The sequence below is a fragment of the Osmerus mordax genome, chromosome 11, assembly GCF_038355195.1.
Source record: "Osmerus mordax isolate fOsmMor3 chromosome 11, fOsmMor3.pri, whole genome shotgun sequence".
Classification (NCBI taxonomy): Eukaryota; Metazoa; Chordata; class Actinopteri; order Osmeriformes; family Osmeridae; genus Osmerus; species Osmerus mordax.
Window position 1 is genome coordinate 13,154,989 of NC_090060.1, and position 141,700 is coordinate 13,296,688.

The 141,700-nt window shown below is 43.5% G+C and overlaps 17 protein-coding genes across 20 annotated transcripts; 8 read left to right on the top strand and 9 right to left on the bottom strand.

The window, feature by feature from the left end:
* The first annotated feature begins 5,918 nt into the window (after positions 1-5,918).
* Positions 5,919-6,542, top strand: LOC136952021 (olfactory receptor 51I1-like). Its single transcript, XM_067246690.1, has 2 exons — positions 5,919-5,987; positions 6,387-6,542. Exons 1-2 carry the CDS (start codon positions 5,919-5,921, stop codon positions 6,540-6,542), a joined length of 225 nt encoding a protein of 74 aa, XP_067102791.1.
* A 2,753-nt stretch (positions 6,543-9,295) lies between these two features.
* Positions 9,296-13,711, top strand: LOC136952023 (olfactory receptor 4D2-like). The gene is made up of 2 exons (XM_067246691.1): positions 9,296-9,878; positions 13,686-13,711. Exons 1-2 carry the CDS (start codon positions 9,296-9,298, stop codon positions 13,709-13,711), a joined length of 609 nt encoding a protein of 202 aa, XP_067102792.1.
* Positions 13,712-14,667: 956 nt separating this feature from the next.
* LOC136952024 (olfactory receptor 4D2-like) lies at positions 14,668-17,968 on the top strand. The gene is made up of 2 exons (XM_067246692.1): positions 14,668-15,250; positions 17,901-17,968. The coding sequence occupies exons 1-2, from the start codon at positions 14,668-14,670 to the stop codon at positions 17,966-17,968; spliced, it is 651 nt and encodes a 216-aa protein (XP_067102793.1).
* A 1,282-nt stretch (positions 17,969-19,250) lies between these two features.
* On the bottom strand, positions 19,251-20,186 carry LOC136952026 (olfactory receptor 4D1-like). The gene has a single exon (XM_067246695.1). It carries the CDS (start codon positions 20,184-20,186, stop codon positions 19,251-19,253), a length of 936 nt encoding a protein of 311 aa, XP_067102796.1.
* Positions 20,187-22,586: 2,400 nt separating this feature from the next.
* Positions 22,587-23,522, top strand: LOC136951930 (olfactory receptor 52B2-like). The gene has a single exon (XM_067246591.1). It carries the CDS (start codon positions 22,587-22,589, stop codon positions 23,520-23,522), a length of 936 nt encoding a protein of 311 aa, XP_067102692.1.
* A 4,640-nt stretch (positions 23,523-28,162) lies between these two features.
* Positions 28,163-29,134, bottom strand: LOC136952028 (olfactory receptor 11A1-like). Its single transcript, XM_067246697.1, has one exon. It carries the CDS (start codon positions 29,132-29,134, stop codon positions 28,163-28,165), a length of 972 nt encoding a protein of 323 aa, XP_067102798.1.
* Positions 29,135-30,815: 1,681 nt separating this feature from the next.
* Positions 30,816-31,787, bottom strand: LOC136952029 (olfactory receptor 11A1-like). The gene has a single exon (XM_067246698.1). It carries the CDS (start codon positions 31,785-31,787, stop codon positions 30,816-30,818), a length of 972 nt encoding a protein of 323 aa, XP_067102799.1.
* Positions 31,788-33,466: 1,679 nt separating this feature from the next.
* Positions 33,467-34,438, bottom strand: LOC136952030 (olfactory receptor 8G17-like). The gene has a single exon (XM_067246699.1). The coding sequence runs from the start codon at positions 34,436-34,438 to the stop codon at positions 33,467-33,469; it is 972 nt and encodes a 323-aa protein (XP_067102800.1).
* A 1,679-nt stretch (positions 34,439-36,117) lies between these two features.
* On the bottom strand, positions 36,118-37,083 carry LOC136952031 (olfactory receptor 8G17-like). Its single transcript, XM_067246700.1, has one exon. It carries the CDS (start codon positions 37,081-37,083, stop codon positions 36,118-36,120), a length of 966 nt encoding a protein of 321 aa, XP_067102801.1.
* Positions 37,084-38,205: 1,122 nt separating this feature from the next.
* On the bottom strand, positions 38,206-39,156 carry LOC136952032 (olfactory receptor 52A5-like). Its single transcript, XM_067246703.1, has one exon. It carries the CDS (start codon positions 39,154-39,156, stop codon positions 38,206-38,208), a length of 951 nt encoding a protein of 316 aa, XP_067102804.1.
* A 1,190-nt stretch (positions 39,157-40,346) lies between these two features.
* LOC136952034 (olfactory receptor 52B2-like) lies at positions 40,347-41,291 on the bottom strand. Its single transcript, XM_067246706.1, has one exon. The coding sequence runs from the start codon at positions 41,289-41,291 to the stop codon at positions 40,347-40,349; it is 945 nt and encodes a 314-aa protein (XP_067102807.1).
* Positions 41,292-44,271: 2,980 nt separating this feature from the next.
* LOC136952308 (olfactory receptor 52N5-like) lies at positions 44,272-45,207 on the top strand. Its single transcript, XM_067247033.1, has one exon. The coding sequence runs from the start codon at positions 44,272-44,274 to the stop codon at positions 45,205-45,207; it is 936 nt and encodes a 311-aa protein (XP_067103134.1).
* Positions 45,208-46,673: 1,466 nt separating this feature from the next.
* Positions 46,674-47,721, top strand: LOC136952035 (olfactory receptor 2K2-like). The gene is made up of 2 exons (XM_067246707.1): positions 46,674-46,680; positions 46,772-47,721. Exons 1-2 carry the CDS (start codon positions 46,674-46,676, stop codon positions 47,719-47,721), a joined length of 957 nt encoding a protein of 318 aa, XP_067102808.1.
* Positions 47,722-48,079: 358 nt separating this feature from the next.
* chrna10a (cholinergic receptor, nicotinic, alpha 10a) lies at positions 48,080-53,374 on the bottom strand. 2 transcript variants are annotated; one of them, XM_067247032.1, is made up of 5 exons: positions 53,302-53,374; positions 50,718-50,863; positions 50,349-50,503; positions 49,404-49,936; positions 48,080-49,219 (listed from the first exon to the last, which is right to left on the bottom strand). In XM_067247032.1, exons 1-5 carry the CDS (start codon positions 53,357-53,359, stop codon positions 48,528-48,530), a joined length of 1,584 nt encoding a protein of 527 aa, XP_067103133.1. In that variant the 5' UTR covers positions 53,360-53,374; the 3' UTR covers positions 48,080-48,527. The 2 variants fall into 2 exon arrangements, with proteins under 2 accessions (XP_067103133.1, XP_067103132.1); XM_067247031.1 differs by lacking the exon at positions 53,302-53,374 and having other exon boundaries at positions 49,404-49,931; positions 50,459-50,503; positions 50,718-50,763.
* A 2,399-nt stretch (positions 53,375-55,773) lies between these two features.
* LOC136952309 (rho-related GTP-binding protein RhoG-like) lies at positions 55,774-56,998 on the bottom strand. 2 transcript variants are annotated; one of them, XM_067247035.1, is made up of 2 exons: positions 56,879-56,998; positions 55,774-56,661 (listed from the first exon to the last, which is right to left on the bottom strand). In XM_067247035.1, exon 2 carries the CDS (start codon positions 56,634-56,636, stop codon positions 56,061-56,063), a length of 576 nt encoding a protein of 191 aa, XP_067103136.1. In that variant the 5' UTR covers positions 56,637-56,661; positions 56,879-56,998; the 3' UTR covers positions 55,774-56,060. The 2 variants fall into 2 exon arrangements, with proteins under 2 accessions (XP_067103136.1, XP_067103135.1); XM_067247034.1 differs by having other exon boundaries at positions 56,870-56,987.
* Positions 56,999-60,773: 3,775 nt separating this feature from the next.
* Positions 60,774-83,121, top strand: stim1a (stromal interaction molecule 1a). Of its 2 annotated transcripts, XM_067246064.1 has the most exons (14): positions 60,774-60,887; positions 61,633-61,765; positions 64,568-64,698; positions 66,747-66,861; positions 68,103-68,214; positions 68,296-68,411; positions 71,962-72,139; positions 76,177-76,354; positions 77,493-77,660; positions 77,747-77,847; positions 77,978-78,210; positions 79,085-79,165; positions 79,865-79,928; positions 80,756-83,121. In XM_067246064.1, exons 2-14 carry the CDS (start codon positions 61,645-61,647, stop codon positions 81,279-81,281), a joined length of 2,124 nt encoding a protein of 707 aa, XP_067102165.1. In that variant the 5' UTR covers positions 60,774-60,887; positions 61,633-61,644; the 3' UTR covers positions 81,282-83,121. The 2 variants fall into 2 exon arrangements, with proteins under 2 accessions (XP_067102165.1, XP_067102164.1); XM_067246063.1 differs by lacking the exon at positions 79,085-79,165.
* A 333-nt stretch (positions 83,122-83,454) lies between these two features.
* Positions 83,455-89,685, top strand: si:dkey-24p1.6 (protein sel-1 homolog 3). Its single transcript, XM_067245627.1, has 23 exons — positions 83,455-83,690; positions 83,784-84,255; positions 84,353-84,479; positions 84,583-84,704; positions 84,812-84,927; positions 85,124-85,185; positions 85,268-85,400; positions 85,490-85,625; positions 85,726-85,863; positions 85,942-86,147; positions 86,245-86,424; positions 86,512-86,631; positions 86,806-86,946; positions 87,035-87,097; positions 87,478-87,651; positions 87,775-87,902; positions 88,111-88,194; positions 88,302-88,392; positions 88,496-88,583; positions 88,666-88,772; positions 88,889-89,016; positions 89,146-89,251; positions 89,336-89,685. Exons 1-23 carry the CDS (start codon positions 83,622-83,624, stop codon positions 89,426-89,428), a joined length of 3,084 nt encoding a protein of 1,027 aa, XP_067101728.1. The 5' UTR covers positions 83,455-83,621; the 3' UTR covers positions 89,429-89,685.
* The last annotated feature ends 52,015 nt before the right edge of the window (positions 89,686-141,700 follow it).

Sequence of the window (141,700 nt, forward strand, 5' to 3'; positions counted from 1 at the left end):
ACAGAATGAAAAGAATAACAAACAGAATTGCTGCTCCAACTAACTTGGGGAATAGCACACCATCCAGTCCTGTAATTATGATTTCTTGAACCCCAAATGTTGATTTATTGTTAGATTCCATGGTCCTATAAAACATGACAGAATACAAATATAGGTCAAATTAATTGAAACAATTTACTTTGTAGATTGCATAGCCCTGTGAAGCAAGGCAAAAAAAAAAAGTAATATCGCATTTTTTTTGTAAATTGTATATTCTTGAATAAAGAGAACATTATCCCTATTGATCATAACTATTATTCTGAGTGTATATGAATTCAGTATTGTTTGTTCTTAATCTTCTTCCATTACTTTTCAATAGACTAACTGTGGAGTCCTCATGTGAGGTATCTTTCATCCACCTGTCCCATGTTCTCACCTCTTGACTATTGAGGGGTAAAACCCTTGATTTATATTTGTAATTAAAAATAAAAGGTATATCCAAGATATAGCCATTGAGATAACAGGTACTTACCAGAGTTCCTCTGTTTGACAGGTCACTAGATTTTCTGTTGATATGAAAAGAAGTACAATTGAGCATGACTCTTGCCAGATAGGCTGTGGTAGTTAACCTGTTACCTTACTTATAGTCAGCACACCCACTTAACTGTGCTGATTCCCCCACATTCCCTCACGCACATGCACTCTCTCTCTCCTCTTCTGACACACATACACACACGTCTACCTCAATTACCCTGCTCAGTCTCTATAGCCTATAACAACTGTCATGGTACAAACAATATCAGGATGTCGTCAGGAAGCTCAGCAGGAAAATCAAAATGACCCTACACTGTCCGATACGTTACCATGAATTCATGTTGCAGATTGACAAAGAACAAAGGGCCCAAGATTAGGCCTTTGCCCTCGTCACACTGTAGCATCCACATATTGACATGGAATAACTGATTGATCACAAATCTTAACTGATTTATCACATATCATGTCTTGCTGTATTATTTTTACAGTCATTGATATATACATATACAGTTATATATACGTGAATGTTATTTTTATGCCATCTAGTGGTATTAATGAACATGTCAGAAAAGGCAGAGCCTTCTAATCAAGCCCTGTAATGTTTCTTTAGAATCATGCAAACAAGAACAATGCTTTATATATGGTAGTGCTTTTTATAACTTAGATAATGGCTTTATGACAAACATTTTGTTAGGACACGATCAAAGATGACCGTTGTCAATAACACAGCTTCAGTTGGTGCAGGTTAATTTTTGATTAACTCTACTGTTTATCTCCTGTTGTCCAATAGTACCTGCTTGTTTAATGGTATCTATGTGATGGCCTCCCTCCTCTTTCTTTCCATTGTAAGTATGTTTGTGCAAGGCTGTCCATTTCTGTGGGCCTTCAGTCCATGCATTAAAAATGAAATATCTTACTTATTACTTATTTCATCCTGTAAATCTTGAACATCATAGAACCACAACCGTTGCAAATTGAAAAAGAGCAAAGGGGTGATTGTCTTTTGCCCTCGTCTCACTGCATCAGCCACATCCTATATGGACGAGGAACAAATGATTGAAAGCAAGTCAGGCCTTGCAGTACTGACTTCTGCATTCTCCTAATATTTTGTAAAATAATGGCTTCACATGAGTCCCTTTTGTCCCTCATCACTTGTGATGAAATGAAATAGTGTGGACCCTACTTCAGAGATACTGGCTTCCATGTGGGAAAATACAATTAATTATTATTTATGCCCCAGACAGGTTTTCAGCTCGTCTAATGGTTTAATAGATATGTTATGTCTCTCTGGATCCCCAGTCATTTAGATCAGCCTTGGGGTTGTTAATTAATAAGGTTCAGTAATATTGACATTTCAAAACAGGACAGTAGGAGAACATCAATGGAATAACTTGGTTGGTTTCGAATTTAGAACAAATGGATTCAATTTCACTAACAACATTGTTTTTTTACATTTTAATGTATCTCATAAGAAATGATTTTTTTTACAGGCACGTTTGTTTGATTATACCATATTTCATGAGGTATTTCCATGCATCCTTGACAATTGAGAATCGGCCTGCTTTGTAGTGGAGTAGTAGTAGTAGTAGTATGTTAATTTAGTTGTATCAACTTTTTAATTACTTACAGTAACAACAATGTTTATTCTTAGTTTGATCTCAGTGAATCATTACAGGAACACAAATACAGTGTGCACACCTTGTTAATAACACACATGGGAGCAACATCAATTAAGATGTTCTCCACCAAGACTTCATTTACTGTGTTGTTGAAAGACATGGGCATGCCTTTGAGACTTTGCATGATGACATACTTGTCTGACTCTTGCCAACACTAGTTTCATGAACTATTGGCACAAAGCCTTTTCTGTAGGGAAATATAGTCACATTACATCATAGTGTGAGGTTTATCTTCATTATTAAACTCAGTGATCCTTTGACCTCCAAGGAAAGACTCATAGATCACAATCACAACACCAAAGTGACTGATAGAGAGCTGGGAGTTGATCCTGAGTCTACTATACGCTAAGTGAACATCCTTTTGGCCTGGTTGTGATATTCCTGATAACAAATTTACAGACATATCTCTTAAGAGCAGCCTGACTACTGGTCTTAGATCTCTGCTTTGTTTATCCAACCTGATCTGCATTATGTCACATCCTTTTGATCCGTTCATGACACACCCTTCAACTGGATTGTCAAAATAACTTTCCTTCTAGCTGGCCTTCAGCATGCAAACTAACCTACTAGGTGGTCATTGTACAATTCTGTTGATGCTTTACACGAAACATAATTCACCACATTAAAATGTGTTTATTGTTTAAAATTCATTGGATCAGAGCAATGTCCTTAACACACAGACTATACTACATATGATCTTAATTACCTTAATACAGGCATACAGCACTGCAGTGTGCGTCATCAAATGTTGTGTATGAATATTATTTTACTGCCATCTAGTGGTATTGTCAGAAAGTCCAGAGCCTTCTAATCAAGCCCTGTAATGTCTCTTTAGAATCATGCAAACAAGAACAATGCTTTACATGGTAGTGCTTTTTTTGTAACTTAGATAATGGCGTTATGACAAACATTTTAACACGTGCATATAAATCACAGATTACCATTGTCATTAACACAGCCTCGAGAAGTGCAGGTTCGTTTTTGATCAAGTCTATTGTTTATCTACTGTTGCCCAACCGTGTCTACTTGTTTAATGGTATAATAATGAAGTAAATATAACGCTAGTCTGTGATGAAATATGCTAGCTGCTAATGTACGTTGCATAGCAAGCGCCTCTCTCAACGTGCAGACAGCCAGGAGGGCCTATTTCGTGTTGAACGTGAGCTTAAATTGATACTGTCATCAGTCATCCTCAACAATTTTTACAGATGCACTATAGAGAGCATTCTGACTGGTTGCATCACTGTAGCATTCGGTCTCGCCGATGCTACAGTGATTGGAGTGTTGCTACCAAAACTCACACCAAGGTTTTTGGAAAAGGTGGCAGCCCTGCTATTGCACTAACTTACCCCACTTGACTTAGGTTAGTATCGGTCTTGTCTCAGGTTAGTTAGGTCTATAAGGTTTGTATAGGTCATTATGTGTATTAGAGGTCTAGTATATTGTATTGTATAATGCATACTATTTTGTATATTAAGGAGGTTTATTATAATTTTATTTATATTATATTTTAGCTTATCATAGATGTAATCTATATGTTATGTTATGCCAGGTTGCTTGCGTTGTCTTGTCCCAAGAATTTCAGTCCCCAGTCTGAACTTGTGTTGTTCTGTGCACCTGAGAATAAAAAACTTGAAACTTGAAACTACTGAACACTATGTACTTAGCATTCTGCATCTCTACATTGGATGAACCTACAGTTTGTACTGCCAATCTATTTGACTGCCATCTAGTGGCAAAATGGCATGTGTGGTTGAGGCAGCGAACTGCCTCTAACAGTGGGTAATGGGGCCTACTCTATGTCTTCAGGCCTTTAGAAAAAAAAGACAACTACAGTTTCAACAGAAGATGATGACATGAATCAGACATAATAAATAATATTGTGTGATCTTTCATATGAGGAGATTGAAGTCTGTCCTTACAAACACTTATTGTTTTCTAACATATTCTATCATTTTCTAAATTATGCATGTTGAATAGTTAGGTAGGCTCAACTAAGTGATGAGACAAATGTGAACATTCAATAACATATTTACAAATGAATTATGCATGTTCTCAGTATTTGATTACCATATGGTTATTGTGTTGATGTAGTTGCACCTTGGCATAAACATCTAATATTAGCCATAACCGACACCCTTTTATTACTTTTAGTGTAAATGCATAAGATAAGTGGACATAATTATGGTGCTATCATAATCAACAACAAAAATAGAAATAATCAAAGGAAGCAAGTTGACGCCACCTAGGTGTTGGTCCTCTAGACAGTGTTTGTGACTGTTTACTCTGTGTCAAGCGTTCCCGTGACGCTCGGTCCCAAAGTTAGCACTCTGGAGAGCAGCCAGAGAGACGTGTCTTTCCATCACTGCTGTAAACAAAACAGTCATTAAGTTAATGAGCAAAGTTTGAAAGAAAGTAAACACAGTGGTTGCTACAATACATAGGGTTGTCAAGAACTGTCTTCAATAACAAGGCCTAGGGTGAACAAAGACTCTAGTGAAGGCCTTCCAGACATTTGGACATCTTCTATTGAAAATGTATATTGACCCGGTTTTCATTCACTCAAGTCACATTTTCATAAGCTTCCACATTAAAATCCTATTCAAAGTCCAAGGCTGGAATTTCCAAGCTGAATTTTCCTCTTTCCTATCTACAAGCGTTTTAAGTGCACAGCACCAAAAATGAATAGAAACATATCTTACCGTGGCAACTGATGATTTGTTTGTTTGTTTTTCTACAAGTTCATAGACAATTGAAATTCTAATTTTCATAGATGGTTTACTGGTACTGGAACAGCCACCCAATAACATTGAAAACATATTGACAACATCCTTCTGTCCATGTGCCGCTTTCAGAAACACTGGAATTCAGCTTGAGGTGGTCAGTGAATTACATGAGACGTTTCTCGCTGCATCTGCTCAGCAACACACCATCCAAACCCAACTATTGGTCAGTGCACTGCTGATTGCACATTGTGACTCCGCTACTATTGGTTCACAGATCAGCTCCAGTCTGGCAGGCTGACTGTTGTCATGGTGGGGCCAGTGTGGTGGTTATTAGTTATTGCTAGTGCATTAAACATGATGACCCCCCCCCCAGGATAATCTAATTATTATCATCCAATCCCTTCCTCCAAAACTAATGAATCTTCACGTCTCATGTAACCACATAGAAGTGTTATATTATAACCATTCTTGGGACATTTTCACAGATATCCACAGGTATCCTCAGATATTTGATGAAGTAAGGCAATGTGCATGTCTTGGCTGGTTGACTTTAACAGTCTCTCACTAAAGTCTGGTATTATAACTTATCAGGAAGACATTTCAACCTCCTCAAAGCAGGTGTGTAACAGTGAGTTGCAACTTTACAATGGGAAACAATACAATAGATGTACTTAACTCAGTTTTCACCATGGGTGCAATGGAGTTGAGCAATAATGGCAAGTTAGTGATTATATTCATAGGTTCTGTTTTGTATACGTTTTCAGTGTTGTGTAATCTAGCTTTACTTTTGGTCATAGCTGTTAACAAAAGTCTACATGAACCTATGTACATGTTGCTTTTCCATTTAATAATCAACGACTTGATAGGCATCAGTGCCATGATTCCCAAGGTGTTGTCCGAAATAATGTCTGAATACAGATATACCAGTTTCTTAGCTTGCCTTGGTCAAGCATTCTGCATGCACATATACGGAGGGGCCACACTCTTTATATTGTCTGTAATGGCTTTAGATCGATATGTAGCTATCTGCTATCCTTTAAGATACCACGCTATTTTAACAAAGGGCCTTGTTGGAAACCTAATTGCTTGTGTTTGGTTGGCTGACTTTACACTAATAACTGCCTTGTTAGGACTTATGTTGCGTTTTCCGTTCTGTAAAACTGTTTTAGTGAATGTCTACTGTGACAATGGTAGCCTCTTACGAGCAACGTGTGCAACCGACACAAGCGTGAACAATATCTACGGCTTATTCATCTCTGGAGTGTACCATGGTACTGGTTTGTTTTCTGTTCTATATTCCTACTCATGGATCATCTACACATGCTTTAAAAACAAAGACCCAGGAGCTAAGTTAAAGGCTATAAACACATGTGGCACTCATTTGCTTGTTTTTCTCATTTATGAAATCACAGGGATGTTTACTATCTTAGTGTATAGGTTTCAAGGTAGTCCGCTTCTGCTTCAGCAGGTGATGGGGATGCTGTTTGCAGTGGTTTCTCCGAGCCTCAATCCACTGATATATGGGATTAAAAGTAAAGAGATTAAAGTAAAACTGAAACAACTCTTCTTTAAGTTACCTGATACAGGTGTCCTGAAAGTTCAAGTAAACACTGTGTCAATGTAACCTTGACTTCTATTTGACATAACATGTTAGTAAATGATATAAAAAAAACTTTATATAGAGATGTTCCCATACAATGTACAACTGTAAACATTAATTTGTCCTACATTTTTGGCAGTCCAAAGATACTTAATGATTTAGATGAAGTATATGCTCCTAAAGCATACAGCAGTTACAAATGTGACATTAAAGTTAGGAGGTGCTTAATTATTATCTTAAATATAATCTTTAGTGTTGCTTGTAATGTATAACATAGGCTACTCATATGTGCTTCATTGTTACTATGTTATAACTACAATGGATACTATTAAAATTGTTTTTGTTAATTACTCGAACAGATTCAGACTTTTCTTCGCCATTATAGTTGTGTTTACACACAGGAATTGTATAGCCTAGGTATGTGTGTCCCATTCAAAGTCCAAGGCTGGAATTTCCAAGCAGAACTTTCTTCTTTCCTACCTACAAGGGTTTTAGGTGCATAGCACCAAACATGAATTAGAACATAGTGTGGCAAACTGATCCTTTTTTGTTTGTAATTGGGTGTGCTTGCTTTCGACAGGTGCAACCTTTGTTCTCTCACATATATTATTATTGGGTGTGCTCAAGCCTTCAGGGAGCACAACCATTCTCTCTCATATATATTTATTATTTTTATTTATTATTTTCCCACCCCTAAAAACGTAAATATTTGCACTACATAGACAACGTCGGTGTCAAAATGTTCGTCTTGGTCCCAATTGAGTTGCTTGTATTCGCGCAAACGTTCTGTTTGACGGTTTAGGCTTGAATTAAGTTTTTGTAGCAAAAAGTGCCTTGTGTGGCACAAGGGAACTCAGTGCTAGCCTAACGTCAAAACGTCATCCCACGTTAGCAACGACGCATAGATACAACATTCTAGTGAGACAGACAGTGATATCAGCGAGTCCTCAGCATTAGTACCGTACTAAAAGTCTAGGAAAGTTGAAGCTACTTGGTTCACCTTCGTTCTTTTTGTGAGCAGTCTCACGAGCCCTACTTACCTGGCGTCATGGAGCCGACCAACTAAATACTTATTTAGCACTAGTGTTGCTACCTGCATATACCTACAGCTGGCAGCGGTGCTCCGTTTTGCTCCTAGATTCAGACCTAGCCCCGGTAAATTGTAGAGCTAGGTAGTCTAACTACTACCCTTCTGCTGTGTAGAAATTGCAGGAGATAACCAGTCGAAGGGTGTACAAAAATACAGGAGCACACCCCACAATTTCCCCAGATTTTGTACCCTCTCTAGTTATTATTATTCTTATTTAGCCTATTTTCCCACCCCTAATGATCCCTCAATATTTGGACTACATAGACAATGCCGGTGTCAAAATGTTCATCTTATTAGCGATTGCGTTGCTTCTATTGGGATTTAGGTTCCGTTGCACAGTTTAGGTTTGAATAAATGTTTTGGTGGCAAAATTGTCTTGTGTGCACCAAGGCACCTCAGTGCTAGCCTAACGTCAGCACATGTTAGCAACGACGCATAGATACTCTGTTCTAGTAAAACAGACATGCATAGATACGCCGTTCTAGTAACACAGACAGCGAGATCAGCGAGCCCTCAGCATTAGTACCGTAGCTAAAAGTCTAGGAAAGTTGAGGCTACTTGGTTCCCCTTCGTTCTTTTGGTGAGCAGTCTCACGAGCCCTACTTACCTGGCGTTATGGAGCCGACCAACTAAATACTTATTTAGCACTAGCGTTGCTACCTGGATATACCTACAGCTGGCAGCTGTGCTTCGTTTTGTTCCTAGATTCAGATCTAGCCCAGGTAAATTGAAGAGCTAACTAACTACTAGACTTCTGCTGTGTGGGAATCGCAGGAGCTAACCAGTCGAAGGGCGTACAAAAATACAGGGTGTTGATATTCACAGCCTGGAAACATACCCATCTACAACCGACGCAATGCTTCTCCATGGAGTCGGGGCAGACGGATATGCCCAGAGATTACAAGTAGGAACTTCGACTTTGAGGGGCATTCCATTGTGCTGTTTCTACTAGGAAGTCAGAAAAACTTGACTTCTAAGTTGTTAGGAAAGCAGTAGGCCTACAGCAAACACAACCACTGTACTGAGCCTCCCGTTGAGGCCTCACACCTCGTTTGTAATAGGGGCTCTGAGCAGTGACTTCAAACTAACTCACAGGAGGATTGTCAACACATTGAGACTCACTTTCAGAAACACTGGAATCTAGCTTGAGGTGGTCAGTGAATTACATGAGACGTTTCTTGCTACTTCTGCTCAGCAACACACCATCCAAACCCAACTATTGGTCAGTGCACTGCTGATTGCACATTGTGACTCCTCTACTATTGGTTCACAGCTCAACTCCAGTCTGGCGGGCTGACTGTTGTCATGGTGGGGCCAGTGTGGTGGTTATTAGTTATTGCTAGTGCATTAAACATGATGACCTCCCCCAGGATATTCTAATTATTATCATCCAATCCCTTCCTCCAAAACTAATGAATCTTTACATGTCTCATGTAACCACATAGAAGTGTTATATTATAACCATTCTTGGGACATTTTCACAGATATCCACAGGTATCCTCAGATATTTGATGAAGTAAGGCAATGTGCATGTCTTGGCTGGTTGACTTTAACAGTCTCTCACTAAAGTCTGGTATTATAACTTATCAGGAAGACATTTCAACCTCCTCAAAGCAGGTGTGTAACAGTGAGTTGCAACTTTACAATGGGAAACAATACAATAGATGTACTTAACTCAGTTTTCACCATGGGTGCAATGGAGTTGAGCAATAATGGTAAGTTAGTGATTATATTCATAGGTTCTGTTTTGTATACGTTTTCAGTGTTGTGTAATCTAGCTTTACTTTTGGTCATAGCTGTTAACAAAAGTCTACATGAACCTATGTACATGTTGCTTTTCCATTTAATAATCAACGACTTGATAGGCATCAGTGCCATGATTCCCAAGGTGTTGTCCGAAATAATGTCTGAATACAGATATACCAGTTTCTTAGCTTGCCTTGGTCAAGCATTCTGCATTCACATATACGGAGGGGCCACACTCTTTATATTGTCTGTAATGGCTTTAGATCGATATGTAGCTATCTGCTATCCTTTAAGATACCACGCTATTTTAACAAAGGGCCTTGTTGGAAACCTAATTGCTTGTGTTTGGTTGGCTGACTTTACACTAATAACTGCCTTGTTAGGACTTATGTTGCGTTTTCCGTTCTGTAAAACTGTTTTAGTGAATGTCTACTGTGACAATGTTAGCCTCTTACGAGCAACGTGTGCAACCGACACAAGCGTGAACAATATCTACGGCTTATTCATCTCTGGAGTGTACCATGGTACTGGTTTGTTTTCTGTTCTATATTCCTACTCATGGATCATCTACACATGCTTTAAAAACAAAGACCCAGGAGCTAAGTTAAAGGCTATAAACACATGTGGCACTCATTTGCTTGTTTTTCTCATTTATGAAATCACAGGGATGTTTACTATCTTAGTGTATAGGTTTCAAGGTAGTCCGCTTCTGCTTCAGCAGGTGATGGGGATGCTGTTTGCAGTGGTTTCTCCGAGCCTCAATCCACTGATATATGGGATTAAAAGTAAAGAGATTAAAGTAAAACTGAAACAACTCTTCTTTAAGTTATCTGATACAGGTGTCCTGAAAGTTCAAGTAAACACTGTGTCAATGTAACCTTGACTTCTATTTGACATAACATGTTAGTAAATGATATAAAAAAAACTTTATATAGAGATGTTCCCATACAATGTACAACTGTAAACATTAATTTGTCCTACATTTTTGGCAGTCCAAAGATACTTAATGATTTAGATGAAGTATATGCTGATTTAAATTTTTGGTTCTCGCTGTGATATATTGTTTTATTACTGTTGCTTGCTTTTTCCCACAGGTACACTTGCACTTATAGCTGTTCATGTTGTTTGGTTGTGACTTGTTTAACTACATGCTCTTATGGTTCTTCCCTTTGGCACTTACTTTGGTTGTTCACAATGTGTGCTTCATGTTTTGGCTACTCGCGATGTTTTTTGGCTATCTTGTTGTTATGATCAGTGACCTATGCACTTTGTAAAGCTCTCTCTTGGAAGTCGCTTTGGATAAAAGCGTCTGCTAAATGAATAAATGTAAATGTAAATATGCTCCTAAAGCATACAGCAGTTACAAATGTGACATTAAAGTTAGGAGGTGCTTAATTATTATCTTAAATATAATCTTTAGTGTTGCTTGTAATGTATAACATAGGCTACTCATATGAGCTTCATTGTTACTATGTTATAACTACAATGGATACTATTAAAATTGTTTTTGTTAATTACTCGAACAGATTCAGACTTTTCTTCGCCATTATAGTTGTGTTTACACACAGGAATTGTATAGCCTAGGTATGTGTGTCCCATTCAAAGTCCAAGGCTGGAATTTCCAAGCAGAACTTTCTTCTTTCCTACCTACAAGGGTTTTAGGTGCATAGCACCAAACATGAATTAGAACATAGTGTGGCAAACTGATCCTTTTTTGTTTGTAATTGGGTGTGCTTGCTTTCGACAGGTGCAACCTATGTTCTCTCACATATATTATTATTGGGTGTGCTCAAGCCTTCGGTGAGCACAACCATTCTCTCTCATATATATTTATTATTTTTATTTATTATTTTCCCACCCCTAAAAACGTAAATATTTGCACTACATAGACAACTTCGGTGTCAAAATGTTCGTCTTGGTCCCAATTGAGTTGCTTGTATTCGCGCAAACGTTCTGTTTGACGGTTTAGGCTTGAATTAAGTTTTTGTAGCAAAAAGTGCCTTGTGTGGCACAAGGGAACTCAGTGCTAGCCTAACGTCAAAACGTCATCCCACGTTAGCAACGACGCATAGATACAACATTCTAGTGAGACAGACAGTGATATCAGCGAGTCCTCAGCATTAGTACTGTACCAAAAGTCTAGGAAAGTTGAAGCTACTTGGTTCACCTTCGTTCTTTTGGTGAGCAGTCTCACGAGCCCTACTTACCTGGCGTCATGGAGCCGACCAACTAAATACTTATTTAGCACTAGCGTTGCTACCTGCATATACCTACAGCTGGCAGCGGTGCTCCGTTTTGCTCCTAGATTCAGACCTAGCCCCGGTAAATTGTAGAGCTAGGTAGTCTAACTACTACCCTTCTGCTGTGTAGAAATTGCAGGGTCCGTGTACGGTCCGTGTACCTTGTGGCCATTGGTTTTTCTAATTTGCAACCCGTGTTGACAAACGCAAAATAGGGCCGTAATATCGTTTTGTCACTTTAGTAAATCGAAAACACATTTAAGTATAACGGCTTGTTTTTGGTTGTTTCGTTTTTTTCTGAATAATGAAATAACCATATAACACAAATGTTATTACGAGCCATTTACTCGTTTGTTTGATTATTCCATATCCTTTATGCTGGTATCTGCAAAAAAATGAAAAATAGCCTCGTAATATCCTTGTGTCCATTTTGGATGTCAGAACCAGATTATGGGGAAAGGCTTGGTTTCTGTTGTTTTGTTTCATTTTGGAATTACGGAATATCCATATAACACAAACGGTATAACGAGCCATTTACTCATTTGTTTGATCGGCCGTATTATGCATACTGGCACAAGTGAAAAAGAGAGAGAGGGGGAAAAATGTGAAACTATTGGGGGTGTTATTACTTGCGAACACCAGAGGGCAGCAACGACTAGCTTTAAAAAAAATGTTCCTGTGATCTGCAGGCCTACAATCTTGACGACATGGCAGCAGGTTCTTTAGTAGAAGACACACACCAAACTGAAGGCACATGTTGACCGCGTTTGGTAGTTGCTACTTAGTTAATAAATCTTTGATGAACCCAAGTTTCTTTAATATATATTAAGTTTCTTTAATATATATTAGAAACATTACAAGACGGGGCTCCAGTGTGTGTTCAAACAAGGCCAAAAGTGCCAGACGGTATTAATCACACCCGTGCAAGTAACACTCCACGCCCCAACCCTCCCTCCCCCCACCTAAATGACGCTTTCAGCTCTGTTGTACGTCTTAATGAAGTGCATTGAGGCAATCATAGTAAGAAAGTTGAGTTCATGTGGGCTACCTTTGCAGTTTACATAGAAACACAACTGACAGAGGCACTGTTGTGGATACTTTTTTCAAAGTTCTGATCATATTCCAAATTCAACTTCTTCAAAGTCCAAAAACAGCACGGAGCAGCAACGAGATGGTTCCCAGGAAAATCTGATTTCCCTTTTGTCTGTGCTTCACCTTTTATATCCAACAAATTACACCCCTGAACTTTTAAAACAGATCTATTGGCCTACTACAATTGTAAATATCCTATGACTTCTGCTCCAATTGGGCCTTGATGCAATGCCATCGAATAGTTTCTGCTGTTTCTGCCACGTTTTTGGGGACTAACCAGGGACCAAACCAGTAACTTGTGCCCAGTTCCTCTATTCTGCCCTACTACATGTGTTTTCCAACACCAGTTGCAATCAACCCTGGGTTATAGCCCTTCACCATTGCATGGTGCCATTCATTCTTCACAGGTCACACCCATCAAGTCAAAGTGAAAAGTAACTGGTCCAACTCCAGCACACCCCACAATTTCCCCAGATTTTGTACCCTCTCTAGTTATTATTATTCTTATTTAGCCTATTTTCCCACCCCTAATGATCCCTCAGTATTTGGACTACATAGACAATGCCGGTGTCAAAATGTTCATCTTATTAGCGATTGCGTTGCTTCTATTGGGATTTACGTTCCGTTGCACAGTTTAGGTTTGAATTAATTTTTTGGTGGCAAAATTGTTTTGTGTGCACCAAGGCACCTCAGTGCTAGCCTAACGTCAGCACATGTTAGCAACGACGCATAGATACTCTGTTCTAGTAAAACAGACATGCATAGATACGCCGTTCTAGTAACACAGACAGCGAGATCAGCGAGCCCTCAGCATTAGTACCGTAGCTAAAAGTCTAGGAAAGTTGAGGCTACTTGGTTCCCCTTCGTTCTTTTGGTGAGCAGTCTCATGAGCCCTACTTACCTGGCGTTATGGAGCCGACCAACTAAATACTTATTTAGCACTAGCGTTGCTACCTGGATATACCTACAGCTGGCAGCTGTGCTTCGTTTTGTTCCTAGATTCAGATCTAGCCCAGGTAAATTGAAGAGCTAACTAACTACTAGACTTCTGCTGTGTGGGAATCGCAGGAGCTAACCAGTCGAAGGGCGTACAAAAATACAGGGTGTTGATATTCACAGCCTGGAAACATACCCATCTACAACCGACGCAATGCTTCTCCATGGAGTCGGGGCAGACGGATATGCTCAGAGATTACAAGTAGGAACTTCGACTTTGAGGGGCATTCCATTGTGCTGTTTCTACTAGGAAGTCAGAAAAACTTGACTTCTAAGTTGTTAGGAAAGCAGTAGGCCTACAGCAAACACAACCACTGTACTGAGCCTCCCGTTGAGGCCTCACACCTCGTTTGTAATAGGGGCTCTGAGTAGTGACTTCAAACTAACTCACAGGAGGATTGTCAACACATTGAGACTCACTTTCAGAAACACTGGAATCTAGCTTGAGGTGGTCAGTGAATTACATGAGACGTTTCTTGCTACTTCTGCTCAGCAACACACCATCCAAACCCAACTATTGGTCAGTGCACTGCTGATTGCACATTGTGACTCCTCTACTATTGGTTCACAGCTCAACTCCAGTCTGGCGGGCTGACTGTTGTCATGGTGGGGCCAGTGTGGTGGTTATTAGTTATTGCTAGTGCATTAAACATGATGACCTCCCCCAGGATATTCTAATTATTATCATCCAATCCCTTCCTCCAAAACTAATGAATCTTTACATGTCTTATGTAACCACATAGAAGTGTTATATTATAACCATTCTTGGGACATTTTCACAGATATCCACAGGTATCCTCAGATGTTTGATGAAGTAAGGTAATGTGCATGTCTTGGCTGGTTGACTTTAACAGTCTCTCACTAAAGTCTGGTATTATAACTTATCAGGAAGACATTTCAACCTCCTCAAAGCAGGTGTGTAACAGTGAGTTGCAACTTTACAATGGGAAACAATACAATAGATGTACTTAACTCAGTTTTCACCATGGGTGCAATGGAGTTGAGCAATAATGGCAAGTTAGTGATTATATTCATAAGTTCTGTTTTGTATACGTTTTCAGTGTTGTGTAATCTAGCTTTGCTTTTGGTCATAGCTGTTAACAAAAGTCTACATGAACCTATGTACATGTTGCTTTTCCATTTAATAATCAACGACTTGATAGGCATCAGTGCCATGATTCCCAAGGTGTTGTCCGAAATAATGTCTGAATACAGATATACCAGTTTCTTAGCTTGCCTTGGTCAAGCATTCTGCATTCACATATACGGAGGGGCCACACTCTTTATATTGTCTGTAATGGCTTTAGATCGATATGTAGCTATCTGCTATCCTTTAAGATACAACGCTATTTTGACAAAGGGCCTTGTTGGAAAACTAATTGCTTGTGTTTGGTTGGTTGACTTTATACTAATAACTGCCTTGTTAGGACTTATGTTGCGTTTTCCGTTCTGTAAAACTGTTTTAGTGAATGTCTACTGTGACAATGTTACCCTCTTACAAGCAACGTGTGCAACCGACACAAGCGTGAACAATATCTACGGCTTATTCATCTCTGGAGTGTACCATGGTACTGGTTTGTTTTCTGTTCTATATTCCTACTCATGGATCATCTACACATGCTTTAAAAACAAAGACCCGGGAGCTAAGTTAAAGGCTATAAACACATGTGGCACTCATTTGCTTGTTTTTCTCATTTATGAAATAACAGGGATATTTATTGTCTTAGTGTATAGGTTTCAAGGTAGTCCGCGCCTGCTTCAGCAGATGATGGGGATGCTGTTTGCAGTGGTTTCTCCGAGCCTCAATCCACTGATATATGGGATTAAAAGTAAAGAGATTAAAGTAAAACTGAAACAACTCTTCTTTCAGTTACCTGGTACAGGTGGCCTGAAAGTTCAAGTAAACACTGTGTCAATGTAACCTTGACTTCTATTTGACATAACATGTTAGTAAATTATATTAAAAAAATATATAAAATTATATAGCGATGTTCCCATACATTGTACAACTGTAAACTTTTAAATTGTCCAACATTTTTGGCAGTCCAACGATACTTAATGATTTACATTTACATTTAGTCATTTAGCAGACGCTCTTATCCAGAGCGACTTACAGTAAGTACAGGGACATTCCCCCCGAGGCAAGTAGGGTGAAGTGTCTTGCCCAAGGACACAGCGTCAGTTGGCATGACCGGGAATCGAACTGGCAACCTTCAGATTACTAGCCCGATTCCCTCACCGCTCAGCCACCTGACTCCCTGATTTAGATGAAGTATGTGCTCCTAAAGAATACAGCAGTTAAAAATGTGACAAAGTTATAAAGTGCTTAATTATTATCTTAAATATAATCTTTAGTGTTGCTTGTAATGTATAACTTAGGCTACTCATATGTGCCTCATTGTTATTATGGTATAACTACAATGGATACTATTATTTTTTTGTTTGTTAATTACTCGAACAGATTCAGAATTTTCTTCCTCATACTACTTAAGGACAGTGATTGATTGCCTGTGACTTGATCAGAATCATAATTGTGTTTAATCACCAAGTAAGTGGTCACAAACAAGGAATTGGGCAGGTGAATACAGTGAACATTTAAATATAATGAACAAAATAAAAATGTAGAAAATTGATTGACTGACATTTGGGTAGTTGCAAAGCACAGCTACTCTGCAGACAACATATAATGACGAATAACCTTCGTATGTAGAATCACAACAAACAAGATAAAGTATGAATCTAACCAAACCAAGACTGGTAAAGCCTGTCTGACTGCAAAGCTCCTACATTACTGTCTTCAGGACTTACCACTATTTTTAGCTTGTCAAAGTCAAAACAAACACAATTCACAAATAAGCATTACATACAAATAAAAAATTATAATATCATATAATAACAAAAGTTTACTAAAATACATTTTAATGCTCACAATTTAACATGTGCTATACCTTTGTGATCATCGGAACAACTTATTGCATATTCACTGAAATTGACATGTAAGTAGTAACACAGGTGTGCCACTTAGAGGCGCTGCAGGGTAACTAATAGAGTGTTGCATGGAGGACGTCTTTTTGTCGGCTAACCCGGAAGTTAGCATCGCCCTTGTCAAAGAGTAGGCCCAGTAGGCCCTATGAGTAGGCCTTTGCCTCCGTTCCATCACAAAAAGCCTACGGGATACAGTTTATGTATTTTTCCAATGGATTTTGGATTATCGCTGAAAATAATCTATGTGGGGAAAATGTTCGGCAAAATAACAGATAAATATAAGCTTTATGGGTTTTTAAGCGTAAATATAATTGGCAGAAGTTAAAAGCTAGGCTAACTTCGAACTACACCATGGCCGCATTACTTCAACATCACCACCACTGAGTTTTCAACTTCTGATTTTGCGCACTTACTGTACCTTTTAAATAGGCTACAACATCTTAAAGGCAGGGTAGGCAATGTTGTTGAGAAGCACTTTTTGTCATATTTGCCAAAAATACTGTTACGTCTTGATAGCAACCAATATATTTAATGGTTTGATGGTAATATTAAATCATTCCAACATCATTCCAACAACATGCGGCGTTTAGGTAGCTGAGCGGTTAGGGAATTGGGCTAGTAATCTTAAGGTTGCCGGTTTGATTCTCGGCTGTGAAAAATGACGTTGTGTCCTTGGGCAAAGCACTTCACCCTACTTGCCTCAGGGGAAATGTCCATGTACTTACTGTAAGTCGCTCTGGATAAGAGCGTCTGCTAAATGACTAAATGTAAACATCTGTGGGTGTCGCAATAAACACGAACAATCATCAAGGGGTACCCTGACTATTTATTGAATGGGCAACCTGTCTACCTACCTACCTGAACGCACTCTGCCGCTCCACTCGATACTTGTTACTGTAATTTTGTGAGAGTGGCTTTGAAGGGAGGAGGTGGGATATTTTGGTTGGTTTGAATCATGTCAGAAAGAAGCTAAAATAGCTAGCGTCACGCAACTTGCCTACCCTGCCTTTAAGCTTGTGTTAACCGCAGACCCTTTTTCAGACATATTATAAGTGCACAGTGCCCGTGATGCAGTCGACTATTAAGATATTGGTGACACACAAACACAGATTCCTGGAGTTATAAATATAGCAGTGCTCGTGATGTTAGTGCCTGTGATTCTGCCTGTGATTTTCATGTTTTCGTGCTCACATGCGGTTCCCCCTAATAACCCCAATACAAAAAAACATGCAGAACAGATGCTTTCCTGCCCCGGTCGTGGCCAGGACACGCGTGGGCACCTGGCCCCCGGGCGCCGTTGATATGCCCGCCCTCTGCTCCTGGCTGCTCTTGGAGGAAAAGATAACAGGATTAGGAAATGCAGAGGGTGAATTTCACCAGATGGAGAATGGAGCATGTTTTCTGCGATGTGTACCATGTATGGCCATTTCAATAATCTTAATCTTAAAGTGATGCAGCTGCAGTTTTTCTCAGTTGCTTTTGTACCTACATTTCTTTAGATCCCAATTAAAATACTCAAAACTACTTTGAAAAAAACTTACTTATAAATAAAGAAATAAAGATACTTAGAAAAGGGGGGATTGTTTTGTCATTCTGATGACAACATTTTTGAATGTGCATTGTTTTCTTTTGTATGTAGCCTACTATTGGAAGTACAATTTCTTTAAATAAAGTATGGAAGATTTATATTACATTTGTATGGTGCCACTTTATTACGTTGTAATTGGTAGGTCTATTTATATTCTGAATTAAACTTTTAACACAGGAATGTAAGACATACTTAATGAGTAATTCCACTTAGATTAGTAATTAAAGTACATATAGGTAATGGAGACAAATAGTAAATTATTGCTTTTCAAATGTGTTTGTTTGTATGCTTGTGCCTCATGCCAGCCCTGCATAAATCTGCCCCACTTGGACCAACCCAGTCAAAAACGTCTGGCCACCACTGACTGAGCCTTGCAGTTAAACCTTTTTTCATCAAACGTTAATGTTTATAGCTTTCAATGTGTACATTAAGGTAAGGCATCAAGATAAAGCACAAGCACATTCATCTTTATGATCCTTTTTATTTTTTACAAAAAGGTTTATAAGGAACTTTAAATTAAATTGTATCAATTTAGCGGATGACTTAAAAGCAACATACAAATAATGTAAATGGTAAAATACAGCAGAAAATCAAGGATCAGAAGTGCATTGTTCTAACAGTATTTTTGTATTAAACTCTGTTTTTTTACCTGCCACAGTGCATCAATAACGTCATTATCGTTACAGTATAGTACATCATTCTGATGATTGGGCAGTGTAACAGTAAAACAACCCAATATGGACATAAACACTGTACTCTATCAATGACAGCTGTACTCAATTGTACATATAAGTATGAATAAACAGTAAACCAAAGACAAGTTGTATGGATACTGACAGTGTAGACATGGATGAGGATGTTATTCATTTATTTTACCATTACTTTGAATGTACAGTTTCATTTAGTATGTTACACTATAAACATTCATTAAATTAATTATGATTGATATTAAAACCTGGTTTCAAGGGATAATGCTTAAGTGGATGTCATGGTCATCATGAGAAAGCATTTCTTTTAAAAAGTAACCTAAAACTTTGGCGAATTTCTTTTGTTTTCAGACCATATATTAGAGGATTTACTAAGGGAGGAAACACCATAACTGACACTCCAAAAGCCCTTCTGAGGAAAGGGGACACGCTCTCAAACCGATGAGCTGTCAGAGCAAAGCATGAGTTACACTCCAAGAACAAAAACACCACCAGGTGTGTGCCACAGGTTTGAATGGCCTTACTCTTGGCATCAGATTGCTTATTCATAATACAGGTGAGCAGGATCTGCAAGTATGTGAATCCAACCACAAAGGCTGAAAGGCCTTGGTAGAATGCTATAAGAGCCAAGCCGTAGTAATTGTTCAAACGTGTGTCTTCACAGATTAGCTTGAGTAAAGAGGGGTTATTACAGTACATGTCCACTATAGTCATTCTGCAGATTTCAAAACGTAAGAGCAGACCCAACAGCAGCATCATCAAAAATATGTTGAGGACCCAAATCATGATGATTAGTCGAATCAAATGAGTCGGCGTCATAATGGAGTTATACCTTAGTGGACGGCAAATGGCAACATACCTGTCATATGCCATGGCAGTCAAAATAAGTAAGGAACCTCCTCCGTACATGTGTGTAAGAAGTGCCTGTATGTAACACGCAGTATAGGAGATGGATCTGTTCTGGGTCAAGATGCTCAGCAGCATTTGAGGAAAGAAAGCAGTGGCACCCATCATGTCATTAACAGTCATGTTGAAGAGCAGAATAAACATGGGGTTGTGCAATCTCCTGTTCAGGCCAATTGCTGTTAAAACCATTACATTACAAAACACTATGATAACATAAGTAAGGGTCCCAAAAAGGAATGCTGGATAAATGGAAAAAGGAGTTAAAGCAAGAGGTTCCATTATCAGCATGACTGTAACATCAGAAGAATTAGTTATCATAACCATATTGTATGGTTGTTGCTTTTGTAGTACCTGATAATGGGTTCCAACTGCAACAGAAAGGACAATTGATATGACAACTTACTATTAGTACTGTATGTTAGGTATTCAATGATTACATCTTAGTTACATGGTTATTATAATATACATGATATGAAGTAGTACCACTGTAGATGCTAACCAGCTGAACTTCTCCCCTACCTCTTGTTGTTCTGCAACTCAGAGTGCTTTGTTTGGTGATGGCCCTGCTCTATTTATTGGCAAGTCTAGAATAGGACGTGACAGGTCCCTAGGACTTTTTTTCCCATCTTTTAGAGGCAGTTGTGACACATAGAAACATGCATGAATACTCGAGATAATTTATTTGAATCACAAATGAAAAGAAATGGAAGAACAAACAAGTTGCAGTTTTTCTTGTAACAGTTTTTTTCGAAAATATTTGTTAAACCTTTTTTCACATACACAGTGAAAGGAGAGGAGAGAGGAGGAGTGGGGAGATGAGAACAGAGAAGCCTATAACAAAGTAAAGCAGAGCATAGTACAAGTACCGTAGAGTATAGTAGAGTCCTCATCAGATACTCATTAATGATTACATTTTTTTTTTTTACCTTTTTCGAAAATGTTGTTTCAACCTTTCAAAAATCTTTTGAATTTTTTTTTCAAACTTTCGAAACTTTTTTTAAAAATTATTGTTTCAAACTTTCAAAACCTTTTTTTCGTAACCTTTGTTAGAAAAACTTTTTTCAACCTTTCCCCCCAAAATCGTAAAAAAAAAAAAAAAAAAAAAAATGTTAGCATTAAAAAAAAGCTGAATAATCCTGATAAGGCCCTGATATAATGCTATCACAGCAATACCAAAAATGTTGTTAGCAGTGAGATCATCACCACAAGAGAGGAGAAGCAGAAACTTTTTCACAGTAGACATTTTGCATGGTGTTTCTGCACCTGTTGTCAGCTCAAATAAAATAACCATGAGGGAAAAGTTAGCGTACCAAACGACTGTGATTAGATCATAAAAAAAATCTAACCTTTTTTTCGAAATTATTTTTTCGAAATTATTTTTTCAACCTTTCAAAACGTTTTTTTCAGAACTTGTTTTCAAACTTTCCCCAAAATAGCGTAACTTTTTTTCGTCTTTTTTTTCAACCTTAAAAAAATTCTAAAACCTTTTTTGAAAAAGAAGAAAGTAACAGATTGTCGCTAGTCACTATATTTTTTGGCCACTAGGGAAGGTGAATAGTCGCTAAAGCAACAGTATCTGCAAGCTTGTGTTCAGCCGTAGGTGATCAACCTCTAACAACCTATGTGCCTTGGTCTACTAGGCCTACTTCATCCTCCCTATCCTTTTCCATATCAATTGCTCCACTGCGCAGTCGTTGGTTGTGGTAGCTTTGTAAAGGATAGGGAGGATGAAGTAGGCCTAGTAGAGGATGAAATGGATGATTACATTGAGAAATAGGCCAAGATAAGCTCAGTCCTTGGTCAATATAACATTAACCCATAATAACACAACATTTACGATACGAAAGTAACACGTCATTACAAAAACAAAAGTAAGGCTACATGTAGATGCTACAACATTGCAGCATTTGCCTAGCTAAGTGACAACACAATTATTCCACAGCAACATAAACCCAAAGTCCAACAGCATCAACAGTTTTTGTTGTTGCTGTTTCTGCAAAAGGTTTGTTTGCTTCAGGCCTCTGTTTGTGTAATGCTGTGTGATAGGGGGAAATGTTGTCAGTTTTTGTTTGCTGCGATTACATAGATGTGTTGTGCACCTTAGGGCCACCGTAGTTTATGGAATTACAGTATTAATTTATTGCTACTGTTTCTTGCCATTTACAAATTTCATTTATAACCTATATTCATACAGATTTCAGATTAAATACTATGTTTTTGGTTTGACTCTAATTACTGTAATATTTGTCTTAAATGTTTAATGTGTTTGAAAAAGTTTGAAATGTATTGTCTTGGCAAAACCCTCAAAACAACTGCTCGTGTTTTTTTCTTCCTCGCGATTCTCTTGAGAAAATGACGCAATGGGTTCTTTTAGGAAGATACACATTACCTATGCACCATCTCAGAAGACTTCGTAGGTATTTACATTTTGCGTGGCTATGGAAACCATTCAATATATACACTTGCTGTTTCCTAGTGTGTCATTGAAAATGAATGGTCATGGATAACAATTGTTTGTGCTGCAGTGGAGAGACTAGGCATAAACTGAACCAGTTTTATGCTGTGCGGAAACAGATGTAAGTAAAAGGATGAAATAAGGAATATTTGTCAATTTCAATGTATTGGATGTTTTTTGAATAAGTGTAATTTTGTTAATTGATTTGTATGTTTAATTAGTGTACCCACACTTCTGAAGAAGAGAAGCCTGATTCCAAGACAATGGAAGAACCTGCAAATGTGTCATCTATTCTAACACTTCAAAGCTACAACCTCCCTCCTGACACTGTCATCCCTGCTTTCCTTTTTGCATCCCTGGGTTATATGATCATCCTGTTCTGCAACCTTCTTCTTATAATCACCATTGTCGGAAATAAGAGCCTCCACCAGCCCATGTATCTTTTGTTGCTCAACTTGCCCATCAACGATCTCATAGGCACCACTGCACTGTTTCCACAGATGATCAAACAGATTTTATTAGACGTCAAGACGTTACCACACTCCTCATGTGTCACTCAAGCATTCTTCATTCATATTTATGGAACTGGTGCTATTTTTATTTTAACTGCTATGGCATATGACAGATACATTGCTATATGTTGTCCATTGAAGTACAATGTCATTATGACCAACAGCCACTTGATGAAAGTCATAACAGTGATGTGGCTGACTAACCTTACTCTAATTAGTGTTCTCTTCTACCTGTTGCTTCGTTTGCCCCGTTGTAGGTCTCTCATGGTACACACCTATTGTGACAACCCCTCATTGCTGTCACTGGTCTGTGCAGATACAAGCATCAATAACATCTACGGTCTATTTACTGTGGCTCTTACACAGGTGATAGCAAATGGGACAGTTCTGTACACATATCTTCAGATCCTTGTCGCATGTTTCAGAAACAAGGGATCTGATACGAAAAACAAAGCTTTACAGACTTGTGCCACTCATTTAATTGTTTTTCTTCTTCTTGAATGTCTAGGTCTTTTCACAATTATTTCCTACAGACTAAGAAATATTCCCCCGGACCTAAGGAGACTTATAGGGGTCTCGACATTAATTTTTCCTCCAATACTGAATCCTATCATATATGGTCTAAAAACTAAAGAGATCAGAGAAAGGGTGATACACATGTTCAAGAGCAAAATATTTCCCTCCTAGGGATGTATTATTCCACAGGTACAGAACCAACAGCATCTATCATACAGCCTTTACTCATTGAAATTGTCTGTTTCTTCTCTCCTCTCAGGTTAACAATGGAATGTATTCGACACACATCAGAATTCTAGTGTGCTGGTCATCTGATTTGAAACTATTTACAGTATTGGAGTGATAGCTTATCCTAGAGGAGTAATATTGAAATGGTGGGCTGCGGTCCATGTCAATACGGACCTAATAGCATCAAAATTAACTTTCCCAAAAAGTAATATTTCTCAGTAATATTTCAAACACGATAGACAAGAGAGCATGGGTGCTGTTTCCCAAGTGCACAGCAGCCTCTCTCTGTAGCAGTGGTGAAAAAACACCAGCCCAGAATCATGTTCTATCAAATCACATGCAGTTATGCAAATCTGTTTGCAGAGAGCTGTGTCTCATCCAATCACATAATATATTTGCAAACAACTTCCTGCTTAAGATTAACTAAATGGTGGAGTCAGGTGGCTGAGCGGTTAGGAAATTGGGCTAGTAATCAGAAGGTTGCTGGTACGATTTCCGGCTGTGCAAAAATGACGGTGTGTCCTTGGGCAAGGCACTTCACCCTACTTGCCTCGGGGAGAATGTCCCTGTACTTACTGTAAGTCGCTCTGGATACGAGCGTCTGCTAAATGACTAAATGTAAATGTAACTAAATACATGTCCTTTTCTTCTGTGATATAATGTTAAAATGATATTTCTCTTTGTCTTATCTACAACTACTTACAATAATAATTTTAAAGAAATTCTATATCATTACTAGACATTTAATATACAGTAATGTGCATTTTTACAATGCATACTAATTCAGCATTTTGTCTTATTTAGAAGATTTAATTGTAATTCACAATTTGTACTTGTACTTATGTATGGAAAGTATGCCTGGAAATGTATTTAGTTTTATTATTGGTCTAAGGTGAAACACATTCTACCAATTAGTAAAGAGCTTGGTTCTAACCAAGATTTGCTGAAATTCCTTGTCAGTCGTTTCAATTATATTCTAAAATTGCTACATAAACCTGATAAATTGGAATGATGGACTTTCTTCAATTTTCTATTCCCTTGTCCATTGATTAAATGTTTTCTTTATCACCTGCCCTGGCTTGAGGAATGTGTCCATTCAGAGTCCCTATTACTGAATCATATAGAAATGTTGGTGCTACTAAGGCAACAGCTCCGACAGTTTATTATAATGTAAGCCATAATTGCTTAAAAAATCAAGGATCAGAAGTGCATCATTCTAACAGTATTTCAGTGGTTAGAATCAAGAAACAGTCTATTGTAATAGAAACTACAGAGGATACAATTTCTGGAGAAATTGTAGGGTGTGCTTGCTTGGGTCGGTTGCACAGGGGTCCGTTTTTAATGATATTTTTACAACTGATATTTCTGTATATTTTATATAAAAATGCATACTTATCATTTATAAAGATTACATTGATTTAAAAGCATCTCTTTTTTTGCTGCTCATTTACAACTCAAAATACGAGTGAAGTGTAGAATGAAATATGATGTCTTCTTATTTCCCCTGCAAAAGGCAGCCTCATAGCTGAATCAACGAATACATTTGGCAGACCGGTGTAAAAATTGACCTAATCTCTATGATTTAAACGTCCCTTTAAGTTTTCCCTTCTCGTGATATTTTCAGGCATTTAGCCTACTCATATTGCATTCATTCATTAATAAAGAACCCCCTTTGAAGATTATTCTACGACGTTACCGGCAGTAGAAGATGGAATCGCGTAAGCTACAGCGTTGCAATGAGCTACACTGGTTTGAAACCACAGGTAATGGTAATTTCACCAACAAATCGTTTTCTAATGTCAGAATAAATCCTACAACGAAAATGTATATGTGAGGAATGTTTATTTTAACGATTGAAAACAGATAACGCTACATCATAGACCACTGTAGTATGTGTTGCCCGGGCAACAGAGGCTAATGTCATGATGCTAATACTTCAGTGAAATAGTAGACTACTGTTTCCGAAAGTAGATGTACTTCCTTAATAATATCATCTTATATTGTACATTAAACATCACAATTGTGTGTCATATCACAAAGTAAAATGAGTAAATAGTTATCACCCTGGCCTCTTTTCTTGTGGCGTTTCTGCAGCTGCCTTGCAGTAAAGCTATAGTTAGCCTAGCTATCCCCCAAGTTAACAGATGCGAAACGAATGTTCTGCCAAAGGTAGACGCGTGCTTTCGTGACGTCAGTGACGCAGTGACGTTAGTAACGTCAGTGACTGTGGCTAGCAAATTAGCCACCGTTAGCTTCACTTTTCGCCACAAAAACTTAACTTAAGCCTAAACCATGCAACGGAACGTAAAATCCAATAGAAGCAACTCAATCGCTACCAAAACGAAACTTTTGACACCTACGTTGTCTATGTAGGCCAAATATTGACTGAGTTTTAGGGGGGCAAAAAGAAATACAAAAAATAATAATAATATATATGTGAGAGAACAAAGGTTGTGCCCTTGCCGAAGGCAAAGCACACCCAATGAGCTGCGGGCTCATTTAATTAGTGGTTGCAGGTGTGGCTGATTATAGGGGGCATAGGAGTGGTTAAAAGGGGGACTGGGCCGAGGCAGAGGTAGGCTGGTCGGAGTTGAGCACTCTGGGAGACGGGTGGCGAGCGTTCGCAGTCAAAAGGACTGCCCGCAACGAAGTCAGTGAGTACGAGGGGTTAGTGTTCCTGTGGCAGGAGGGGAGGAATATTTGCCTCCTGCTGTAGCAGCTATAGGGCGGGGAAAGTAGGCAGAGTGCTCCGTTGCCAAATGACGACTTGACCGTAACCAACTAAGCCGAGAAGCCGACAACGCGTCCAGCAAACGTTCTCCCCGGAAAGTGGACGACGTCCAAAGCGCAGACCCCGGGGGAGGGTCTAGACGCTTGGCTATTATTGACTATTGTCCTGTCCAATTTGAGATAGGTTTATTACCTGGCGGTGGGAGAAAACAGGGTACGAGGAGGTGCACCGTCAGAAGTGGGTTGGTTGGGTCTCCCATACACATGTGATGTAGCCTGTTGGTGCGTGTTGGAGTGAGTTCCAGAATTGCAGTGACGTTGGGGTGTCAACTGGGGATTTGGCCCAGCTTTGAGCGTGCCGTGCTTTCACCAAGTGAGGTGGTCAAGAGAGATCTGACCTACCTTAATGCCGGTGTAGTCTGTGCAGTGCCCTGTAGTATTCCACCTATGGTTATGCATTTTAGAGAACCTTTGTCCAGACGTAATAAATACTTTTATATTGTTAAACCCCTGTTGTTCCAGGCTGACACCTAGCAGTAATTTCCTGCTTCACAAACGAACCAACATTTATTACACTATACTCAACTGAAATTATTAGTTTGTGAAAAAACTTAACCATATTATTTATTTTCATGTAAAAGTATTTAATTGTTTATGACATGTCCCTAGGACCTAGCCGGTCTCAACAGTAATTAGTTGTTTTAGAGCAGTTTGAGATATGAGAGATGGAACTACAACATATGACATCATCAGGGCTTATGCTGAACTGGTGTTTAAGGAAAAAAAATTAAAGACTGTTTGGTTAGTGTGCTGAGTGGTAAATGCTTAATTATTTGGGTTGTAACAACATCAAGTGTTAACAAAACTAAAGTCAACAAAAATTCTCAAATTAATACACCATTACATCAGGGATGGATTAACCAACGGGCCTACCGGGCCCAGGCCCAGGGGCTCATGAGCTCAGAGGGCCCCTAACCCAGAGCCTCTGCGTGATGTCGCTGTTATGAACTTGATATGTATTGTATTGATATGATGATATGACACAACGCGCCATAGCCGGTATATGCTAGGCTTAAGTCATTAATGTCTTTAACAGGGCCCCAAAAGTCCTACTGATTAAACTAAAAAATAGCCTAAACATTCACTTTGAAGATGTCACAAGAAAGAAACCATCATGATATCTTTCAAGTGAGTGTTTATCCCCTCAGTTTAACTATAGGACTTTAGAGGGGCTGAGTACTCCATGCAATATGGGCCCTTCAACTTTGTAGGGAGAAGTGCAAAACAATAGCTTTAGAGCTGTGTCTAAGCACCCCCAACACACACTATTTATTGAAGATATAATATTGTTAAGCCTATGATGGTAATTTTTCAAGAGAGAGAGGGTTGTGTGGGCTACAAATGTACACGGGTTACAACGATCAAATATTTTTGTAATATAAACGTCGTTTATTTTGTTGATTACTCGAGTACTTTTGCGTTTAAAAAAAACAATATAAATATTATTCCTGACAAAAAAAGGGGGGAGGTGGCCCTTGACACATCCAGGCCCCGGGGCCAGTGGTTTCTTAATCCATCCATGCATTGCAGTATAAAATATTCATTTCAAATTGAATGCATTTGCTCATCCAAGCTTTCATGAAAACATCAAGTTTTTGTGTTGCATATGCTGAATATTCATTTTAGATACAAGTCATTTGTAAAACTATAACATTCTATTTCGTGTTTGTATTGTATGTGCTGACTATTTCATGTAATAAAATCATTTAAATACAAGTATATGGTACAACAATACATTCGCCATAAAATGAATATCTTTCATAACTGTGGAAGAGATCACCCTCTCACAATTATTATAGAGCTATTTTATTGTCTTTCTTTAGCAGGGTAACAAGCACAGCTCTAATATCCTTAGTTTTTATTCCATATATGATTGGGTTGAATACAGGAAGTAGGATCCAAATCAACATTCCACTTAATTTTCGAGCATTTGGGGATAAGGTCTGTGAGCGATATGCTGCTACTGTAAATGTGGAAATAGTTTCAAATAATATAAATGTGATGAGCTGAGACATACACGTGTTCACAGCCTTGCTTATGGTGTCTGAATGTCGATTCATAATGCACACTGCAAAAATGTTAGCGTAAGAAAAAAGCTGAATGACTAAGCTAACAATCTGAAAGAACACTGTCATAGCAACACCATAAATGTTGTTAACGGTCAGATCGTCACCACAAGAGAGGAGAAGCAGGGAAACGTTTTCACAGTAGACATTTTGCATGGTGTTCCTGCACTTGTTTTTAGCTCTGGCCTGGAGACCAAACAAAATGAGCATGAGGACAAAGTCAAAGCCCCAACCTAATGTGATTAGACTGCACATTGTAAAAGGTGTCATGAGTGAATGATATTGCAGTGGTTTACATATTGCTATGTATCTATCAATGGACATTGCAGCAAGAATGAAAAGAACAGCGCCTCCATACATATGAAGCCAGAAGGCCTGCAGGACACATGTGGGGTAGTATGCAAGGTTGGTCTGTGTGACAATGTCATGAAGCAACCTGGGTAGGAAGGCAGTGATTCCTATAATATCATTGAGTGGGAGACTAAAGAGGATGTAGAACATGGGTTTGTGTAGACTCTTCTGGGTGATGATAAGCACCAGAATAGTCAGGTTGCCAAAGAAAGAGAACATGTACACCAGCACACCCACAGCAAAGACCAGGTAGTTCACTGGTGAGGGGATGTCGAAGGATGCCATCGTCAGGATGTAAGTGAAGGTCTGGTTAGGGGGATCCACCTGTGATAGCAAATCCACTGCCATAATGTCTGTCAGGGAAAAATATATACATTTGAATACAAAATGTAACCAAGCATTAGATTAAGAGATGAATCACTGTGCTATTTAACATGCAGCCTGCTTGTTATCTAGATAGGAGTTATGAGCTGTCTGTGTCTCTAATTGTTTGTGTAGGAAGGGTGTCTTACCTTTACTCTCAGTTTTTCACCTTGAAGAATAACTTCTTTGTTTCCTGTAAGCAATGCTATTTAAATATGTGATGTCCATGCAACTACAATCCCTGAAGTCAGATAACTGTAATATGATGGAACCAAGTACAAAGAATCCCCCATTTTCTTTTGATAGCCCCAATTTAAAGATATACTTTTTATGTTTTTTTCAACATTACATGGATATGTTTAAAATGTAAATTATATGATTCTTAGTCGAAGCCTTCACATTACAAACACACAGGTTACAATGAACCTATGAACACTGTTGTCTTCTCAAATGATTTAATTAGATAAAGGACTAACCTAACATTTATTTTTGGTTATCAAATCGTTTTCTGTCAGAATATTCCCACTCACTATTGCTACTGTAACTAGTTACTAATTTAACAGTATAAGACCTGTCTTCATGGAATGATGCCAAAAGGAGGCTTCCCTTCAGTTCTATGTTCGATCTTTCATAGCAACATTGTTAGTATTGTCTCTTGGTACCAGTCTGAACTCTCATCAACGGTGAAAATTGCATCTTTTATTCAGATACAGTCGTATTTTTAAAAGGAGGTAGAATACATGTGTAAGACACGTGACTCAATTACGTCAAGTCCCAAAACTCTATGACATAACTCATTTTGAAAAACGTTCAACTGAAAAATCACGAGGGCTTTAAACAAGACACGTATACCATATCACCTTTACATGCTACAGAAGGTCAAAGAGACGTTCCACTGTTAAGCATTGCAAATGGTTGACCACACCCTGCTTCCTTTCAAAACACTCCTGGGAGACTTCATTAATGATCCTATAAATGCACATCACATCATTGATGCTACTTTGATTACAGCGTTAACTTCTCTCAGTAAACTGGCATTGTCACTACTGTACGGTGGGAATGGGATACACAAAATGAATAAAACACGTTTAGAGAATGAGTTCAGCTTTTGGGTAGTAAAAGTTGTGAACAGTATGTAAGGGAGTACTTCCTACTGTACTTTCTTGATGTTAAGGTCACACATTTTGCTTTTCTAGTTGCAGCTGATAATGGGTTCCAACTGCACAAGACAAAGACAACTGACATTACAACTACTTACTATTACTACTCACTGCTATGCTAGAAATGCTAATATTAATACTTATTTACGTGTTTATTAATGTTTTCGTAACATAAAGTGGTACCACTGAGAGAAGTCAACTGAAACTGAACAGCAATCACCTGTGATATCTACCACTCAATTCTTACTAGTCAAATTGGCCAGTGTTGATGTCAACAATTTAATTCTTGTTTAGGTTCAAACATCAAGTGTCAACTATAGTTTTAAGATCGATACAACAATTGTTCATACAAACATTTATATAAAGTAGCCTATTTCATTCTTTGTATGTCTTGACTGTTTCAGTTAAAACATTCATTTAGATACAAGTGTATTGTACAACAATACATAGGCCATAACATTAAAATAATTTTTATAACTGGGGAAGAGATCACCCTCTCACAATTATTATAGAGCTATTTTATTGTCTTTCATTAGCAGTGTGTGAAGCACAGCTCTAATATCCTTTGTTTTTATTCCATATATGATTGGGTTGAGTACAGGAAGTAGGATCCAAATCAACATTCCACTTAATTTTCGAGCATTTGGAGATAAGGTCTGTGAGCGATATGCTGCTATTGTAAATGTGGAAATAGTTTCAAATAATATAAATGTGATGAGCTGAGACATACATGTGTTCACGGCCTTGCTTATGGTGTCTGAATGTCGATTCATAATGCATACTGCAAAAATGTTAGCGTAACAAAAAAGCTGAATAATCAAGCTAAGGCCCTGATAAAATACTGTCAGAGCAATACCAAAAATGTTGTTAAGAGTCAGATTATCACCACAAGAGAGATTTAGCAGAGAAATGTTATCACAGTAGACATTTTGCATGGTGCTCCTGCACCTGTTTTTAGCTCTGGCCTGGAGGCCAAACAAAATGAACATGAGGGAAAAGTTAACGAACCAAACTACTGTGATTAGAGCATACATTGCACAAGGTGTCATGAGTGAATGATATTGCAGTGGTTTACATATTGCTAGGTATCTATCAATGGACATTGCTGCAAGAATGAAAAGAACAGCGCCTCCGTAAAGGTGCAGCAAAAAGGCCTGCAGGACACATGTGGGGTAGTATGCAAGGTTGGTCTGTGTGACAATGTCATGAAGCAACTTGGGTAGGAAGGCAGTGATTCCTATAATATCATTGAGTGGGAGACTACAGAGGATGTAGAACATGGGTTTGTGTAGACTCTTCTGGGTGATGATAAGCACCAGAATAGTCAGGTTGCCAAAGAAAGAGAACATGTACACCAGCACACCCACAGCGAAGACCAGGTAGTTCACTGGTGAGGGGATATCGAAGGATGCCATCGTCAGGATATAAGTGAAGGTCTGGTTAGGGGGATCCACCTGTGATAGCAAATCCACTGCCATAATGTCTGTCAGGGAAAATATATACATTTGAATACAAAATGTAACCAAGCATTAGATTAAGAGATGAATCACTGTGCTATTTAACATGCAGCCTGCTTGTTATCTAGATAGGAGTTATGAGCTGTCTGTGTCTCTAATTGTTTGTGTAGGAAGGGTGTCTTACCTTTACTCTCAGTTTTTCACCTTGAAGAATAACTTCTTTGTTTCCTGTAAGCAATGCTATTTAAATATGTGATGTCCATGCAACTACAATCCCTGAAGTCAGATAACTGTAATATGATGGAACCAAGTACAAAAATCCCCCATTTTCTTTTGATAGCCCCAACTTAAAGATATACTTTTTATGTTTTTTTCAACATTACATGGATATGTTTAAAATGTAAATTATATGATTCTTAGTCGAAGCCTTGACATTACAAACACACAGGTTACAATGAACCTATGAACACTGTTGTCTTCTCAAATGATTTAATTAGATAAAGGACTAACCTAACATTTATTTTTGGTTATCAAATCGTTTTCTGTCAGAATATTCCCACTCACTATTGCTACTGTAACTAGTTACTAATTTAACAGTATAAGACCTGTCTTCATGGAATGATGCCAAAAGGAGGCTTCCCTTCAGTTCTATGTTCGATCTTTCATAGCAACATTGTTAGTATTGTCTCTCGGTACCAGTCTGAACTCTCATCAACGGTGAAAATGGCATCTTTTATTCAGATACAGTCGTATTTTTAAAAGGAGGTAGAATACATGTGTAAGACACGTGACTCAATTACGTCAAGTCCCAAAACTCTATGACATAACTCATTTTGAAAAACGTTCAACTGAAAAATCACGAGGGCTTTAAACAAGACACGTATACCATATCACCTTTACATGCTACAGAAGGTCAAAGAGACGTTCCACTGTTAAGCATTGCAAATGGTTGACCACACCCTGCTTCCTTTCAAAACACTCCTGGGAGACTTCATTAATGATCCTACAAATGCACATCACATCATTGATGCTACTTTGATTACAGCGTTAACTTCTCTCAGTAAACTGGCATTGTCACTACTGTACGGTGGGAATGGGATACACAAAATGAATAAAACACGTTTAGAGAATGAGTTCAGCTTTTGGGTAGTAAAAGTTGCGAACAGTATGTAAGGGAGTACTTACTACTGTACTTTCTTAATGTTAAGGTCACACATTTTGCTTTTCTAGTTGCAGCTGATAATGGGTTCCAACTGCACAAGACAAAGACAACTGACATTACAACTACTTTCTATTACTACTCACTGCTATGCTAGAAATGCTAATATTAATACTTATTTACGTGTTTATTAATGTTTTCGTAACATAAAGTGGTACCACTGAGAGAAGTAAACTGAAACTGAACAGCAATCACATGTGATATATACCATTCAATTCTTACTAGTCAAATTGGCCAGTGTTGATGTCAACAATTTAATTCTTGTTTAGGTTCAAACATCAAGTGTCAACTATAGTTTTAAGATCGATACAACAATTGTTCATACAAACATTTATATAAAGTAGCCTATTTCATTCTTTGTATGTGTTGACTGTTTCAGTTAAAACATTAATTTAGATACAAGTGTATTGTGCAACAATACATAGGCCATAACATTAAAATAATTTTTATAACTGGGGAAGAGATCACCCTCTCACAATTATTATAGAGCTATTTTATTGTCTTTCTTTAGCAGTGTGTGAAGCACAGCTCTAATATCCTTTGTTTTTATTCCATATATGATTGGGTTGAGTACAGGAAGTAGGATCCAAATCAACATTCCACTTAATTTTCGAGCATTTGGAGATAAGGTCTGTGAGCGATATGCTGCTATTGTAAATGTGGAAATAGTTTCAAATAATATAAATGTGATGAGCTGAGACATACATGTGTTCACGGCCTTGCTTATGGTGTCTGAATGTCGATTCATAATGCATACTGCAAAAATGTTAGCGTAAGAAAAAAGCTGAATAATCAAGCTAAGGCCCTGATAAAATACTGTCAGAGCAATACCAAAAATGTTGTTAAGAGTCAGATTATCACCACAAGAGAGATTTAGCAGAGAAATGTTATCACAGAAGACATTTTGCATGGTGCTCCTGCACCTGTTGTCAGCTCTGGCCTGGAGGCCAAACAAAATGAACATGAGGGAAAAGTTAACGCACCAAACTACTGTGATTAGAGCATACATTGCACAAGGTGTCATGAGTGAATGATATTGCAGTGGTTTACATATTGCTAGGTATCTATCAATGGACATTGCTGCAAGAATGAAAAGAACAGCGCCTCCGTAAAGGTGCAGCAAAAAGGCCTGCAGGACACATGTGGGGTAGTATGCAAGGTTGGTCTGTGTGACAATGTCATGAAGCAACTTGGGTAGGAAGGCAGTGATTCCTATAATATCATTGAGTGGGAGACTACAGAGGATGTAGAACATGGGTTTGTGTAGACTCTTCTGGGTGATGATAAGCACCAGAATAGTCAGGTTGCCAAAGAAAGAGAACATGTACACCAGCACACCCACAGCGAAGACCAGGTAGTTCACTGGTGAGGGGATATCGAAGGATGCCATCGTCAGGATATAAGTGAAGGTCTGGTTAGGGGGATCCACCTGTGATAGCAAATCCACTGCCATAATGTCTGTCAGGGAAAATATATACATTTGAATACAAAATGTAACCAAGCATTAGATTAAGAGATGAATCACTGTGCTATTTAACATGCAGCCTGCTTGTTATCTAGATAGGAGTTATGAGCTGTCTGTGTCTCTAATTGTTTGTGTAGGAAGGGTGTCTTACCTTTACTCTCAGTTTTTCACCTTGAAGAATAACTTCTTTGTTTCCTGTAAGCAATGCTATTTAAATATGTGATGTCCATGCAACTACAATCCCTGAAGTCAGATAACTGTAATATGATGGAACCAAGTACAAAAATCCCCCATTTTCTTTTGATAGCCCCAACTTAAAGATATACTTTTTATGTTTTTTTCAACATTACATGGATATGTTTAAAATGTAAATTATATGATTCTTAGTCGAAGCCTTGACATTACAAACACACAGGTTACAATGAACCTATGAACACTGTTGTCTTCTCAAATGATTTAATTAGATAAAGGACTAACCTAACATTTATTTTTGGTTATCAAATCGTTTTCTGTCAGAATATTCCCACTCACTATTGCTACTGTAACTAGTTACTAATTTAACAGTATAAGACCTGTCTTCATGGAATGATGCCAAAAGTAGGCTTCCCTTCAGTTCTATGTTCGATCTTTCATAGCAACATTGTTAGTATTGTCTCTCGGTACCAGTCTGAACTCTCATCAACGGTGAAAATGGCATCTTTTATTCAGATACAGTCGTATTTTTAAAAGGAGGTAGAATACATGTGTAAGTCACGTGACTCAATTACGTCAAGTCCCAAAACTCTATGACATAACTCATTTTGAAAAACATTCAACTGAAAAATCACGAGGGCTTTAAACAAGACACGTATACCATATCACCTTTACATGCTACAGAAGGTCAAAGAGACGTTCCACTGTTAAGCATTGCAAATGGTTGACCACACCCTGCTTCCTTTCAAAACACTCCTGGGAGACTTCATTAATGATCCTATAAATGCACATCACATCATTGATGCTACTTTGATTACAGCGTTAACTTCTCTCAGTAAACTGGCATTGTCACTACTGTACAGTGGGAATGGGATACACAAAATGAATAAAACACGTTTAGAGAATGAGTTCAGCTTTTGGGTAGTAAAAGTTGTGAACAGTATGTAAGGGAGTACTTCCTACTGTACTTTCTTAATGTTAAGGTCACACATTTTGCTTTTCTAGTTGCAGCTGATAATGGGTTCCAACTGCACAAGACAAAGACAACTGACATTACAACTACTTACTATTACTACTCACTGCTATGCTAGAAATGCTAATATTAATACTTATTTACGTGTTTATTAATGTTTTCGTAATATAAAGTGGTACCACTGAGAGAAGTAAACTGAATCTGAACAGCAATCACCTGTGATATCTACCACTCAATTCTTACTAGTCAAATTGGCCAGTGTTGATGTCAACAATTTAATTCTTGTTTAGGTTCAAACATCAAGTGTCAACTATATGTTTAAGATCGATACAACAATTGTTCATACAAACATTTATATAAAGTAGCCTATTTCATTATTTGTATGTGTTGACTGTTTCATGTAAAACATTCATTTAGATACAAGTGTATTGTACAACGATACATAGGCCATAACATAAAAATATTTGTTATAACTGGGGAAGAGATCACCCTCTCACAATTATTATAGAGCTATTTTATTGTCTTTCTTTAGCAGTGTGTGAAGCACAGCTCTAATATCCTTTGTTTTTATTCCATATATGATTGGGTTGAGTACAGGAAGTAGGATCCAAACCAACATTCCACTTAATTTTCGAGCATTTGGGGATAAGGTCTGTGAGCGATATGCTGCTACTGTAAATGTGGCTAGAAATTCAAAAATAACAAATGTGACAATTTGAGACAAACATGTGTTCACAGCCTTGCTTATGGTGTCTGAATGTCGATTCATAACACACACTGCTAAAATGTTAGCGTATGAAAAAAGCTGAATGACTAAACTAACAATCTGAAAGAACGCTGTCATAACAACACCATAAATGTTGTTAACGGTCAGATCGTCACCACAAGAGAGGAGAAGCAGGGAAACGTTTTCACAGTAGACATTTTGCATGGTGTTCCTGCACCTGTTTTTAGCTCTGGCCTGGAGGCCAAACAAAATGAGCATGAGGACAAAGTCAAAGCCCCAAGCTAATGTGATTAGACTGCACATTGTAAAAGGTGTCATGAGTGAATGATATTGCAGTGGTTTACATATTGCTAGGTATCTATCAATGGACATTGCAGCAAGAATGAAAAGAACAGCGCCTCCATACATATGAAGCCAGAAGGCCTGCAGGACACATGTGGGGTAGTATGCAAGGTTGGTCTGTGTGACAATGTCATGAAGCAACCTGGGTAGGAAGGCAGTGATTCCTATAATATCATTGAGTGGGAGACTAAAGAGGATGTAGAACATGGGTTTGTGTAGACTCTTCTGGGTGATGATAAGCACCAGAATAGTCAGGTTGCCAAAGAAAGAGAACATGTACACCAGCACACCCACAGCGAAGACCAGGTAGTTCACTGGTGAGGGGATATCGAAGGATGCCATCGTCAGGATGTAAGTGAAGGTCTGGTTAGGGGGATCCACCTGTGATAGCAAATCCATCGCCGAATTTTCAAATCTGTCAGGGAAATATATTGATACAAAATCAAATGCAGTATTAGATTTATCACAACACTATATGTAAGCACATATTTACACCAGAGCAGGCATTTCTACTAACCCAAATACTACAAATAAAGGCAGTAATCTGCCTGTCTGTGTTTGATTTGATATAAACCCTACGATTAAAATGTGTGGTCAAGTATCTATGGTTTGCTAATTTTACACAGTACAATTGAATACATATTGAAATGAATGTTGCTTGAAAACACTGTGCACTTCATATCCAGTCTGCTTGTTATCTGGATAGGAATTATGAGCTGTCTGTGTCTGTTTGTGTAGTAGTGGTGCCTTACCTTTGCTCTCAGTCTTAAACCCTGAAGAATAAGATATCAATATCCTCAAAGCAGTGCTATTTAAATATGTGCAAGCCATGTGACCACAATCCCTGAAGTCAGATAATTATGATTGGATAAATAAACAACAAAGATTGTTGTGGAATGAATGTTATTGTGTATAATATAAGAATATATACCATTCATAATAATTAATCTCACATTAATGCTCACCCACTTTAAAACACCTTTACGTGTGTTCTTATACACACAACTTATATTCATGTTATAATGTATACATTGTTATCCAATCCCCCACCACCTTTTGATGGCCCCAACTTTTAATCTTCTTCATCTTGAAATCTGAAATACTTTCTGCAGTGTCCAGGCTCAAAGAACAGATGTCACTAATTTGAGTTAATTTGTAACATTTTTATTCATTTGTTAAAGAACTTAAGAAAGTTCAAAATCCAGTCTTTGATAACATACATCCTACATGCTAGATATGACATTTACACTCAGTTAACACATCCTAAAAAAATGCACTTTTTAATTGTGATGCATGCCAGATAAACTCAACCCTTTACACAAAAGTAGCACACACGATTATGATTAAAAAAAGAATAGTACATTGTTATTTCATAAATGTATTATTTATGTAGTAAGGTGAATACTTTGGGGTAAACTAACTGAATCTCAAAACAGAGCTGAATTGACAGCTTAGCTTACTAGGCAAATATCTTCCATAATTTATATTTTCAGCAACCTGACAAGACCTTTAATTTGTGTTTTATGTGTTAGTGATTTTTTTGTTATGTATTACTGCTAAAAATGAAGTTCTCAGTTCTTTTGTTTTTATTCCATAAATAATTGGATTAAGTACAGGAGGGAGTATGAAAATCATGCTACCACAAAACTTCCTGCTATTTGGGGATATGTCTGAAAAGCGATAGGACAGGATTGTAAATGTGATCATACATTCAAATAAAACAAATATTAGTATCTGGGCCAGACATGTATTTACTGCCTTGCTTTTAGCATCAGATTGCCGGTTAAAAATACATATCAATAATATATTAACATAAGAATATAACGGAATAACCAAGCTAATCATCTGTATTAATGCTGTCATGAAAAGACCATAAATGTTGTTAACTGAAAGGTCTACCCCACAAGACAATTGGAGCAATGAGGGGTTGTCACAGTAAACATTAGCAATAAATGTCTTACATCGATTACCTTTAGCCTGGAGCCCAAACAGGATTATCATTAGTAGGAGGTCCAAGCCCCAAGCTGAGCATATGAGGAAACGTAAGGTAAAAGGTGTCATGACTGAATGATATTGCAGTGGCTTGCAAATTGCAAAGTATCTATCGATGGACATAGCTGCTAGTATGAAAAGAGTTGCACCTGCATATACATGAAGGACAAAGGCCTGTAGAAAGCACGTAGGGTAGTAAACAAAGTTGGTCTGTGTGACAATGTCCCCCAACAGCCTGGGTAGGAAAGCAGTGATTCCTATCATGTCATTGAGGGGAAGACTGAACAGTAAGTAGTACATGGGTTTGTGAAGACTCTTCCTGGTGATGATCAGCATGAGGATGACCAGGTTGCAGATGATAGAGAACAGGTAGACAAGCATGCCAATGAGGAAGACTGGGTAGTTCACTGGGTTGGGAATGTCAAAGGTGTCAATTTGCAGATGAAAACTAAATGTAAGATTTGGAGTAATATCTTCCATTAGCAAATGTCCAAACCTGAAAAATGTCCAAAGGTGTCCACAATCATTTTCAACACAAAACAACATGTTTAAAATGCATGTTATCTGATGCATAGGCTAAGTCTTCACATTACAAACACAGGTGACTATCAACTTATTATTATTATTTAACTTATCACTGTTGACTTCTCAGCTTACTTAATTAGATAAAGTACATTGTTTTTGGCTATACAATTGTTTTCTTCCAGAATATTCATACATACTAATAGTACTCTAAGTAGTCACTAACTTAACAGTAATGCCTGTCTTTATAGAATGTTGTCCAAATTATGCTTACCTTCAGTTATATGTTCTATCTTTAAGAGCAACACTGTTAGTATCGTCTCTTTGTAGTTTGAACTCATCAACAGTAAAAATGACATTTAATTCAGATGCAGGCATATTTATAAATGGAGGAAGTAGAATACATGCGTAAGGCACGTGACATAATTACGTCAAGTCTGAGAATCCCTCTATGACATAATTCACTTTGAAATGCTCTCCACTGAACCACCTTGGTTCATTGAGACGATTCTGAATGCTATCAAATAACAAGTGATCAAGAGTTCTGAGGCTTGATTAAGTTTAAGTTAGAAAAAAATCAAGGATTTATTATGTGCTTCTGTCAATCACACTCAGTAGAGCAGCTATTTTCTTATTATCTGTTTCTGTTATCTGTTAAGTGTACTGTCTTATTCATTCACATAGCCTATATGCATTCCTACTGTAACCTATAGATATTATGGTCAGATGAAAGTCACAGGTCTGTGATGTCATAGCTGCCTGATTGAATAACAAACACCTGTAGGCTTATCTTTGTTTTTCCTGCATATCACACCATTGATGCTTCTTTGATTACAGCGTTAACTTCTTTCAGGAAACTGTCTTTGATGCTCACTTATATGCTTCGTCATATATGCTCACAGTGGGAATGGGATATGAATAAAAACGCACTTAGAGAAAGGGTTAAGGATTTGTGATAATTTATTTAACATGCCCGTGAGTTTGAAACCTTAATCTAGTCATTTAGTTTGTAAAGAGTTGTTAAGGGCATGCAAAACCTCAGTGACAGTGTATGTTGCCTGATTCTCTATTTTCTGCTCATTCAATTCCATACACTGGACCATTTTGGTATCAAACACATTTTTATATTCAAATTGAGTTCAATATGACTAGAACTTTACTGACACTTTAGTTTGAAATACTTTAAGGAAACTATTTCGTATTTCACTCGTATTTAATCCATATACAATTGGATTCAGAAGCGGAGGTACAAGGAATATCAACATGCCCATAATCTTCTGAAGGTCGGAAGAGATGTTCTGGAATCTGTGTGATAGAATAGTGAAGGTCCCCACAATCTCAAATATGATGAATATGACTAGTTGTGCCACACAAGTGTTCACTGCCTTACTCTTTGCATCTGACTTCCTCGTAGCCAAGCAAGCTATTAATATCTTCACATAAGAAAAGACCTGGACAGACACACTGATGATCTGCATAACAGCCGTGTTGAACAGACCTATGATGTTATTGATTGTTGTGTTGTCACAAGTGAGTTTAAGAAGAGATGGGTTATCACAGAACACATTCATGAGAGAGGACCTGCAAAGAGGAAGCTTAGTCTGTAATGAGAACAGAGATACAATCAAGGCAAAGTCAAGGCCCCAAACCAGACATATAATAAACCCCACCATTCTGGGAGACATGACAGAGTTGTACTGCAAAGGCAGGCAGATGGCCACGTAGCGATCGAAGGCCATGGCTGCCAGGATGAAGAGAACCCCACCTCCGTACATGTGGAGCAGGAAGCCCTGCAGCACACAGAGAGGATAGTACACTTGGTTTGTCTCCATCACGACGTCTGATAGTACCTTGGGTAGCATTGCAGTGATACCTATCACGTCATTCAGAGGAAGGCTGAAAAGGATGAAATACATGGGTTTGTGGAGGTTCTTCTGCACACTGATCAGAGCCAGCAGAGTCAGGTTGCAAAATACACTAAAGAAGTAGATGATGAGACCGAGAAAAAATATGGGGTACTTGGCCCCTGGTGGGATGTAAAAAGGGTCAAGGCTCAACTGGAGACTGAGACTGTTCAAGGACGTGTTTTCCATGACAGCTGAAGTGTGGTTGTAAAAATAAAACAATTAGAAAAAGTTTCCAAAATCCCATAAAAAAGATTAAGTGTACATCATTTACGAGACTAAATGAATCACTGGCTTGTATGCCTTACATGCACAGTCAACCATAAAGCATTAAAGAGACTGTTAGTTTCTCCAGGGTGGAGCTCTTGTCTGTTCAGAACGCCATTTAACAGTCTTTTTATATGATGGTCATGAGGTGTCTTCACGTCACTCTACACATCCTCTGCGACACAGAAACTTCAAAGATTCCCATTTTCTTTTGACTGACAGCAAACTGTTGTCACAGAGGATGCCTGCTGGGACATACCCATGACTTTGAATGTCACTGAACAACTCAATGATCAGTGAAAACAGATGTGGCCTGTCTGTTTACGTTGCATATACAGCTCGTTGACAGTTTGGTGGCTATTAGGAGTCAGGTGGCTGAGCGGTGAGGGAATCGGGCTAGTAATCCGAAGGTTGCCAGTTCGATTCCCGGTCATGCCAACTGACATTGTGTCCTTGGGCAAGGCACTTCACCCTACTTACCTCGGGGAATGTCCCTGTACTTACTGTAAGTCGTTCTGGATAAGAGCATCTGCTAAATGACTAAATGTAGTAATGCAAGTTGTATTATCATAGATTTTAGAATACATTTACATTGCTAATAAAATGTATATTATACATTTGACCTTTGCAGGCCCACACCTTTCATATTAAAACTTCTGAAGCAGATGTATTTCATAATGTGCTTAGTTTGACTAATATGAAGTTAAAGGTGTGAAAGTGTCAATCAAACACTTTCATTTTCCATGCTTAGATGCAATAACAGAAATTGCATCATTGCATGGAAAACATGAATTAATGACGTCCTATGAGATATAATTATATGGTGTGTTATTTTCTGTAACAAATTATAATTATTCTATAGAGACTTGATGCCCCCATGTCGTTAATCATGATCATGTTTACTGATGATGTGTGCTGGTAATAACATCCACATGGGACGCTCTAGTCTCACCGTTGGGTCATTAGTGAGGTCACAACTACAGAGTTAACTACATGTTATTCTTCTTAACAGTTAACTCTATGATAAAACATGCTGTGATAGGAAAGGTCATTTGAGTTTAACCTAGATTGCAGTATTATTTAGTTCCACCATCACGTGTGGTGTGACTTGAAATAGCATTAATTATACTCAACTTCCCCTAACTGTCATACAATATAACTGATTTAAGCGAAAGAACAATCATGTGAGTACTTATTTATGGGATTCTCTGTCAGGTCCACTGCCTTATTAAAGAGATCTAAATGCTCTGTCAGGACCAAGGCCTTATTAAAGAGATCAAGATTCTCTGTCAGGACCACAGCCTTATTAAAGAGCTCTAGATGTTTCCTTTCAGGCCAATAACCTTATCAAGAGACATACATAGAGGTGGACAGCAGGGACAGGTTAATCAGCCCACCCTGGAGGGATAGTAATGTGGACTGGAAGACAATTGAATTGGCCTCCAGTCATGATGGATGAAGGCCTGAGGGCCAAGCAGTGCTAACCCTGTGTCTACAGAGATACCACTAATGCTCTTCAGGGATAGTGCAAAGTCTGAGAGACACTCACTGTCCACACTACCCCAGAATCAATTACTTCTGCAATACCTCACTAATTTGATGCATATAAACCCTCTTATTCGTTATGTTTTTTATCTAACAGTTTACCTTTCCATTGGGTATCATATTTAAAGTTGCCAAAACAAACCAAAATGTTTTCATGACAATTTCTTTTTATATGTCTTCATAGTACATTTTATGATTGTATACAAACATTTTTAAGTTTCACTAATTGGTCAGTTTCTATATCTATCATTAGTTCCCTAATGTGACTTACATGACCTAAGAAGCCCTCAGAGTGCAGTTGGATTGTGTTACTGTTGCATAATGCAGTATAAGTGTATCCCCTGCTCATTATGAGAACTTGACAACAAAGTGTGATGCTCTCTCCAAGGACCATGCACCTTAATGCTGACAAATGGGACTTGTTAAACGGAAAGTAGTGAATTATGACAGAAACAGTTTACCTGGCCCAATTCCTGTCAATTAAAATGTCAACCAAAATCCGCAACACCAACACATTTTGTGAAACAAATACTGACATGGAGAAAAAAAGATTTATTAATTGCGGCACCATGAAGAAGCTAATGCTGCTAACTTCTTAAAAAACTGTAGGGTTGTAAGTGTTTCATGCTCTCTGTAGACAGTAATAATCAATCTAGCATTAAGTGTAAAAATACGATTATCTGAGAAATTACATGTGATATCTAGGATAGAAGAATTACCCTTTAACATTTAGAATAATGTTCAAGCTCTTCTGCATCATGACACACAAGAGACAGTTATGAGTCAACTGTCATTTTTTAAGAAATACAGTTTTCCTCAGAGCTGAGATGCTGCAGTCTATAGAAAGTCTACACCCCTCAGGCCTTGCTGACGTCAGTTCGAAATTGATTTGCTAACCTTTCTCTCACCTTTGGAAACTGGATATATGCTGAAGACATTATAGCTGTCCCACTATTTAAAGTGCCTTGTTTAATCAAAGCTTCTAAACACTGGCATGACATGAAACAAACTGGGCTGGTGCAGAGATTAAACACAGTGCCAGACAGACCATAACTTCAGAGCAGGTGAGCATATATCTCACTCTGGCTGCGATGGCTTGTCATTTAAGATATTATTAAACACCTTCAACAGGATTCTCATCTGCTACAGAAACGGTGAGGTAGTACCTCTGTATATGACAGAAGTTCAGGTAACTTATTTAGTTGCATTTTGATCATTGTGGAGGTCCTGAGCATATTTTGTGGCCTGAGAGTATTTACTTATTGTGTAACAACATATATTTCATCCATGATGACATGTATTTACACACATTTACAAATATTTGCATTTCATTTCTTTTTCAGATTTACCCTGCAAAATGGATGGGAACAATTCATTTCAAAGTGATATTCTCCAAATGGAGGGCTTTAACATTTCTATGGAGTTCACATATCCTCTGTTCTTCTTGATTATGTTTGTCTACCTTACTCTTCTTATCTCCAACATTGGAGTGATTGTACTTATCATCAAAGAGGAGAGCTTACACCAGCCCATGTACATACTATTCTGTAACCTGTCAGTAAATGACCTCATTGGGAACACTGTGCTACTGCCTAGGCTGATGCACGATATTGTTTCAACTCCAAAGTTGATCTCATATGCTCAGTGTGTCACACAAGCATTCTGCAGTCACACATTTGGCTCGGCGTCCCATATGATATTGATAATTATGGCTGTTGACAGATATGTGGCTATATGCCACCCCCTACGGTACAACTCAATAATGACAACCCGAACCGTGGTAACCCTCTCTGTTTCAGCTTGGGGGACCTCTTTGCTGTTGGTATCCGTTCTGCTTGGGCTCACTGTTAGGCTGTCTCGCTGTCGCTCTATCATACTCAACGCTTATTGTGACAATGCATCGCTGTTTAAGCTTTCTTGTGAAAATGTGACAGTCAATAACATCTATGGACTCTTTTTCACTGTGTTGCTATTTAGTTCCTCAATGGGAAGTATTGCTGTCACTTATTTCAGGATTGCTGTTATCTGCTGGACCAGGAAAAACAAGGAACTGAATAACAAGGCAGCACAGACGTGTGCCAGCCACCTGGTCCTGTATCTCATCATGCTTTGGTCTGGATTTCTGACCATAATTTTGCATCGCTTCCCAGACTACCCCGAATTGAGAAAGCTGGCTTATATTTTATTTCATGTTGTTCCTGCCAATTTGAACCCAATTATTTATGCCATGCAAACACAATCACTGAGGCAGAAAATTGTCCAAATATTCAGCAAAAGGATCATGCACTCCTAGAACTGGTGAGTCTTGCATGATGTAAATCCAACCATTATTATCATTATCTCCTGGTTGATGACAATAAGACTTGCATCAGACCATATAACCTTCAGACATATTCTACAGGTGAAACAGAGGTTATTACTGTAAGAAGGTGTGTCTGCCCAGCACTGTGTCACAGCCGTCTCTGTGTAGACCTCTGGTGTCCATTTGCTGAAATAACATTGTGCTGAACTATTTTCTGTTCCATGCCAATCTACCTGATCCTATTTCAAATGAATAAAAAGATGATGATGATATAGCTGTAGTTTATATTTATGCCATAATAGTTTCAGTAATACAATAGCATTCTTTAAAAAACTAATGTTTTATTTTACTTTGAGAGTCATGTTATAATCACAAACTAAATGTTTGGCTGAGATGGCTTACTAGACAAAGAAATCACAGCTGTGTTATGCTGTAAAATATTGTCCATAAATGGTCCTCTCAAAAGACTGTAAATGCCGTACTTGAGTGTTTCCAAGGCTACTTCACAGAGCATGGCTGTTTTGCAAGAAGAAAGGATACAACCATGTTTGGTGGCCGGTGGGGGGAGGGAGGGAGGGGGGGGCATGCTGTGGCATCCAACGTCTCAGTCTGGATGGTGACCATTAATCTCGAACAAAACCATGACCAGTCATCAACACAAATAGCCCTTTGAATAATATTCTGATGATGGAAATATTTCTAATGTCCATCATAATGTGTGTTGCCTGATGCTCAGCAACTATATTCATGAATTAATTGTGCTTGATGTCTACCGATGGTGTGATTAAACCATTTTAAATGGAATAGAACGACATTTTACATGCTCACGTTTGTGTGGTCTGGATCCAGAAGATTGCTTTTCTAACTGGTTTGTCAAGTCAAACCTTTGACCTAATGGATTCGATTGGGCCAAGTGTGATAATACCAATAAACAAATGCATCCTGTGGTGAAACTGTTCAATACAGAAAAACATCCATTTAAATTCTTTTAATTCCCCTGGATTTGATTAACTATGTTTTGTTGCTCAGTGCTAATTAACTGGTTGTGAGGAGCCACAGAGCAATCTATACTAAATAACAAATTATTAAATAGTTAAATAATAAAACCTTGTAATTGTAGGAGGTGTCTGGATGTCCAGTAGGACTTCAGTAGTGTTGTGAAATAAAAAGGAGAACAGAAGCACTGTTCTCTCAAATGGATAGAGGCCAGTCCCATTAAAGTGGAGGTTCCCCCCCCCCCCCCCACCCCCCATAAATCATTATGTCTCTACGGAATGTATAGAACCGGAACATTTGCAGTGCAAAGGGCTGGTTGAAGGTAAGTGTGGGTGGTAATTCACTTTAGGTCATGGGTATTTATTGAGTATTTGTGGTTATAGTTTTGCATGTTTACTTTCATTCTAACAGTTCGTCGGTTTGACACGTCATCAAATCCTTTGAAAAGGCAGGATCAGAAAATGCAGAGTAAGGTGTTCTGACAATCCTTATAAAATAAATAATATTAAATGTCTTTCTATTTTCATCAAATTGTGTAAATACTTTTTTTTACCAATAGATCCCTCTTCTGAAGACTTCAATGTAACTCATGTGACTGAATTTCTCATTGTTGGGACTGAGCAGGGTCTTAAAAACTTCTATGTGGAGTTGTCTTTCTTCATCTTGGTGGTATACATCATGATTTTAATTGGAAACCTCATCATATTCACTCTGGTGATGACAAACTACAAACTACGAACACCCATGTACATCTTTCTTGGTAATCTGTCTTTCATAGACATAGTAATAGCAACCAGTGTTCACCCTAAGTTCATAACAATGGTTTTACAGAATGACTTTACCATTACATTTTCAGGTTGTTTTATCCAAATGTATGTGTATTTGGGTGTTCAAACTGTTGAAGGCTTTCTCTTGTGTGTCATGGCTTATGACCGATATGTAGCCATCTGCAATCCTCTTCGTTACAGCAGTATAATCTCTGGGAGGGTATGTGCTGTAATGGTAGCTGTAGCATGGGTGTCTGGTCTCCTAATGCCTTGCTTCTCTGTCATATTTGCATCACAATTGCCATTTTGTAACACTGGAGTAAAATCTTGGTTTTGTGATTATCCAGCTGTTGTTTGGCTGTCCTGTTGGGACACTACATTTTTGATTGATGTGGCTCTTTCAATTGCCGTGGTAGTTATGTATATACCGTTCATGTTAATTGTGTGGTCCTACTATAGAATAGTTCTGGCCATTTGCAAAATTGCAACCTCTGAAGGACGTATAAAAGCTTTTTCCACCTGCTCCTCTCATCTGACTGTTGTTCTGGCCTTTTATTTAGCTCATTCTTGTGTATATATTAGTGCCAAAGTATTAAAGAATAATAGTAATATGCTTATCTTGATATCTATTATCAACAGTGCCCTAGTTCCTGTTCTAAATCCCCTTATTTACACTTTTAGAAACAAAGAAATAAAAGATGCTTTGCAAAAGCTCTGTTGTCATGTTAAACGACAGTCCTAAAAAATGTAATACGCAATACTTTATGGTAACACCAGACCCCCTTAAAGAAGTCCTCTTACAATCTAACTATAATAATTTGTCAAGAGACATGTTTGTGTTCAAAACAGAGCCAATTAAATAATCCTATTTGGAAAGGTATAATGAGATCAGCAGGGAATGCAGGTTGTCACAAGACTCAATGCCGGTAAAATAATTGAATTCACCAACAGGGGCCTGGTTTGAGTACACCAGTTCAATTTAGTGAGAGACAGGTCATATAGATAGTAAGAAAGTGTGTACTTTTGGGTTCTAAGCACTAATAAAATGGATTGACAAGATCACATTGTTCAATGTTTTTTTATTTCAAAACAGTCAGGGAAAAGGATGCCTTTAATCTATAATGATGTAATATTGAATAAGAATAAGACCTGATATGCAAGAGATGCATTGAAGCCTACAAGTAAACTGTGACTGCACGATATTAAATGGATAGAATAAATAAGGTTTGGTATTGTACAGAATAGTACAAAATAGAGTATTTCTAGAATATTCAGACCTATACTTGTTCCACACAGGAAGCAGAGTATATACACATAACAACAGCTACAGAAAAGCTATTACGGCAACTTATATTTTATTTTATTGCATATTTAATTTAATTCTAATCCCACTTAGTACTGCTAGTTTATGTACCCTTAGTATAGATAGTCCATATATTAAAATTTTAGGTCCCTATATGTTTATTGTATGCACCTTCCTGCCAAAGCAAATTCCTTGTCTGTGCAAACTTTCATGGCGAATAAATCCCATCCTGATTCTGATTCTGATTAAATGGCCTTCCCCATGATAAGCAGGCTCATGAGGAAGACCATGATGAAAAACATCCACATAAAGAAGCGGTCTAAAACCTTGGCCACCTTCTTCCACTCCCCAGTTCTTTTCTGTGTGGCCCTCTGATCACGGTAGCAGTTGGCGATGTACTCCAGATTCCTGAGGAGCTGCTGCTGCTGACACGTGCACGGGCTTTGGCACGGGACCTCTCCCCCAACTCTGTCACTCACACCTCCTTTCCTGCTCCGCCTGGCTGACCTCAACGTGTCCCCACAGTCCAGACTCATGAACATGCCATTCCTCCAGGCGCAGTAGTGGTTGGTGGGGTTCATCCCCATGGAGCCAGTGGGGCTCATCATCTGATCCAAGTCTTCTCTCACCTCGGGAATCACCGCCTCCCAGCCTCCCTCCAGCCGCACCCTGAAGTCCTCTCTGCCTGCTTGTCCGTTCATGCAGCAGTTGGCTCTTTTCTGTTGGAGAGGAGGCTCCTGTTTCTCTGCCTGGACTGACATGCAATTTTCCCCCACTTCATAAACAAAGCACACACGTGCCAGGTATTGCAGGATGACCTTTTTATCCCACTTGGGCACAGGTTTAGCATCTGGGCCGCAGTGGTGGATGTTCATGATGAAAATGGTCAAGGCAGTGGACGCTGTTATCATGGTCATTGTGGCAATGTAATATTTTCCTGAGGGGAGAAGAGATAGAAAAACATGAACAGAATGAACAAGACTTCATATTCACAGCTCCATGGGTTTAGTTACAAACAGTCCACAGAAATGGATACATATCTACAATCTTGATTATAGTAGGTAGCATTTCAGGAAAAGTGCACTGAAACATTTTTATGACTGAAACATCATTGGGCTCACCGATAAGTGGGACATTCTCCGAGGGAGGCATGATCTCTGCCACCAGCAGCTGGAAGACTGTGAGAGCCAGCATCACTGTCACCCCCAGAGACACCTTCTCCCCAGAGTCAGCGGGCAGATAGAATCCCAGAGGAGCCAGGAAGGAGATCATCACGCACGGAATGAGCAGGTTGAAGACGTAGAAGGAGGCCCTCCGCTTGAGTTTGAGGGTGTAGGTCACGTCAGGGTAAGGCTCGGCACAGCACCCGTACAGAATGACGTTCTTCTTAGCAGGCATTCCCAGAATCTCCCACTCCACATTCTCCACCAGGTCAGCTATGTCCGCACTGTCCAGGGCATTCGTGATGTCCAGCTGGTTCCCGTTGTAGGTCCAGGAGCCGTAGGTGAATCGGCACTGCTGGGAATCAAAGGGGAAGTAGGACACGTCCACCTTGCAGGAGCTCTTGGTGATGGCCGGGGAGTCCCACATGATCTGTCCATCATGTCTGATAACCACATTGGTGTGCATGGGGACTGTGAAATGGTCATCTGCACTGCAATACACAGACGTTACTACTGGGAGAAAGGAGGAGCGAGATGCAAATGCGTGAAACGTGACTGTGATGAATGCATATCCGTTTAGTCATGTCTTGTATGTTTAATTTAGTTTTGTTTTCTCATCAAATGTAACTTACCTTATAAAGGAACAGATACAAGATCAATTCAAATCCACTCTCAGTTTTGACTAATAAAGTGTCTACTACTCAATACGAGGGACAGGTAAAGGCACAAGACAAGCAGTTTGAGAAGCTATCATGGAGCGTCATCTCCTTCAGCCTGCTCACCACCTTCTGAACACTCCCATGAACAAATAACTTCAAGGAACGTTCAGCTTGTGCCTCCCGTCAACGTGAATAGTCAAAGTTGAGAGCTCTCTCTATATCTCTCAATACCATTCCGACCTACTTGTTATATAGGACAATGTCAGGTCTCCATACATAACTACCAGGTATACGGATGGTATCAAGCCCGTCATAGTCATCTTTATTCCAGGTGAGGTAGGAATCTGTCCACACCTGCCGTATCCACAAATATGCTGTCAATATCTGGTTGCGTTCGTCCTGAAACAGATGGAACAGCGTTAAACTTTTTTTTCAAATTAATGCCTTTATCTGTCCTCTGACCAGCACTTGTTCTGTCGATTACCTGTTATTCTGGGTTACTTGACATGATTAAGAATATTCTGAATATGAATGTGAAGATAAATACATATACAATGTGTGATTATAGAGGTTATTGTACCAACAGCATAAAATTATATTTCTCAGATTTTACCATGTCAATGATTTGTGACAGGGTGATCTGCAAGGTGACATTCAGGATGTTGTCTGTGTCTTCCACTGGCCTCAGAGCACTGGTGTAGTTGCTGAACAAATCCTTCAGCAGCTTCTGTGCGTATTTTCCATGAGCACTCCAACAGACTGACCAGGTTAGAGAGAGAAAATACTTTACGTTTAGCACTTCAGCAGTTAAACAAATATGAATTTCAGGTTGTCTGATCATCTTTTAATACTTGGTAACTCTTTAATGTGAAACTCTTCACATAAATCACATATAAATCACATATACATCACCACCTCTCTGGCATCATGGCTTGGAAATGGTTAAAAGACCAATTTTTACTCTGTAAGTACTGCACATACTGCAATATGGTTACAAAATGAACAAAAAATATAGTTATTTATCATGTGATGGGTTAACAAACAGATCTGTGTGTAAAGGAGAGTGGCAAATGCAGGCAAATGTTGTATGGTTTCAGGGAACATTCAAACACATGGCAGATGGTGCAGCGCACTGTGAGTTGAGGGATTTCAGGGCAGATTACCCTTCAGAATCTATGGTAAGACATAATGTCAATCTGCCTTTATACACGTGCATGATGCTCAAGATTGTGTTGATTTCCCCTGTAATCCAAAAACCACTGGACCTATTGTACAATGTCAGATGAGATCTTTTGTAAATATTACAATAAATTTAGTGTGTTTTGTGGACGCTGATGCCCTGTTTACTGACCAGGGACAACAAAAACCAACCAGCCAGATAAGTCAGCTGTTTATGATGCATACAGTGGATTTAGGTTAGCCAGATGTTGACACTGCTTTTCTGTTTTCAATAATGCCTTTTGCAGAGAAGGGACACAGGATTACAGTGATAAGAAAATCCCTCAACAACTGGACAGGCTAGAAGTTTACACAGTCTACAAAACAGCTCTGAAGGAGCATTAAATCAGCCGTAACATCTCTACAATGTGTTTAATTAGACGACACAACAGCAATGCCGTTTTTATCACCTTGTTGCATGACTATCAATTAGGAATGTGTTGACCTAAAATACAGAATATCTAGATTTAGGTCTGTGAAACAAATTAAAAACTGCTTCAAATTTACAGTAAACTGCAGTTAATCTTATACAAAAGATAGTTCGGTACTGTTGCCTATACCACATTTAGGTAGATTTACAATTTCTTATTATCCGCAAAAGAGAAAATGAAACCGGTAACTTACCTGGAACAATTTCAATACTTAGAAGTAAACTTATTGACGCGTGTATTCCCCATAGTTTCATGTTGCTGTAGGTTTCATTTATTTAACTTAAAGAACAAAGAAAATATAACTCCAGATGACCCTTTCAGCGACGCTATGATTAAAATAGGTTGATTGGTGCAGAAAAATCACTGTGCTTACCAAGACACTGCTGTGTGTGAATGAGAGGACAATAAAGGCGGGACATATGACAGAATAGTCAGGTTCAAGTTACTCGAGCCTGCAGTGATTATGTGAAACAACTCTATGAAACAACTATGATTTAGACGAGTTACGTGTTTTTTATCATTTAAATTTTAAAAAGTTTTATAGGATTTATCCCTGTAAAATATTTCAGAATTTCCTCAATACGAATATTAAATAGGTTTTATCAATCTCCCCCGAAGTAGCACCATGGAGAGTTCCCAAAAATTCTGTTTTACATTCTCACTGACAGCCTATGCTAGCCTACCAATCGTGAAATCGATGTCGGCTACATGATCATTAGGTAGCCTACCCATTGCCACAATTCTTTGAAAGAAATGGTTTATGCTTTATGATTGAAAGAGCATCACTTTTACAGTCATGCCTGCGCACTGACCGTGCGTGGTCTTTCTCTTCCGGGTTGCTTACCACCAGAAACATTTCTCCGAATCTGTTTACAGACATCTTGTGTAAACCGCTCATAAAGAACAAATGTATTTTGGTGAAATAAATATTGACCCATATTGGAAAGATTGGGGTGATAGGATAGGCTACAGAAAGAGGACCATCCGCGTTCTCCCTGTTGTGAAGATGTTATGTTGTTGAGAGGAGACCTACGTGAGAATACGTGTTGGACCTTTTCAGCGTTTTTGAACGTCGTTATCTCTTTACCAGAAATTGTGTTATCTTTAGTAGTTGTGTGATCGCAATTTAACCTACGGAAAGGCAAAAATAAATATGAAAAACAATAATTTGTTATTGTTTGCCTTTGAGGCATCTTTGGTTTTCAACAATAGTTTCACCAATTGAACATAGCATTCAATTTATATCTATCAGTAGGCCTATTGTCCTGATCCACACTAGGATGCTGCAAGCGCCTAACACCCTGGGGCATGAAAAGCCCCTGATTAGATTATCCTTTTCCTCATGTGTTGTGAGCACAGTGAGTCTACCACTGCTTGGTCTAACTTCATGCATCTTCATATCCTCCGTTTTCCATTTTGAAGATTCAACCGGTACACATTGCCAGGTAATCATTTTTAAGATATCTACAAATTGCCCTGCATTTTAACATTTTAATCAACCTGTCTCTAATGATCACTTTCCATGATTTTAGGTTCCTAATTATTTACCTTCTATCAGTGCCTCCATAAGCCAGAGTCCAGAGTGCCATATCTGGCGTGTCTGCATTGGGCTGCACTCTGCTCCTCGGTTCCTCGTGGCCGTGTCCTACTTTAACCTCTATAAGAGTCGCTTCTCCTCCAGGTTCCCACAGTGGCTGCTCTACAGCGGGAACCTGGTGTGTGCGCTCACTGAAACCTTTGGTCTCTTGCTGCTCTCCTATGTGTCCTCTAACGAGACATACTGTGAGTGGCCTCTTTCATTCTTAACATTTACACATTTCATCTTAATACATTCATTCAAGCCTAATCAATAGACTACCTGACAGTAACACCGTTTTTCTTCCTTCATCATTATGGTTTTTTCCCTAGTTGTCCATAAGGAAGGTTTCGTCCTGTTCATCTTCAGTTCTCTAGTTTACATGTTGATAACATGCCGACTCTGGAATATTATTAAAAAGTACTCTCTGAGCCCAGAGGTGAGGTGCTGCTTCCTCCACTTCCTCTGTTGTCATCACAACATCTCCAGTCCCATGTCCACTGTTAACTATTTTGCATGATTAGAAATGTTTGTTCAGAACAGTTGTGGGCAACTTTAGGACCTCTGTAGTAACACTCTTAGTGTAATGAGGAAATTATGTTGCTTGAGACACATGGTGCCTGTGACATGCCCATAGTTGCGGTGAAAGGATGTGGTGGAAACTGGAGGCTTCTTTCACCATCAAATGCGTGCTTCCCCAACAGAACTGCTACCTCATCATGTTTCTGCTGCAGTGTCATACAGACTGCTGATATGTTTAGGACTCAGTTAACCATGTGTATTATCATTCCATCCATACTGTGCTAGTCACCTGCACTCAAAGTAACATACCCACAAATGTATCCTGGTGCTGTCAGACATGTATCTTCTTCTTCACAGGACCTTAAATCCTATCACTGGAAGATCCGGTTCTTGACTCTCAACGTGTCTTTCTGCTTCCTCGCTGCTTACTTTTACTGGAAACACAACATGTATTGTGAACCTGGGAGTAAGTATAATATACATATTTAACATTATTTCAAGGTCTTCCTTTCGTTGCAGTGTAGGTGTGCCCATGGTGGTGGTATTGTTAATAGCCTCCTTTCTTATCTGACTTTCACAGGCTACACTTTGTTCTCCTTGTTTGAGTATCTGGTAGTTTTGTCAAACATGGCCTTTCACCTAACTGCATTCTGGGACTTCAAGAGCAGAGAGGTAGTGATTCTGTCAGTAGCAGAAGAAAAATACTTCTGACTGGGGAATCGAGGTGGCATCACCAGGTCAACAACCCCCCAGCCCCCACCTGACTCTGATCCCTCTGCTACACTGGGAAAGCAGGAAGATGTTTTGTTTCATATATGTTAATGAGGACCTCATGACACTGGACATAGACAATTTGCCTAACGTATACTGCACTGGAAAGGTATAAACTCATTCGTTCGACAGTGTTGGCCATCTGAGGGTCACTGCTGTTGGTTAGCCAGACGTGCATGTTTTTTCCTTCTTCTGACTGGAATAAATGAATCGTAGTGCAAAAATCTTCAAATGTCACACATTAGTAAACTGCTGTGGACAAATCGCTATATAATACAGTATTTTCCATACAGAAGGTTATTGGCAACAACTGATGTTTCTCAATAGAGCCAACTACTCAGATCTTATGGTCACACATACTCCAGCTGAAATTACAGAAGTCTGCATGTAAATTAACTTCCTGGTTTGTGAAGCAGATGGACTGATAGAGGGAGAGAGGAGAGATATTATTGTTACTTCATACTATACATCAATGCTGCAACAATGAGGATGTGTTATTTGTAGTGTTCCTGCCTGTAAGTATAGACACTGATGCCTTATTTTACTATCAAATGAGAAGCAGGATAGAACAGAAATCTTTTGCTGTTCATTGATTTTCACTTCTACAAAAGACAGGCTGGGTCATACACTTAATTCAGCACATTTGAGAGAACCATGATTATGTCAACCAGGTTGGACAGTGGCAAGTGTTAATCCAACACTGAATTTGTAGGTGGTCGGAGCTCTACAATCACATTTCTTTATATTAAGTATGTGAAACATTTCCTTACAGGGTGTCTGCTATAAACAAAGACAAACCATGCTAAGATTTCGGTCAGAATGTACCTTTCAAAGAAAGTTTAAGCTTTTGTGAAAACTTACTCATTCAAATCTAAAATAGACAGCAAGCTATGGACTTTCAGGGGGAAGGTACTGACTAGCAGTGTTCCTTGTATTTTCTCTTTCTGTCTCTAACTAATGGCCACAATAGGAAAAATATATCTTGTCTTTAATCAAAGGCCTCTGTATTTCCTCTTTTAGATCTAGAACTCAGCAATTTCAAAGAAGGAACAGTGTAATAACTCTGTGGTTGGTTTACAACACACATCACCATAGAAGAACTGATTGACCAAAGGGTGTTGAAGAAAATCATTACACATTGTGAAAATGTACACAATTCAATTCCACTTTTAAAAAACAACCATTGCAATATCAGAAACCATTGGTACAAGATATGGGATATTATTGTTGATTCATGATTTTTCATGACTTTTGGGATGTTCAATTATTGTTAAAGTCACTGCCAACAGTTTACTTCAATGATCAATTGTAAATATCTGGTAACTGCAAATTTTAAATCAAGCACATAAACACAATCAGTTTTAAAACCATATGCGCCTAATGCAAGTAAATAAATGTACCTTGTTTGATTTGTGATTTTTGGTTCTGTCTATTTTCACTATAATATTTTACATGTTTTTTTGGTGGTGGGTGGTTGTGGATTGAGAAAAGCACGCACAGCTTCATCGAACACCTGTTTTATTCCCTCTTGGTTGAGGGCAGAGCATTCCAGGTACTTCATGGCGTGGATTTGCTTGGCCAGGGCAGCGCCCTGTGCTTGGGCGATGGTTGTCTGGTTCTGATCCTTCAACTTCTTTAGGACTTCTTCATCGTTGCGCAGGTCGCTCTTGGTGCCTACAAGAAGAATGGGCACATTTGGGCAATGATGGGTAACCTCTGGATGCCACTTGTGCTTGACATTCTCATAGGAAGGCGGACTGGCAATGGAAAAGCAGATGACAAAAACGTTGGTTTGGGGATAGGAGAGGGTGCGTAGACGGTCATACTCCTCCTGTCCAGCAGTGTCCCAAAGGTTGAGGCTAATTGTCCTGTTGTCCACTGTCACCTGGGAGCTGTAGTTGTCAAACACCGTGGGGATGTACTCATTAGGGAACACGCTGGTGGTGTGTGAGATCAGCAGACAGGTCTTACCCACCGCACCATCCCCAACCACTACACACTTGATGCTCTGCATTCTAATCCCTTTCCGTCTCAGAGCCCTGAAATACATTAAAATACTGTTGAGTGGTTCCTTTCAGTGACTAATATGTATTACTCTCAAACTCCCGATTGCTTTGATCTGCTTCTGAAAGCGGTTATTAATCAATAAACTAAAGGTTACGCAGCACGCGGGCGCATCCATGTTTTACATTTATAAAAAAAAATAGTTAAGTAGGCTAGCCTATTAAAAAAAACAAGCAAACTCACCAAGCATACCTTTAACTGTAGCTTGATCCAGACAACCTACGGTCCTTTTCTGTAATTCTCATTAAGCAGAAAAAAAAAGTCAAGGGAGAAGTCCTTTAGAGTTTGAGGAAGTGATGGCTCGTTTGCGAATGGTCCGCTCTTGCTGTTGAACTTCAGGAACTTCTTAGCGTTCATTTAAAATGCGGTGTGCGGTTACTCAGACCCAGAGCAATGACACAAAAAACAAGTATATTAAAGTATACTATAAGTATACTAAAATATGGATAGTACACTTTTAGTTCACTTTTGATATACTTTTAAGAAGTATGCTTAGAAAATAGTTCACTTTTAATATACTTTTAAAAAGTAGGCCTATACTTAGAAAATAGTTCACTTTAAAATAGTACGTTTTCTATTATTACACAGCAAAAACAGTCAAAATAATTTAAAAGTACAATACAGGTTACATTTTTTAGATCCATCTCATTCTAATTATTCATGTCTAGGAAAGTCTATTATGCATTGCACATTGAATCTTTTTTGTTACTGAAGCTGCAACCTTAATTACTTCCAAAACATTCTGAAACCCTATACTCTTATACTAATAATTATCAATTGGAGTATTAATTGAAAAAACGAAAAAGCTACTTGAGAAAGAAGCAGACAGAAGGGTTGCATTTGAAGGTTATACTGTCAAACTGACTGAAGAATGAAATGACGTGAACAAATGAAGATAGCGTGGCTCATTGGCTGGTCAATTCCCATGATGCAAGGCGGTAGTGTTAAAATTTGCTGATAAATTTGCCGTTTGTTCGAAATACAAATGTGACTTCATGAATTTCGTTTTTTAAATGTGTCTGCTTAGAAGGAAGTGTTTTGTTGAGAGGAAATTGTCATTGTTGTGCTGGTTTGCCATTGTAGCCATGAGTTAAATGACTGTTACGTTTGATAAACTGGATTATACAACTATGATTGTACGCTGTACTTAGCTTCTTTCAGCAATGAATCTACCCTGTCACTTTGCGAGGACCCGCCAAGTGACGCAAGCTCAGCGGGTTTGAGGGGCCCCTTAATATTTAAATATATATAGTTAGATAATAGTAAATCGACGCCAATTAAGATTACTCTTGAAGTACTTTCAACAATTCAAAGTGCACTTGAAAGTATTGCGAATTTTACTTTTAAGGCACTAAAGGAAGTATAGTTCATGAACTGAAAGTGCACTACACAGGTTACTTTAGAGTATTCCAAAGTATACTTTTAAGTACTTTAGGAATTATACTTTATGAACTGAAAGTGCACTACACAGGCTACTTTACAGTATTCCAAAGTAAACCTCAAATACACTATAAGTGTACTTTAAAGTGTACTAAATTACCTAAAAAGTGGGCCAATTCAGTTTACTTAGTACAAAAATAGTATATAAATAAGTACACTGCTAGTATACTTTAAGTTACATGCTAATAGTATACTTTTTTATACTAAGTATACTGGCCACTGGATTTCAGAACTTGACTTTAACTTTTTGAGGCACTTGTCCTTTGGACAAGTACATTTACGTTTAATTTGTCCATGCACAAAAGTCACTTGACCCCCGATATCTTTAAATAGCCTGACCAAGTGATAGGGCAAAACTAGCCTGGCTAACGGAGGTCACTTTCTCAGGCAAATGACGAATGAAACAGGCTCGGTTAAAGAAATACGAGATGCTGGCTATCTTCAGCAGGCTTGTATCTACAAAAGGCAGTCCTCCCTGACGTTTATAGTGTAGAATGGAGTGAAATACAACATTGTGCACACTTGCCAGTGAGCGACCCGAGTCCGACTGAGGCTAACGACGTCAAAACAGTGTAACGGGGACGCAGTCTCACTCAGATTGCCAGTTTTACACAAATCACAAAAATAATGGATAAAAAGGACAATTCCCATATCTCTTGAAAGCTGCCCTGCTCGACTTTTTAGGTGTAGAATTGACTGTAAAACTGTAAAATTATGAACTTTGAGACATGACGTGAAGACATGGCTGCCGCATAAGACTAGTATGCGGTCTACCGGGCGACATTCTCACTCAAATTTCAAGACTTTCGTAACCCAAATCAAAATTCTGATGTGACAGATCAATGGGGAATCGCTTTTTCTCTTGGAGGCTGTCCTCCTCGACCTTTTTGGTCTTTTTAAATCGAACTATTTGTATAATCCATGTACTTCTCCAGCCATTATAAAGGCTATCCTTTCCCGGTTTTCTGCAGCCACATTGCGTGCGCATTCCGAATGTTTACAAACAAATAATTGGACAAGTTTATGAGCCGTTTCCGCTCTAATTCCTAAACTCCTCCCTTCGATGCAATTCACTTCTGTTCTGGCGGGCTGGGTTTGTTTTGCTAGCTAGCTCCGTTGTGCCGACAAAGCACTGATATCGCAGTGACAAAGAGGATATACAATTTACAACATGAAGAAGTGGTTCGGGAACGACGTGTGCGGTAGTTGGTTGCAAACACTCGAGAAAGCACCTGAACGAGTGGTTAGATAGAGTGCTACGACCACCAGTTTTAAAACCTAGAATCGCCTCTACCCTGTTACAGTTATACTACAGTAGTATGCTTATTGTTTGTAGGCTATTCACATTTTGTTGGTGTTCCTGTGTCCTATTGTTGCAGTGGATTTAATAATTATACATTGATATGTGGATATAATAATTCAAACCTTTCAAAGTGCCAATACACACATCTGTAAAAGCCCGGCATGAGGTGTGTAGCCAACCGGTGCTTGTTTAAAGCAGTCATAACCGGGTTCATAGGAAGAATAGATATATAAGTAGGCACTTCAGGCAGTGACAAGCCACTTAAATAAGGATAACAGTGTACTGCCTGTCTTGTCCTTCTGAAGTTGTTAAATTGAATAGGCTGAACATCAACATGTAACATCAATAGCCTAGAAATTCCAAACGAATTAGCTTTCAATGTTATGTATACCTAGGCTACTTGGACCGTGTCCTGGCAATAAATAAAGAACATTATGCTACATGTTTTGCCAGGATAACTGGCAAGACCATTGAATGTTCATGATGTTCCTGTGTGTTTATTCCTTTGACTGGGTACAACAACGCGATCAGTCAACCGACTATAAATGTTTTTAATGTCGGGCTAAGAATTTATAGAACAACTTCTGTCTGATACGTGTAGCATCCTTTAGCCAAATAATTAGACTACATTTTGCTGAGAGATTGAAGAGCTAGACAACAAATGTTCTAATGAATCACCGACTAAAGTCATCTTCTGACAGTGCCTTTGCTCCATGTCAAAAGCTACAAAATGATGGACTGGCAAAAGCTTAATAACTATAAATCTACTCTAAAATGTACTTAAAAGTATGGCGACGACGTTGGCAACTTATCCAGTAGTAAATGTCAAACGACAGGTATGTCAAAGTAGTAGAACCGTGATCCCAAGCTAGCATCAACATCGCTGTGTCTACACCGGCAGACGCTTTAAAAACCACTTCCGGCGGAAATGAAATGCATTTGTGTAGAGTTATGGCGGCCCCCTGGGATTTGGCGCGTAAACTTGTCTATAGCCTTCTACCACATTCTCTGCCTACTACTAAAATTGTTTTTTTCCCCTGCTGAACAACCTGTGGACAAAGGGTTCCAACGTTCCACTACTTCCCGTAGGCCATCAATAAGATACTTTATTGTAGTAGACTATTATGTTGATAATGCATAGATAGCCTATGATGCCTTTTGCAGATGCCCTTTTATAATACATAGCAAAAACGTTCCCTGGCCGTCGTTAAAGCCAGTCGTCACAGAGACCCGTAGCTGAACTCGAAAGCCTCGAGGTGGCAGGCTTGAGTTGAAATCCCGACGCTGCCTCTTACATCCCCACCTCTGCGGTAGAGTATGTGTGTCACAATTTCTGTATCGAGTCTCACACAGTAAAGAAGGTGACGCGCGTTCTCTATGGGGGACCAAGCATCGGCGTGCGCTGCAATGTTAACACATAGCTGAAAACCACTCTCTGCAGTTTAGACTTATGATAAGGTAAACCCTTTATTTGGTACAGACTTGTATATAATACGTCAGATTTCTTACTTTTTAGCTGCAGCACGCTAAATTAGCTTGCTAACTATTTAGCACTAGCTTGCAGTCCGTGTTCTGACTAGCTGTGTTATCGCTGCCTGGTTGGCAGAATGAGCGACTCGCCTGCGATGATTTCGTTGGGAATTCTCCATGGATATTAATTAGCAACTGAAGTGAAGACAAAATGCTTAGCTTGGCAGGAATTAATGGGACACATGTACAGACGTAAATCATGTTATGTATATCTACAGCAGGTATAACATGGCTAAATACCAGATGGATAGCTGGAGGAAAGCCTATCTAGCTAGCTAGAGCTAGTTAACCGATTCAGGCCCGGACAGTACTGTACATACAAGCTCAGACAGTTGTCACTTTTTTGTGTGTCTAGACTACAGTATCTAGCTAGTTATCTCTTTTGGGAAATATGCGTTCCAGAATAACTATTCGTTTGAGTGAACTTGCAGTTTGTTAGGTATCCTAATATTGAATGCTAACATACACTACGGGCTAGCTAAACCGGCTTGTAATACTAAACTAGTTTGCTAGGTAGCTAGCTACAAGCTAGCTATGTCTGGGGCCTTAATACTGTACAAACGCGCCACTGCCCCCGCCCACATATTTTTTTTTGCTCGCTTTATGTCCATGCATCATGTTGTTAGCCAGCTATCAAATGGTATTAATGAAGCTCTTCTCCTTTTGTCCGTAGCAAACATCCGTTATGGATTTCAGCAAATTGGTCCCCTTGTGGATTGTATGCTTATGTATCGTGGGAGAGAGCTGGACAGACAAACCAAGTCAAGGAAACACTGACTTCCAGCATGTTGACAATGGGGTGTCAGGTGAGTAAATAATGAAGTATAGTTTGATATATTTCCTTCCACTCTTGTTGGGTTGTCGCTTCCAAGGGAAGTCATTCACCTTTACTAGGTATGTGCTTTTAACTGTCACGTTGTAACATGTTCTAGTACTCTACATGCTGTAGGACCTTGTGTACTGGGTCTGAATTTAGACTGTGATGGCTCTAAATGTAGCCATGCCGAGAATAGTCAGGGTATGCATACAGTATGCTCACTGTTCCCCACCAGATCATGGCACCTAGTCAGGAATGGGTGTGCATGTTCTGTGTTGTTTATTGTGTTTATTGCAACTAAAGTGCTTTTCAGAAGACATTACCGCACTGTGCAGGATAGAGGCATAGTGGCCATGGAGCCATGCAAGTCTAGAGTAAGCCGATGGATAAAAACGGAATGGTTATGTAAGAGCTCGATACCACCTGAATGAATTGGAGGTCTTGTTGAATCAAATAATCAACAAGACAATTGATGTTCCTTTCCAAGTTAGACACACTTTTACTGACAGAGCCTGTGGTCTTTATTGCTTAACTCTGACAGTCCTATTTAGTTTACCTCGTAGTCAGTCATGGTTATTTAATCCAGTGACTGTACAGAACACGTGATTTTAAGTAAACATCAAGTGTTGGTGTTCAGGTTGTTTTTTGTAATTTATCTTGTGTTGCTTGACTTCCTGTTAAAGGGGCCTGTTGACACAAGTCTATTGCTGTTAAACAAAGCTGCCAGGTTATAAACCACGACTTTCAAGAACTTTCTACAACCTGAGTTGCTATTTACATTTAGTCATTTAGCAGACGCTCTTATCCAGAGCGACTTACAGTAAGTACAGGGACATTCCCCTGAGGCAAGTAGGGTGAAGTGCCTTGCCCGAGGACACAACATCATTTGGCACGGCTGGGAATCGATATTTCATATCCAATCATTATGGGAGCTGTATGAAGTGAAATGTAGTTATGTGAAATCATCACCATTTTATTATGGAATGTACACGGAACATTTGAAAACAACCCACCATCAAAACCAAACAGCAGACTGTCCCAGACACAAAACATCATATATGAAGGAAAAGGTTTCACAATGGTGGGGAACAATAAATAAATAGTTGATCCCTAGTTTTTGGGCTCATTGAAAGCCAGGTTTACAGCTAACATGTGATAGCCTATCTGTCTGAAGAGACTGGGGCCAGCAGGGGGTTCTGTACAGACATCAGACCAAGAAGCTTTGTTTGTCCTGCTGGAATGAGGGCAGGGAATGGTAATTACACCGGCAATGAAGTGGAACAGCTCAGAGTGCATGCTCCTCTTACACGCTCACGGAGACTGGCTTACATAACTAACATGGCTATTGTAAAAGGTAGGCTAATATCTAATCTCTAGAGTCCCAGGAATTTTGCTTAGCAAATGAGGACAGGTGGGTGGGATTCATGGGAGATCCACAGGTGGCAAGCTGTAATGTTTGCTTTCATCCACCTTTGGATGCATGAGCACCACACACCTGGAATGTAGACTTACTGGTACTTACTAAATGTACTCAATGACAAAAATGCAGAACCTGTCCTGTACACAACACTCACCCTTTATCATCTCTGAAATTGTGCCAGGGTTCACCCATAGTCCCCCTGATTTAGATTATTTTTTTACATTTGTTTTTCCCTTCCATTTAATCAAATGTGGGTCAGGTGCCTTAACTATGCTGTTAACTAAATGTTGGCCTAATATTTGATGGAGTTTCTTCCTATTTGCCTTTGTGTAGACTGTCCACAGTGAGGGTGAACGTGACTTGTTTTCCGTTGATCATGTAGGCCTACCCTCAATAGCCCACTAGTTCATGGTATCGAGCACTGGGGTGTCATGTGAAAGAATGCAGGGGTCTGACCTGGGTGCAGGCCTATGTTCTGTAGTCATGAGGTCAGCTACTGCCTGCCCTGTGCTACGTAGTGCTGGCTGCTGAGTCATCCTATAGATTTGCAGGGACTAGAACAAACAAGGCATTACAGCTGTTTTTTCTCAAGAGGATGACATTATTATAACTTCCCATGCAGTACAATGATAGCCAGAGAGTGTGCTCATAGTTGTATGGACCCATAATTGCCAGCTGGTTAGCCTGAACTAGTAGTGCTTCTGTAATTTAGGCCAAATGCCCTCTACTGATTGTTTTCAGCATTTTGTGGAATTGTATGGCTCTTGATATCAGCATTGGTTGTCAGAGATGAAAGTGTTCATATTACAGGCAGGGAGGATCAGGGCATGCTAGTGTGCAGGAACTGGTCTCAGCCGGATGTGTGAAGTCCGCAGAATTACGACATGACTCGGCAAACTGACGTGTGAGAACAGAGGTACCCTCAGCCCTGTAGTCTGGGTTTTCTAAATCAAATATGTGCAATTCATGCTATTTACCTCCGTATTGCCGATTTGAGGTACTTCCCATTCGTTAATGACAAGCCTTTGTGACTTGTTGAGGCTGCCTCTGCTGCAGCATGAGGACACTGTTTCGGTGCTCAGTAGGAGCATTGTCACTCCTTTGTGTGGTGCTTCCACTGTGTCATGCTCAGTATAGACAACCCTTATGTGAAACTCTTATTGGCTGAGAACTTGGAGTGTGTGAGGGGTCTTTTAGACTGCACATTCCGTGTCATGTGGTTGTTGTGGCGCAGTGTCTTGGCCTATTAGTTTATAATCATGGACGCCTTATTTAATTTGCTTATTGCATCTTGCATTTGCAAGATTGATGTTGAGCCGGCCCTTCTATGCAGACTGTAACACAGCAGGCATGTCTCCATCTCTCCTCCAGAACTCTGTCGTATCGATGAGCAGCTGTGCCAGGACGAGAACGCCATCCTGAGCTTCGAGGCCATCCGCAGCATCCACAAGCAGATGGACGATGACGCCAACGGGAACGTGGATGTGGCAGAGACAGACGTGGTCAGTATCTACTTCTCACACAGACAAGGCTTCCAGGAAGGCAGCGGTAATCGTGTCTGGTCAGCCGTGACTTATCCAGGATAAGTTAAAGATAACAGGATTAGTTTAGTGCGGACCTTTAAGGATATTATCATGCTAATGGTATAAGTGGTGGATTTGTGCCTCCTTTACCATTGAAACCACACTGGGCTTTTAGATGTAAGTTGTCCACCGAGGTTTTGCTATACATGCAGCACTGGATTTGTTAAATGGATTTGTTCAATCACAACATTATTTGGGATTCTTCTATTGGAAGTATAGAGATTGTGTTCCTCTTCTTAGATAGTGTCCTGGGCCTCCCCTGGTAGTCTGGCCACAGGCATTCCTGTCTGCAGGCTCATCTCTGGTAAGATATAACCTGTGGTCTGCGGATGGACTGCAGCCAGCCCTCTCACACTGCAGCCCTGCCGCCAGCCCTCTCACACTGCGGCCCTGCAGCCTGCCCTCTCACACTGCAGACCTGCAGCCCGCCCTCTCACAGTGCATACCTGCAGCCAGCGCTCTCACACTGCAGCCCTGCAGCCAGCCCTCTCACACTGCAGCCCTGCAGCCAGCCCTCTCACACTGCAGCCCTGCAGCCGGCCCTCTCACACTGCATACCTGCAGCCAGCCCTCTCACACTGCAGAGCCGCAGCCAGCCCTCTCACACTGCGGCCCCGCAGCCAGCCCTCTCAGGGTGGCCTGTGGAGGTTTCCCCAGTTACCTCATGCGGAGTAGTCAGTCTGGGACGGCCTTCCTCTTTTCTGCAGCTCCCTGTGGTTTTGGAGGAGGAACTTGGCAAGTAGGTCGACATCCCTGAAAGCAAAGCGCAGAGCAGCAGGCAGAGCTAGTGGTCTGGTCTGGCTCTCAGCCAACAGTAGATGAGGGAAAACATGGGAGAGGTCTGAGCACTAGCACAGCTCTGCAGGGTGATTTAAAACATAAAATATACGTTTGAGAAAGATCTCTTGTTAAAAATATAAACCGCACAAGCAGTTTATGAGACCGCAATGCTAGGAATAAACTTGATCACTTGCACCCCCACCCCCCCTCCTCAAGCTCTGTCATGAAAGCCATAGACATCAAGAACACTCTGAACAATGAAACCACATCGTTCATGGTGGTGGTGCTCCTTCATCAATTTGGTTTGCTGGAGCATGAGCTGCACTTTGTGGGGGTGTGTGTCTCACTGGAGCCAAGTTTCTCACCCTCTGTGGGAACAGCATGGGGGCTGAGGATACAACATGGACAGATTTCATGTCAGCTAAGCCCTATTACTGGAGTGTTGCTCAACAGAACAGGCTTGGAGAGGCTATGACATGACCTGTGCTTCGTACTGAGGCCGTGGCAGCGGAATGCATGCGCGATTGATGGATTGCCAAGTGCTGTAAGGGGTACACCGTTGTCATGAAAGCGGGCTGTTTGTCTTTTTGTTGTGTTCGTGGGAGTGTGGTCTGACTTTTTGTGAAACTGCATTCAGTGAAAGATGTTGTCTACACAATCACATGGGTATTATCTCCACATCAGTTGGAGCTGGTGTTTGGAATGCTGTTCCCCTCTTCTGGGGCTGAAGCAGAACAGCCCCCCCCCCCCTCCCAAGACTTAATTTTTCCGCTGTCAGTTCCGACAACTACACTTGTCTCTGATGTACCTGACGACATGTCCTTATTTAGTAACACGAGGTCTGCTTGCCAGGCTGTTTGAGTTCTCTGGATACTCACCATAAAAAACGAAATGTATCCAAAAGGATTCCGCATTCCATCAGTCCAACTTCAAGTGTGTGCCAGTGTTTATTTAAACCCACTTGTCCATGAATGCTTTGATTCCAGGGAGCACAATAAGTGATGCAATCCAGGCCAAAGGCATGTGTAGCTCCTAAAGTATGTTACCTAAAGAATGCTTTGCATAGTATATCCCCAAAAAAGATAACCGGATTAGGAATCTGGATTAATGACTCCTCTGTGTACCCTAATTTCCATCAGTGTTAGGTTTAGTGTAACTCTGTCTTCCTTCTCCATGGTACCCTGTAGTTCCTCAGGGAAGACCTCAACTACCATGACCCCAAAGGCAAGCACAACAGTTTCCATGGTGATGACCAGTTCATAAGCGTGGAGGACCTTTGGAACGCATGGAAGGGTTCAGCAGGTAGGAACATTGCTGCAGTTTGATCACTACTTCGCAACAACAGCACCAAGCTGCCTATCCCCAGGCAGACTATTTGCATAAATGAGTCTCAGAAACAGACCATGTGAATCTCATTCTGTTCACTCTGTGTCTTTCTAAAGCTTGACATCACGTGCGAGGAAACAATGTTTTCTTTTTGTTATCCTCATTACCATCCACAGAATATCTTACCAAGGGCTGTACCAAAGGCTGCATTTTGCATTGTTTACTATTCTCACCATAATCAGTGAAATGTAATGAACTCTCAAGACTTTGAGGCTAGGGCAGGGTAGAGTTCAGTCCACCAGCCCCAGGAGCAGAGCATGTTAGCATTGTCAAGCAAAGTGCTCACCATTTAGCCAGCCCGTGCAGGCAGTGGGGTATCAGAGAACCTGTCGGCACGGCATCCTGACACAGATAACACATACACACACACACACACACAGGCACTTCACCTCTCACCTGCTCCTTCCTCCCTTTGTCCTGCTGACTTCTCTAACGTCCATTATCATACACTACTTGTGGATTTTCACACGTCTCTCCTCTCCATTCCTCCCACTCCCCCCCCCCCCGCTTGCTGTCTGGTTGCCGCTGCATTGCAGCTCCTCGTCAGGCCTCAGAGGAGGTTTTGGAGGCAGAAAACTGGGTCTGAGCTGGACCTGCAGCAAGTAGCTCACTACTACAGCCCACATTGTTGAATCCCTTCCAGAAGGAGCCTGGAGCGGATCTCCCTGGCCCCGTCTTTAGAGAGTGTTTACGTTCACATGTGTGTTGTGATAGAGGATAGCTCCTACGTGATCCGACCTGCCCCTGAAATATTGAAGAGAATCCCAGATGTGTTTGCTAGAGGTCTGGTGTTATGTTATTGGAGCTGTAACTGGAGATGACACATGTCTATGTGAGTGTTGGCAACCTAGGGAAGGTTGTGACTGAATCCCTGTGGGTTCCACATGGAGCCTTGGCCTAGCCCCAGCCCCAGTCCTAATTCCGGCTCCAGGCCTAGCCCTAGCATTCATCTGGCCCAAAGGTCAGGCCTTGGAGGAAATAGGTGGCTGAGTCAGAGACATGTTTTGTCTGTTATATAAGGCATTTGTTCTTCATACCCAGGAAGCCTTTGCTCTTTATCTTTATTTCCTGTCTATATTTCAAACCCCACAGGTGAGCTTCACCTGAGAAGAGTTTGTGTTCCACTGTATTTTAAAGTGTGTATCCGTGTCTTGCAGTGTACAACTGGACAGTGGATGAGGTGGTGGTGTGGCTGATCACCTACGTGGAGCTGCCTCAGTATGTCGACGCCTTCCGCAAGTACCACTTCAACGGCAGTGCCATGCCCCGGTAAGTGACAGGAGGAGGCTGGCGATCAGCACCTTCCCTGTAAACCGCCAATAACCGTCATGTCGCTGTCTGTTCCCTCAGACTGGCCGTGAAGAACACCACTCTCACTCTGTCAGTTCTGAAGATACTGGATCGTAGCCACGTCCAGAAGTTACAGCTCAAATCCTTGGATACCGTTCTGTTTGGTGCACCACTGAGTAAGTCATTGCGTCTTCTAAATACCGTCCAGTGTTTTTTTTTTTTTTTTTAAGGTTGGGTAGTCAAGTCTATTTGTATAGCACATTTCAAGAACAAGGCAATTGAAAGTGATTCACATAAAACCATTCAATGCATCAAAATATAATGCAAAAGAAAACAAGATTCGCACATTCAATAAAACACTAAAAACTGTTCAAAAGCAATAAGTCTTCAATTATGTCATGATATTTGAATGGATGTAATTTAAAGATGGGGAAAACACATATCCTGTGGTTGGTGTGGAAGCACCGACTGCTTGTCTCATATTTTGAATTATGCCGAGGTGGATTGGAGCGTAGCCGTTACTGACACCGGAGGGTTTGTTAGTCTGTCAACGGTAGCAAATAAGGCACGTGTATTGTTATTGTTTTTGGTTATGATGTCAGAGAAGGATAGCCAGAACTTCTTGTTTTTATAACGTTCCCTCACTCAACCAGTTTTTTTCCAGAAAGTCATCTTTTATTTCCTGCTCTAAAGGGTCTGTGAGCTAGTTTACCTAACTGCACTAACCCTCTCTGATGCAGACTACTCTGACAATCGGTGTTTATTTCGAGTGGTTCATTCAGCTGCTGCATAGTAAACAGCATAGTACATCCAGGAAAAAGAAGGTGGGGGAGAGAGGAGGAGGGAAAGGGAGGAAGAGGTAAGAGGTGGTGGGGAAGAGAGAAAGAGAGAGGAGGTGGGGGGAGAAAGGAGTAGGGCAAGAGAGGAGGTCGGGTAGAGAGGAAGACAGGTGGTGGGGGAGAGAGGACGAGAGGAAATGGGGAAGAGAGGAGGAGAAGAGGAAAAGGGGAAGAGAGAGGAGGTGTCCCTGAGCTGCTCTGTATTCCAAGCACAGCTCTCTGGCGCACTGAGGCAAATTATAAAAATAAATAAAAAAATCCTCTTCCTTTTCCCCCCAATACAGGGTGCAGAGAATATAAGACAGTTCGACTGTCCCTTACTGTAAGTCGCTCTGGATAAGAGCGTCTGCTAAATTACTAAATGTAAATGTAATGTCCCTCTAAACCTGTAGCTCCGCCCCACAGCATCCATCCTATGTAAATGCCTCTAGTACTAGTGCTATCTCTGTGATTCTCTCCATAGTACATGCCTCGAGTACTATCTCTGTAGGCTCTCTATAGAACATGCCTCTAGTGCTAGTACCATCGCTGGATTCTCTCTACATGTGAGCAGATGCCTACAAAGAGGAGAATATACAAATGAAAAAGCACTGATGAAAGGACAGGAAACAGTTATAAAGCAGGCTAAGATGGTTGGACATTTTAGAGAAAGGGTATAAAAATAAATAAATCCAGTTTCAAAGCAAGTTTGCAGGAGGTCTGTGTGTTCGCTGTGGTCTGTGCCTGGCATGTGTCAGTGTGTGTGTGGGTGTGTTTGGTGAAGCGTCCCAGCTGGAGGGGAGACCAGAGGGGGCCGCCTGGACCTGACAGCTCCAGTAGAGAAGCCATGAAGGGCCTGTGGAGATACACACACACACACACACACACCTACACAGGCTGGCCTCGACACACACAGACCCAGAGGGGGCTTGTCGGAAACACACCCAGTCTGGCCTAGTCAGCATCGTTTCAGGACACCTTTCACAATGGTGTTATGTAAATGGGCTAAGTCTCACAAATGGACACTTAGTGGTTGACACTTTTACCAAAGTGGAGCCATTTCACCTCAGCTGTAACTGAGAAGACACAGTTTGGCCAAGTTCTTTCCTGTCTAATGGTTAGTTAAACAGTTAGATTCAGTTAAGCAGGTCTCTGCAAAATTCCAAAGATTCTGCAATGCAGCATTTTAAGAACAAGCGAATGGAACATTGTCTGTGTTACAGAAAAGACTGATTTATGGAATAGCTAATACACATTAGTAAAAAAATAAAAAAATAAACCCTGGTCATTACTCCATTGTGTACTCTGATCTGCTCTGGAGTATGCAGGTGGGTGACTGCTTCCGTTCCCACTGTTCTGTGGACTCTCTAGATTACACACCTATTTATATAACTACTGAGCTGTAGCGCTCATACAGCTATCCCAATGATGAATGACCATTACTGTCATTCTAAACTCCACTGACCCTGGATGCCTGGCTGGATGTCTTGGCTGTGAAGCTCCACTGGTCCTAGTTGCCTGACCAGAGCTTCACTGGTCTTGGCTGGCTGCCTGACTGGCTGTGGAGCTGCCTGACTGTGAAGTTCCACTGGTCTTGGCTGGCTGGCTGGCTGGCTGTAAAGCTCCACTGGTCTTGGCTGCCTGACTGTGGAGCTCCACTGGTCTTGGCTGGCTGTAAAGCTCCACTGGTCTTGGCTGCCTGACTGTGAAGTTCCACTGGTCTTGGCTGGCTGGCTGGCTGTAAAGCTCCACTGGTCTTGGCTGCCTGACTGTGAAGTTCCACTGGTCTTGGCTGGCTGGCTGGCTTGCTGTAAAGCTCCACTGGTCTTGGCTGGCTGGCTGGCTGGCTTTAAAGCTTCACTGACCCTGGCTGGCTGAGTTGTCTCTGCACTGTAGCAAGGTTACATGGGTACACCCAGAGCCCTTGACTGATGTCATTTCCAGCCTAATGATGGTCCCAGCAGCCTATGGGGAAAGGCAGTGACATTGAAGGGGATGCTTGTTTTTGAGATGCCAGGGGTAAGTAAGGGGTTTGATCTAGTTAGTAATAGCCTGCAGGGATTAGTGAAAAGGCTTGTCCCACATGTTTGTGAGCTGGCTTGCCCTGTCAGCCTGTTTTAAAGGGCCAATCCTGTTCAAACTACATTTACATTTAGTCATTTAGCAGACACTCTTATCCAGATCGACTTACAGTAAGTAAAGGGACATTCCCCCAAGGCAAGTAGGGTGAAGTGCCTTGCCCAAGAACACAACGTAATTTTGCACGGCCAGGAATCGGCAACATTCTGATTAATAGCCCGATTCCCTAACCGCTCAGCCATCTAAAACTAGATGACAAAACTTCCTCTTTTTTGGTGTTGGGTTAGGTGAGAGCGCTGTACTTCCGTCTCCTAGTGCTGCTTACACATGGCGGACATCTTGCCCCAGAGCTTTGTTGCAGGCAGCCTACCTGTCTGTACATGTGTGGAATGTAATAGTTCAGGCTCCTTCAAGACAGTGACATTTTGACTGAGGATGTTCGCACCTCGGCGTCTCCACATGTCAATGTCATCTTGGGTGCCAGCGACCTGTGTTCTCTCCCATGTTGTTGTTAAGGCTCCGTTACCAGACGGAAATAGATGGTGTTAATCTGGTTTTAGCTGGGTGTTTTAGGAGAGGGTCCTTCACACACCAATCCCCCGTTCGTCCCCCTTTAAGGATGAACCTGGCCTGGGATGCACAAAGGGGACTACAGACGGCTTACTTTCAGAGCATTTTCACAAAGACTTGGTGCATCGCGATGGAATGTGACATGGTCAATAGTTGAAATGATTAAGGGTCCTATTTGTTTTATTGATGTCTCAGGGCCACTTCTTCACAGATTTTCAACTTGTGTTTCTTTCTCTCTCTCCCTCTCTCCCTCTACTAGTGAACAGACACCACCACCTGAAGGACTTTATGCTGGTGGTATCCATAGTGATTGGAGTAGGTGGCTGCTGGTTTGCCTACATCCAGAACCGCTACTCGAAGGACCACATGAAGAAGATGATGGGTGACCTGGAGGGTCTTCAGAGGGCGGAGCAGAGCCTGCACGACATGCAACAGAAGTGAGTGATTTCCACGGTGTCCACCGACACCTGATGTCTCTACGGGGTGACCTTGTGAGTCCCTCCAGTCTCTGTCCAGAGAAGAGAAGCTAATGGCGTGCTCTTAACATGTTTACGGTGTCATGTGTTGGCTGCTTCTGCAAAGTCTCTCCTTTTGATCTTCTTTCCATCTCTTGTCATGTGACATTGGAAGCCGGATCCTCAGAAGGAGGAAGTGGGTGTGTGGCTCATGTGAGAGCTGGGCTGTGACTCACTTGGTAGTCACCGACTTCCAGTCCGTGACAAGTCACGATTTGCAAAAGCGGCTGGTTTTTCTCGAACATCAGGGTCATTAAGTAACTTGATAACTTGGGTGTTGCGTCAGAGCTTTTTTTTTCTTCACTCCCGGTGAAGTAGGCATCTCTCGATCCCCTGTGTCCTCGTCAACCTTTGACCCTGGTCCCCTCTCGGAGCCCTGCCTATCGTCCCTTAGCCGTGTAGTACCTCACAGCTGCCTGTATGTGTCGGCACGCATGCGTGTGTATGCGAGAGAGAATGCGCGAGTCTGCTTGTGAGATCAGCATTAGGGGGGGAGCGTGCGAGTGGAAAGTATGTCTCAGCGAACACAGCCTGTCAGACCCCATCCAGTGCACAGGGGACAGGGCTGGCAACCTACAACCCTGCCACCCCCCTGACAGTAAGCCTGGCTGGGCCCCTGTCTGCCTTCCTGCCCTCACACTGCAGTTAACCCTGGAGACCATGCTCTCTCACCTTAGCAACATGGAGACAGATTCCTTCCTCACACACACACACACACACACACACACAGTATATTATATCCTTTACCCAGGGACAGACTCCTTCCCTACTGTAATATGACTGGTCGCCATCCTTGACGTAGGCTGCCGGGAGGGGCCGATAGACGTGGCCTTTGCCCCGGAGGTCAGTCGGGCAGAGGGCAAGGCTGCGTGTTCCCAGTTTGTGCGTGTTCCTTGAGTGAGTGCAGCCTTGGGACAGCTTCACATGATGGCTGACATCCTCCAGCTTAGACGGACACCTTGTAGATCATGTCCTCAGACAGCTGTTACAGGGTTTAGGAGTGCCGTTTCTGTCTGCTCGCTTCCATTGTGAACCCTCACAGCCATACCTCATGCCATGGTGTGTCAGCTGGGCTTAAATATCAGCTGTGCTGAGGGGAATATTCCCATCATGGCAGGTAGAACTGCTCTACTGGTACCATCCATTACACTTCTTTAGCATTTATTGAGCTGTATTTCCTTTTTAAAGCTGAATAATGCGAGGTGTGTATTGATTTGAAAGAGGAAATCTAGCAGTTGTTTTACTTATGTTTGTACAGCTAATGTCTGGCAATAGTTTACCACAGCATGATAAGGTTTCTACTACGAACTAGCTCAATGCTCTGTATTGTCATGGTGCAACGACCTACTTCTGGAGTTGAATACTCCCATGAGTAAGGGGGAGGAGGGGTGGGGGCAGACTTGGGACATGCAGGGTGGGCAGAGCTCGGGTTATGGCAGCCTGTGAGAGGAGGGCAGAGACCAGCCATCTTTGAAAGAAAAAATAATCCATCTGTGTGCTTTCTGTAAAGGACAGGATCTGGAATCTAGACGCTTTTGTCAGTCAGCCAAGTAGAGAGAGAGAGAGTAACACCAGACAAGAAATGGGATAAAAGAAAAAAGATCTGACACAGAAATGATTTGGTGCAAAGTCTCTATTGAGGCATGATGGTCAGAGGAATTCAAGGATAATGGAAGAATTACAGAAGACAATAAAATCAAGTGTTATACAAAATAATTCACACAATTTAAAGGCAAGACAGTCATCCTGTATCCACCAGGCTGGTCTTATGAAAAAAAAACACAAAAATAAACCTGACCATAATACTAGGAAAATGACCATGAATTATATGATAAAAGGGTTCTGATAAAGTACAACTTGTGCTACTGATTGTGAGACATGTCCTCTGAGTGGAGCTGGGACAGAGAGGAGACATGTCCTCTGAGTGGAGCTGGGACAGAGAGGAGACATGTCCTCTGAGTGGAGCTGGGGCAGAGAGGAGACATGTCCTCTGAGTGGAGCTGGGTCAGAGAGGAGACATGTCCTCTGAGTGGAGGTGGGGCAGAGAGGAGACATGTCCTCTGAGTGGAGCTGGGGCAGAGAGGAGACATGTCCTCTGAGTGGAGCTGGGTCAGAGAGGAGACATGTCCTCTTAGTGGAGCTGGGGCAGAGAGGAGACATGTCCTCTGAGTGGAGCTGGGTCAGAGAGGAGACATGTCCTCTTAGTGGAGCTGGGGCAGAGAGGAGACATGTCCTCTGAGTGGAGCTGGGATAGAGAGGAGACATGTCCTCTAACCGTGTGTCCGTGCTGATCCTTGCTGCCAGGTGCAGTCCGTCCAGCCCTTCAAGCAGATCGAGTGGCCTGCAGCCCAGCACCGACCCCTGTTCTCGCTGCTGCCCTCTGGAGCAGGCCAGGGGGAGGGGTCCCACACTGTTTCCTGGGTGTCTTTTACTATGGCAGCTGGTGTTAAGCATCGACACTTAACACATCATCTGCAGCTCTGCTTCACCCTCTCAGTTTGGTCAGTGAGTCTGTACAGGACCACGTAACAGGGTACAGGGCTGCTATCGTGGGGAATCTGCAATGCAAATGTAACCATGCTGCTTTCCATCACATTAAGCCTAATTATGGCGTTTATTGACAGACCAATGCAGACCATAAACGTCTTGATAATAGGCCATGCAACAATGTCAGTTGTATAAGGCCTGGAAGCGCAAGCTGTTGCAACAGCGAGCCTCTGAAGTCATTGTCCTGTAGACAAGCCCATAGTCACACCCTGCAGTGCAGTGAGACTGGCAGTCTGGGCTTTGCTGGGCTCTGTGTGGTGGAGCTCAGTCAGATCTGCTGGGACTGAGGCTGGAGAATGGCAGAGGTCAAGGTTGAGAGCATTAACGGGAGGGCCTGCCGCCCACATTTTCCATCCTCTGACCACCCAGATCACCTTTCACCAAGGCCTCTGTGTTTTGCCATTTCCAGCTCAGGCCAGACACTGGAGTCTAGGCTGCTCTCTGCTGGAGGAATATGGTATTGCTCTGCTGCTTGGTATTATTGGTTCTACTCTACTTTCTCTCATGAAAAACCTGTCTGGTTTAGGAGATTTTACTTGTGTGTCAATATCAGTGATTAGACCCCAACACGTTTTTTATCAACGGAAAAGCAAACATTCTAGTGAACAGTTACCTTAACTAGTTCATGTTTAAGCATCAAGTCCTAGACTACACCTAGATGATTAAACCCACTTTTGAGATCATTCTAAATCTTGCCTTTTTTAATGAGCTGGTCTTTTGACAATTCTCTCAGTAGTGTGACTTGATGGGGTCTAAGCAGCATGACAAAGCCAGCCCTTCAAACTTTGTCCTTCTATGGTCTTTATATAGACCTAGGCCTGGTAGTATCGGAGACACTGGGGACTGCCGTTCTATGGTGACGCTAGAGTGCATCTCTGGTTGTCTTATGTTGCTTGGTGCTGTGTAACTCAACCCTGGGAGAGAGGGAGGGAGCGAGGTGAGTGCGGGTCTGGAAACTGTGTCACTAAGCTCTCATTCCTGCTTTAGCCCAGCCTTGCTCTCTACGATGTCACTTTTATTAGGCTCAAGCAGCTGACTAGAGGCCAACGAGCCATTGTCGTCAGTATTGAAGATGACCGGCACCAGTCCCTCATTTACCTCAGTGCCAACCCTCTTCAGGATCGATTCATGGCTAATATGAGGAGACTGTATGGGACACTGTATGGTGAATCAGCTCTAACCAAGATTTATTTACTTATTTATATATATTTTTTATTACTGTGTTCATGTTGCCTAGGTCTCTTTTTTATGTCTTAATTCATGTTTTACTATTTTGTCCTGTCATACTATATGTCACCACCAGGACAGTGCAATTACATTTTGTTATGTGCAATGACAATAAAAGGCATTCATTCATCAATACCTCAGGCACTGTCTTCTCAAATGGAGCCCTCTGTCTCCGTCTCCCCCAGGCTGCAGATAGCCCAGGAGGAGCACCGCACGGTGGAGGTGGAGAAGGTGAACCTGGAGCAGAAGCTGAGGGATGAGATCAACTCGGCCAAACAGGAGGCCCAGCGCCTCAAGGGGCTCCGCGAGGGCACAGAGAACGAGCTGAGCCGGCAGAAATACGCGGAGGAAGAACTGGACCAGGTACAGGAGGCACACACCCCCGTGTGTGTGGGCGGGCTGGAGCAGGGAAACTACAGCCCGTGAGGGTGGTGAAGGACAGCCGTCTGGGACTGCAGTCAAACATCTTGGCATTAGAAGAGCGAGCCAGAGTGATTGTGATGTGGGAAAGGGTCAGCAGGAGAGCCTCGGTTTTTCCTTTCTGACACATTCTGCTTCAGTAGGAGGCCTCCCACTTAGCTCTGCCCGCTGGGGAGTTAGCAGGAAGAGCTGCCAGGGTCAGCTGACAGCAGAACACAGGAAGACTCACTGGTTATCTGGTTTCGATCCTGAAGACAGGGCCACAGATAGGAGGCGGCGAGATGAAACGGTTAGCTTGTAGTCGTTGTGAAGCTCAGTGTATTGGAGGAAACGGGCCCATTCCACCACTACATGAACACTGTAACCTGTTGTCAGTTGGCATTACCGCAAATTAGTTTCACATGACTTTCCTTTGCGTGGCAATTATGGTTATCTTCCTGTTTATCGTCACAGTTTCCTAACCCAAGCCATGATTTGAGGTTTTGTTTGTGCAGTGAGAGCAGTGCAGGGGTTTGTGCCAAAGCCTGCTGTGTTGTGTGCGGCTCCCAGCGGAGGTCAGCCATGCGGTGTGTGCCCTGCCGGCCAGGGGGTGGGGTTTGTTATCTTTCGCCCACACTCTGGTCACATGGTTCACACTCTGGTCACATGGTTCACACACTGGTCACATGGAACAGGCTCTGTGAAGGCCTGGCAGGGAGATAGAGGGCCCCTGAAGGTCTCCAGGACAAGCTTGCCTAGAGACAAAGGGAGCTCTTCAGTCACCAATGTCCATGACATAATTCTCCTTGTCTCTGGAGCCCTGCTATTGTGGTATTGGTACATAACAGCACGCACAACATTCCCCTTCTAGTTTTCCCTCATTAAGTACAGGCTTTGTTGGGCCCATTTCACAAGAGTCATACAGGAAGTGGTACGTTGGTACATACAGGAAGTGGTACGTTGGTACATACAGGAAGTGGTACGTTGGCACATACAGGAAGTGGTACGTTGGTGCATACAGGAAGTGGTACGTTGGCACATCCAGGAAGTGGCACGTTGGTGATCTCCTACTGTTGACCCCTGGGCCGTGCGTGTGCTGCAGGTGCGCATGGCTCTGAAGAAGGCGGAGAAGGAGCTGGAGTCGCGGAGCAGCTGGTCTCCACCAGACGCCCTCCAGAAGTGGCTGCAGCTCACCCACGAGGTGGAGGTCCAGTATTACAACATCAAGAAGCAGAACGCTGAGAAACAGCTGCTGGTGGCCAAGGAGGGGGTAAGGCAGCAGTCAGGGAAACACACACACACACTTGCACAGTTGTAGGGACGTCGTGGGGACCAATGTGTTGTCCTCTGTAACAGGCCGAGAAGATCAAGAAGAAAAGGAACACCCTGTTTGGAACGTTCCACGTGGCACACAGCTCCTCCCTGGATGACGTGGACCACAAAATCCTGGCGGCAAAGTAGGTCGTTTCATACGTAGACCCCCCCCCACACAGCCGTCCCTGCCCGTCCATGTCCAGACGTCCTCATAACTGTCCCCCCCCCTGGCTCGCAGACACGTCCTCATGTCTGTGTCTCCTTCCTCCCTAGACAGGCGCTGGGGGAGGTGACAGCAGCTCTGAGGGAGAGGCTGCATCGCTGGCAGCAGATCGAGATCCTGACGGGCTTCACCGTGGTCCACAACCCTGGGCTGCCCTCGCTGGCCTCCTCCCTGAACCTCGACGCCAGCTTCATGGGGGGCCGGGCCACGCCCCAGCACTTCATGATGTCAGAGGACATGGAGGACATGGATGAGGACATGATGACACCTGGAACTCTGCAATGTAAGGGCTCGTCTGATTCTGGGGGCCACGCGTTGGGGCTTGGCAAACGACTCCCTAAACTCCCCAGGAGCCTTACGGGGAGGGCCAGAAATCCTTGTGAGAATTCAGGATCTGCCACGTATCTATGATTCTTTGGATTCGTCCACAACCCCCAACCCCCCCCCACCCTAATGTAAGGGCTTCAGGGTAGCGTGTCTGTGATTGAGAATGAGTGTTGGACATCTGTAATACATGAAATGTAATTTTCCATGTTTCTTTTGTACATGTTGATTGGGCTGACTGGGTGTTTATTCCATGTTGGAAATCTGAATTGCTTCGACTAAAGATGGCGCTTGAAAATCCTGTGAAAACTGTTCATCATGCCATGCTGTGGATATTGAGCTTTTGAAGAAAGAAATACATACTTGATGACACCAAATCTTTGTGCTGATGTATTTTTTAGCAATTGTGCCCCAGTATGTATGTCCATTGCAATGTTGTGTATGTAAGAAGCATTAAACTAAGCCAAAACTATTAAGAACATTGCCTTGCATTGCCCTAGCTGAAATCTATATTTATTTTACAGGAAAAGTTAATGTGTTTAACTTTTCTATGTTTTTTTACTTTAAATGCAGCAGCCTACATCTGTTGCTTTCATAACACTGCTTAAGATAAGACAATTTTGCAAGGGCAAGAATATAATTTAAAGAACTGTATTCTTTTTCCTGACATAGCCTAGTGTTTGACTTGTGATTGAAAGATACCTTGACAGACAAGAAAAGTGCTGACTAACTGCACAGGAAGCAATACAGCCTTCCTCTGCCACTACAGTCTTCAGTAAGTCTTTGAATCCACATGAATAACACTCCCCTCTATTCTCCACCGCTGACTCCAGACGCCTCCTGGCTGATGGAACGTCGAGCCAGTGACCTCTGGTCCATGGGGCCACACTGCCGGGCCATGTGGAAACACTCCGGTTGGCTTGTTACTCCTGCCCCCCTCTTTTTGAACTTGGACTCCCCTTTCCGTCTCCCCCCACCCCACCCCCCTCTCCCAAAGTCACTCCAGTCAGAGCTGCTTAGAGAACCTAAACTTGTTTGTCATGGGACAGGTCTTTAAATGGACAGCTGACCATGCTGTGTTGATGCAAGCCTGCCACTCTTTCCCTGCCTCTCTTGGAAATGGCTTACACCTCTGACTGATCTGTCTCTCCCTGCTCCTCCCTCCAGCTACCCCCTTAGCACCCTCTCCCTCACAAGTACACCATGGCTTTCCTGTTCCTGTGTCTCTCAGCACTGAGACAGTGACTCATTTAGAAAGGTTATGGTTATATACAATTAAATGTCACACTTTTTTTTTTTTTATTCTTTCATACCAAGCTGTTCTTTGTCAGACCCAAGCCTGCAGTGTGCTTTGAGCTCTAATCAAAGGCATTGCCACCCCTCCTTTATTCTGCCCTGGTTGTCTTAGAGCTTAACTGAAGCATGTGTTAAGTCACACCTTCACTGAGAAACAGGGACTGGGAGCTCATTGGGCCCAAAGACCTGCGTGTTGACCTTGATCCAACACCTGAGTCTCCTACCCTCCCAGTCTTGTGTCACTGTTGTCCAACACTGAATGTGTTTCGGTCATTTGAGAGCATATGGTCTCTAACCGTATTCTCTTGTGCCCACAGCTCCCAGTATGATGTCCCTCCGTCAACGCCACATGGACCCCCAGCTGGCTATGGGCTCCCAGAGGTTGGTGGAGGGTTGTCTGTTGGGAGGGCACCAAGGGGAGGGTACCCCTTACCCTTCCAGGTCTAGGACCTCCCAGTACCAGTCACCCAGCCAATCATTTGGACAGTTTGAGAACTTCTGTCTGCCCCCCCTCTCCTCGGCTGTCTCGCACCCCGCCATATTCTGCGCCTCCTCCACACCTCCTCAGTCCCTCTCCTCCCTCTCCTGCTCTTCCTCCTGTCTGCCCAGCTCCCTGGGAAGCTCCCACTCCTCCCATGTCCTCCCCTCCTCCTACTTCCAGCCCATGGACACCATCTCAGACTCTGCCTGTTCAGACGCCACCAGAGGGCGCTCCAGACTGGGTGGCAGCTTCGGGTACCCATCTGCTCGCCCCTCCCCTCTACTCTCTGCTCTCTCCTCCTCTCTACTCTCCTCCTCTCTGCTCTCTCCTCCTCTCTGCTCTCTCTTCTCCTCAGCTCTCTTCAGCTCTCTGCTCTCCACATTCCTTGCATGTGCATGAGCTTCCTCTCCACACAAACGTTCATCCCCATCTCTGCTGGTCCATAGCTGCATTAAGGGATTTAATACAAATATGTTCCACTGGACATGCTACTCATACATTTTGTTTGTTTAATTCATAACAATGTCTTTATTCACTTTTTATAGTACTCACTGTTTCCAACCCTCCTTCCCTTCTTGCCTGCAGTACTAATAAGTGTGGATTTCAACATTTTGCTCGAGGCCAAACTCTTGAGCTTTTCAGACATAAAGTACAAGCATGCAAGATTTCAGTTTTTGTTACCGAGGTAATGACTCTCTATATATGTCTGTCCTCTGTCTGCCGGCAGGGAGCTCAATCGCTCTGACTCCGACTCCTCCCTGTCTCTCTCCCTAATGGGGGAGCGCCTGTCGGCCTACAGCACCAAGGGCCACCCAGTGAAGCCCACATCCCTGCTTCACGGCCCCCCAGGCCGCTCAGACGACCCCCTGTCCCTGCATGCCCTCACCCCCAACGGAGGGAATCGCATCCCAGAGGAAGAATCCCCGGCAGACGCGGCCCCAGACAGCCCCATCCTCATGAAGAAGGTGTACAGCATAGAGAAGTCAGCCAGCATGGGAGAGATCAACGTCAGTCTGTCCGAGTCCTCACGTTCCCTTAGCCCTAACTCCACTGACCCCGACACGCCCTCCCCGACGGGAGGCCAGGCTGGGGTAGCCGGGGGGTCCGGGGCCAAGGGCAGCAGCCGCATCCCCCAGCTCTCCTCCAAGAAGAGCCCCCTGGAGGACGACAGCGGCTCCACGGGAGAAGAGACAGACTCCGCAGCCAGCCGTAAGAAACACACCTTCAAGATCTTCAAAAAGCAAAAGAAATAATAAGGACTATGAACTACTAAAGAGCTGCCGGAACTGTGTGACTGTACTCCCCGTTTTGTTTTTGAAAGAGTATTATTGTTTTTTATGTTGGTTTATTTACTGGTCTCAAATGATGGCACAAATTGTTGCCTTTATGTGGCGTTTGTAGATGCTTCCTCAGATGGAGTGGGATGAACCAGTTAATTACTATTATATTTAGTTGGTCTATGAAGAAAATTTGGGAAATGGGTGGGTTGTTTAATGGAATGTAAAAAGCACTATTTATTCTGCAGGAAAGGATGCCAATCTCAAAGGGAAATGCGACTCCAGGGTGGATATTTGTTGTACTGTTATTCAATCTCTAGCATTTTGCATGTCTTCACATTTGTTTGACTGATACTCGAATGCTCTTAGGTGTTTGCTTGGTTCTTGTCCTTTTTCTGTTCACTCAAAGCTTAATAATAACTGCTGTTTAGTTTCAGTGATTCCAACCATCTCTGTTACAGTATGGGTTTGTTTTAACTATAATATTATAGGTGGACAGGACAGTTTCACAACATGCAGTATTAGTCAATGGTAAAGGGGGGGGCTGAAAGGGCTGAACTTTACTTTAAACCTCCCAGAGTCAGTTGTTCTAATATGAAATATGTAGAATCTACACTGGCAGAACACTGAGCTAGACATTGGCCAACTGCCCACACTGGGTTGCAAATGTGCACATAAGTCTGTATTTGAAACCCCGTTTATGGCCACACAACCAGTGATGAATGAAAACTACAATGCAAAAAAAATCACCTGGCACATGGAATATCTTCAATAGATTCACTAGACAGAAATCCCCCCTTATATTTTAACATTCGTTTGTATGTAATGTATAGCGCCTACCAGACCTACTTTCAATTCGTTAACGGAAAGTTTTTTTTTTCCACAGCAGTCTGATGAGTGAATCAGTGTGGTGTCCAGGTGTGTAGCTCTCACGATGTGCCAATTAAAGCAAGCCAAAGATTCAGACCTGACAGTCTTATCGTAGAGGCTGCAGAATTAGCTCTTATAATTGGGTAGGAAATTACTGTGGGAGGCAGTTTTGGCATCACTAGAACGACCTTATCTCTAATCCATGACAGGGTATTGCAAGGTCTAAAATATTTGGTAAAAGGGACACCTTTCATCCAGACTTATTTTTTAGCTGAGGTTTTCAGTGGTAGGCTATTTGTAATCCTCAGTAGGTAGACAATCGGTTGTTTGCTATGGTCGTAAACGATCACTGTTCATCCGCACTCACAAACAATACAAGCACATACTATTATGTTTTATAAATTCGATTTACAGATCCTTAACACATAGGCTACTTGCTATTTGTTGAGGGTTCTGTGAGAGCACAAATGGGCTAGGGCCAGAACCATAACCAGACACGCTCCCCAAACAAACAAAGCCGCGCTGCAAACTCCATAGACACGATCTCCCCCTTAAGAGGACTCGGTTTGACAGTATGGATGTAAACAAAATGTAAATGTTTTCGCTCATCCTACAGTTGAAAATATGGAATTCTATTGGTACCTTATAAAGAAGTAACATTTGTACCTCTTGCACGTTGAAGCTGTAAATGGATTCTGCTGTCAGTGTATGTGTCCGTCTGTCCGCTCACAGTGAACTGCACTACGCTGATGCATGCAAACTACTGGAACACCTTCTGGGTCAGGGGAAGTGATTGACAGGAGCATTTTGTCGATTCAACTCATCTCTATTTCTCCTTTTGAGCTACTATTTATGAAAACATATTTGTACAAAGAACTAAATAATTTTGCATCTTCTGTGACGTTCTAAACTTTTATGGCACTCCTGCATGATAGCAATAAACTATTTTGAATGAAAGACGACTTGTTTTTTAGGCGAGAGACGGTTAGCTAGCAGTAGCGCATGTGTTAATTTACATATTTTATAAATCATTTACACATTTACTACAGGAAAAAGTGAATATCATACAATATTTTTATTTCACTTTCAGCAATGAAAAATACTAGGTAATTATTCAGGCGACACGACACACTCAGCACCGGCAAGGTGGAGCTGCTTCTAGTTCAATATTTACCTAAGGAATTCATTCACCTGAGGAGAACAGGATATCAGTCCGGACTTTCAGATTTCAAGGTGTCCCCTCGAGGAATGTACATTGCTTTACTTCTAGAAAGGAAAATCTGCTAGGCTATGTCTGACATTGTGCATTATTGTTATTTTATTGGTGTGTAGGCCTATAATTTATACCGTCTGCGTGTTTTCGACAGTTTTTTAATCAAGATCAAGTGTGTTATTCAGAATGCAACGTTGAAGTTTCGCTTCTACTGTACAACTAGCATTGCTTTGATGAACACCTGGACTATGGGGCTTCACAGGGTGGATACGTGTGTCCTGCTGATTCATCTAAGTTTGCAGGTAGGCTAACTGCAAATTAGTGTGCTGTACTAGGTCAGTCATACTTACAATTCTCATACTGATACTATCCTATTTTGCTGGCTTTATGTATAGGTCGTCTGGAGTTGGGATAAAGTGGTCTTCCTGAACCCACCCGATGAGCCTGTATCAGGGTACCCATTAAGAGTGTCATACTCCTGTGATAAACCAATGTTGGTCCAGCTTGAATGTATCGTCTCCTTTGACACTGGAAAAACATCCACGGTCCTCCAGAGAAACTGGAACTGTGAACCAGGCCCAACTAGGGTACACACTCTGATCCTACGGCTGCCTGACTGGCTGGTGTACCAGCCTGACTGGGCTGTTCCAGTCTCTCCGTGGGTCCACAGTGCCATGCTGCGGGCTTCTCTCAGAGACTATGGATCAACGTTTAGCCATGGGACCTCCTTGGCGCAGCGGGCTGTAGCTGTCCTGCAGACCAACCCTCCCCTCAGCCGGCCCCTGAAGCAGCACAGGCTCTGTCCTGACTGGAGAGTACAGATGCTGAACAAAACCACCGCCATGCCAAAGTGTCCGTCTGAACAAGGTAATGTAGATTTAGGTTTTGGTTGTAGCAGAAAATGTTGTATTCTTATCAGATATAGAACTGATACCCCCAACCCATCAAACAATATCCCACACAGTGACGGCCCATTTGCTGTCCTCAATCTACGCCTCAGCTGGAGAGAAATATGGGGTTATGAGGACATTACAGCCTTACAGCAGTGAGGTTCTGGAGCACCTGCGTCTCAAGGCGGTCTCCTTCCCATGGTACTGTAGGTCATCCATGTCTGAGCTCTCAGCAGCTCTGGGTTTGTGTTGGTCATATGCACCCACTGGAGAGAACAATATTGATGTTTTCCCTCGTTTCCAGGTGTGCACTGTCCATGTGGGTGTTCCTGACCCAGTATTGCCAGCAGAGATACTGTGGAATGCTTTATCACATAGACTCTAGCAGTGACTATGCCACACCTACACTTTTCCTCACCAATACAGGTATAGGCACAGTTTTTGCTTGAATGCAGGTGCAAAGTAAGTCATTATTTTGGTTCCAGAGCTGTGATGCAATGTGTACTGGATGCCCCACCCCTCTCTGCCTGCAGGCAAGGTACACATCCAGATGCATGGAGGCTCTGCGGTGTCCTCTGCCTTCCTGTGTACCTTCCAGGTGCCTCTGGGCCAGTGGTGTCGCCTTAGCATGGAACTGCGTGGAAGAAAGGTACATGTTCAACCGAACAGCAGTAATGTAACTGAACACTGCTCTGTAACAGTAATGTAACTGAACACTGCTCTGGAGCAGTACTGTAACTGAACACTGCTATGTAGCAGTATTATAACTGAACACTACTCTGGAGTAGGTATGTAACTGAACACTGCTCTGAATTAGAATTTTAACTGTTTTCAATGCGTTTTAGGTTGATGTCACCATGGTGTGTCTGGATGGAGAACACAAATCGGTTTATTTTGCACAACACATGTAAGAATCTGACATTCTGTAATGTAGTTATGAACGCCAAAATGTCTTTCTCCATCATTTGCGAAAATGATTACTTCCTCAGATTCACCCATCATGTGGAGCTGGATGATACAGATGGCTATGTTGTGATTGGTGGAAGCCAGTATGTGAACGGTATCAAGGGTTATTATGGGCCCATGGTGTACTATCGCAATCAAATTCCTCCACTGACCACGGTAAGAGGTCTAGAGATGTCTGTGCAGAGATCCATGATTCATGTGCACTTGAACATAACTTCACATCTGAGCTCCTGTGTGGTCCACAGTCTGAAGAAGTACTTGTTCCAGGATCGATCATTAAAACAAATTTGACGGGATGGCTGCAGTCTTGTCACAATCTTCAGTCAGAGCTACAAGTCAAAACTAGTCAATATCTACAGGAAAAGAGGAGAATAGAGTCAGGTAAATACCTTAGTTATCCACTAGATGTCGCTGTTACCCAAAGGAATGTAAAATGTGGAGTTGCACAGCACAATCTAATCAGAAACCAGTTCTTCTCCAGAGATCTGTATCGGGGCTTTTTGCCAGTGGAGATTGAGACTTCCCCGGCCAGTGCCTCAGTGTGTAAGCTGGGAACACCCAAGCGTCCCTCGAAGACGCCATGCTCTGCAGCTGTCAACGTCACTAGCCTCCAAACACGGTAAGATAAGGACAAAACAATGGGTTCTGCAGCTAGTTCTTCCCAGGCTGCAGGTTAGTGAGCTCTGATGTTCTGCAGGCGGTGGTGAGGTAGACCTGGTGGCGGTGGGCCAAGCCCTGTACTCCCTGTCTGTGCGTCTGCTGGACCAGGGCAGGAATACTGGGGTGGTGGGTAAGATCTTGCCCCTACTGCTGCAAGCAGGCTGTCTGGGGAACAACCAAGCTCTGCATATGGCCTCCGTGATCTACAGAAGCGGCCTGGGAGTTTCCCTGCAGCCGGACAAGGTGCGCGTGCGTGTATGGTGTTTAGTCATAACACACAAGGAAGTTGTTTCTCTATTCACTGCCTCTGATGGGAACCTGACTGAATGTCTCCCTCTAGGCTTTGCAGTTGTCTCTGGTGGGAGCCCAGAGAAACAGCAGACTGGCACTGCTTCACTTAGGCCACCTGTACTACCTGGGTGAGTCTGGTATCACCCCAGACCTTGACCTGGCCTATGCCTACTACTCCCACATCGCCAAGAAGACATCCTCAGACCGGCTCAACCCCTCACCCCAGCAGGTATGTCCTGGGACCGAGGTCTAGCGGACCGGTCTCAGATCTTACTCTCTGTCACGTGAACAACTTCGATCTGTTGTCTCTCTGCAGACCTATGTAGAGTCTGTTTACCTGAACAACGAGGAGGTGCTGAGGCTTCAGACCAATGAAAACCACGACCTGTTCCACTGGTTAAAACTCCAGGCTCGTAACGGAGCAGCAGACGCAGAGGTAGACTTGACTCCCAGACTTTGCGTTCACCATGTTTTTTCACGAACAAACAAATCATGTTTTCAAATGTGCAAATGTAATGTTCATTACTAGGGTCTCTTTCAGATGATAGTAGTTTTACAAGCAGAGTCAGAGTGATGTGGTGATCTGTCTACAATCCCTCATGTCCTGCAGCAAACAGTGGCCCGCATGCTGTTCTGGGGTCAGCAGGGGGTCTCTCCTGACATCCACACTGCTGTCAGACACTATGAGAGGGGGGCTGTCCGCCTGGAGGACCCTACATCCATGTATGACTACGCCATTGTGCTGCTCCTGGTCAGGGTTCACTCTCACATCCACAGTCACTTGCTGATCTGCAGTTACAAACTAAAGCCTGTGATGACGGTCCCTTCTTCACTCTCAGGGACATGGCGTCCAGAAGGACATCCCACGGGCTGTGAAGTTCCTGAAGAAATCAGCCGAGCAGGTAGCGTTCCAAACGGGACATGATATCCTGTTTCTTAATCTATCGCCCCGCTCTTAATCGACATCCGTATCACCAAAGTAACGGCAGCATGTCTGAACATTTACATTACATTTACATTTAGACATTTAGCAGACGCACTTATCCAGAGCATACAGGGACAGGGACATTCTCCCAGAGGCAAGTAGGGTAAAGTGCCTTGCCCAAGGACACAACGTCATTTTGCACGGCCGGGAATCGAACCAACAACCTTCGGATTAATAGCCCTTGTGGAAGAAATTGGGATTTCCTGTGAGCTTACATTAATCACTAATCAATACCACACCCTACTCCCTAACCACTCAGCCATCTGACCCCCATGAACGTAACACTCTGTCTCCCAGGGCTTTACCCCAGCCCTCAACGCCCTGGGCTGGTACTATGAGCGCTTCGAGAAGGAATACGAGCTGGCGGTGCAGCTGTGGGAGCAGGCGGACGCCCAGGGCAGCCCGGACGCAGCCATGAACCTGGGAGTCATGTACGCCCTAGGTCTCTACCCTGGCAAGCCTGCAGACCAGGTCAGACACGAATAGACTGAATTGGCACCTACTGAACACTGCCACAGTAGAACCTCTTGGACATCTACACACACACCCCCGTCCAGTCACCTTTCATAAGTCATGCTTTGCCTGTTGCTCCAGTTCAAGGCGTACCAGTACTACCAGAAGTCTGCCCAGAGGGGCCATGTGGACGGGGCCATCCAGCTGGCGGACGCCTGGACAATGGGGCTCCGTGGACATGTCCAGAGACGTCCTGCAAATGCGGTGCTGTGAGCATCTTAGGAATACGGTTTTGTTCTTATTTTGTAGAATAGTAAAGAGGAGATGTTTATGGCCTACCAACACTATGACTGAAGCTTAGCTGAGTCTGTCTGTTTGTCGGCGCTCTGATGTACACAGTTAAACCTCAGGTTTGTTTATATTCAGATTGGCCTTAGCTTTCTATCTATCTATTTGATTTGTTTGTTTTTTTCACAGGTGGGCCAAGTGGGCAGCAGAGCACAATGGGTACCTGGGCATGAACCTAAGAAAGGCCTTGAACTCATATTTCAAAGGAAACATGTAACTATCTTGTACAAAAAATAATTAATAATATAATAATAATTAATTCTGATCCTGAATGTTTGGGATTTTTTGGCATGTTCATAATATATTGTTCTCGTCCACAGGTTAATGTCTTTCTTGTATTACCTGATGGTAGCGGAGTCAGGATATGCTGCTGCTCAGTTTAATGCAGCGTACCTTTGTGAACACAACACTGTGAGTGTAGCTTGCTCAAATGTAAAATATATTTGGACCAGCGATATGCATTTCAGGATATGACTATCAACGAAGGCCAACTGTAACCAATGTCTACCTATAGGGAGGCTTCCTGTCCCCTGCTTATGCGGCCCAGTGCATGAGGAGATACTACAACCTCACCATCCGCTGTCAAGACCCAGATCCTTACGGTGTCTATGCCACTTACCTCCTCTCTACCCACTGATATGTATAGGTCTTGGGTGAGTTGTCAACGGTGTTCTTTCGTTCCAGCCCTGATCAGAATGGGAGACCTGCTGTCTGAAGGTCACGAAGGCAGACGCGATGTGGCGGCTGCGGCAGACATGTATAAACAGGCGGCGCTCAGGGGCGACCCACAGGTGAGGCAGCTGAGGTCGTCCCGCTGAGAGAGATGTGATGGACCTGAGTCGAATGTCCTACACTGCTACTGGTTTGATGTTTAATGTTTGGAGTGTGTGTCTCTGTCCTGCCACAGGGATGGTACAGCCTTGGTCTGCTTGTTCAAGCAGAGCAGAAGGTACCTTTACCTGTGCTGGCTCAGCTGGGGCTGGCTGAGCTCTACGTGGCAGATAGCAGTGTGCTGATGTCCGTTCTCTACCACAGGTCTGTATGCCAACTATGTGGACAGACCATCTCAACAGTCACACTCACAGCTGATGTTAGTCCTGGTCACGCTCTAGCTATACCTGAAGAACTATACTGAGTTGGTGTTTCTTGTTGTCCTGTCTGAAGATGCAGAGACTCCAATGGCACTGCTGACTCTTACTTGCCTTGTAGCCTGGCTCTCTTCAGCGCCTACATGCAGTCCCTCCAGAGGGACTGCAGAGAGACTTTTACGGTTTGTTACTCTCATTTCTGAACATGTGCTGTGTTCAAATGTACAGTATTTACTGTATAATAATGGTGTTTTGTCCATGTGTAGTTGACTGGTTCAGTGGCCTTAGCTGTGGTAGCTCCGCCCATTCTACTTCTCTTCCTGCGGATCCTCCGGGGGCGTGGCTCCTTGCATCTATAGGGGAGCCTAGCAGCCAATCAGCTACACCGTCTCAGCTGGCATTTGAGTCTATCAGCAAATTGAAGAGAACGACTGCTGCATCAGAAGCAGCACTCTAGAATCATAACTGACGATGAAGTTGGGAAGAAGTTTTTTCATTTTTCTTAAGCAGATGGAATGTTATTTTGAGGTTTTAAATATCATAATTTGACTTCAAATTGTATGTGTTTTTCTAAGTCAAAAATGCTTTTACAAAACATAATAAATACATTTTCACTCTACAAATGAGCAGTGCATCATTAAATCTGAGGGTGCTGTACATACTGTAAATCCTCAGCAGTCTGTAGGGGGCAAGTGACTGTAAAATGTTACCAGGATTTAACAATATTTAACTGCAATATTTCACAATAAATCATCGTATTATAACTTTACAGGCTTTAACTGCAATAATCCCAAAATCATGTTGTAATGTAGAATTTACTGTGAAATCAATGTAGACAGTAAGTTACTGTGAAAGAAACGATACTGGGATTTCACAGCATTTTGTTGGGTTATTTCACAGTAAAATACTCTTTTCAAATCATCCTTTGAGATAACCCAGTACATTACTGTAAAACTTGAATTGCACTTGAACTGCGCTGCATTGTGGGATCAAGAAGAGACAGGTGGATACAGCACAAGATACGATGGCTCGAAGGCAGTGTGCGAATTACGGGGGGGTCGATACATTTATATATCGTTCTTACCTGTAATCGTAAATATTACAATATATTATTTACCATATTCATTCAGTAACAGTTTGGTGATACACAGAAATGTTGACTTTATGGCAGGAAATATCACACACAGTATTACACTGACTGATCTAGTCAAAATTCACTCAATAAACACAGCGCGAGTGACAAGTGCCCAATACAACTCAAGAAACAGCGCGAGTGACCAGGCAGTGTTGCTGGTTCAATCACCTCAGTGTAGCTACGTAGCGGTAAGTTTTGCGTCGTGAGAAAGTTCAAGAAAGGCAAGTTAGCTATCTAATACCCCCCAAAAATCTGTCACGAATGTATTTGTAATGGCAATTACCTGTAGAATATTCACAAGAATGTTAATGATAGAAACATAGTTAACCACCCACCAACTTAAAAGATAGCTATCGCTAGCTCTGTATCAAGCAAGATAGCTTAATTTATCTGTCTCATTGCTTGTCAGAATCTGGAGAGATTTCCAACTACCGTATTTTGTGATGAACAGTCAGATATGTTCCTCTGGTAGTTTTGTAAAGATCAACTTTTTTTTTCAGAAAGAAATTACTACAATAGTGTTTGTAGTTTTAGTTTGTGTGTGCCATTGCCGTTTACTGGGTTACGGCGGCAGGGGTGAACTTCGTGGGGGCACTAAGTTGACCCCCCCCCCCCCCCCCCCCCCCCCCCCGATTGTCATTGTATAATTCGCACACTGCTCGAAGGTACACTCACAGAACTGGCATAGTTTATTACATCTATTTGATTTTATATAAATAGTAATTTTCTCAAAATGTGTTCATTAAAATTCCTTAGAATGAGCATAAGTCAAGTAAATATGGCTAGCTGTGAAACAAGCAAGATTCAAAACTCATATGAGATTGGTTTACATGCAATTTTCAGGAAGTGAAATAGTTTTGAGGTGGAAATGACGTAAATTTTCGCGCTTTCCCAACCGTTTCTTTTTTCCACCATTTCACCTCGGCGCTGCCTGCCAGGATCGTGACTTTTGCTCTTTAACGGTAAACTATCTGCAGTCATCCAATTTAGCTGCTAGTAATCTCTGTGCGTACTTGAGCAGTTAATACCGTACTTCACTGATTTGAATAATCAAATCCAGTAAATCCGTCATGATTGCAAACATTTTCGTCTAGTTTGATGGCTAGCTAAGTCTCACATGGTCTATGCTTCAGCTAGGGTGGCTAATTTGCGGCTGGCATCAGTGAAATAGGAACACAGAGTATGTTGCCTCAGCTAAAGATTCGTAGCAAGTACTGTTCAAATTATACATACAAATTTGTAGGTTTTTGCCAGCTCCAAATTTAGGATGAACTATTAGCTAACTCTGCTGTGGGTCAGCGCGAATGCTATTTTTATAGCTAAGTATTAACATTGGAGTGAACTAGTGTTGCACAGTAAACCTGTACTAAAAAGAGACACTCTTACATAGCTTCAGTGTCCCTGTGCATACATAGGAGACAATCACTGCAAAAGAGCTGCAGTTTCGGTGCAGACAGGAGAACCTAGCAGAACGCCATCTCTGTAGCACTCCACCCAGTCCAGAACCCGGGGTCCTGAAGTCTCGACTCTTACGATACTCTAACGATGCGATGTTAATATACCTCTCTGATCTAACGAGTCTGGCTAACTGTCGTGACCTCTCAGGTGGGCTATGGCTGCGATGGAGAGCTGGAGAGATGGTTGTTCTGCTAGGTTCTCCTGTCTCTGCACAGGAACTGCAGATCTTTTGCAGTGATCGTTAATGAGCCTAATGACGAATCATGGTCAGAATTATGATGGCCCATGCTACACCTCCCCCAATTCCAGATTGATGGTAAACAATATAAATCAGTACATGGGAAGTCCAAAAGTTAAATTGTTGAATTTAATAGTGAATTTAATACTTCTTATCATTATTAAAAAGTTAAAATGAGTTTTGTCTTTGTTGTCTTTGTTCTTGCTTTGACTTTTAATTTAGCAAATCCAAAGCACGTTTGTGTGGTAAAATCACAGTTAACAAGTCAAATTTGCGGTATTTTGCAGTGTTATTTAAATTGTAAATGTACAGTAAATTACTGGCTACTAGTTGCATTACTTTTACAGTAAAAAACATAGAAATACAGACAATCACTGTAATTTTTTATACAGCAACACAATGTAATTCCACAGCTACATACTGCTATATCACAGTAATCCAATGGCATGACAACTGTGAATTTACAATATACCGCTGTAGTTGCATTGCATTTTACTGTGAAATGTTTACAGTTCATTATTGTGAAACATGTGCAATACATTACTGTGAAATATTTATAATAAATTACTGTAAAATTACTGTGAAAGTAATGCAACTAGTAGCCAGTAATTTACTGTAAAGTTACAGTGAAATATTTTCTTTCCCTGAACTTACTAATGTGCTCTCCCCTGGAGGCATCAGAGCTATACAGGTTAAGATCAAATATGAAACTAAACCAGTTCTCTCATCAGATTTTGTATCCGTTTGTGATCAGATGAATCCACAACAGTTATAGCCTCCTCTTTACTTAAAACAGACATGACCAGTTCGTAGGTACACTTGGCCGACTTCAGCTCGGAATCGAACTCGCCACCTCCAACATCTCAAGCGAAATAACTTTTCGAAAATCGAGCTTTTAACAGGCACAGGTGGCCTTTATAGCCTACATACCTGAGAGTGAGTTTAACTGACACCGGCGTTTTCCCATTTGATCTGGAGTCATATAAAATTACATTTCTACATATGCCCCAATCCGCGCACATTCCCAGTCGCCGGGGAAAGGTGGATATGATTCACGGGGCCCATGGCTTGGAGGGGGGCCATTACATGTCTGTTATTTGTCAATCAAATCAATATTAAACAGCAAAATACTTGTGAGTTGAGCCAACACGCATATGATTTGTTATTATTTATTGAGTATATGCTTGAGTATTTATGATCTTAAACTTTAAATAACATTTTCTCAATCGTAGCCCCCCCCCCCCCCAAAATGCTTTGTACGCGGCAACATTTTGGTTGGCCCCACCAAATCTCACTCCAAGGTTTTTTGAAAAGTTGGTAGCTATCATGATGTTGTGGCAGGCAGGCACGAACTTAGGCCACGTGTAGTGCTGTAGGCTAAATCCGACGTGGTCGCGACCACGTCTGACCTCGACAGTACATAGCCTACATTTTCGGACTTTCATGAACTTCATGAACTTGCACACTGATTATTCGGGGTGGGTGGGCATATATTTTGTCACAGGGCGGGGCCGGTCATTTTGTCACGGGGCCTGAGATTAGCCTATTCACCCAGAGCGATATGGAGCAGTTTTACGATAATGGTTCATAAACAGAGTTTGATAGTAGCGTAGCCTATACATTTGATTAACTGTATAATTCGGATTTATAGGATACTGGAAGAACACGAGCTTGTAGCAACGTGCCGCCTGTGCCCTGTAATATACAGTTCAAGTTGAATCAATTATTATGTAAGTGGATTTACACTTACTGCAGTAGCAACAGGTTCCATAGCGACTGGCCAGGAATGATTTAATTCTACACTTTAAATTAATGTAGGCTACAGCAGCTATGTGGTTTAGCTGTGTTAGCTGTGATTAGCAGATTAGAATCAAGTGTGTTGATAGTGAGATTAGTAGATGGTAGTTACTCCAGAACAGAAGTCGTTTCCATCTTCATGTAATGGCCAGACATCTAAGTCATTTCAGGGTTTTACCTTCCATAAACTAAACTGCAGGGGAGGTCAGTTCTTGTTCAGGAGCATGAGAGACCAGCGTGAATAACTAAAGAGCAAGCAGTCCAAATGGAGTAAGAAACGAAATCATCTTAATGAAGTATGGTGAGATATGACAGAGTTTTTAACTCTACTTCAATTGGATTGTCAGGAATGCCCCCTTCCTATGGCGATCTGTATTACTGAGGCAATATTTCACTCCATTTCTCTCCCTCCATTTCTCTCTCCATCCCTCTCTCTCTGTTTCTCTCCCTTTTCCCTCTCCTCTCCTCCCTCTCTCATTGCAGATTGGCTGTGCCTGGGTAGTGAGTGTGGATAGCCTTGCCAGTTTTGTGTGTGTGTGTAGCTTCAGAGACTCTAGTCTCCGTCTGACTGAACAGGCAGTCTCTCTCCTCTGCCTTGTTGTGGATATACAGCACTGACAGCGTACTGTGGTGCCAAGCAGCACACAGACAGGTAAGGAATTGTGTGTGTGAGTGTGTGCATTTTAGAGGTAAAGTATAAAGTTGGCTGTAGAGATCTTCTTTAAACTAGTTTACTACAGTGGAGGGCTGGACCTCTCCGTGGTGGTGGGTGAAATGTTGGGCAAAAATTAAACACTGACATGTTGCTATGGTGATACATTTCCAGAGTTATATACTCTTGAGTATTTCTGTGATTGGATTAGATTTTTTTTCGATTAGTGGTGCATGCCAAACACAATTCACAAAATCTCGACGTAAATGCGAGACAGCTCAAACGCACGTTTGCATATAGACTGGAGTACTTCCCACAGATCATAGTCTCTCAATTGTCTTTGTGGCACAGAAGGACTCCTGGATAATTAGGTTTTGACAGCACGACAGACGGCACGAGGGCACCTAACCCACCCCTGTTGAATCCTCCTTTAGTCACTGGAGATTCAGTACCTTGGACAGTTCCCTAGCATTGCTGGACAACATTCTCCAGGTTTGTGTTTGCTGTGCTGGTTTGGGTGACATTGGTTAAGCAGGCGGCCAGGGCAGTGTGATCTCTAACAGGTTGTCGTATCACTGTGGCGTTGTTAATGTAGCAGGGAACTGGCAGGCTGCAGACTAACAATGTAATGGAGCCACCTGGCTGCTGCTATTGCCTTCTCCGTTCTGTTTTTCCTTTGTTGGATTCAGTCCAGTTCACAATCACCGAACGACCACCCACTCCCCTGTCTGAATTAAACATGACCCTCCATATAGAATGTAATTACAGTAGATTTATACCGGGCAGGAGACTGTTAGTGATTGGAGGAAGGATGCTTTGTAGAACACTGTAGAACTCCATTAACTGTGGATGACTGAGTCTAAAACCAAGTAATACCATTTGGCAACAGTACCAGATATTGACCCAGTGTGTTTGTCTTCAAAGTATGATGGATAGTCTTCAACTTGCATTATTATATTAATTAACATTAGTCAGGAATACAACGAAGAATATGAAAAGGCAGATGTACTGTGGATTTCACCAGCTGTATTGGCAATATAATGTTTTAGTTCCTGTTTACAAAAAAGTTGTTGTGAGTTGTTGTGGTATTAGCCAGACTGTAGATGTGTGATGTATGCAGTATACACTACCTCACAGATGCTCTCCACCCTTCCTCTGTCGAGAACATTTCCCTTTTAGTTGGGTGGGGAACACTTCTTGAGCAGTCTTATTAACAGAGCTCCCTCTTCTCTTTCCAGCATCCAATGTTGCGATGGCCACTGCACAGTGCATTGTGGGATGCAGAGCTCCTCCAGTGGGCGTGTCTCTCTCCGCTCTCCAGCTCCTCCTACTCTGTGTGCACACACTGGATGTCCAGGGTCAAGGTAAGTCCTGAGGTCTTCCAGGGTCAAGGTAAGTCCTGAGGTCTTCCAGGTTGACGCTGGGTTTCGAACAAACCTCCAAATGAACCTTTCCCCATGGTGCTGGGTGTCTGTTTGTGTACATCTCTCCACAAAGGTTTGCATATGTTTATGCATATCCCCAGAAGCTTCATTTTAGTCTTGCTTTCCCATTTAATATTATGGGAAATATATTAATAAATATGAATCTGGACAATGTGACTGTGTTACTGTCCTGACACTTGGTTCATTCATCATCAGACCTCCTCCAGGGGAGATTTGGCATGCTGTCATTGGGTGTGCTCCTACCTGGTTGCCATGTGGTCCGGTGGCTGGTTTTGGGTCCAGATTTAATCTCCATCTCCCAGGGAGACAAGGTGCCCTCTGCTGTCCCAGCCCTCCACTGGCTCCCACCTCTCCCTGTGGCCAGTCTTATTTATAGCATGGCGGGAACTGACACAGTGGTGATGGGGCTTGAAACAAACACACACACACAACTCACTACAAACACACACGCACCACACGCACACTCACACACTACACTCTCTACGCACACACACATACACACACGCTACACACAGACACTTTGGCCCAACAATTGCCAAATTTTAACAGGGTTGGGTAAAGACGGAACGGAAGCTGGTGCAAGGTTAATGAAAGAGTGGGAACCTCAGGATTCAGCTCTCATTCATCAAGCTCTGATTAATGCAGCCCTAGGTTGGTACATGCCAGCCTAAAATCCATCAGCAGAGCAGGACAGGCAAGGACAGACATCAGTAAACCGTCTCAAGCATGACATGCATTGAGGCTAGAGGAACATCTGGGAGTTAAGATTGACGCGTTCATCCTGACGTAGAGAACTTGTTTCCCTCGCTGAACAGACATTCTACCCTGTGGCTATATTAACTCCATACATTGTGTCTCTACAAGATATAGGATGAGGGTCTGAAAATAGACTTAACCTTCAGATGTAAGACTTGTCCAGGGTGATCACTTGTCTGCTTTTGGCTCTGATGCGTCAGAAGGCTAACACTGATTACAGAGAAGGCTCGATTCTGGGCAACTGAGACAAGACCATAAAACCTTAGTGCGCTGTCTCTCAATGTTGTCTTTTACAAGGGCAGTAAATTGTCTACAGAATGGTTTGTTTAACCTAGGGAGGAAGACCCCTATTGTTCTGGGAGGCTCAGTGAAACTCTGTTATAGACTGTATATGCCTGGAATATTGTCTTTTGGTGTCATATGCGATGACTCTGAATATCAGGATGACTGACACTGTCTATGAGACCATCTGTTTGGATCTCAGTGGCCAGGGCAGCAGAAGGACAAAGCACATTTCTGCAGGCTCAGCTGCACTACCAGTTCACAGAACAGGCTAGTTCTGGTAATACGCCCTGCTCTGGGGTAGAGGAATTAGGGGGTGTCCACAGCCTTGGAACATAGACACCACCCTGGGACAGTCCAGTCCGGCTGGACACCACCCTGAAGATTGATGTTCTTCTAGTGAAAACTGTGAAACATCCTTCGAATCCTGAATAGCTTGGTATTGTCCAAGGCTTTTAGGGATTACATCCCCCTCAAATGTACATGAATCTGATCAGTGATAAAAGCCGTTCTCTTCCCTGGCAGAGAGAGAACCACCAGCAGCACTGAAAACGGCTGCTTTCTCACCCACTCCATGTCCTCATATTTCCCCCATGTGTGCTTTCTGGACAGAGACAGCCCTTTGACTGTTCAGCAAGTCACTTAAAGGTTTTGTAGATTACATCTTAAAAGAGTGGAGTAAAACAACAAAACGGTTTTGTTACGCTTACTAGGAGCATAGCAGACAAAGAGGACTCTGCTGATGTTAGTATCAGCCAGGGGGAATAAGGAAGAGCCTATGTTTCTCTTCTTCTTCATTAGGAGAGGGTTTTGTGTAGGTGTTTGAGGTTGGGCCTCCTTCCCGAGTCCTGTGACGTGTGTAGCCATGGTGTCACTTTGCTGCAGACAGCTGCCCTAGCAGATGTGTCCCTTATCCTGGCCCCTCTGTCACACACACACACATACACACACACCATATCTCAGGTGTGCAGCGGCAAGCCTGCCACTTCTTAATGACATCAGAGAGACAGGTTCTGTTTTATACTGTATTTCCTCCTGACACCTGCATCTCCTGCACTGTCAGCCTGGCTCCCTGGTTGGCTGAGCTGGTTTCCCAGGACCAAGGGGAAGTATCTGTCATGGCATCGAAAAAACGTCCATTCGAAACTAGGATGTATGTTGAAGGCAGGGAGATCCTGTTTGAATTCCAAATGTTGATATTACATTTGCCAAATGAAGCGCAGCTTCACGGTGACCCTTTAGTGAGTGGTTGTGGTGGAATCCTCCGCTTTGTAACAAGGTCTGGCAGAGCCGCAGCCCGCCCTGATCTAACGCTACAGAATCCATCACGGATATTGCTCAGTATTGGCGATTATGTGCTTTTTTTCCGTCTGCATCCTGAAGGAAGTGGACAGGAAGTGGACAGCTGATTCATTTTAGAGAGAGAGGAAACGCTGAGCAATGGCATTCAGAACAAACACCAGAGACGGCAGCACCAACATCATGACATGGGACCATTTGTAAAGAGGAGTGCTTTTAGCAACATTACTGTCAGAAAGAGAAAGAGAGATGTCTTGCGTTCTTTACGTATGGGTTTATATACTTCATACGTCTAACCTTAAATTCAATTTCTCTTTTGGGGGCAAGGTCTATTCATCATAAAAAAACTGCAGAATTATTTACCCCCCCGTCCCTCCCCCCCTCCCCCAGTTTGAGTCATGTGACATGTTAACTGGGTAGGGGATGATGAATGCCGTGGAGAAGGACAGACTGTACAATGTCTTTGGCAGTGGTAATGGTAACAGTGCCCTTTCCCAGTGGGCTGATCTCTCTTAGAGGGAGACCATAGACCCTAGCTGTGCTCTCCACTGCCTCACTTGAACAGGATGGGCTGTAGCTTTCAACAGTATTACTCGTGAGTTATCAGCGAGCCAATCAAATACAAGGAAGATTCCAGGGAGACTTGAAGGTGCTCATCACGTGCAGTTGCACTGTAAACCACCGGGGGGCGGTATCCGGAACAGGCCCTCTGGAATGCCCCATGTCCACCCTATCAGCAGATATGGATGCCTGCCAACCACCATGCAGATTGATTTTTTTATTACCACGGATAAATAGATATTGAATCTGTGAGTAACGGAGCAGCCTGGCAATGAAGACACTGATGTTTGCCAGGCCCCGTGTTGGAGAGTGCAGTTTGACGGCCAGGCTGATTCTATTAAGTGTCGTGTTTTACATTTACTCAGTGGATGTTGTCAAACACCACTAGCAAGGACATGGAGTCGCTGTGACCATGAACAGTCCTCTAAACAGCCGGCCATTCACATCCAGCCTGTGCATGGATCGTCTGAGAGGGCGGAGCATGGGATTCCTTTTTGTCTAGAAACTTCCTTTAATAGCTTCAGTATAATCTGGTATTGATATTTCCGACCTGGACTGTCTATCACTGTCTTTATTTGATCCGTCCTGTCAGGGCACAGTTGGACACACTGACCTGTCGTACACACACACACACAAACACATCCCAGTTTGACGGGATGTCACATGTAGCAGTTTGAAGGCGTGGTGTTGTGTAGGACCTGAGGAGTGGTTCCTCCAGTGCTGCACTAGATGGTACTGTTGCTCTGTGCTGGAGCTTATCCCTCCCGTTGTGACTGGTTGTTGAACAAAGGTCTGGCTTAAACCAGCAGGATATTGAATTTATCTTGCCATTCTTAAACAATAACTGACAGGTATTTAATTGAACGTAATCTTGATTACATTTTGTCATATGTTGCATTTGAATGCCTGTGCTTTATTGAAGGTCTTATTTTTGATTGATGTTTGTGTTGACTGGATTCTTGTATGTGACAATCTTTATTTCAGAATAATATTTTGACTCAAGTAATGAAATAAACATGTGTCTGAGTTATAGCAGAGAAGGTCTGCTTGTTTACCACCAGCATCCTTTGTGTCATTGGTCTCTCGTGAGGGAGTGGGGTCATCTATTTTTCATCCAAGCGTTGCTGTTGTAGCCCAACACAAACAAGGCCACAACTCAGCAGGACACAGACCAGCCCATCCTCCCCCTCGTCACCCAGGCTTGTCCTAAGAACCACTCCTAACACTGTTCATGCAGGTCTGGATGGGCTTGATCACTGAGATGACATTGTTGCCTTTGAACCACAAGATGGCAGGCCTGTCCTGGCAGTGCAGCTTATAGTGAATGTGTGTGTGTGGGTGTGTTTGTGATTCTCGGAACCCCAGTCTGCCTCTGATGGCTGTACATAGCTACTAGGCTCATGAAACATTATGGGAGTCGTAAAGTGCGTGTCTTTGACATGGCCCGGTGTAGACGCCTCAGCGGGCCCCAGTACGTCCCCCTGGAGTCTGGCGGCCCTCGCTCCGGTCCCCACACACCACCAGGACCATTAACCCCCACCCAGCGCCACGCTCCCACTCATACACCTCTTAATAGCAGCGAGGATCATCATCTTGATTTCATTTAAATGAGGAAGACGATCTGTGTTGCCTCACATTGTCGTGCTGCGTCCTATGCAATGACTTTTTCTGTAGACGGCATTTGAGATGCATTCTTTTGTACAGTAATTGAAATGGAAAAAAAAAGCAGTTTAAATGTGCTACACTGCAGAGACGGCCAGTGTTGTGCTGTGGCTGGTGAAGCAAGCCTGCTTCAGTCATTCTGAATGTTCTCCGTGTCGCCCAGAGAGCCCCCCCCCCCTTGAGCCCCCCCCCCCCCCCTTCAGCCCTGGAGAATGTGATGCTTGGGCTGCTATTGGAGGTCACGTTTCTCCTCTAAAATAAACACACAGCGGTCTGATGAAACATGTTGCTGTGGTATGACCTGTCCTCTGGGAAATGCTACAATTACAAAAGAAAAGCTGCTGGCTGACCCTTGACCCCTTTCATTGTATAGGTGACCCCTGACCCTGCATTGTGTGGGTGACCCCTTGGTCTGCGGAGAGAGGTCGTGGCCAGGTCCTCCTTCTCTGGCTGCCACTCAGGCTTTTCGGGTGTGTCTGTGGTTGTCCCAGGAGCACCCCCACTCAGCCCCCCCCATGTCCCTCCCTGATAGAGACTCCCCTCAGTGAGATGAGCCCTGTTTACCCCAGGACACAAACCCAGTTCTTGGTCAGACCTTCTTTATAAGCATTTGATCGACCCGGTGAAGTCGTTTTGGTTGGTGTAGTCTGCCTGGATGGGTGTACACACTACACCCACCCAGACAGACCGTGTTCCTCAAGGTGATTTCTCAGGGTTGCGGTGGTCCAGATGAATGGGTCTGGGACATGATCATGCAGGACTGTCCTGCTTCCTGCTGCTCGCCGTGACGACAAACCATCCTGCCTCAGCACTCTGTCCCACACCACCTCACGACCCCACAGCTTCACGGCTGTTTCACAACACATCCTCCGATGCCGGCAGTAGCTACAGCCTGCAGTGGGAGCAGATCTAAGCATGGCTGGATGGGACAGGATTGTTATGTATGATAAGCTAACAGTGTGTTCAGTCATGAGTCAGAGTATGACCCGGTGCTACTCAGGTGTGTAGAGAACGCCGGGAGTCTGCTGTGTCACTGATCACACACACCGTCACGAGTGAGAGCTTGCACCACCGGCCCTGTTCTCCGCCAGTGAACCATGGCCCTGCAGCACAGCACAGAGAGAGAGAGAGTGAGAGAAAGAGAGAGGGCGTATAAAAGAGTATGGCTAGCGTGTCTCTCTCTGTGATCCCAGCCGTGGAAAGCAAACACACAGCTGCCCCACGAGCACCAGCCCCTAAACCTGCCCGAGTCTCAGCCTCACTCAACGATGGCAGGGTCACATTGGAGGGTTCAAACCGGAATGAACCGGCCTGGGAACTGCTAAGACACGACTAAGGTAGTTTTACAGCTGTGAGGGCCTGATCTGCTGAGTGCGGCTCCCTGCAGGTGTGAGTTACCGCTGTCTCTGCAGCTAGCCCTGCCCGGGCAGGCCGTCTGGGGGCACATTCATCTTCCCCGGAACATTATTGAATGCAAACTTGTTCGGGGGAGCAGCAGATAAATTGCGTTTGTCACCCTGCTGCCGGACCTGCTTGCCGCGTGGCCTTGGAATCTCTAGCACACTGTAGCCTCACACTGCTGCACTCCTGACCACGGACACAGTCACTGTAGGAAGGGAGGGGGGACGGGGGGAGAAGGTGAGAGAAAGTATGATGGGGAAAGGGATGAGGGGGGGGGAGGAGGGGGTGAAGACTGAAAGAGAGGCTTATTGGTGTAAGTGTTTTCTAAGCTCTATTCACTGAGATTGACGCCAGTGCTACTAAAATGAGTTGCCGAGGTGTTCCCGAGAACACGTTTCTAAAACCTCTCTCCTCCATCTCCTGCTGAGTGTGATGTGCTGGGGCAGGGCATGGCTGGTGAATGCCCTCCAAACATGACTGCTGGTCCTAGTCTTTGTGTGTTAGCTGTGAGGAGTCTGAGCTTCCCTGTACGGCTGTGTAATCAACTGCTAAACAGTTGAGTGAACTGAATTAGCCAGTGAGCTTTAACGGCCCCTCTATGAATATTTCTCCTGCATGGCAGCGAACAGTAAAATCAATGAACGCTCTTTAGATTTGTTTCCCTGCTCAGAGAGTGGAACAGCCCTGCCCTCCAAATTCATTCTCTCAGTCACCCATGAGCAAAACTACAGTTATTTTTTTGTCATTCAAATCAATATTGGGTTTATTTGCAGTCACGCATTGAACTGGAATGCATTGAATTGGAAACCAACACCTTTCTAAGTTTCTTACGAAAATGTATGAGTCCATTTATTATTGTTTAAAGAGTCATAGAATGCAAAACCGAGTTTACCTTGTCATAGTTGAATAACGACAGTAAGGTGTGTAAAATGGACATACAGAGAACCTCAAGTCTCATTGACACCTCTTTCCTATGCAAATCTCACAATTTGAAACTGCCGCTGTAAAACGGGCGGTTTCCAAAAAGCCACAGAGTTGACGTCAACTCAGTGGCTGTACCTTATTTGGTTGTGGTCTGTACCTTGGTCATGCCCCAAAATGTACATACATATGATCATCACAACCGCAAGCTGTAAGTATGATTTTGTTGCTAACAGTTATTAGCAATGCTAACATATCCTGTATCTAGCATAGGTAGAATGGGTGATGATTTAGTATATTGGCAATGGGGGTAACGTTATTTCATTTTCCTGACTGTTTCATTCGTCCAAATAACCTGTGTTGTCATGTAAATTTAAATTCACAATGCATGTTTGGTTATGTTGCTCTGGATAAGAGCGTCTGCAAAAAATGACTAAATGTAAAATGTAAATGTTGCGTCTTTGCTCCGCAGCTTTGCTCGTTGTACACCAACCAATCATCGCGCAGCTCAGCTAAATATTCTTGAACATACCATAAAAGGGAGAAAACCTCTCGTTTTTAATTCTAGGGCTATTTCACAGGGTTGCATTAGGGTGCATAGAACAGCACCTGGGCCATCCCAACCAATGTTACATAACCTATTCTGAGACCTTAAGGAACAGTGTGAAATACCCTATAAAATCATTCTGACCCCTTTAAGTCATTGTGTAATGCTTTATAAATATAATTTGAAATTGAAACAGCTTGCATCTGGCTGTAGCGTAAATTTGTATTTACTTTTAGAAACATTTGTAGTTTAAAGAAAAAAATAAAATAAAAAATTGAAAAGATATCTACAGAAAGAGCTTTGTTATCTCTGCCAGGCTTCACCAACAGGGGGAGCTTGTACTCTTGGCATTTTGCTCTTTCAGTCCCTCATTTTACTCTACGGTTTTTCTTTTTTTCTTTCTTTCTTTTCTCCCTGCTCTCTATCTCTCTTTCTCTCTCTCTCTCTCTCTCCCACGTTCTCCCAATGCAATTCTTCTATCATTTCTCCTCCCATTCCTATCATGCCCTGTGTCTTAATCTATCTCCCTTAACTTTTAAGATTATTTTGTGTTACATAAGCAGTGTTTATTTCATCAAGGTCATACTCTAATAATTGATTAGACTATTTCCTGCATTGTCAATAAAACATGCACAACCCTAACATGTTTGACCCGGGTTAAATTCTTTCAGCAAAATTGTCCACTCCATCTTCTGTTCTATTCTCCTGACTTGGCTCTCCCTCAATCACTCTTCTCTTCACTCACGCATTCAATCACCCGCTCTCTTCACTATTCTCTCTGTCCCCTGCTTCCTCCATCATCCATCCTCCCTACACCCTCTCTCTCCTCCTTCCATCAGACGGTGTTGTCCCAGAGGTAAAAAGCAGACTCCTATAATTACCCAAGTGTCTGTGAAATGAATCATTGGGCGGTTGATTGAGCTGCATTATAGGGAACATCCATCCAACACCCCATTCCCCTCCCAGCCCCCCGCCCCTTCTCTTCCTCTGCCAGCCCCCCCCCCCTCCCCCCCCCCCCCTCCCCCCCAATGCTGGCATGCATGCTGGGGGCAGAGAAAGAGGGTGTGGTCAGCAGAAGCAGCAGCGCTTGTTCCACTGTCTGTGGTCACTGTTCCGCCAGTTGTCGTCTGGGTCCTATTCCCATCGCAGTTTTCCCTGTCTGCTGTTCAGTACTCAAACAGTACAATGAGATTCAGCATCCTTATCAGAGTGGCAGACGCAGAGGACTCTTTGGTGTTGGTGGAGCTGTTCACAGTAACGCACACGCTCAGCATGTGAACTCTGTCGAAATGACAAATGAACTGCAGCTTCTCAGAGTGTCTTCTGACCTCCGTGTTGACTCTTTCAAAGAGAGGGAGAGAGGGAGAGAGAGAGGGAGAGAGATAGGGAGATAGAGAGGGAGATAGAGAGAGAGGGAGGACAAACAGTCCCGAGACAAAGACATCTCTCCCAACTTGGCATCAGCCAGGAGCTTTGTACTGGCAGGAGGAAGAGGGCTGTGACAAAGTCAACAGGACAGGGCAAGACTCCACAGGCTGCACAACGATTGTATAATTAGCCTTCCCATCGTGACACAGCCAGCCAAATGAGAAAGAGAGAGAGAGAGGCCAATGATGAGAGGCTCACTCTCCTCGCCAGATCTGCTGTCCCAGACTGTGATGGCTCATGAGATAAGAGCGTCATTAGCATGGCGATGTCTTCTATCTGGAGGCCAACAGCAGGCACGTGCAGGAACATGGCTCATGTTTGGTGTTTTGGTGGGATGGGCAGAGTTGGGTGGTGTGCTTGGTCATTTTCTATGCCTGCTGTTGGACTTAGACAAGTTGTTGTGAAAAGGAGATTTTCTGCGATCTGCTGGTATGTCAAATTCAGGTGTCCAAGGCAAAGTTACCTTACTGACCGGTGTAACAGACAGGTAGTTCAGCGCTCACCCTCTTCATTCAGGCTTTCAGATCCTCCCTTCTAGTTCCTGGTTCAGATTTCCCCCTGTAAAGAACAACATTTACATTTAGTCATTTAGCAGACGCTCTTATCCAGAGCAACTTACAGTGAATATAGGGACATTCCCCCGAGGCAAGCAGGGTGAAGTGCCTTGCCCAAGGACACAACGTCAATTGGCATGACCGGGAATCGAACTGGCAACCTTCGGATTACTAGCCCGATTCCCTCACCGCTCAGCCACCTGACTCCCACAGATACAGGCAGTTGTTCATTCCTCTTTTGAACTCGGGGGCAGGGGACAGAGAATAGTTACTGTTGGACCATGATGATGGTTGTGACAAAGTTTCACGATGTTGCCAACCTTGGCTTACGAGGTCGTTTTGTTTTGTTAGCGATGACATTGTTGGCTATGTTGCTAACATAAGGTTGTAGAATAGTAATGCCATATCCGTGTTGTATTCACATTGGTAAGATATTAATCTTGTAACTGATGTCCTGAAAATCTGCAGTCTTATTCTTAGAAGTATTTTTTTGCGCTTTGTGTTTGTGATTCCATGATTGGAAGGTCAATTTGGCACCACTGTTGTTAACTGCAACATTCAGTGCCCCCCCCCCCCCCCCCCCTTCCTTGTTTGATGTACCATATATAGGCTTTTTGTATTTTGCAGTCTAGTATCTATGTCTATTTTATGTCTTGCTGCAAAACCAATTGTCCTCCGGGTGGAAATGGAGTTGCTGTGCCATCTCAGTGCTGCCTCCTGCAGGGAACATGGAGTACAGGCCCAGGGCTCTCAGAGGAACACTGGTCTCAGGGCACTAGCCAGTGCTCTGGACCTCCTTTAGACAGAGCTGATCTCAGACCTGCACTGGATCTGAACAGGTCTGGTCGGAGAACTCCTAGTTTTCCTGGGGAACGTAGATGGAATGGATGAAACATGACTCCTGCGGTTGATATTGATGGATGGAATCAATTAAATCACATGAAGAGTGAAATCACCGTTTTCATAGGTCCTGGAGTACTTAATGATGAGATGCCTTTCACCTCTTCAGTGAGCTCGACAACACAAAAGTCAGTGGCGTTTCCCCCCCCGCCCCCCCCAGAGGCTTGTCTCAATGTAATTCACTCTCAACACCTGATTTACTGCAGATTGGAGAGCAATTCCAACCTGTCTGGGCAAACTGACAGCGTTGGTGTTCTGTGACATCTGTTAGTCGTTGCCAGGAACTCTGGGTAATCCAGTCCATTTGTACGACGCAGAACCCTGACGGCAGCAGCAGCTTCCAGCAGCAGGGAGGGATTATGGCTTTGCTCTTGATATACCTGACTATTGTCAGAGATGGCACCTCCACCCACACACACTCCAAGACAATTTCACCAAGCCTTCACAGGTGGAACGAGAAAAATAATTGAATCCTCCAAATAATACTCTCACTCTCTGTCCAACACTGGCCACCTCCAAGCTTCATCATCTACGGTGTTTTCAGTGTTTCATGTTGTTTGTACAGATCTATCCCGACAACTACATTGAATGAACGGTTTGGCTCTGTTTTTGTGGATAGCTGTTCTAGCTAATGACATTGAATAAGGAATGCTCTCTAGAGGAATTTCTATTCAGAATGTGTCCCTCTTCTTTGACCCTAAACTACAATTTGCAATTCTCATAAAACTGGCCATATTTTGAAAACAGAGAATATTGTTTTTTTTTCTGTTCATGTGTTATTTATTGTAGTTTGAATGGATTTATACACCAAAATGAGTCTGGGGGTGTGAGGGTGTGATATTGCTTCCACGGCTGGCCAGGGTACAACGTGAGAGGGAGGCTCGATGCCTCGGAGGGCTGGTGGAGGATTGTGAAAGGGTTGCAGAATCGTTGCAGATTTATTGAATCTGCAATGGGAAAAGAAAAATCCTGCTTCACACAGTAATATAAGAGCACATGTTATTTTGCTTTAGGGCAGTATTCATTTCTTCTGCCTCTTGTGGAAAGGGGCCGTTGGTGAGCGCTGAGTGGTCCAGGTTTGTGTGTCTCTCTGGAGGCTATTATTATGAACCCACAGCCCCCTGTTTAAGGGACGGGGGAGGAGGGGGGGGGTCACACTGCTTCCAAAATTACTTCATGGCTTTTATCTCTAAATACTATATACGTATCTGTCATGCTGGCACAGCTGTTTGAAACTTTCTTCGTTTTCCTCCGTTTCACCATTACAATATTATTTACATATATTGTGCTTGTAAATTGAGAAATTGCTTTCTTCTTTGCTGCTTGTTTAAATGTGTGTGTGTGCCGCATGCATAATGTATGTGTTTATGGATAGTGAAAGTGTATAGACAGTGTAGGATTTTGTTGAAGTAAACAAGCAATTGCTTTCAGAATGACCATGTTCATATCTGCCTCCTCTTGGTAACTAGATGCCGTAAGGAACATACCTGTCTACCTCTGTCTCTCCTCATTCGTCCTCCCTCTCTCTGTCCCCCTCAATCTCTTTAATAACCATAACTATAATTGCCAGAAATTGATATTTGAAATGCCAGGTCCAGGTCTCATTAAAGTGATGTCAGAGCCAGTAATAAATATCCTGATATAAGGGGAAGAAAGCTGTGTTAAATAATGACTTTAATCTAATTCCCAGGATCATGTTCCCTTCTGAAAGTCATTACCTTTCCACGATTGGCATATGGCTTTTTGTCTGGGGGGTAAAAGGAGCAACGTCCCATATGTTTCTTAAGCTTGATATGAAAGCATTCATATCCAGCAGCAGACCTGACAGAACAGGGCTCTGAGGGCCGAGTTAATACAAAATGATCACATTTTCACTCATAATCAATATCGCCGTGTGACAGTAGGCTCCCATCTGTCATCACGCTGGCCGCATGGAGAGAATGATATGTGGCGCTCTCCCTGTGAAGGGAGCCCTCTCAGCGACTTGGAGATGGAAATAGCATTTTTAACAAGCGGCCATGGAAGCTATTGATTCTAGCGCCATTTGTGGGGCTGCAGTTTGTAAGCCTGGAGAGCTCCCCCACTCTCCGCCTGAGCTGCCAGGCGCCTGCGACAGGAGGCAGGGCCAGGACACTGCTGTCACCGCTTCCCCTGAAGCACGACTGAAACGTTCACGCCAGTCTGAGGGGGGGGGGTCATGTGAATATACCGACCGTTTGATCCCTCTCCCTTCTACAGTCTCCTCCGGTTTGATTGGCCAGTCACACACCCCTGGCCTTCCCTGCTTCTTTGCCGGGGGAGACAGGGCAGACTTTGTGTAGGGTTTATTCATCCTTTCAACCTGGCTTCTCTCTGAAAAACGGCTGGGATCATCAGACTGTCTGCCAAGACCAGAAAGGAAACGTGTGTCTGTGGTTGTTCTGACATCTGAGACCAGTTTGATCTTAGTATTTTCTAATGGGAGTTTTAGCCATCTTAAAACCAGTTTACCACTACCACAATGAACTGTAGTAAACTAACACTGAAGCAAAAAAATGAAAATAAACCCTGATTTAGCTATTTCGTTCTTGAAAACATTTTGCAATTCAAAGCCTGTAAATGCCCTTTTGCAGTTTATAACGGTCTAGATTTGTGTGGGCAAAGCGAGGCGAGTCAATATTGTGACACGGTTCCACCGCCTGCAGGCTGGGCTAAACTACAGAGCGCTGTGCATGTGTCTGTCTTCACAGCGTGAGGAATGACACACAGCAGGTCATGCATCACGCTGCGCCCGGCGCTCTCCTCTCCACATGTCACTCGGGGGCAGGGAGGTTACAATACAGGACGTGTAGGTTATATGGAACCCTCTGTCCCCGGGAACTAACTGTCACTCGGAAATGACAATTCTACATTTGCCTACACACACGTAGAGCAAGGAAGGCGTGTGTGTGTGTAGGCAGGAATGTAAGTGCTTTGACCAACAACAACATGCCGGTTGGAGAAGTGTTTGTTGTCCCTTCTACACAGCACATTTGCCTGTTTGCCTCCCAGTTCATGTCTGTGTGCTGGGCACACGGGGCGCAGGATGAGATACAACTCTACTGTATGGAGGAGCATTTGTTGATGTGAAAGGTCTTGCAGAGAACAAATGAGCCACATCGCCGTGATCCATCCTGGCTGTAATTACAGAGAGGGTGTCCGCCAGCCACCAAACTAAAGCCGTTTCTCTCCTAACAGAGACACATCTGTGGCGGCAAGGGCAGGAGGTGAACCATATTTCATATTTAAATTGCATAAGCAGACGTTTGTTTCTTTCCAGCACAAAGCACCAGGATAACAAGCCGTCTCGTAGCGGAGCTGTGTTCGATTTGTGTTGAGCTCCTCTTGTGTGTTATGGTTTGTTGCTATGAGACGCATCACTTTTCCTATCCTGTGTGTGAACAGTAGGAGTGGAACAATATATCGTGGAACAATATATTGCAATACAAAATCTTTACAATATATATCGTACAGTTATGGCAATATTTTTACAATATGAAGTCTGTTTGATCCTATTGGTTGAGCTACCAGCGCGCAACCTACTCTGCATGCGTGCATTCATTGCATTCACAGAAATTGCTTGAACTGAGTGAACTAAATTGTATGTACAACAAAGAAAATTATTGCAAATGTTTAATGTTTTGGAAAGAATCTGTTAATTGAATTTGTTTCATAAAATGTTTTATTCAAAATATCGTGATATGTATTGTATCGTACACCCAGTATTGTGATACGTATCGAATCGTGAGCTGAGTGTATCCTTACACCCCTAGTGAACAGAGATGATGGTGACAGGATTGACAACCCTCGCAATCCTCTGTCCAGACCAGAGATGGTGACACCCGGGCGTTGGTCTGAGGCATTCCACATCCTGTCACCACTGTTTCCACGGTTCCAAGGCATATTATTGTGGTACTAGAGTTGAGATTATTATTGGCTCCTGTACCGTCACAGCTCAAAAAAGATGATCTAGATCTGTTGTCGTTGTAAGTGCACACACTCACATCTCCATGCAGGCGAGCCATGTTCCCCTAGGATCCCGTCAGAAACGAGTTTAAACGCCACTTTGACATTGAGGTGCTGTGGTGATATTGGAGTGATTGGTTTCAGTCATGTACCTTCACAACATGCTGGTGAAGATGGGCAGCTTCTGAAAGAGAGGCTGAATATGGGGCAGCCGGTGGGACGGTGGCACTGCAGGGGACATCAGACGGAGGTGTTCAGCTTCTGTGCACGTCGGTAGTGTCTCCAACACAGCAGGTTAGTAGACAGACTGGCAGCAGGGCAGGCATGGGGAGATATAGAATGGTACAGGTAAAACTTCCTCTAATTGACTGTGCTTGTCCTTCCAGGTCAAAGTAGAGCTGTATGTTTGGCAGGTCATTAGCAGGGAGACATGCTAGTCCGCGGAGCCCAGCCCAGCACAGCCCACAGCTTTCCCCATCAGACCTGGATAATGAATGTCAGGCTGGGGGCGGAATAGGACTCTAATTAAGGGTTGTCACTGCGGCCTATTAAAATCCACATGTTCTGTAGTGTGGGGAAATGGAAACAGAACCGCCATGGTTTTGTTATTGATACAAAGTCATGTACAGGGGAATACATAAACAAATGAGCCTATTAGGCATCCTAATATATCTAATGTGTGTGATAATAAAGCATAATGGCCACTTCTCCTGTATCCCGGCTCCCACACGGGTGGAGCGGATACACGTTCTGTTACAGCCTGGCTGTTCAGTTCTGTTCTTTGGTACGATTTAATTATGAGAGCACAGCACATATCGATTGAGTAATCACAGTACAGATATAAAGGCTGCGAGTACAAACTAGAAGCCGATTTGGTGCCATCGGGTGTATCAGCCGAGCTAGTCGTCCCCAGCACACACCGGTGATGAGTGGCTGAGGGTGTCAGGGAGCAGAAGTTTGGAAGTTAGCATGGGCTACCTGCTGCCGTCCTCTTCCCAGCCAGCTGGCACAGGCGGAGGGTTCACCTGGGTAAACAGATTAGCGGGGCGTTATTGTGTTAGATTGGGGGGAAGCCCCTTGACAAGCAGCTCACGGGTAGCAGTACGGTGTGTTTGGTCTGCAGCGCGGGCGGCGCGCAGGGGTGGGTGCGATTTGTCATCTTCACACCTTCAAACGACTGTTACTTTGGTACAGTCAATATTATCATCACTTGGGTTGACTGATGTGTGGGTGATGTCCTTGAGGTGCTATTGGCCTCGGAATGAGCTTGTGTCTGTAAGGAACAGTTCAGCAAATATACAGATTACATTTAACTACCTTTTAATTAAATGGCAATACCTAAAGTATTAACATTGTAGTTAAATAGGATTTTCTATTTAGTTAATCTTCGTTATGGCTGAATTATTTTACAACCGAAACTTGGCTTGGGTGAAGCTGGGTTTTCCTGGGCTGAGTAGATGTTAACGTTCATCCTTTTTGGCAACACAACCATGAACTGCCCCCTTTACAACATCCCCTTACATCCCTCCCCTATACTGTGCCGTAAAAAGTTCACTGCAATGTTTTAAGAACTTTTTCTTTTCTTGACATGTGCCGCAGTGACCAGGAACTATCTAAATGGATATAACTGCTTGGGAAGAAGTGGTCTTCATTGCTCATTAATTAGCTAATTACTTTTCCAACTGTCCCTCCTCCAGGACTTGCTCTGCTGACCAGGGGGCCAGGGGCCCAGCTGGTGTTGCCCAGCAAACTATCAGTCATCCTGCCCAGGTAGTGGGATTGATACGGCCCAACTACCACTCCAGATTCTGTCTTTAAACACATTAGCAAGTCCACCATTTTATTTGTTTCTTTCAGTCACTTTATCTGACGTCAGTACATGCGAAAGAGTGCAGACATCTGACTTGGAAGGAGGAAAAGGAGCATGAGGGAGGAGAGGGGGGGGGGGAGAGGAGAGGGGAGGAGAGAGAAGGGAGGAGAGGAGAGGGAGGAGAGGGGGGGAGGAGAGGGAGGAGAGAGAGGAGAGAGAAGGGAGGAGAGGGAGGACAGGGGAGGAGAGGGAGAAGAGAGAGGAGAGAGAAAGGAGGAGAGGAGAGAGGGGAGGAGAGGGAGGAGAGGAGAGAGAAGGGAGGACAGGGGAGGAGAGGGAGGAGAGAGAAAGGAGGAGAGGAGAGAGGGGAGGAGAGGGAGGAGAGGAGAGAGAAGGGAGGAGAAGAGAAGGAGGAGAGGGAGGACAGGGGAGGAGAAGGAGGAGAGGGAGGACAGGGGAGGAGAGGGGAGGAGAGGGAGGACTCCTACTTCTCAGTGTCTCCCGAGGGAACTTCTGCAGACGGACTGGGTCCAGGGAGAATAGCCCAATTCTGTGGACTGTGTCACAGCACATTAGCTGATGGAATTAGCAGGCGTTCATTAGCACATTAATGAAAGTCAGACACTGTGCATCTCGCCTCCGAAACCCCCTGCTGTGTCTCCCTCACCATCTGCAGGCACATCATCTCCACCCAGGGATGGTCAGGACGGGGAAACAGCCTCCATGGCACTTTAGGGAGACTAATCCTGCCAGTTCAGTCAGAGTCCACCCCCCTGGTTTGGGGGAATGAAGCCTGAAGCTCATTTGTCAAGGGGGAGGGTATTAAAGCTCTTTTCACGAAGCCGTCATCTCAATTAGCAGAATGCACACTTGATATTGTACTTGTAATTAAAGTGTCTCCATTCCTTTACCCACAGTCCTGGTAGATAATTAAAAATGCTTGTTCTCAACTATGGTTTGGCTTGCACAAGGCAAGAAATTAGATTAAAACAGTGTTAGCAGTCAATAATGCACTCTCAGTTCTAGATGGTGGTCCTGGAAGATGGAACGTCATCAACATAATCTAGTTTTTTTTCCCTCACACACACAGACACGCACATCAAAGACATCCTGCCGTTCAATGTGATCCAAGGCATTCTGCTAGAAAAAAAGACAAGGCGGGTTGGTTTTTTATCATGATCTTACTCAAGTTTATTGTATTTTATCCTGCAGAGAGATTTGTTGTCTGTGGTCGGACAACAAAGAATCATTGCTAATGAAAATAAAAGTGTTCATTCAGCAGATGCTTTTTTCTGAAAGAACATAGTGTGGGATTTGAACCTGCGACCTTTAGATCTGCAGTCAAAATGCTCGTACACACAGCTATGTCCATCCCTGACATCTGCATCAGCAGCACCATCTAATAACACAGCCTGCTCTCACGCTGGGCCTGAGGCGTGTGCTCTGCTGGTGAGACACACAGAGCTTCCCTCTGTTGTTGAGCCATTGTGTGTTATTATCGCACGAGTGTCTTAGTGGCAGGTGCCAAGTTATCAGCTTATTCTTATTCAATAGTATCGACTTCCCTCATCTATCCTGGTCCCGGTGTGGAGCAGAATCTGAGTCCCTGCCTGTTCTCCTTCTGTTCTGAAGCGGCGTGACCTCCTATTATCAGTTGTGTTTGCTTTTCAGAACAAGATGGTCTGGCCTCCGTTCCATAGATCCATCTTAAACAAACTTGCAAGGCTTAGCGACAAAATCAATAAACTCCACAATCAATACAGAGACAGGCAAATGCCTTTTTTTTTGCCTGTAAACTTGTTCTTGGGGGATGGAAAGAAAATCAATTTTTTTCTTTCTATTTTTTTATAAACACTTAATTATATTTCTTGGAACACCACTGACCCATTTTCTCCAGTGGTCAGTGTTGGTTTAGTGTTCCTCTGGCAGGACCGTCTGGTGGAGGTGAACTGCTGCTCCTGCAGGTGGCTTTGTTGCGCCTCTAGAGGGCAGTAGTACCGATGACTGATGCATCATGCATCCATTAACTAGGAATAATGCAGAGTTAAAGTATCCCATTGTGTACGAAAGCAGTTAGGCCTACGAGAACACTAATCTTGTTTGTTTTCTCCAATACCGGTCTGAACAAAAATGCACCATTAGTAGAGCCTGGAAACAAACCTCGATTTCACCACCAGTCCTCCTGTCCTAGCTACTTTACACTGGCTCCCTGTTACCTTCAGAATTGACTTTAAGGTCCTTTTCCTCACATACAAAGCTCTACACGGACAAGGACCTAGTTACATTGCTAACTCCTTTATAAACTACACACCAGCTAGAACACTGCGATCATCAAATGCAGGCCTATTAGAGGTCACCAGAAGCAGTCATAAGAAGATTGGTGATTCGGCCTTTGTCAATTACACCCCAAAACTATGGAACAAATTACCCATAAATATTAGGGAAGCAAACACTCTAGACATTTTTAAAAGACAGCTTAAAACCTACCTTTTTACCGAAGCATTTAAGTAATTTTATCTCAAAAGGGTTTTCCTACTTTTAAAGTTGTTTTCTCTCTTGAACAGAGATCTTATTGGTATTTTTATTTTTGTTTGAATTGTTTATCACTTGTATTATTGTTTTTATTGATTTTATGTAAAGCACCTTGAGCTACAATTCTTGTATGAAATGTGCTATATAAATAAAGTCTTACTTACTTACCAGCCTTAGATGCAAAACATGGTCCTAGTGACGGACTGATAGAGTCCTTTATTAATAAGCCCAAGGGTCAAAGGCAGCATTTGTCTCCATTGTCTGGGAGAAGTTCACCAGGCATGTCCTGTGTCATCATTACAGCCCAGTCCCACCAGCTGCCCAGGGTTGTCCAGGCTGGACTGTGGGTTCTGCTCTGGTCCACCTCTGCTCAGTGTGTGGGCTGAACTGAGTATGGTGCCAGATGAGCTGTCTCTGACAGCTGCATGCAGGCTGGTCAGTCCTCCTGGGCTCACCTGTCAGCCTGGGTTTCCCTTCACCTTCTAAAGCACTGCTGGCAGATCCTCTGTCCCTCTCCTTTCCTACTGCCACTCCCCCCTCTCTCTCTCCCCATCGCTCCCTGTCTCCTTCCAGGCTCCCTCTCTCATTCCACTGTGCTCTCTCTCTCTCTCCTCCTGCCACTTTGCTCTCTCTTTCTCTATCTCTCTCTCTGTCTCTTTCTCCTCCTCTCCTCTCCTGCCATTTTTCCTCCTCTCTCCAAATGGTTAATGCCCCTGGCACTCAGGCAGTTCTGAGATCCACCATATCCTCCCTCCCTCCCTGCCACATCCTTTGTATTATCTGCTTCCTCATCCCCTTGCTCCTTTCCCTCTCCTCCCTCTCTCCCTCCCCCTGTTTCCCTCTCCTCCATCTCTCCCTTCCCATCTTTCCCAGGATGCTCCAATGCAACTGATGAGGAGCCTTCACATTTCATAGGATTTTCCAAATCCTTGTTCAAAAAGCATCTGTCCGTCTGTCTCTTTTCTCTCTCTTGCTCTCATTCTTTCTTCCTCTCTTTGTCACTCTCTCTCCCTCACTCTCTTTTTCTCTGTCGCTTTTTTTCTAATTCGCTCTCTCCCTTTTTTAGGATTTCTCTCTCTTTCTCTCTCATTCTGTGTCTCTCAGGTTCCATTTTCAAATACAAACCAGCGTTATACCAGTTAGAAATAATGTTGATTTGACCCCTTCAGTATGTCACACTAATTTGTCAGCTTTGCCTTTTAAAGCCAGCTGTGATTAATTACTGTTGAGCAGAGGTGTGATATGAACAAACAACACACTCATGTCATTTATCAACAAAACTCACTGTGGGCACCACTGTTTAAATTGGAATTATTAATGATGCCAAAGTAACATGATTAGTGACACTTCAGAAACAAAGCAATAACTCTTCGCCCTCTCACTCTTGTTTTCTAGCTATTCAGTCATAAATACTCACACACGTACGCCCCTCCTCCCCAACACACACACACACATTGGGCATGTTAACCCAGGGTATAACATAATAAATAACTGGAATGCGAATAGTAGCTAATACACAGCCCACTAACTGCTTTCAATCGTAATGCTCAATTTTGGAAGACATGCATCATGATTCTGATAGTAATTTTGGAGGGTGTGAACCATGGGATTATCTGGGATTATGTTCTCTAGCATTATTCCTACCCAGGCATTTTTGCAGATTGCTGCAGGAGTGTGAAACATATAACACAATATCTATTAATTGGATTTGGTAATTATTAAGTGTTGCACTGGGGACGTTTCTTTTAGCGTATGAGGATTAGCTACTTTCGACAGGTTTAGCAGCGAGACCATTTAGAGCCATCCAGCTAAAAAAACAGCCCTGTTATTCTCCATCCATGATTGGACTGAGGGGTGTTTACTCACTGGCTCAGATGAGCGAATGAGAACAGCTTCTTTTTACTGATTGAAATTAACACAACAGGCTGGTGGACTACATACAAGTAGATGCTGTGGGCAAACCAAGGACTATGCCGTATACCCACTGGCCATTAATTCATTGGCCGGCACTAGCCTAAAGGAAAGATATAACAGGCTTCTGTTGATTGGATTTCACCAGAGAGAGAGGACAGAGAGAGAGAGAACAGAGAGAGAGAGAGAGAGAGAGGACAGAGAGAACAGAGAGAGAGGACAGAGAGAACAGAGAGAGAGAGAGAGGACAGATAGGACAGAGAGAGGGGACAGAGAGAGGACAGAGAGTCTAATCAAGTTTGCGGTTGGACATTTCTAAATATCATAATAAAACGTAATCCAACATGTCCAATAACGGCATGCTGGCTGAGCCTGCGTAGAGAGTCAGGACACGTCTGTTTCTCTGCGTCAGGATAGTGATCTATAGGTCATGATGAAGAATTGATTAGCCTGGGCTTGCTCTAACCACACACCAGCAGAGAGCGGCACACACAGTCACCTGTCATCATAGAGTCAGTCCCGTGGAAAAATAACCATTCCCCCAACCTAAACATATGACGCCTGTCCCTTCAGGACCAACAGGACGTTAGATTGTGTGTCCTTCCAAGACCAAAGCTTTGAAAATGCATCTTAAAACTGAGAGAACAAGCAATCCCTGGGCATGTTTGTAGGACAAACACATTTACATTTTTTCATAAAAGCTGTTTTCCTTGTTGGATCAAACCTCCATTTATTTATTTCCATACTGTACTGTACTGTGTGTTATGTTATTTTCTGTTGTGTATTAATCTAGTTGGAGCAGCTGTGTGGGAGGGATAAGCGGGCATATAAGACTGCTAGCAGTGGTGATTGGACTGGAAGTTGTTGAAAATAAACAGCCAATGTCCCCCAGGGGCCCGCGAGCGGCCATAGACTGGGGCTACCGTGAGATTATCACTGTCCAGCAGCAACACATGCACATCATGTGGCGGCCGCATTCAAAGACGGAATTAATCAATGGACACTTTAACCCTGCCAAACCCAAATCTGCTGTTTTGTTTGAAATGGTGGCAGCTGGCCCCATATGTCAACATGCCACAGTGCCACGGGGAACAGGGGGTTTATATGTCGTGTCGTCCTGAGCTGCTGTGCCCGCCTCTGTGGGCACTGCCCTGCAACCTCCTTTGTGTGGATGAAGGCCATGTCGCCCTCTCCCCTGGCTTTGTGGCAAGCATACCACTGACGGAGCAGGCTCGTCTGTTCTGCCGCTCACTTCCAGTGAACTTCGTAGGCATGCACATCTTTGCCCACGGTGGTCCATCGAACTTCGCGCAAGATTTATGTGTCTGGTTTGGTTTTCTTGCAAACACTTTTTGGCGATCGATATGGTGCCACCCGCTGCATGTGAAATGTTCTTTTATTTGATGACATTGACTAACACAGTCCTCAAGGTCTTGAGACGCGCCCTCGTGCTTTGGAAATCTGATTCTGCGGCACGACAAAAGCAAGATTCTGTCTGCCTTCTTGACCAAGGTGAGATACAATAGTCCCGATCAACTTATTGATTTATACATTCAACATCCTTGCCATATATCAAACTGACAAATGACATTTACCAAACTGACCAGAGGGAGTGAAGGACTCCTGTCATGGCTCCACCAGCAGACCCTCCAGCCTGCACCTTGGAGGGTGTCCAGATCATAAATGGAAACGCTTTAGCAAGCTGGATGGAAGAGGCTGTTCCTGTTAGCAAGGGTGCTTCTATGGTTTAACTAGACAAGCTGACTTGATTAATTCATCCCTGATTGCACTGTCAGTCTTCCAAATGGACAGGGCCCCGCTGCCCCCCCCCCCCCCCCCCCCAGCCACCCTCCCCCCTTCTATCCCTGTCCAAATGGCCGCTGTGGAGATGTACATGTCCGTCTCTGGCTCTTAGTCATCCTAACGACCTCCCCAGCCAGCAGTAAATCAGGTCTGGTCCTGGAGGTGGTCAGCACCCCCCCCCCCCCCCCCCCCCCGGGACCACTGCCCATTCTGGACTGGACAAGGCCCCCCCACATCAGAACCAGGTCCAGCCCCAGGACCATTACCCTGGGCAGGAGAAGGAGAGGGGCAGTGGACCTGACTGAGGCCATGGACAGGAGAGCCTTGGTGGTCACAGTGACATGTGGAGCCTCATTACATGAGGGCCGTAATCCTTTTGGTTGCCTGATGTCTCACAGGGTGTGGCAGGACTCTTCATTTTGCCATCTGACTGATCTCTTCACACACGATCACACACAATGAGCCGTTCTGTACAGCTCATTTCCATCTGTCCATCTGTGGTCTGACCTCTCCTCCGCAGACATGGGTAACCTCTGTTTCCCCTCAACACCGCCTCCCACCTCCTCCCCTCCTCTCATACCTCCCGACCTGTCAGCTGACAGAACACACTTCCCATTTACTTAATGTTATACTTCAATTATCACGGCTAATAAATAGATAGCCTTAGCCCTGGTGCTCGATATCAAGCCAGAGCATACATTCTTAATACAAAATTGATCTTCCCAGAATTCCCCCAGTGGAATCAATCATAGCAGATCGATCCGGAGCAGCGGGATTCTGGTCTCTAGGTCTGGATGTGTGTTTTATCACGTGAGCGTTCCTTCTCTAGCCCTGGTCACAGCATTGGAAGTTAATGCATTGGTAATGTGAAGTGAAGGGTAGGCCAGATGCTGATGGTTATTGACTAGTGGAGACATGCTAGCAGTAATGTAACTTACTGTAGCTCCTGGTACACCACGTATAGAGTGTCTGTTTGGGTCCCACCCCACCAAACACCCACCCCTCCCTCCCACCCCCACACTGCCATTCCTGGGTGCCTGCCAGGACAGGATGACAAGCCATTTGTTATTTTCAACAGATTCATTTTCAGCCCTGCGCCGTCACCGTAATCCTGGTGATAAATACTATCTGTGGTCAGCTTGACTGGGACTTGTTCCTCCCCATAAACGGCAGTGTTTGCTTTATTTTTTGTAATCTCCTCACTTGTTGTTTTTTATTACTACATTCTGATACATTCAGGTGTAAGACATCATTTATTTCGCCCACAGATGCACAGTATGTTGTGTGTTTTTTCCCCTGAACCATCCGTTTCTGGGAGGCTAAACACTATTACAAAAGAAAAAATGAAACCCAGGTCTGAATCACCCCTCTGGCTCCTGCAGAGTTTCTCCAGAATTTCTCCTGACTTTCAGCAACCTTCAAGTTGTGTTGGTAAAAGCTGGCTAACTGTCCCCTTGTCAGCCAGGCTGAGAGGTGGAGGGGACATGTCGTGCTGCTGACATGTCAGATGTTTGAGGCCCCTAGCTGAGAGGCTGCCACTCCTTCTCATAGCCAGGCACACTTACTCCCTGACTCTACTCCCCAGTGCAAACGGCCCTCCACAGCACATCAAGGGATGTATTTTGTGTGTGTGTGTGTGTGTGTGCTAGTGTTTACTCCTACAGAGTTTACGGTGTCCAGGAAAGAAAATGGCCTTGGTGTTGTTGAAGTGTCATTTCGTAGACATTATAGTGCGCACACCAGACATTGGATATAAAATTGATTATAACTTGACAGTTGATTCGAAAACGACAATAGTAGAGAAGCTGGATGCAGGCATCTTTCCTGGTCTTAGTGCTAAGGCCACGCTCGTCTCTTAGAAGGCACTCCTTGGTATTTATCAGTGCAACTCGACTCAATTTCAAATGTTCTCGGAGAGCCGAGTGCCGCTGGCAGATAGGCAGCCTGCCTCTCAGTGTGCCTCCGTGTGAGAGGGAGTGGGAGGCAGACAGCAAAGACTGCACACATCCTCATGCTTTATTGAGTCAGACGGACGTTTTCAAGTACATTTGACTCTCAACATGAAAACTGATCCTATTTTCTGGAAGAGAGCGTGAGAGTGCAGGAGAAAAATTATTTCATCATGGAAGTGTCCGACTTCAGTGTGAGAGCACTTCTTTCATGCATGTTAGTCCTCCCAGCAGCCATATTTTCAGCAGGATATAGGGAAGTAAATTACATATTGACTGGCTTATTATGCTCATTCAATTTAAAGTGATCAAAAGTGCCATTGAAGTGTCTGGGTCTGTGGGCGGTGGTGGCTTATGGATTGCAGTCAGGCAGGCAGTTCCTCTTCACCCAGGAGCAGTGTCTGTCTGGAGATGTGATTGTAGAAAATGATTGCTAATGGATGTGGAGCCAGCCATACCTTCAGTCAGACGAGGCTGAACGAGAGGAGGAGCTAGACCTAACCTTCCCTGGCTTCATGTCACAGCTATGGGAACTGGCTTTACATTGTTTTTCATCAACGTTCCTCTTGGCTGACAACTGTGGCATTTTACAGTGCGGTAATGGACCTGCTCTCCAGGCGTCGCAGTAATGAGAGGGAGCTGTGTAACGAATGACGCCCTAGTTCTTTATGCTTAGGGTAAACAAGCCCCAGGAATGGATACAACATATTGATCACCTGACCAGCAGTCCTGCAGACTAACAACATTCAAATGAGTAAGAGTGAATGCCAGCCTGAAGCCACGCAAGGTAATGATCTAGCAGGGCATTGACTTACATTACATTTACATTTAGCCATTTAGCAGACGCTCTTATCCAGAGCGACTTACAGTAAGTACAGGGACATTCTCCCCGAGGCAAGTAGGGTGAAGTGCCTTGCCCAAGGCACAACGTCATTTGGTTTGCATAGCCGGGAATCGAACTAGCAACCTTCTGATTACTAGCCCGCTTCCCTAACCACTCAGCCATCTGACTTCAGATATGCAGGCCCTGTTTGGCTATACTGTACAGTATGTAGCTGTGTTTTTTACTAGTTCACAACTGGGGGACTGTTTGATAGGAAGGCAGGGAACACACTCACTAATATCTGACTTTAACTTAATGTTACCTTTACTCTTGAGTACTAAACGGTCAATGACATATCATTGATTACCGGTTGTGGTCCAATTTGAACTTTCTCTCAGTGGTTACTGACATTTATATGCATGGTTACATGCACAACTGTGTAAAACCTATAAAATGCAAATCATTCAACATTAAAACATTACAAAAATATGGCCCATAAAATAAGAAAGAAAGCATGTCAAATATGACATTTAAAAACTCATATTTAATGTTGTTATATTACACTATTTAAAGGAACACAGCTTTTAATGATATTTCATGATTATCCCTTAGTTCACCTTCCTCTTCCACTGCAGACACCACTCCTCAAGTGATGTGTGCCACAAGGTGTAGAGGAACACTTCTTCCCCCCCTTGTTAAACATCTGAATCTTGATGACTATGCTGTGTCCAGTGAGAAAGGGTTTTTATTATCCAGATCTCTCCTAATGCAGCCCTACAAGGCAGTTTAGTGTACAGAAAATGTTTTACTGCTGTGTGTCTTCTTTGGATGTTTTTTTATGGTGCTCACATGTCTTGTGGAAAAAGAGGGGTCAGATGGCTGAGCGGTTAGGGAATCGGGCTTCCAATCAGAAGGTTGCCGGTTCGATTCCTGTCCATGTCAAATGATGTTGTGTCCTTGGGCAAGGCACTTCACCCTTCTTGCCTCTAAGAGAGTCTGCTAAATGACTAAATGTAATGTCTAAAAGGAGTGTGCGGTTTCATTTAGATTTAGTCTATTATAAATAATAATTTTGGTGTTGCTGGATGTTAGTGTTTGTCTCCAAAGTGCACTGTCAACATATAGTCACTTCGTTACACAGACCAGAGCACAAGCCTGTAATTGAGTTTTTATAGTGCAGAGTAATCCAGAGAGAGGGAAAGAAAGTGTGGGAGAGAGAAAGGGAGAGAGAAAGAGAGAGGGGAAGAGGACGCGGACACTGTGGAGGCTCGTTAGGCAAGCCTGTTAATTGAGTGTGTGAGATGGAGCATGGCTGTTTGTCTGAAGAGCTGGTGACCTTCCCTGGTGAGCTTGCGAGGTGGTAATGGACCACACTGGTCTGACCAGGCTTTCCCACCAGAACAAGAAGAGCCCCCTTGTACTCCCCTACCTGCCCCTCTGCACCCCTACCTGCCCCTTTTGAACCCCTACCTGCCCCTCTGCACACCTCCCCACCCCTACCTGCCCCTCTGCACACCTCCCCACCCCTACCTGCCCCTCTGCACAACTCCCTGCCCCCACACCTCCACACACCTTCCTACCCCCAAATCCCATCCCGCCCTCCTCTCTGCTCCTTTCCACCACCTAATGGAGTCCAGAATACCAATTGATTCCCTTCATTGCAGTTTCATAATGGGTTTCAATTATGGCACAGCTTGCTGATGATTGTACACAAACATTGTCAATGTTATAATGGCATATCATTAAAATGTGTCTTTAGTGCGTGCGTGTGTGTGTGTGTGTGTTTCCCAACCTCATGTCTCTGTAACTATCTTTAATAACCTCTGCTCTGGCTATCCTCCCATAGTGTGTTGATACTGTTTCCTGTTTGGATGTGTGTGCTCATCCATGTCCCATCTGACTGTCACGGATCTGGGAGGGGTAAGCACTGAGGTGATCCCGTTTATACAGCTATTTTACTAAATCCTTTGTCAGATTATTGTCAAGCTCTCACTTGAATAGAGGCCTGCTTCACTTTGCATACAAACTAGGATTACAGGTCTCCTCGGCCTACAAGGAAACGTTGTGTTACTCTACAACTTTGGCAGTTTGACTGTAAAGTTCCAAGCCTAGATACAGGCTTCACCTTCTCTGATGATTGTCTCAGTAACCCTGTATGTCACCATAACTCTCTATCATAAATATCATCTCACAGAGGGGAAGAACAAGCAGACACTGGGCCAACATGGCGTATTCGTGCCATAACTCATCTCCTATTTGCAGCCATTACTTAACAGCTTGACCCCATTAATAAGGCTTTCTTATTGCCACAAGGCCGTTCATAGGAGAGGTAGACGGAGGGATGGAGGGAAGAAGGGGTGGCAGGGGAGGGCCAACAGTGTACCATCTAACCATGACTCTGCTGGTACCCATTTCCCAGTTTGCAATAGTCTATCAGACAAAATGTCCATCTGCCAATAGATTCAAAGCGCCCAGCACAGGTTATTAACGTGCCCTTGGCATAAGGGCTCCAGGCTTCAGCACTGCGGGGCAAACGTCTCCATAAATTGCCTTGGAGGCAGTTTTATTACAGGTTGTAAATAGAACATGCTGGCATATTTTATGACAGCCATCACTAACTCATTCTGATTCTTATGACTCTTCTCTCAGGCTAGCAGGGGGTGTTCGCCACCTCTTTCTGTGCATGGGGGGTTACCACCGTATAAACGGCTGATTGTAAAGGAATTTATTCCCAGTGTTATTGCACCTCGAGCGCACACTGCAGTATTGACTTGAATTGCTGTTTTGACGTACATTATAACACGTCCAGTCAATTTGCACTTGGTAATGCATTCCTCTCATATCTGAAACTAAAACACTGATTTGGAGATGTAGAAGAATATACTTCTGAGTTGTTGATTACACACCTTTATAAGGGGACAGAACTTTTGTGTGTTCAGCATTGGCTGAATGTTTACTCCTGTTTAATGAACCATTAGTCTTGAGGCTCTGCTTTGCTTAATTGTCTTAAATGGTTGATAGAAACTACAATAAATCAATTTAAATTACATTAGTTTTAGATCTTTCACCTTTGCCTGCCAGTGGCCATTTTGAAACTCTGACTTGGCAATATAACTTTGAATGCTCCACCCACTGTGCCTGAATTAAAGAGAATATACAAAGAAATAACTTGGTGCTGCAAAATTACGCGGAGAAAATTGCCAGACTTGGTGTTTGAACTGTGTTGTGATTTGTAGTTTTCTCCCACGTGCTACCTGTGGTGTGATTGCTATGCTAATATTTATGGCCTTGAGATGCAGTGAACTAACAGCATTCAGCTCCTAATAATAGCAGCATACCACCAGTGGTTATTCTGATTAAAGTTGCTAAGCTCTGATTGCAATGAATTATAATTGGAATGCTAATCACGAGCCAGATGGTAGCAATGCTGGATACATTATCATTACAGAGCTGCAGAACAGTAGCTTCCAAACAGACAAACAAGCAAATCTGCTCCAATATGGCCCTCTAAACTAGACCCCTGTACTGCTCAGGGCTGCACATGGGTGGAGTGAAGGGGGATGGATGGCAGGATTAGGAATGAGGTGTAGGGGCGGGGGGCCAGGGTAGATTATCCAGTATCTGGCCAGGCAGATGTGCAGAGGAGGAGGGACCGGCTGAATGAAGAGCCAGATCTGCATCAGGGGATCAATTCATGGTGCTCGCTCTGCCACTTCCTGTGAAAAAGCACATTTCATGGTGTGTTTTCACTAGCTTCAGAGCTACTCTGTCAGAACGATGGCTGGAGGACAGTTCCTCTCTCTCTTTCTCTCTCTCACACTGTAAGGCAGAGTTTCTGGGTACATGTACAGCGTGTGTCTCTGTAAAGTCAAGAGGTCATACAGCGAGGCCCCCTCTGAGCAGAATATAGCATGCAGTTCAGACAGTGGGGAGACAGTGAGGAAAATCATGTACAAATAAGGCTTATGTGATTAACGACCACTTCACCTGCTGAACGTTCTAGTGTATCAGTGTACTGACCACTGAAGACCCGTTAAGGAAGCGATTCTGTGCATTCTATGTTTGAACATGTCCAGATACTGTATTTAAGCACTCTTGTAAGAGAGAGTCTTCACTCATGCTAGCCACTCTGTTGTGGATTGGTAGCATGATCCGACGTCGAGCTAATAAAACCGAGTCAACCCTTTTATAATTGTCGTGACTCCTTCCGGCCTGCCTTCTCCAGAATTTACATCTTATCACACACACACACTCACAGGGACACAATTTGTATGGCCTTGGACAGACACACACACACACACACAGTCCTGCGCTAACCTACATCTGCAGAGCACAGTGAATGGCAGTGTGAAAATGTTTTAAGAGGTTTAGCTGGGGAGAGTTGGAATGAGCGTGGCTGCTGGCAGAGTTTCCCAGCCCGGGGGCTGGGAAACTCGCTCTCCCGTTTGGCCCCACGGAGCTCCACTCTTATCGCCGTCCCACACCCCTCCTCTGCTCCCCCTCCTGCCCGGCCACGTTTATCCAGGGGGCTCTTGTCTGGGGGTGATAAGCTAGCACACTCCCCAGCATGGATCCAGGGGCTCCCTCTTTCCCTCAACTGCACTCTGCAGGGCGAGGGATGGCCACGGAGACAGCTGCTCTGCCCCCCCCCCCTCTCCCGCAATCCATGCTGGCTATTCCACTCTCTCCCCAGTCTGGTAGTGTTGCAACAAAGAGAAGGAACTGCATTTTGTTGTTTCTGTGATCGTTAGCATAATGGGCTCACGGGGACCCTAACAGAGACAACATGGAGGAGAAATCCTGCCACGCTTCACCAGATTCACGCCTTTGTCTTTATTCATTTCACACAAGAGTCAGCGGCCATCAAATATGCTAGTTTTTTTTTATCTGCTCGCGAAAACACTCACTTTGTTCTCATTGCAGCCTTTTTCTTGTTCTGTCCCTCTGTTTGTGCTCAGGAATGGTTCCTCCTTTTGTGGCAGCTTGATTTTAATTGTTCATATTTCTGCTTGAGATGTTTCCATTGTGGAAGTCATTAGCTGTCTATGAATGTACTGTTATCGGACTTGGCTTCGTGTTGTAATGGGAAATGTAAATGTGTCTCTTCTCCAGCTAGTGAGCACTTTTCAAACACCGGCAACAGTATCATCAGGGAGGAGGGATGGGATGGGAACCATTTCACTGTTGATGGATTTGGTAAACATAGCCCCAGTTAGCCATGAATCTCCTGCAGTGACAGGTGCTATGGAGAGTAGTGTCACTGGTTTGTGCATCAAGCCTGCAGCCAGGGCACACTAGAAAGGATCTGTGACTTGGCTGGACGTGTTGATGCAGATTGCGTGTGTGTTCAGAGGACACAGTCACGTTCCATTCTCGCTGAGTGATCCAGGATTCCTGTCTCTTCACTACCACTCTGTGTTACTGTGGCCATGAGTCCTCACATCATGTGCCTTTAACACCCTCAACCACCTGCTCCATGGAGCTGGGATGCATGTGCTGTGCCCACATGCCATCCTTGAGCCAGACACGTTAGAGAAAGTCTGTGCCCTGCTCTGCTATACTGCTCTGCTCTACTGCTCTGCTGCCCTGCCCTGCTCTTCTGCCCTGCTCGACTGCCCTGCTCTACTGCCCTGCTATACTGCTCTACTGCCCTGCTGCCCTGCCCTGCTCTACTGCTCTGCTGCCCTGCTCTACTGCCCTGTTGCCCTGCTCTACTGCCCTGCTCTAATGCCCTGCTCTACCGCCCTGCTGCCCTGCCCTGCTCTACTGCTCTGCTGCCCTGCTCTACTGCCCTGTTGCCCTGCTCTACTGCCCTGCTCTAATGCCCTGCTCTACCGCCCTGCTCTGCTGCCTTGCTCTGCAGCCCTGCCATGCTCTACTGCCCTGCTCTGCTGCCCTGCCATGCTCTACTGCCCTGCTCTGCTGCCCTGCTGCCCTGCTCTACTGCCCTGCCCTGCTGCCCTGCTCTACTGCCCTGCTCTACTGCCCTGCTCTACTGCCCTGCCCTGCCCTGCTCTACTGCCCTGCTCTGCTGCCCTGCTATATTGCCCTGCTATACTGCCCTGCTGCCCTGCTCTACTGCCCTGCTATACTGCTCTACTGCCCTGCTATACTGCCCTGCTGCCCTGCTCTACTGCCCTGCTATACTGCTCTGCTGCCCTGCTACACTGCTCTGTTGTACTGTGCTTCATGGCACTGTCCGCTGCTCTACTGAACCATGCTCTGCTCTGTTTAACTCACCATCGACATAGCGTAATCTTTGAGTAATCCCTTATTAGACTAGTGCTACAGGCTACTGATCATGATGCTAATACCGCTTCTCTGTCTGGGGTGTTAGACCGAGAAGTGTAAACTTCATTAATCTGTTCTCCAGTGATGGCTCACTGTGTGCCTTACGTTTATATCTCAATTAGATGGAGTTGCTGTAATGTGAGTTATGTACTGTTGGAACGGTGTAGTAGCCAGTTAGAGAACTTCTGTCTTCTATATACCAGTCATTAGAGACTGTAGTACAAACAGATGGTTCTGCTTCCGTCTAGGAGAAAACTCATTTTCCTTCAGTTGTAGAAAGCTTAATTATAATACATTATATAGTGGCATTGTCGTGTTATGAGGGAATGGTAGAGGGAGGGAGAGAGAGGGAGAAAGAGGGAGAGGGAGGGTAGAGAGAGGGGGAGGGAGGGAGGGGAGAGAGAGGTAGAGGGGGGGAGGGGAGAGAGAGGGGGAGGGAGGGAGGGATGGGTGAAGGATGAAGTGAAGAGTGTGAAAGAGGGGGTCGGGTGGGGGAGGCTGGAGGCATTGTCTGAAGATTATGTGTGGTTTCAGGATATTAATTTGCACCGTGTATAAAAAAAATTATGGACTTAATAATGGATTCCTTCAGAAGCTGTAATTAGGACATTAAAGCCAGGGTCTGTGCGTGAGACAGCCTGCTAACGCTCTGCTTTGTGCACTACCTGCTTTATGAACTGTGCTGCTTAACGACCTTGCAGCTCCGCTGGGGGGGAATGTGGGATAAACAGACACAATATGCATTCCTTGGGGAGAAAAGTGCTTATTGTAATGTAATAACACACACAGACCAAGAACTAGCGCTCAAGCCGAGCATCACAATGTAAACAAACCCATGGAAGGCATGCCCCCACAGTAAGAACATGCACAATACGTCTGTCCATTATTGAGTTCATGACGAGGCTTACATTTATGCATTTAGCAGACGCTTTTATCCAAAGCGACTTCCAAGAGAGAGCTTTACAAAAGTGCATAGGTCACATAACGAGATAGCCCCAAACATTGCAGGCAGCCAAAACATGAAGCATACATTGTGAAAAACCAAATAAGTGCCAAAGGGAAGAACCATAAGAGCATGCAGTTAAACAAGTTAAAGTTAAACAACATGAACCTCAAAAAGTGCAAGAGTGTACCCGTAGAAAAGCAATCAACAGTAAAATAATTCACAGCGAGTACAATGGATGGTACATAAGTAAACAAATACATAAGTACACAAGTACTGTACGTATGAAGTGCGTTTCAGGGATGCTGGTAAAGGGTTGTGGCAGCAAAGGAGTTAAATGCTCGCTCTCTGTGGCAAGTTAGCAGGGAAGGAGTGACACGATATGAAACAGGAGTGTTTTTGTGAGACAGCATGTTTCAACACACTTGACATCCTACACATGCTTCTGTATAGCCTTTGACGAACATAAGAAAGTCCTGCATTGACACGGTGACAAAGGTTCAAGAAAGGGAGAAAGAGAGAGAGAGAGAGAGAGAGAGAGAGAGAGAGAGAGAGAGAGAGAGAGAGAGAGAAGAATCAGACAAATCAGACAGAGTGGGGAGGGGAGGGGAGAGTGGGTGCAGGGTCAACCAAAGATTGGTTTTGATCTCTCCTACATTTACATTTAGCGAACGCTCTTATCCAGAGCGACTTAGAGTAAGTACAGGGACATTCCCCCCGAGGTAAGTATGTTGAAGTGCCTTGCCCAAGGACACAATGTCAGGAATCAAACCGGCAACCTTCTGATTACTAGCCCGATTCCCTAACCGCTCAACCACCCTCCTACCACCACACTGTGTTCCCTCCCCCACCACCCCCTTCCTCCTCTCTCCTCCCTCTCCTCCTCCCATCACTGTAGCCCACTTCCCCCTCGCCCCAGCCTGATGCAGGGATGACGGCGCTCCAGATGAATGACTTATCATTCTTTAAAGGGCAGCTGAGTTTGCCTTGGTGGTTAGGATCACAGTGAGGATTACAGCTGTCACCGAGCGCGCGCTCCTCTCCCTCCACCACGTCGCGCCTCTCGTCCTCTCCCTCACACCTCGTACTCCGCACCCTCCCCCTGCCTGGCGCCCTGTCTGACTCACTGGTTGGTTGTTTGTTTGGTTGTTTGTTTGTTTGTGTTATTTCTCACTACTAACCCCCCCCCCACACACACACACACACGGTGCTCTGTAAACTCCTCTCTAGAGTGCAGATTGTGGGTTGCGCTTCTTAGTCTCTCTGTCGAACGCATAACAGAAGAGAGCGAAGGGGAGAGAGGGAGGAAGAGATAGAGAGAGGGGGGGGTGAGAGATAAAGAGAGAGAGCGGAAGAAGAGAGAGAGAGTGCGCGCTGGGAGACGAATTCCCAGTGAAACCCACAGAGCAAGGCAGGAAATAATTCAACAGCAGCCTCGCAGCATCGTCGCCGACATCGGCAGTGGTGGCAGCAGAGAGTGTGTGAGGGAGAGAGCGTGTGAGCGTACAGGGAGGGAGGAGAGCATCAGTATCTGAAGCGCCGTGCCGTGCCGAGCCCATCCGAAGCCAGGAGAGTCGAGCGTTTGGTCTGGTCGCTGGTGCGCTCTGGAGAGGCAGCTCCTACAGCAGGGAGACATGAGGCTGGGCTGGGACGACCAGGACCAGTGAGGACCAGCAGCCAGCCCGAGCAGCATGGCAGGACCCCAGACCCACTGCTGACTCCTGCCTGCCTGCCTGCCAGCCTGACTGATGATGATGATGACGCCTGCTCACGCGTGGGTCACCATGCGCCACAGCCCTGCCACGTCTGGGGGAAACCACACCATGTGAAGGGGACTCGGTCACCAGCCACTCTTGGACATGTTTCCCAGGACAAAGTGTGGATTTTTCTCTGTGTTTGAACTTGTGTTGTTCCTCGGGGTGCTGCTCGGTGGGCTCCAGCCGTGCCACCCGGCCAGGACTAAGGGCAGATGGAACAAGGGGGGTAAGTAATGCCATGCTGGGATGTCGGCTGTCTGGTCTAGGTGTTGCTGTGGGCACTTTGTGTGGGACAGTCCCGTGTGGGACAGCGTCCCAACCACCAAGGACGCTTGCCTGTCGAAGGCTGGTCACTTAAATCTAGCTACAGGATAGTGTAGAGACTGAAATATCACTCTGCTTATTTACATTTTTGGATTTGTTTTTTATTTTGGTCAGTTTTTTTATTTTGGTCTGTTTTTTTTATTTTGGTCTTTGAGTGAAACAATTCTACTTGCTTTTTAAAGATGGCTGGTTTTGGGGATGTTGTCCTCTCATCTTCATGCAGGTATCCCAGCAGCATTGCCTCTGTTAGAAGTGCTCTAAGAGAAGTGCTGTGTTATCGATGCTGTGTTAGAGGTGCTGCGTTAGAGGTGCTGTGTTAGAGGGGCTGTGTAAGAGGTGCTGTGTTAGAGGTGCTGTGTTAGAGGTGCTGTGTTAGAGGTGCTGTGTAAGAGGTGCTGTGTTAGAGGTGCTGTGTTAGAGGTGCTGCGTTTGAGGTGCTGTGTTAGAGGTGCTGTGTTAGAGGTGCTGTGTTAGAGGTGCTGCGTTAGAGGTGCTGTGTTAGAGGTGCTGTGTAAGAGGTGCTGTGTAAGAGGTGCTGTGTAAGAGGTGCTGTGTAAGAGGTGCTGTGTTAGTTGCTCTGGATAAGAGCGTCTGCTAAATGACTAAATGTTAGAGGTGCTGTGTTATCGATGCTGTGTCTGCTGATCAGGACGTGTCCGTCCCGTGTGGACAGCAGCGTGCAGCCTGGGGCTCGCCAGCCTGGGGCTCACCAGCCTGGTGAGCACGGGGGTGTGCACTTTCCACCGGGACGCCATCAGGATCCAACTAGGTGTTTAAGCGTGGCGGAGCTTAGGGGGAGGGCGCTCTCTGTTCCTCTCAGCCTGGGGGTGTCTGGTGAGATGAGAGATTAGGCTCATCTGTTAACCCACAGCATGGGAGGATGGCGTGGCTGGAGACAGGCTGGCGTGGCTGGAGACAGGCTGGCGTGGCTGGAGACAGGCTGGTGTGGCTGGAGACAGGCTGGCGTGGCTGAAGACAGGCTGGTGTGGCTGGAGACAGGCTGGCGTGGCTGGAGACAGGCTGGCGTGGCTGGAGACAGGCTGGCGTGGCTGGAGACAGGCTGGCGTGGCTGGAGACAGGCTGGCGTGGCTGGAGACAGGCTGGTGTGGCTGGAGACAGGCTGGCGTGGCTGGAGACAGGCTGGCGTGGCTGGAGACAGGCTGGTGTCACAACTGTAGTTTTGCGTTGAACACCCGGATCATCAGTATAAGGAGAGGTGTTCATAACACCTCTCCTGATACAGCCCAGCCTCCAGGCAGGAGCCCTCCTCTCCCTTCTCTCACGCCTTTTAATCCCCTTTGTCGGATTAAAGTGGCTCTAATCTTGGCTCTGCTGCTTGGTGTGAAGACCAGGAGATCCCTCCAGCCCATCAGCATTGTTACTGCTGCAGGCTGCTGCTTGGCGGCGTGCAGCCTGTCTTCAAAGAGACACCGCCACCATCCCTTTAATGATTCCACACTGCCATTCTCTCGCTCTTTCACTCCCTCTCCCGCCTCTCCTCCTCCTCTCATTCCTCCACTCTCGCTTCTTGCCTTTGAGTTCCTTGACTCTCCCTCCGTCCCCCGCTCAGTCCTCCTCTCTCTCTCTCTCTGTCTCCTCTCTCCTGTGTCTGCGGGGCTCGCCCGCTCCCGGTCGCTTCCTCCCTCTCCTCCCGTCCACAGGAGATCATTAACGCACGGTCGTCCTCAGTTAATGACATTGACCAGGCTGTCAGGTGTGTGGCTCTCTCCTCTCTTCGCCCCTCTGAAGAGCTTCTTCCTTACTCCCTAGTTTGATTTCACTCCTAGTAAAAACGGGCGTTGGGAGTGTGCCTTACAGATGTTGGTGTGGGTGAGTTTAGAGAGAGTTTAGTCTCCATGCCATCGTTCCCCGCCTCGGCAGCCTCAAATCCTGCGTGTGGATTTAGAAACATACGACGAACTGTTTCTAATAATGCACTGCTGTTTTTTTTTTATCATTACATCGTCGTTCATTAAAAACATATACAGTACCTCATCCCCGAGATAGGAATATAATCAAAAACTGTCCAAAAAAAATATTAATCCTATGTGCTTGGTGCATTCTCTAGTGCGGATGCATTTATGAAACGTAATCTGTTGCTGTAGTGGAAAAACAGATACAGTATGGAATCCCAGCTATCTGTGTTCCCTAGTGAAATAGAGGGCAGTGACCTCCCATGCAGTAATTAGGCCATGGACAGGATCCCCCAGCTCTATGCAGTTGGACCAATCATTCCACTGCCAAGCACTAACCGCAACCACATCTATTCCACACTGATATTATCATAGATTAAATGACACTTTCTGAAGGGGAGACCAGTCTCTTATACTGCATGCCGCAAGAGACTGGTCTCCCCTTCAAAAAGTGTCATTTGATCTATGATAATATCAGTGTGGAATATATAAATGTCCTGTCATTACTTCCGAGGGATTAGGTTTTTTTCACTACTGCCTGGACCATCATCTGCTAGATGAGATATTCACACTGCACGTGTTCCTTACAGTAGAGATCTGCATGTGAGAATGTCTTGCCTACATTTACATGATTGACTCAGTAGGGTATTCCAGCCATAGGAACCCCATGTTGAATATCCCTAACAAGCACCGTATGCCACTAACCACCATGATTTCAGCTCTAGTCAACATTACAGCAAAGATGTTGCTGTACGTAACACCATGGCAGCACAGCTGTGGCCCTGCAGTTCAGAAAGCTGGTGATTGTACAGTAGAGAGCCCCTTAGATAGCGGGGTGGTTCCCTCTGATGGATACCACTTGTGACAAGATGAAGGTGGAGGGAGGAAGATGGGAGTGGAGATGTCATCGAGTCAATGTCATTCTTCATCTGGAGAGGAGCTCGCCTGTCTCCAGTACCAGGGGCAGCCAGTCAGCAGCCTCTCGTTCTGGAGGGACTCAGTATGCATGATGTGCTCCGGAGCCCACAACCCAGCAAATGACTGCTTTCGCTCTCTCTGAAGCCTCCACCACCCTCCGGAGACAGCTTCTATAAGTAACCCCCACACTCCCGCCTCAGAGGTGGGGGAGAGATGGAGAGGGGCGCTCAGAGAGAATAGGGGAAACCAATCGGAGATATTACGGCCCATCCGAGGCCCCAAGTGGCGAGAATGGTAATGAGCTGAGAGGCGCAGGGGAAGCGGGCCAGGCTCAGCCATCATCCACGGCTCCACAACACATGATAGGTGGCTTTACCCACGCTTTACTACCTGACTCATTTTTCCCCGCCGGCTTTGACCCCTGTGCCAGACCGAGGCAGCCCGTGGAAGAGTGATGGTGAGGCCGGCTAAGCTACACCACTCCTGCACACGCAACATGCTCCAGTCTCTCACCATGGCACCTCCAAGATTTATCGACAGCGCTGTGGAGATGAGGAAGGGCTATTACCACGAGTTCCCGGGCCACAGGGTCCTGGAAATTGGTCCAAACTGCCATGGGAAGAATACCAATACCAGACACAGGCTAGGGACCGGAGCTCCACAGATCTCACCTCTACCATCCTGAAGATAAGAGCAGCACTTAAACGAGGAGTTTTTCTCCATTTGTTAACCATTGAGAGGAGCCGTCCAGGAGGAGGTGTACTTATGGCTGGGAACACAAGCTGTGTTTAGCACAACGAGTGGGTTTTCCCTGTTCAGACTCCCCACCTCCCCACCCAAGCTCGTCTCTGTAGGAAGCATCCATTTCCAACCAGTGAGATGGAGGATTAGTGGATTGCTTCTTCCTCTAGTTTCCATATTCATTTCCAGCCCTGCCTGCTGTGACTCGGAGAGATTGGAAAAGTGCTTGTCAGGCATCCGACATGACAAAGTCAGCTTATCTCATGAATAGGTTGGCGATGTTGAAAGTAAAACTAATTCCAAACATTAAAAAAAAAAATGCTCAGGGTGAACGTTTTGCATTGCGCACGTTCAACGGAGAACCTGGGAGGACAGGAAGTGGTGCGGTGCAAGAGTTCCGGGGGAGCTGCTTTTATGAGATGTGTTTTTTATGTTTTCTTTCTAACGACTATAAAACAAGCTCCTTTTTTATAATTCTGAAGTGTTATTATAGACTGCTGAGATGGGATTGCTGATTTAATCAATGTGTTGAGTATCATCTTCGTAAAGCTCTGCCCCTCCTCCCCTCCCTGCTCCCCTCCACCCTGCTGCCATACCGTACAGCTTAATTGCCACATTCCAGTCACACTCCCTCTAATGAAGCTGCCGTCTAATTGCAGTGGAAATTACGCCTAACAATAACAGTGTTTTATGGCTGGATCTCAGACTGTAAATATGACAGTTTAGCCTGATGGATGGAAGCAGGTAGATTTTACTGTCCGGGACCCTTTCACCCTGCTCTCCTTCATCCCTCCCCTCCTCCTCCTCCCCTCCTCCTCCCTTCCTCCTCTATGAACCAAGCTCTGGTGTGGATCGACATTTTCAGACATGCACCAGAGCCGTAATGGACACAGGGCATAAATACACAGGTACACACACAGCCTTTAGCCCTCCCTCTCTTTCTCATTCGCTAACTCGGCCCTCTCTTTATCTCTCTTGGTCCTCTCTCTCTCTCTCTCTCACTCACTCTTTTCCCTCTACCTCTCTTTGCTCTCTGCAATAAAACTTTAAATAGATAAGAAGCTTTTTTTCTATTTCAGGGTCACCATTAGCCTGAATAATGCATTGACGGGGGGAGAGCAGTTGGAGTTCTATGGAGGATAGAAGCACAGGCTTCAATTAAATTATACATCATTATCACAGCTGGCAGGCTGGGTATGGCAGTAGCCTCTCTCTCTCCTCCTTTTAAATGTTCCATGTTTCTGTCTTGTCCAATACTGTGTGTGCAGCAACAGCCTCTTCCTGTGCCAGGGCTGGGCTGGGGAGGAGTGGAGTGGAACCGGTCTGAGCTGTACACAGCAGACCGCTCAGTCAGAGTAGGATGGAGCAGAGCAGTGAGGAGAGAACAGCTCCCCTTTTTCCTCTCACGACTGGCATGTTTTTCCATCCAAGAGATTTGCTTTGTTCAATAAAAAGATCCTTTCCTCGGTTTGACCAAGGTTGCCTTTTTAACCTTGTGGTACAGGTCAGGTGTTACAGTTTACGTTGTGACAATTGTGGGTCATCTCTCACCACTGTTCATTTAATTTCTAGGTGGTGGTGCAACAGAACATGCTGGCCAGTGACTCAAACTTGCAGGTGTCAACTGATTTACCTGGAGCCAATCTCTTCACCATCTGTGTTTTTAGGGACACTGTATTTACATTTACATTTAGTCATTTAGCAGACGCTCTTATCCAGAGCGACTTACAGTAAGTACAGGGACATTTCCCCCCGAGGCAAGTAGGGTGAAGTGCCTTGCCCAAGGACACAACGTCAATTGACACGGCCGGGAATCGAACTGGCAACCTTCAGATTACTAGCCCGACTCCCTCACCACTCAGCCATCAATAAAACTTTAAATAGATAAGAAGCTTTTTTTCGATTTCAGGGTCACCATATTTGAAGCTGTAAAGAATTCCAGCACCGTCAGAGCACGTTGTTTATGCAGGTTCCCTCCAGCAGTAGGAGCTTGAAGAAACCCACTATTAGCTAACTTTCATGTTGTTCCCATATTGAGCGACAGTGTCATGACATTCAGTGATTTGTTTGTAACCTGCCCTGCAACTGCCCTGCATGCGTCCTTCCTTATTACCAAGGCCTCTTCCAAGGAGTTAATTAACATCATGACCCTCATTTACCCATTATACTACTTAATAATGAATTCCCTTCAGGTTTTCATTACTCAAATTGATGGATTGAGATAACAGTTGTTGTAAAATAGGACCATTCAGGTTACTTTCACTGGATTTTCATTGTGTTAAATCCACCTGGAACAAAGTGCGTCAGTCTAAGAGGGTAGTGAGCGTTTCAGAGAGCTGTTTCAGTCTGCCTGGCCCTGGCTGCCTACTATCTCGTGACATCCTCTAAGGGCAGAACAGCCAACAAAAAAACTTGAATACAAAACATTTATACCAGACACTATCGTAAATCTTTCTCTATTCGCTTTGCTGGTCCTCATTTGACAAAGTTCACGCTGTGTTGAATGAGAAGCAAAACACCCTCTCGTAGTCAGGCTTTGCCATTTTACAGCGTCTGAATTCCGATTAGGCGAAGGATGGATTGTGTAATGAACACCTGAGCGTTACTGGGATCATCGTAGCCCTCCTACTGTGTGTCCAAGCTAGCAGGCGTCATGGGCTCATGTAGCGCCGCATTAGACACCCGTGCACGTTCTGATGTTGGATTACGGTGTTTATTGTCCAATTCATCATGCTTGGTTTGCCTGCCACGGAAAATATCTCTCTATCTGAATATTTAAGGGTACCGAGCTTCAGAAATGCAATGCCGGGAATATTAACAGGTGTGTCTTCTCCCGAATAATCTTCTATGACAAACCAGGACACTCAGAGATATCAGGGAGATCAACAGAACTTTGGGGGACTTGATTGCTTGATAAGGATGAACCATTAGGACTACGGGTATGAATGCTGGAGATTTGAGAAATCTAGCTTGCTTATCTGAAGACATGCTACACAGGTAATGAGAATGATGTCTAACCACTTTGGGCTTTTGGAGAGCTTGCTGAAGTGTTAGGTCTTTGGGGAAGATCCTTTTCTACCTCTTCACTTGTAATTGGTGGGTCTGCAGTGACAGCAGACAGTGATATGGAGCCCTGGCTGTTTGTGAAATATGGCCAGGGAGCGTGTGAACAAAGGTTGGATGAAGAGTTTAATGACTGGTAAAATGGTAGCGTTTCACCCAGGGTGACCCTGCAGAGATGACGACTCCAAAGCGAGATGACATGTGAAGGTAATCAGTCCTGCCTGCTTCCCCCAGTGCTGTCACCAGCACTGGGATTGTCACAGAGGCCCTAGGCATGTAATTATACTGTTATTGGCTTTGGGAAGACCGAACCATCCATTCTCGGCATAATCTTAGATGTGTGTGCACAGGGACGCGTGTAGATGCATCATGCCTGGATGAAGCCTTCTCCTGCTCTCTGCTAATGGACTTTTATGAATTCAGGGTTTGATGCATGGTTAGTTGGCTGTTTATGCCTTAACGTTATTTAGACAAGCTCATTTCCCAAACTAAAGTACACTGTGGTGTTTTGTGAGTTGAGGTACAAGGTAAGATGAGTGTGAGCAGGGTTTGGAGCAGACTGGGGTCCGGGTCTACTGCTGGCCCGGCCCGGCACCGTTAGCTCAGGTGACACATTAGGTTCTGTTCGGCGTGTAATTTGTTTGGTTTGTCAGTTTGATGGATGTCTTGTTTCCCGGCACCTCCTCACGCTTTAGAAAACGGCTGCTGGAGGACATTGTTAAACGCACTTCAGAAATAGTGGCAGAAGGCATTTGTTTTCTCCAAACAGGGCTTTCTGTGTTAATAGGTACAGGCACCACAGTGTGGACATGGCACAGAGCCCAATGAGGGCTAATTAAAGGTGAAAAGCTAATTTTGGGAGAAGAGCAGGGCTGGTTGCTGGAGGAAGGAGTTGGAGGAGGAAGGATCTCAGGGATGTTGTTGATGTCATATCCTCAGATCTGTGGGGAGTGAGTGCTGGAAGCTAGCTGGAGGTTTCATCAGCTTTCCCTCTGCGGTCTGGTGCTGGTTCCTCACCTACAGACCTCTTCAAAGTTAACCAGAACTGATCGCTCATCTGTTGATTGTCAGATTACTAGAATAGGGAAAGAGAGCACTCTGGGCTCATTTGCTGAAGCGTAATAGCTATAAACTTGAGAGACCAATTCAATTAGTTTTGACAAGGGGGCCTGGGCTAAACCTAGGTGATGGCCCAGACAGACAGCAGAGGGGAGCAGCTTCCTGATGTCATAACTGAGATCGAGCAGGGCATTTTGACAAGCAGCGTTCTCTGGGCACTTTGGAAGAGCTTCTTGTCAGTTGACCAGTCCTGGAGACAGCCCAGGGCTGGTGTGGTTTACTAATGCCCCCCACCAGCTACCCTTGCCAACCAGCTTAGACCTGTGGGGAACCATCAAACATGAACACAGTCTTGGCCGCTCCACTGAGGAAACAGCCCAGTGATGCATCTGTCAGCTCGCATTAAAGAAGACCCATACTACACTCATGCAATTATCACTGAGAACATATTAACCCCATACAATGTTGTGGAGGGTGACACGTGGCACAATGCTGTCTAGTCGTGACAGCTGATGGTGTTAAAAACACTGTCCGACATAATTGAAAGCCCTCTGCAGTAAATCTCCCTTCTCTCCCCAGAGTCAAACCTTGAAATTTGAGAGAGTTCTGGAGACAGCAGTGTGGGTCTGTAACAGACATATCACAGTCTTAAAGGCCTGGCTTCCTCTCCCTCCACGAGGAGAAGATAATGTGTGACAGCTGAATCTTTCCACTGCTCTAATCCACGGAGCCATGGTTGGAATCTTATTTAGAGATCAGCAACAGAGCACGCTGCCGTGATAAGAACATGCTACTGCAAGCTCTTTTTAAGGGCATTAAAACCCATGCTGGAATCAGTCAGCAAAATACCGGAAAAAATAAAACCTTTTCAATTAAAACAGAAACAGCAGAGATACTGCATGCCTGTGTTACCAGGAGGGATAGTGTCGTAATCTCTTCATTCATTCACAAAGTAGTCTATTAAACCATGAAATTGCGCCAAGTTAAATGAGGGACTTGCAGTGCCACAGAGAAGTGATTCAGGAGAAAGCCTTGGATTATTCAAATAGAGACTCTTGGCGAACGAGCGTTGTTTTTTTGTATGAGTTTCTTTTTCTGTCCTTCAGACGCCAGGCTTGTCTCAGTTGGGTATGCAAATGACTGAGAAGAATGCCTGTCTGCCTCTCTTATGAGCATAACCCACCATACTGTAGGCTCCAATTTGAATGCTCAATATAGGTTTTTCTAAGACAGCGATGTTCACAATAAACTACTCAACAGCGGTATACAGGATTACCATGACCATCTCAAGGATTCTATGACGTTTTCTTAGACTTGGTCTGAAGTAAATTACAGTGTTGGATATGAAGTATGGCTGTGTCAGGTCAGTATTGACTAATATATTTTGAACAAGTCTCAAGGATTTCGTCACTGAAACTGCCTCTCAGGACACAGACGCATCGATACAGAGTGGAGTCTTCCTGTTTCCAGGTGGAACACACACCTTTCTAAGTGAGAGATCCTCATGGTTATGCCTGGCATCCTTGGCCTGTGACCTGGATGCTGAGCAGAGTGAAATGCCAGCTGCCAGCCCAGCAGTCCCATATCTGCTCCCTGCCTGGGTGTCCTACTGGAAGGGCTGGTGCTGGATAAACAGGAACACAGGAACACAGAAAAAAAAAAAAAAAGACTAAATGTAAACTTTACTTGCGAAAAAAAAAGAACACAGCGGGTATACTCACATACAGCAAGACAGGGAGTCGTAGAAACAACAATGACCAGGACTGGATACATACTATACACTAACGAGAACTGAAACTACTCAACGAGACACAGGTGAAGACATTTGACAGAGCAGGGGAACACTAGGTCAGGGAAAACCATGAACTACACTGAACACCAAACAAAACACGGATGAGGTTGTGACTGTGTTGCGTACCTGGCTGTGCTAGCCGCTCTGGAGAATTGGCATTGAGCTGGCTCACAGGCCAGCTCATGAGGTGTGCTAGCCTGCAGAGGAGCGCAGAGCCAAAACTGCAGAGCTGCAGTTTTGACAGGCAGGTTCAGTCTCAATCGTGCACAAATAGCTGCTGACTGGGAATAATCACCGTCTGAAAAACCCTGATGGCCTCATTTGTGCTGCAATTACTCCGTGTTTGAAGAGGGTCCAAGTTGTGAAGCTCTTTATTGGGACAAACTCGAGAAAGCCCCTCGGTTCATTAATGACGACCCAATCTTTTTGCAATCAAAGTGCATTTGTAATGAGGCAACATGCAATTACCATATTGGAACATTGTTCCAATTAATGAAGATAATTTCATCAAGTATGGCAAGATCACACAGGATGGCTACAAATCTGCTTGGTGACAGCTCTGAGCAGCAGCTGAGAGTGGCGGTGTGGGCGGGAACAGATGAATGAACAGATGCATGTGCACAGTTCACTGCCACAGGTGAATACTATTTGCAGCTACATCCTTTTATATACATTTTCTTTTTTCTCTTCTCTGGTTTATTGTGAACTGCTGCCTGTCGCTTTTGAATCAATATCACAAACATTCTTCAGAATTCCAGATATGCAGCCACAGTGGATTCTAATTAATTCAGTTTGTCAATGGAATAAAGGAACGACAAGATAATACTGTGGCATCTTTGGCTGTGCAGCACAGGCAACACAGAGCACAGAAACAGTTACTAAAGGGAAGGAGTGAGCTGTGTCTGCTGCAGCGACCAATGCGAGGAAGGTGCAACTGGAAATAGGTCAGTGTGATCACATATTAATATTTCATTGTGTGCTATAATGGGTGCCATAGCAGGGCTCATGAGAGCCGCTTCCATATACAGTACTTCCTGGTAAACACATTCCAAGGGTGCCATGTTGATTTCTCTCCGTCACATTGCCTCTCCAGTTCTGTAATGGGCCTACGTCATTCTTAACCATGATTATGAAAGTAGCTTTGGCTGAGTATGCAGGCATGGTCAAATAAGCATGACTACAAATAGTTTTCAGGCATCTTTATTTTCATGTCTACATCATTATCCTGATACATTGTTAGAATTTCACAAAAGCGTGTGTGGTTTTCTAGATTCAACCAGGGACCTTGGCTTGTGTCCTTATTTTCATCCATGTTGTGTTTGAGCCGTTTACAGTCTGTATAATGACGCCATGAAGTCAAACCCAGGTTGAAATAAAAATGGGAAGTGGTGCACGTTACCCTTTGTGTGCCCTTTTTGAGAAGTAAAGCCAGCATGCGCCACTGAGCCTGAGGGTTGAACGCACGTGTTTGACATCACGTGCGTTTGAAGCTTCTCAACATGGAGCTGCAGTTGCACGGCGAGTTCAAAGGCTGAGAGGGAGAGTGAATGACATGTATCTCCGTCCCTCGCCCCTCCATCCTCCCCCCCCCCCCCCCCCCCCCACACCGTCTCTCTCCACGGAGAAAGAAAAAGCCAGAGAGTGAGAGCCTGAGAGGGAGAAACACCTGATGGTAAATAATTAAGAGACCAGCTACACATGCTTAAGTGGAGGAAGTGGATATGCATTGTGAAGACCACCCAAGGAAACGGTAGCACGGGTTTCTGAGTCGCGGGGGAATCTGAAAGGAGAGAAGCAAAGGCAATCTAACGAGCGACTTGCTTTTCAACATCCCGATCACCTGGCGTTGGCTCAGCTCAGCCACAGACCAAGCAGCCAGACCAGGGAGGGGCTCTGGGCCCTCCCAGCAATGACGTCCCGTCTCGGTGCTATCTTACCCTCCACATCAACCCCCCCTGATCCCAATCACAGGCTGTTTTTAT

Coding starts and splice junctions, on each gene's coding strand:
- chrna10a (XM_067247032.1), bottom strand. CDS start 53,359: ATGCAGACACGCCAGATATGGCACTCTGGACTCTGGCTTATGGAGGCA. Junction 50,504..50,717: donor TGTCACAAATCATTGACATG/GTAAAATCTGAG, acceptor CATCTGTTTCAG/GACGAACGCAACCAGATATT. Junction 49,220..49,403: donor GGAGAATGTCCCACTTATCG/GTGAGCCCAATG, acceptor TTCTCCCCTCAG/GAAAATATTACATTGCCACA.
- LOC136952030 (XM_067246699.1), bottom strand. CDS start 34,438: ATGGCAGTGGATTTGCTATCACAGGTGGATCCCCCTAACCAGACCTTC.
- LOC136952029 (XM_067246698.1), bottom strand. CDS start 31,787: ATGGCAGTGGATTTGCTATCACAGGTGGATCCCCCTAACCAGACCTTC.
- LOC136952034 (XM_067246706.1), bottom strand. CDS start 41,291: ATGGAAAACACGTCCTTGAACAGTCTCAGTCTCCAGTTGAGCCTTGAC.
- LOC136952028 (XM_067246697.1), bottom strand. CDS start 29,134: ATGGCAGTGGATTTGCTATCACAGGTGGATCCCCCTAACCAGACCTTC.
- LOC136952023 (XM_067246691.1), top strand. CDS start 9,296: ATGGGTGCAATGGAGTTGAGCAATAATGGTAAGTTAGTGATTATATTC. Junction 9,879..13,685: donor CATCTCTGGAGTGTACCATG/GTACTGGTTTGT, acceptor TTTTGTTCCTAG/ATTCAGATCTAGCCCAGGTA.
- LOC136952308 (XM_067247033.1), top strand. CDS start 44,272: ATGGATGGGAACAATTCATTTCAAAGTGATATTCTCCAAATGGAGGGC.
- LOC136952026 (XM_067246695.1), bottom strand. CDS start 20,186: ATGATAACTAATTCTTCTGATGTTACAGTCATGCTGATAATGGAACCT.
- LOC136952031 (XM_067246700.1), bottom strand. CDS start 37,083: ATGGATTTGCTATCACAGGTGGATCCCCCTAACCAGACCTTCACTTAC.
- LOC136952309 (XM_067247035.1), bottom strand. CDS start 56,636: ATGCAGAGCATCAAGTGTGTAGTGGTTGGGGATGGTGCGGTGGGTAAG.
- LOC136952024 (XM_067246692.1), top strand. CDS start 14,668: ATGGGTGCAATGGAGTTGAGCAATAATGGCAAGTTAGTGATTATATTC. Junction 15,251..17,900: donor CATCTCTGGAGTGTACCATG/GTACTGGTTTGT, acceptor AAAAACATGCAG/AACAGATGCTTTCCTGCCCC.
- stim1a (XM_067246064.1), top strand. CDS start 61,645: ATGGATTTCAGCAAATTGGTCCCCTTGTGGATTGTATGCTTATGTATC. Junction 64,699..66,746: donor ATGTGGCAGAGACAGACGTG/GTCAGTATCTAC, acceptor GGTACCCTGTAG/TTCCTCAGGGAAGACCTCAA. Junction 66,862..68,102: donor CGCATGGAAGGGTTCAGCAG/GTAGGAACATTG, acceptor CGTGTCTTGCAG/TGTACAACTGGACAGTGGAT.
- si:dkey-24p1.6 (XM_067245627.1), top strand. CDS start 83,622: ATGAACACCTGGACTATGGGGCTTCACAGGGTGGATACGTGTGTCCTG. Junction 84,705..84,811: donor ACTTTTCCTCACCAATACAG/GTATAGGCACAG, acceptor CTCTGCCTGCAG/GCAAGGTACACATCCAGATG. Junction 89,252..89,335: donor ACTGCAGAGAGACTTTTACG/GTTTGTTACTCT, acceptor GTCCATGTGTAG/TTGACTGGTTCAGTGGCCTT.
- LOC136952032 (XM_067246703.1), bottom strand. CDS start 39,156: ATGGAAGATATTACTCCAAATCTTACATTTAGTTTTCATCTGCAAATT.
- LOC136952021 (XM_067246690.1), top strand. CDS start 5,919: ATGGCTTTAGATCGATATGTAGCTATCTGCTATCCTTTAAGATACCAC. Junction 5,988..6,386: donor CTATTTTAACAAAGGGCCTT/GTTGGAAACCTA, acceptor CTGCTTCAGCAG/GTGATGGGGATGCTGTTTGC.
- LOC136951930 (XM_067246591.1), top strand. CDS start 22,587: ATGGAAGAACCTGCAAATGTGTCATCTATTCTAACACTTCAAAGCTAC.